This window comes from Staurois parvus, unplaced genomic scaffold (genome assembly GCF_062004578.1).
Source record: "Staurois parvus isolate SC_StPar_1 unplaced genomic scaffold, SC_StPar_1.0 ptg000056l, whole genome shotgun sequence".
Taxonomy (NCBI): domain Eukaryota; kingdom Metazoa; phylum Chordata; class Amphibia; order Anura; family Ranidae; genus Staurois; species Staurois parvus.
Genome location: NW_028317852.1, coordinates 3,990,950 through 4,127,472, shown reverse-complemented (window position 1 = coordinate 4,127,472; position 136,523 = coordinate 3,990,950). Strand labels below are relative to the sequence as shown.

The 136,523-nt window shown below is 42.5% G+C and overlaps 2 protein-coding genes across 2 annotated transcripts; one reads left to right on the top strand and one right to left on the bottom strand.

Annotated features, from left to right (window-relative positions):
• Positions 1-30,383: 30,383 nt before the first annotated feature.
• Positions 30,384-46,953, bottom strand: ATP5PB (ATP synthase peripheral stalk-membrane subunit b). Its single transcript, XM_089668308.1, has 7 exons — positions 46,812-46,953; positions 39,159-39,195; positions 38,303-38,448; positions 37,243-37,406; positions 34,945-35,070; positions 32,422-32,601; positions 30,384-30,552 (listed from the first exon to the last, which is right to left on the bottom strand). Exons 1-7 carry the CDS (start codon positions 46,837-46,839, stop codon positions 30,481-30,483), a joined length of 753 nt encoding a protein of 250 aa, XP_089524434.1. The 5' UTR covers positions 46,840-46,953; the 3' UTR covers positions 30,384-30,480.
• Positions 46,954-47,321: 368 nt separating this feature from the next.
• WDR77 (WD repeat domain 77) lies at positions 47,322-76,793 on the top strand. The gene is made up of 10 exons (XM_089668307.1): positions 47,322-47,477; positions 52,037-52,222; positions 54,639-54,780; positions 56,068-56,117; positions 57,686-57,756; positions 60,883-60,937; positions 65,255-65,326; positions 68,087-68,195; positions 69,841-69,909; positions 75,986-76,793. Exons 1-10 carry the CDS (start codon positions 47,354-47,356, stop codon positions 76,140-76,142), a joined length of 1,035 nt encoding a protein of 344 aa, XP_089524433.1. The 5' UTR covers positions 47,322-47,353; the 3' UTR covers positions 76,143-76,793.
• Positions 76,794-136,523: the final 59,730 nt, after the last annotated feature.

Here is a 136,523-nt window from a genome sequence, read left to right as displayed (position 1 = left end):
TTAGGCTTTTTCCCCTCTGTTTTCGCCTGGGGATCTGGCCAGTAACACACCTCCTGTATTAGAGTGCCCCCATTCTGTATGAAGGAGCAACAGAGACACCTATGGACAGCAGCATTGTACAGTCAGGTCCATAAATATTGGGACATCAACACAATTCTAACATTTTTGGCTCTATACACCACCACAATGGATTTAAAATGAAACGAAAAAGATGTGCTTAAGCTGCAGACTGTCAGCTTTAATTTGAGGGTATTTACATCCAAATCAGGTGAACGGTGTAGGAATTACAACAGTTTGCATATGTGCCTCCCACTTGTTAAGAGACCAAAAGTAATGGGACAATTGGTTTCTCAGCTGTTCCATGGCCAGGTGTGTGTTATTCCCTCATTATCCCAATTACAATGAGCAGATAAAAGGTCCAGAGGTCATTTCAAGTGTGCTATTTGCATTTGAAATCTGTTGCTGTCAACTCTCAAGATGAGATCCAAAGAGCTGTCACTGTCAGTGAAGCAAGCCATCATTAGGCTGAAAAAACAAAACAAACCCATCAGAGAGATAGCAAAAACATTAGGCGTGGCCAAAACAACTGTTTGGAACATTCTTAAAAAGAAGGAATGCATCGGTGAGCTCAGCAACACCAAAAGACCCGGAAGACCACGGAAAACAACTGTGGTGGATGACCGAAGAATTCTTTCCCTGGTGAAGAAAACACCCGTCACAACAGTTGGCCAGATCAAGAACACTCTCCAGGAGGTAGGTGTATGTGTGTCAAAGTCAACAATCAAGAGAAGACTTCACCAGAGTGAATACAGAGGGTTCGCCACAAGATGGAAACCATTGGTGAGCCTCAAAAACAGGAAGGCCAGATTAGAGTTTGCCAAACGACATCTAAAAAAGCCTTCACAGTTCTGGAACAACATCCTATGGACAGATGAGACCAACATCAACTTGTACCAGAGTGATGGGAAGAGAAGAGTATGGAGAAGGAAAGGAACTGCTCATGATCCTAAGCATACCACCTCATCAATGAAGCATGGTGGTGGTATTGTCATGGCGTGGGCATGTATGGCTGCCAATGGAACTGGTTCTCTTGTATTTATTGATGATGTGACTGCTGACAAAAGCAGCAGGATGAATTCTGAAGTGTTTCGGGCTATTATCTGCTCATATTCAGCCAAATGCTTCAGAACTCATTGGACGCCGCTTCACAGTGCAGATGGACAATGACCCAAAGCAGACTGCAAAAGCAACCAAAGAGTTTTTTAAGGGAAAGAAGTGGAATGTTTTGCAATGGCCAAGTCAATCACCTGACCTGAATCCAATTGAGCATGCATTTCACTTGCTGAAGACAAAACTGAAGGGAAAATGCCCCAAGAACAAGCAGGAACTGAAGACAGTTGCAGTAGAGGCCTGGCAGAGCATCACCAGGGATGAAACCCAACGTCTGGTGATGTCTATGCATTCCACACTTCAGGCTGTAATTGACTGCAAAGGATTTGCAACCAAGTATTAAAAAGGGAAAGTTTGATTTATGATTATTATTCTGTCCCATTACTTTTGGTCCCTTAAAAAGTGGGAGGCACATATGCAAACTGTTGTAATTCCTACACCGTTCACTTGATTTGGATGTAAATACCCTCAAATTAAAGCTGACAGTCTGCAGTTAAAGCACATCTTGTTCGTTTCATTTCAAATCCATTGTGGTGGTGTATAGAGCCAAAAATGTTAGAATTGTGTCGATGTCCCAATATTTATGGACCTGACTGTAAGTCTTGGGAATATGAATGGTGTGAGCGATTCACAATTTTAATTTTCTTATTAACATTTCTCATGGTTATTTTTAACACTATTTTGTATCACTGATTTGGCAGCTCACAAGATTTTGCACTTTATTCAAGGAGTTAAGTTTTGTCATAAACAAATGCCTCCTTCAATCTATATGGTTTTCAGAGTCTGTGTGAATGAGAGCTGATGTGAAAAAGAGCAGTAAAGCCCAACCATTGTGTAGCAAATCAGGAAACAAAGCCTGAGTATGTACTTAGCAAATGTAGCTGCCTCAATGTATTTATTCAAAATTACAAAGGATACGTACAAACATTTTTTTAAAACAGTATTTCATGTTGATATCACTGCTTATATTAAGTGATTGTGGATAGATATAGATATAGAGAGATAGAGATATAGTTGCCACTGCCTCTGCAAAGCATGTGAGAGCCGGGACAGAGGAGAAAGCCGCTACAGACAGGCACAGAGCTGGATCAAGTGAGGACTCGGGTAAGTATGGGGGAAGGGGGGGAGTAAGGGGGCTATAATGTACCTGGACATTTTTTTACTTTAATGCAGATAATGCATTAAGATAAAGTGTCATGCCCAGGAAACTCGCATGACCATTTGGAAACTCGGGCACTGCCCGAGGGCCCTGGGTCAGTAGGGGGCCCCATGAGATGCCCCTGGTACCTTTTTCATAGGCTTTTTTGGGTGTGGTTGAGGACACGGGGGCCCCATGATCCCCTATTGCCCGGGGGCCCCATGAGTTGTCAGTCCGCCCCTGGTCATGCCTTTAGAAGCACTTTACTACTTTTACTTTAGAACCTTCACACAATTCACTTTGTCAAGCAAAAAACATTTTTAGATTTAGTCAATATTATCTAACATCCATTTAATGGCATTCAAGAACTGTTCATGTTAGCTTTAGTTCAGTTATTTTAATCTAAATCCCCTTTAACAATGCAATTTGTAGTATATATATGTATAACAAAATGTTAGGAAAGTAATTTCATACCAATACGTCCTCTCAGCTTTTTAGACTGCTTCTGGAGATAACCCCAATCGTCTGAAAGGAGAAGATGGAAATGTCATGGAGATGTCACATCAAGCCACTGTCTATCTGTAAACTGTACACATCCTGGTCAGTTCTTTCGCTATCTTGTCACTTCTCTTTTTACTCATTTACATCTGCAACAAATATATTTCAGGATATTCAGGTGGTTTTACTGTAGACACGATTGCCAATGCAGCATAAATATGCAAACAAACTGCTTTCAGGACATTACACCTGTATGCAGGGGCGGACTGACAACTCATGGGGCCCCTGGGCAATAGGGGATCATGGGGCCCCTGTGTCCTCACCCACACCCAAAAAAGCCTATGAAAAAGGTACCAGGGGCATCTCATTGGGCCCCCTACTGACCCAGGGCCCTTGGGTAGTGCCCGAGTTTCCAAATGGTCAGTCCGCCCCTGCGCTATTTAACCGTAATTAGTGCTGCATAGCTACGTACTGCTGCCTTCACCATGCCTGTGGGCAGTTGCATGGAGCTCTAGGACATCGCGGGCACCAGAAATACGCAACATACTGTATTTACGCTGCACGGGCAAATGCGCCCATGTACATGAAGCCTTTTCCTTATGAGTTTTCTTTTCAGACATATCTAATGGTCTCAGAATTTGTCTTTTGAATGCTAGACTGTACAAGCAAGTAATTCCAACAACATTTCTTACATTCAACTATTTCAAGGCACCACCTTTCTGAAAAAAAAAAAAAACGATAAACAGAAACAGAATCGGTATTTGAATACCCTTTGACTTCAAATTTTTTCTAGGTACTGTAGTGCACACAGGGGTTGATTTACTGAAACTGGTGCACTCAAAATCTGGTGCAGCTGTACATGGTAGCCAATCAGCTTCTAACTTCAGCTTGTTCAATTAACCTCTTCCCTACCATGCTATATCCAAAAGACAGCTACATCTCAGTTGTCTAGTTCTGGGACGACGTCCATGGATGTAATTTCAGAACACACCCCCTGCGCACCCCCAGCGGCGCGCACCCAGAGCCACCGGTGATCACTTTGTTCTACAGACACAGCTGATCACTTGATATGGTAAACGACCAATCACAGCGGTCTTTTACCACGGGATCAGCTGTGTCCAACGACACAACAGATCACCGGGTAAATACAGTTGCCGGTTATCAGCTGCACTTTCCTCAAGCTGTCACAGCGTGAGGAAAGTACTGCCGATAACCGGCAATTGTCAGAGAAGTGATCGGCACTGATCATCAGTGCCCTGATGATCACTGCCCAGCAGTGCCGCCCACCTGTGCCCAGCAGTGCCGCCCACCTGTGCCCAGCAGTGCCACCCACCTGTGCCCAGCAGTGCCACCCACCTGTACCCCCCATCAGTGCAACATCATCAGTGCCTCCTATCAGTGCCCATCAGTGTTGCCTATCAGTACTGCCTTTCAGTGCAGCCTCATGAACGCACATCAGTGAAGGAGAAAAATAACCTGTTTGCAAAATGTTATAATAGAAACACAGAAAAACTTTTTTTCCAATTTTTTGCTCTTTTTCTGTTTATAGCACAAAAAAAAAACACCCAGTGGCGATTAAATACCACCAAAAGAAAGCTCTATTTGTGTGGAAAAAAATGATAAAAATGTCATATGGGTACAGTGTTGCATGACCGCGCAATTGTCATTCAAAGTGCAACAGCGCTGAAAGTTGAAAATTGACTCGGGCAGGAAGGGGGTACAAGTGCCTGGTAGGCAAGTGGTTAAGCTTTGGCAATAAGGCTCCGTTCATACCTATGCAGTTTGTTTTTTGTTTGTTTTGCAGTGCTTTTCGCAGTTTATTTTGCATTTTTCTGCACACATTTGTTATGTGCTTTTGACGTCTTTTTACTTTGCATTTTGTTCAGCTCTTTTTTTTTTAAATGAATTTTTTTTTTTTTTGCAAAACGCAGCAATAACGCACTACCATGCATTTCAGCATATTCTCCATTGAACTCTATTGTAGCAAAAACGCTGATTTTTGCTTTTAAAGTCCCTGAACCTTTCCAAAAATACAGCAGCGTAAAAAAGCACAGATGTGAACATGTTCCATAGGAAACCATGTTAAATGGACTATAGTGCGTTTCTGCAAAAAGCACTAAAAAAGCATTGGTGTGAATGGAGCCTAAAACCTGGAAGCTGATTGATTTCTATGCAGAGTTGCACCAGATTTTTCACTACCCAGAAAATAGAAATATTAAATTAACAAAACATGAAACTGCAAAATTTAATTTAATCATTCACATAATTTGCAAAAATAAGTGCCATAAGATGCCACCAGCATCAATATTAAAGACAAAATCAGTGTCACGGACGGACTGTATCTGTGGCTGGCAGTGACAGGGTAACAGTTGCAGTGAGTGAAGGATGATGGATCCACACTCTGACAGATCCCAGGCTGGAAATCCCCAGGCAACGGGGGAGATAAAACACTGTGACAGCAGTCAGCCCACACACACATAGAGAACACATGAACTGAGCGATCCCACACAGTGACAGATCCGACACAACACCCCACCACCAACACTGACACAGATCAGCAGGCCCAGCAGGCACTAGAAGCGCAGGCTGTGGGATCATGATGATGTCATCACTCACTGACACATTGCATAAGTGATCAGGGGCGTATTTGTTGCGAGGCAAACAAGGCGTTTGCCTAGGGCAGCACTTTTCAGGGGGGCGGCACGGCAGCGGTGCCCCTCCCTTTCCCACGGAAGGGACACTTCCGTGGGAAAGGGACAGAGGCTGCTGTGTCATACCTGTCTCCGTGACTCCATGATCCATTTCGATCCAGTCCACGAGGCCTTGTGTGGACAGTGCCAGGGCAAGGTCATCTAGCACTTAGCATGCTCACCCCTAAACATAAAGTGTGCAAGCCAAAATTTTCCCCAAACAATGTAAAAATTCCCCCTTCTCCCAGTTCACCCTCCTAGCACAAATCTCCCCCACCCAAATAAATCACCCCTCCTAGCACAAATCCTATCCCCCAAATTCCCCTCCTAGCATAACCCCCCCCCCAGCACAAATCCCCTCAAATTCCTTCTCTTAGTTCAACCCCCTCCAAATTACTCTTCCCAGCAGAAATCCCACCACCAGTCCTCTCCTCTTAACCCAAATTTCCCCACCCCATCCTAGTACAAATTCCCCCTGCCCCCAAAATTTCCCCACCCCCCCAGCAAAAATTCCCAATAACCCATCCTAGTGCATATCATCTCAGCAATCCCCACTCCTAGCACATATACCCTTCAATTCCCCCTCCTAGTACATATCCACCCATTCCTCCTTCTAGTATATATCCCCCCCATTCCTCCTAGTACATATCCCCCTCAATCCCCCCTCCTAGTACATATCCCCCCATTCCTCCTCCTTGTACATATCCCCTCCATTCCTCCTCCTAGTACATATCCCTCAAACCCCCCACCTAATACATATCCCCCCCCCCCGCCATTCCTCATAGTACATATCCCCCCAAATTCCCTCTCCTAGTACGCACAGCCCTATCCCCCCTTCTAGTACATATCCCTAAAAATACCCTCTTCTAGTACACGTAGCCCCATCCCCCCTCTTAGTACACATTCCCCCATTCCTCCTATTAGTACATATCCCCCCCATTCCTCCTCCTTGTACGTATCCCATCCATTCCTCCTCCTAGTACATATCCCTCAAGCCCCCCACCTAATACATATCCCCCTCATTCCTCATAGTACATATCCCCCCCAACCCCCCCCCCTCCTAGTACACACAGCCCCATCCCCCCTCCTAGTACATATCCCTCAATATCCCCTCTTTTAGTACACATAGCCCCATCCCCCCTCCTAGTACACATTCCCCCATTCCTCCTATTAGTACATATCCCCCCAACCTCCCTCCTAGTAACTATCTCCCCAATCTCCCCTCCTAGTAAATATACCCCCAAATCCTCCCTTTTAGTACATATCCCCCCCAATCCCCTGATCCTAGTACATATACCCCCCTATCCCCCCTCCTAGTACATATGCCCCCCATTCCTTCTAGTACATATCCCCTCTGTTCTTCCTCCCATAACATATCCCCCCAACTCCCCTCCTAGTAAATATACCCCAAATCTCCCCTTTTAATACATATCCCCCCAATCCCTTGCTCCTAGTACATATACCCCCCTATCCCCTCTCTTAGTACATATCCCCCCATTCCTCCTCTTAATACATATCCCCTACAAACCCCCCTCCTAGTAACTATCCCCCCCCCATCCCCACTGCTAGTACATATCCCCTCCATTCCTCCTCCTAGTACATATCCCCCCCAACCCCCTTCCTAGTACATATCCCCTCAACCCCCCTCCTAGTAACTATCCCACCATCCCCCTTCTAGTAACCATCCCCCCAATTTCCCCTCCTAGTAAATATACTCCAAAATCCCCCCTTTTAGTACATATCCCCTTCAATCCCCCCCTCCTAGTAACTATCCCCCCAATCCCCTCTCCTAGTACATATCCCCCTCCCATTCCTCCTCCTAATACATATGCCTCCCCCCCGTTCCTCCTCCTATCACATACCCCCCCCAATCTTTCCAGCACAAATAGCCTGTCATCCAGCCACCTCCACAAAGCTCTAGCCTAGGGTTCCCACCTCATCGCTTTAAAACAGAAAACATAATAGTTACACAGTGTCTGAGGCTGATTAACCCCTTCACGCCCAAGGGTAAAGCAAATCTTATTGCTAAGCACAATTTTGCATCCAGGTGCATTATATCTTTTTTTTTTCAGGACAAGTTGGTCTTTCATTTGGTGGTAAACGGTAATGGATATCTCCTGATTTTTTTTTTTTTTTTATTATCAAAGGAAAACTGTCCCAAAATAGTACAAAAAAATAAATTTTTTTAAATGTAGCTGTGTTTCTTGTTACTACCATAACCTACCACCAAAGAACAACCCAAAATAAATTTTCCAGCTCTTGCCCATCGCAGCGATACCATATATGTGTATGTTATTTGTTGTTTGTACCCACAGTACAGCCCAGAAACAATAGTGCACATTTTGTTTTTTGTTTTTTTGTTTTGCCTAAAACACACTGACAATAACACCAATTTAAAAAAAAAAAAACCTTGACCCAAACACTAACCCTGGCACTGAACTGTATCAAACCTTGATCTAGGTATTTTTCTTTATTGTTTTTAATATTTATTTTTTAACAAACAGTTGTTTTTCTCTCTATGTAAGGGGGAAGATGCAATGTATCTCTCTCCTCCATTCAGAGAGAAAAAAAACAAGGGGAGCGGGATGTACTGTGAGTGATCACTGTGATAGCCAATCAGAGGCTATCACAGCGATCATGTGACTTGGAATCGGGAGTCCTGGGTCCCGATTGTTAGAACAGGACCCGGGGCTCTCAGTGACACCCCGGTCTTTGTGCTGGGAGCGCGCTGTGTGGTGCACTCCCAGCACAAAGACAGGTGTGCAAATATGCAGCCCCACAGAAAAAAGCCCAGTTCTGTGAGGCTGCATATATGTTACGTCGGCGTGAAGGAGTTAGGGTATGAACTAAACTCACTTAGTGCTTTATCTCAATTAAATAAGCCCCAGAACCTGTGTAATTATAATTGTGTTCCGTTTTAAAGGGATAATGTGGCAACCCTATCTCAGCCCAAGCACCAATTGCTGTTACCCCCACCCCCTTCCCATTATTATGTTCCCCCACCAGTAAACCATCCCCCTCCTCCAAACGTACAGGCAGGAGATGATTACTACAGAGCCCTGAGAATGTGCGAGCTGTGCTGTGCTCTTCTCTCTCTTGTCAGAACATCTCATCGGTACAGCAGATGACAGGGGATTGCTATATTGGACTGTACAGCTTGATTACCAACCCCCTATCTCCTCCACAGAACGCTCATCACCCGGCAGCAGGAAATGTGGGTAGGGTGCGAATAATCATAACGCATACAGTCCGATCTAGCGATCCTGTGTGATCTAATTTATTCTATTCAATATTTTAATTTCAGAAGACAGTTATAGTCTTTCTATTTGTTATTTATTTTTATATATTTATTTCCATTCTCTTCTATTGTTTTTTTCTTTTCTATTCTATTATATTCTCTTTTATTCTTTTATTTTCTATTTTATTCTATTCTGTTCTAATATTTTCTATTCAATTTTATTCTATTATTTTCCATTATTTTATTCTGTTCTGTTTTACTCTTTTCTTTCCATTCTATTCTTTTCTATTCTATTTCTTTATTTTATATTCTATTTTATTCTAATCTTGTTATCAAATTCCAAATTGTTTGTTTTCTAATTCGATTTTGTTGTCAAATTTGATTATTTCGGATTCGTTTAAATTCATTTCTACTGTAATTTGTAAATTTGAATACATCCGAATAATAACAAAATTTGTCTGAATTTCGATTCAGAACGAAGCAAACCGCACATGTCTAACCAGTATCTCATGATATAGAATGGAATTAGCTTTTGGATTAATGTAAATATGATTTGTATTAGAGGCCTATGTCACCTAGTAGTTGGATTGTGATTAATCCATCTCCTGGACATAACAGTCCTAAAATGATGGTAATTAGTTGATACTTGTGAGTGGATGCTTCTTAGCACTATAGTAACATAATTTGACCATTCCAGGGTTATGTATTATGTTTTAGACATGCACATTTTATTTAATTTTGGATGCATTCGTTCATTGAAGAAGTTAATTTTCATCATATTTGTTATGCTGCACCAATTCGTTTTCGGAATTCGTTTCATATCTTCAGCAGTCGTGGCATATTCATTTGTCTGGGTGGATCTGAAAAATCTTGCAGTTTTTATGGAAGATTGTTATATATTTGATATATTATCGAATTAGATGGATTTATATTTAAAGGATGCAATATTATCAGATTCAACTCCAACCCACCAAGAAAAATGGCACGAGCTGATTGGACAATATCAACTGGCATCCAAATTAACAAATGGAACAAAATTTGGATTCATTAACTATCCGAATCTGAATTATTGAACTAACTTGAAAATTGAATTAATTTCCCCATGGACCCAAACAACTATCACATCATGTGACATCCTCCAAATGAAACAAATGCATTTGTTAATTTTGTTATAACTTTTTTTCGGATTAATTTACATTCATTGCTATTTCCATTCGGAGATTTATATACACTATACAGTAATTCGTTCTGCGGGACATTTCGTATAGCGAAAAATTCATAAACCATAACACTGATTCCCATAGGTATGCATTGAAAACCAATTAAACAGTAAATGCTACTAAAATACCGCATGAGTTATTTTATTAACTCATGCGGTATTTTAGTAGTGACAACCATGTGTTAATGTTTCAGCTGTCAGCGGGGTTCCCCACTGACAGCTGAATGTAAAAGAATTGCCGGCAATTATAAAAAATTATTTAAAAAGGCGTGGGGTTTTCCCTCCCATCCATACCAAGCCCTTCGGGTCTGGTATGGATTTTAAGAGGAATTCCCACGCCAAAATGTGAAAAAAAAAATGGCGTGGGGTTCCCCCCCCCAAAAATCCATACCAGACCCTTATCCGAACATGTAGCCCGGCAGGCCAGGAAAGGGGGGGGGACGAGCGAGCGCCCCTCTCCTGAACCATAACAGGCCACATGCCCTCAACATGAAGGGGTGCTGTGGGGCAGGGGGGCTCCTCCCCCAAACCACCTTGTCCCCATGTTGATGGGGACAAGGACCTCTTCCCCACAACCCTGGCCGGTGGTTGTGGGGGCTTATCGGAATCTGGAAGCCCCCTTTAACAATGGGGCCTTCAGATCCCGGCCGCCCATGTGAATGAGGATGGGGTACATGGTACCCCATCCTCATTCACAAAAAACTAAAAGTGTAGTGTAAAAAAAGACAGGACACGGTCTTTCACAAGTCCTTTAATAAAAGAAAAATCTAAAAGAATGTCCCCCCGCAGTAGCTCCAACGTCAATCATGATGTCCGCCGTCGCCAACCTGAAAGAAAGAAAAAAAAAAAAGGTTCCGTCCCGACGATGGCTGCCAGCCTTCTGCTCTGAGCTGGCTTGACAGTTCTTAAACATGTAAGGGGCGGGGCCACCCGGGACATCATGCATGTGACCCTGATGTCACATGGGGCGGAGTCACTTGGATGATGTACCCAGTGATGTCCCCGGGTGGCCATCCTCATTCCAGATTCCGATAAGCCCCCCGCCCGCAGACCCCCACAACCACCGGCCAGGGTTGTGGGGAAGAGGCCCTTGTCCCCATCAACATGGGGACAAGGTGCTTTGGGGGGGAGCCTCCCTGCCCCAAAGCACCCCCCCATGTTGAGGGCATGTGGCCTGGTATTCAGGAGGAGGGGAGCTCGCTCGTCCCCCCCCTTTCCTGACCTGTCGGGCTGCATGCTCAGATAAGGGTCTGGTATGAATTTTGGGGGGGCAACCCCACGCCATTTTTTTTTTTTACATTTTGGCGTGGGAGTTCCTCTTAAAATCCATACCAGACCCGAAGGGCTTGGTATGGATGGGAGGGGGGACCCCACACCATTTTTTTTTATAATTTTTTAAATTGCCGGCAGTTCTTTTACACTCTGCTGTCAGGTGCCAGTTTTTAAACGTAATTACTGCTTTTTTTTTCTTCACTATACAGTAGTTCAGAAGTTCAACTGTCACTTTCCCCCTTAAGCTAAAAGAGAGTTTCTTTTAGTTTATTTCCCCAAGTTAAAAGAAACAATGTTTCCTTTCAGTTTCTTAAAAGATACAAAGTTTCCTGTAACTCCTGGGAAAGTGACAGCTAATGTTGTGAGCTATTGTGAAGAAAAAAAAAAGATGGCAATTGCATTTAAAAATCAGCACTGACATACACTTCGTATTGAAAAAAATTTGTATACCGAGGCATTATTTTCAATGTTTTTTCTTTCGGAAATCGAAAATTACATTAACCGAGGCATTTGTAAACCGAGGTATTACTGTATTGCCAAAAGTATTGGAACGCCTGCCTGTACATGCACATGAACTTTATTGGCATCCTAGTCACAGCTTCAACTCTTCTGGGAAGGGTGTCCACAAGTTTTAGGAGTGTCTATGGGAACATTTGACCATTCTTCCAGAAGCACATTTGTGAAGTCAGGCACTGATGTCATACAAGAAGGCCTGGCTCACAGTCTCTGCTCTAATTCATTCCAAAGGTGTTTTATCGGGTTGAGGTCAGGACTCTGTGCAGGCCAGTCAAGTTCCTCCACCCCAGACTCGCTCATCCATGTCTTTATGGACGTTGCTTTGTGCAGTCATGTTGGAACAGGAAGGGGCCATCCCCAAACTGTTCCCACAAAGCTGGGAGCATGAAATTGTCCAAATTGTCTTGATATGCTGACAATTAAGAGTTTCCTTCACTGGAACTAAGGGGCCAAGCCAAACCCCTGAAAAACGATCCACACCATAATCCTCCTCCACCAAACTTTACACTTGGCACAATGCAGTCAGGCAAGTACCATTCTCCTGGCAACCGCAAAACCCAGACACGTCCATTGGATTGCCAGACAGAGAAGCATGATTCGTCACTTCAGAGAACACATCACCACTGCTCTAGAATCCAGTGGCGGCATGCTTTACACCACTGCATCCAACGCTTTGCATTGCACTTGGTGATGTAAAGGTTGGATGCAGATGCTCGGCCATGGAAACCCATTCCATGAAGCTCTCTATGCACAGTCATTGTGCTAATCTGAAGGCCGCATAAAGTTTGGAGGTCTTTAGATATTGACTCTTCAGACAGTTGGCGACTTCTGCACACTGTGTGCTTCAGCATGCACTGACTCCACTCTGTCATTTTACATGGTCTAACACTTCGTGGCTGAGTTGCTGTAGTTCCCAGTTGCTTCCACTTTGTTATAATACCACTAACAGTTGACCGTGGAATATTTATTAGCAAGGAAATTTCATGGATGGACTTATTGTACAGGTGGCAACCTATCACAGTACAATACTTGAATTCACTGAGCTCCTGAGACTGACACATTCTTTCACAAATGTTTGTAGAAGTAGTCTGCATGCCTAGGTGCTTGATTTTATACACCTGTGACCATGGAAGTGATTGAAACACCTGAATCCAATGATTTGGAGGAGTTTTCCAATACTATTGGCAATATAGGCTGGCCATACATTATACAATTATCTGCAGATTTTTGGTTTAGATTTACCAAAAACCATATAATAGGAGGACAAACCTAAACAACAATTTCAGTTGTATCCAATTAGGCAGGCCCTTGCACTACATAGTTGAAGGTAAATCTAAAGGAAATTGGGCAGAAAATCTGCAGATAATTGTATAATGTATGGCCAGCCTTAGTGTACATCCAAATCTCCAAAAATAAAATTTTTGTCTGAAAAACAAATCGCAACAAAACGAAACATACATGTCTACTATCTGTAGAGATAGCTATTCGGCCAGGAAATTGTATTCTGCTTTCTGCAGGCTAAACTATTTTATTGTAGCACTGCCCCTTAGGAGTTGCTGTTGATTTGGGTCCCCCTATAGTCCTGCATGGCCAGTCATTTCATCCGGAGGCAGAAACCAGTCCTTGAGTTTTAGTTTTTGTATTTATTGAGGGGATTTAGAACTGGGATAGGGTAACAGGTGTACTGGATTTCCCAGTTAACCAATATATGAGAACAACTTCCTAAACTATTTACAAATTTCTTTTCTCTTACACAGTCTCTGTTGGAGTGCTATCCAGCAACTCCTAGTTGTACCAACCCAGACCCTAGATGAACTCCTTTTTACCCAGCAATCTGAAGACATTCTGAGCAGGGGTTCTAGCTCCTGTTCGTTTAAATAAGGTGGACAGTCATTAGCAGATGGCTAATCTGGTTTCCCACCAGAGTGCTCCTTTCCCTATCTGCCCAGGGGGTGCAGGTGTACTCACTCAGATCCTCTTCTGTACCAATTGTGGGATGGCTGCTGCTACCAGGCCTATCAGCTTGGCTGCTCCTTCCCTGCCATACAGGTGGTCCTCTCCCAGGGGGCCATTGAGTCCTGAGCTTTCCTCCTCTCTGACTCCAGGCTCGCAGGCAAGCCCCATTCCACTAGGCCTCCTGGCAGCCTTCTTCCTCCAACCTCACATCTTCCTTCTCCACACTCCTCTCCCACCACCACACCCCTGCCACTGAGCCGACTCCAACACTTTTAAGAAAGTCCCAGCCCCTTGCCAAGCCTTCTGTTGGGGATTGGCTGAGGTCCCTCAAGAGTGCAGCCAGCCACTCCTCAGATCCACCCACTGCCTCCAAGGCCCTCCTCCGAAAGCCTCAAAGCAGGGGGAAATTCCAGAAGGGCTGGCCTGCAGGGTCTCTCAGTTCTGACCAGAATTTGACCCCTCTGGCTACCTCACCTGAGCTGCTTACCAGCTCCTAGCTAACCATTAGAGTCTAGCTCCTCTAACTAAACTAAGAGGGTGCTAAACTCACCCCCCACCCCCCACCCTCTAAAAACAGCCATGTCCTCATTGGATGCATTGACCAAGTCCTGCTCAACAGTAGCTGTAGACTCCAGTCCTTCGGCGAAAGCTAGCTAATGGCGCTACATTATGACATTAGGCTGTTAGCTTTGGATATGTTAGGCTAATCAATGTTATTTGACGTAACTACTTAGGTCTCGTAGCCACACCTACTTTACCAGGAATTAAAGGAGAAGTTTGGGGTTTAAAAAAAACAAACATACATACCTCCTGTTAGCATGTGCAGTTAGCTTGCCTACGAGTAGATGGCTCTGTTGCCATTATAGTATGATATGAGGAAAGTTATAAACAGATGTTAGCTTCCTTTTTAGAGAAGTCCCTTCTCTGGTGATGTAAGGTTGGAGTTAGCTCCCATATAAATACAGCTGTGGGTGAGGCCCAGTTAGTCTAGCATATGGGAACACCCCAGAGCTCTGAGATGTGATCCTAAACAGAGCTGATCTAAAGGGCCCTTTGCAGGGCTGAATTCCCAGGTGAGTGGGAATGTGCATTAACAGGTGTCCCATTAGGACAGCCCTTTGGAGCAACACACAGAAATTGCAGTATTTTGTGTATTCCCGCATTGCACAGTTGTGAACTGGGAGTTATAGCAGAAGGGGCAATGCAGCCAACATAAGGCATACTGACCTGGCCAGCTGCCACCATATGCCTTACATCAGAGGCAGTAAGAGAGTTAAAGTAAAACTATAGGCAACTTTAGGCACTTTTTTTTCATTTTGGATAGAGTAAGGAAGGGTTTTAACCCCTGTCAGTGTTTTTTTATTTTTTGCAATCTGTGTCCCATGGGGGAAATTTACCTTCACTTCCTGTCCCATAGCCAAATCATGAAGTGAGAGAAAATGTAAATTAAGGGAATCCATCAAGGTCTGCTAGGTCACCAGAACTAGTGTCCCATTGCAAGATTTCCCCTTTATTACTGTTCTTGGGACTACCTAAAATTTGGGTGTTCTAATCCTTCTCCCTCACTATCCAAAACTAAAAAAGAAGTTTTGCCCTTAGTCTCCATTCACACTTACAACTCTAAAGTCTCATGATTTCCAGTGAGACTTTGAAGTGCGACTTTGAGTGCGACTTTGATCCAACTTTACACTCTCTGGCAAAAAGTTGCATTAAAGTAGTGCAAGAACCTTTAAAAAGTTGCTGCTACTTTAGGTCGCATAAATCCAAACAGGTGCCATTAGAAACAATGGGCTGCGACTTGTCATGCGCCTTTGTGTCCAAAGTCACATAACAAGTTGCACAACTGTGAATGGAACCTTAGTTATACTTCAAAAGGTTTCAGTGTGGCCAGATGTTCTGTCAAAAACTTTATGCTATCTATTTAAAAATGTGGCCATTGTCAGGGTCTGCAAAGTAAAATGCATGGTCCTTTTGTAGAGTAGCCTCCCTGGCGGTATTCCCAAGTGTAGCTCGGGGTAAAGTTTCAGTCCCACAAGCGGTAACCCCGAGCTACACTCGGGCTTACCATGAGGCGCTGCTCCGGGATCCCTCGATCACTTACCTTGTCCTACGCTCCCACGATGTCCCTCCTGCAGTGTCCCCTGTAATGTCCTCCGGCGGATGCCAGCATTTGTCTTCTAGGTTCCGTCCCCTGCGACGTCGCGACGTACGGGGTACGGAACAGCGGGAAATTTGAAAATGACAAAAAGTGACATTCACTAAAATCACATAGTAAAACATTACTGTATCAATTTGTCCCTAGTGCTTTGTCCTGTGCCCTGCCTGCATTTTTACTGTTCTTTGTGCCTGGAAACTGAGAAAAGTCCATGGCGTCCAAAAAGCGTCCCTTTAGGTCAAAAGCGGTTTTAGACCAGCTAGAGAACAGCGATAGTAAATTAGAACTACTTGCAGAACTGAGTGATAATGATTCGTGGGGAAATTCGTCATCGGACACTGAAAACGATTTTGCGACTTTGCTCAGTGATGTGCGAACTTGGCGCTCTATTTCAAATTTAAGTGTTTTTGGTTTGATTATATTATTGAATTAAATTTTTTATTATTATATTATTTTTTATGATTATTTATTAAATTATAATTTATGATTTCGTGTTTCAAGTTTTATCATACCCGGGATGTTTACTAGACTCTTGTTCGGACAGATTTCAGTGAGTTATTCCTAAAAATTACAGGCCTACAATAAAAAAAATACATATTTCCATGCAAAAAAATTTACCGCTTTGAGCACAGAAATATGGACATAATCAGACCGATAGGGAGGTTAATGAAAAGTTTTTCTTATTGTCTGCTTTTTTTCTGTTCTGCAGTGGGTGTATCTAGGTGTATGGAATGTGCCAACTCTGTATAGATCAAAAACAAAAAATGTCAAACCACTGCTAAATGGACTACCATGGAGAACCCAACATAAACACTAAATTATTTTTATCAAAATATAGTTATCTCACAACCAAAAGGTCAAAAACACCTCTTTATTACATACACTAATAAGCATTCAAACATACTGTGGTACTAAACAACCAGTACCATGTATCATGGAATGTTTATATCCCTATTTGTGTAAAAAGAGGTGTTTTTTATTTTTTTTGGCTGTGAGTTAATTCTATTTTGATGAAAAAACATTTGACTTGTTTTTTTTTCGGGTTCTTTGTGGTAGCTTATTTAGTGGTGGTTTGACATTTTTTTTGTTTTTGGTTTATGCCGGGTTCTCCGTGGTGGCCCATTTAATGGTTTTTTTTTTTTTTGGTCTATATAGTTTTGAGCCAATGGGGACTTAACCAATTAACTAACTAAATAAGGGGACTTGTAAGCCTATCTGGCTGTTTTTGTTTGAATGTGTCAATTCTCTGCTGACCCAACAAAGGACTGAAACTTAATTTGTAAACTAGCAAATTTGAGCAAAATATGTGTCTTTCTATGTTTGAGACTCAGTTTTGGGGAGCCTATTACTGTCACACTAATATCATGACATTTTTATTATGCTCTGCTTGATTTGAAGTTCCAAAGACAGCGAAGTGCAAAGCAATGAAAATGAACATCCAAATACTTTTATCAGAATGACAGTTGCTACTCTCACACTTATAGGCCCGTTTCATAGGGGCATTCTGATTAGGTCAACCTATCAGATCAGGTCAATCCTATCAGATGTTTTAGCTCCTGCATAAGTGTGACTGTTTATTTACCTCTTAAAAAAACAAAAAAATATTTAAACAGGGCACAGGGAGCTGGGCACTGCCATGGGGATGTGTACTAATGCAAAAACAGTTCAGCAAAGCTAAAGTATGTTCATGCAGCTTAAAGGACAACATTTAAAATACACATTTAAAATGTAACACCTATAGTTATGCTTATAAGCTTACCTGTAGCTAAAAATATAAAAAATGACTTTACTACTGCTTTAAAAAGTCCTTTATAATTATACCTTTGACCTCACCAGTGCCTTTCTCTTGCCAAGGAAAAATCACAATAAGGAAGTGCCAAGGACTACTGCGTCTTTGGGGTGTATTAGTGGTGACCAAATGCTTTCCAGTTCCTCCCTGTAATTAGATTTCTTATTGCATAATTGTTTAATTGAAAAGGTTCCAAATGCTGTATGACTAATAAGGATGTGTGGGGGAAAAAAAGCAGAAGCTGTGGGGGGGGAAGTAAGCTTAATCAGCATGAAGTATGACAAAAAAACAGCTTTTATTCATCATGACAACAGCACAAATCTAACAAAGACTATCACAATCTTTAATGTGTTTAATGCACCTCCTTACCCTAGATTTTTCTTATTTTTTTTAAGATCATATTTTTTTAAGAATGTTACAATATAATGTACAGTCTTTTGACAAGAGCACATTGTATTCAAGTAGCTTTCTTCTGTACAATAAGTGCAAAATTACGATCTGTTAGGCCTTGTACTCGGCATATGAATTTATGCTGCCAGAAGCTGTCCGAAAAATATGGCTCTAATCCAACAGTTTTTCACTTGCCTTTAGACGCATTTATACTAGTTTACATGTGTATGGCATTTAGAAGTGTTTGCGTGTCAACTCATTCTATTGGCTAGAATATTTAAGTGGTTCTAAAGGCAGGTGTCTTACCTTATTGCATTCTCTGATATAATTTGCCCACACCCGTGCAAAGAAAACAGTGCTCAAAATATGTAAAAATTAAATAAAGTGACAAAAAAGAAAGCTGCTCATCATCAGATTTACAACTAAGTCCAGCAAAAAAAAAACACCTCAAGGTTTGACCGTGCTTTCAGAAACTTTTTCAGAAAAAATTGTGTTCTCAAATATGCTAAAATCAGTGAAAAATTATAAATACAGGAATAAGTTATCCATATAATGCAAACGTGGTGCTCAGTGCAAATCACACTCCACACAAAAAGTGGTGAATCTATGACACCATAAATGTGCTCTTCCTCTCCACCAACTAGAAACACACCACACTCATCAGAAACTATTGACCTCTTTAATTTAAAAGGAAATCAAAACACGCTTTGTTTTGTACCAACTGGTAATTTCCCACATATGGATGTTAGCCTCCAATCGGTCTATAATCCATTTCCTTATATGTCTTGTACATGCTGATAAATAAGTGACCAATACACCTTAGTACCGCCCCTTGGCTTTTAAGAGACTTAATGGCATATCCCATTCACATAGAAAGAGAGTTAAGGGAGCCTCTCAAAGGATAAATGCACTTACATACAGTTGCAAGAAAACGTATGTGAACCCCTTGGGATTATGTGGAGTTTTGCATGAATTGGGCATAAAATGTGCTCTGAACGTCATCTAAGTCACAACAATAGAAGAACACAGACTGCTGAACATAATACTACACAAACATTAGATGTTGCCATGGTTTAATTGTACATAACATGTAAACATTCACAGTGCAGGGAGGAAAAAGTATGTGAACCTTTGAACTTAATAAATGGTTGACCCTCCTTTGGCAGCAATAACCTCAACCAAACGTTTCCTGTAGTTGCAGATCAGACCTGCACAATGATCTGGAGTAATTTTGGACCACTCCTCTTCACAAAACTGTTTCAGTGTAGCAATATTCTTGGGATGTCTGGTGTGAATCGCTCTCTTAAGGTCATGCCAAAGCATTTCAATCGGGTTGAGGTCAGGACTCTGACTGGGCCACTCTAGAAGGCGTATTCTGTGCTGTTGCAGCCTGTTAAGGACTGACTGGCGGTAGCCTCTAGCGACCCACAGGCCGGAATCCCTTAGGGCGCAGACTCTAAGCCTCAGTCTGCTGTTTCACCAGAGCCCCTGATGGTGGGGATGGACTTGAAGCAGCCGGAGACCAGGTTGAGACCCCTGAGTTCAACCAGCTGTGGTAGAGCTGGATTTGCCAGTGGTAGGTAACAAGTGAAAGCCAAATGTTCACCTGAACATCCCACCAACTGGTTGTCTATTAGAGTGCAAAAATATCGTCCTCCGAGAGAAAGGTCCCTTTTTCCTTTTCTCTAGTGATTTTTGCTGCCCTTTCTCAAATTCTTTGGGGGCCAGACTAGGTTTAACAGTTCCAATGCCCTAGGAGAGCCCCCTTCAGTGTAGTCCTCAGTCACCCCCAAAACTCAGGCATTTAGTGAATTTATCACACAGGCATCAGATACAAGGATTTAAATGTCCTGTCGCCCACGGCCCACAGCAACTCACCATCTCCCTCCGAGCTGACTATTGCAGGCTGTTCAGACCCTGTTAGCTCTTCAGCTTAAGCTGTAACCGCTGAGCCAGACTTGCTTGGACACTTGAGGGGGAACTCTAATTATTCACGGGGAACTGGGGGGTCTCCAGGTCTTTGTTTCTTGGCACCTGGGGGATCCCTCCAGAGCCCTATCTCCTCTTCATCTGCGGAAGCCACACAGCACTCCCAGACCTTTAAGGCTTGACACCTATCACCTGCCACATGTTACATGGGGGGGAGTGTTCAGTCACCTGTACACTCCCAGCCACCACCTCCTGCTCCCAGCCAGCCAGGGACCCGGGAATCCTTTGCACTGTGTGACCGCTGCTGACCACCAACGGTCCAGTTGCTCCGGAAGCCTGAACTCCACAGGGGGCCTCCAACTCAGCCCGCTACAACGAGGAACACCCGACCACCGTGACGCCACGGCCACCCCAATTCCACATCCACAGGACTCTAGGGCAACGGGTGTTTCTTCATTGACCTGTTACATGGGTGGCGGTTACCAGGAGCGCAGACCGCTTACAACACCATGTTCAGGTTCCTCCCCCTTGACATACTTCATTTTTTAAAATATTTGTTCACACAGGTATGTTGTACCAAAAACTGACACAAGCCTACGAGCAAATTGCTTCAGATTTGGAAATTGTTCAGGCTGCAAAGATTTATAAAATTCGTTCAAATTTCCTTCTTTATATTTGTCTTTCAGCATGTCATCTGATTGTATGTCAATGATTTCCAATTGAAAATGACTTGGGAGTGTTTCAACAATGCAGTCAAATGGATTTTGAAACCGTTTTATTTCATAGGCTTTCGCCTTGAGATCAGAAAAGCACTCCTGGAATTTTTTTTGTAACTCCTGAATGATTTCAGTTGCAAATGAAGAAGTAAAATCTGTTTCACTTTTCTCATTAAATTTTTCACATGGGAAATGAATCAAATTACGAACTTTCACTTGCCCTTCAAATAGCATCCGTTTTGCCCTGAATGACTTGACATGCACAAATAGGTCACAAATCAAATTTGTTTCACCTTGCAATTTCAGATTCAGATGATTCATATGGTCTGTCAAATTTGTAAAAAATGCCAATTTCCAAAGCCAGTCAATTTTTGATAAAAGTGGTTCGGGTCGAACCCAGATGCTGGACCTAGCCCGAGGTAGTGAACTGGACTGTGGCGAGTTTGCAGGAGAGGGCCCGGGAACTAGGCTTCCCTGAAAGAGGCCTATCCAAGGAGGAGCTGGTCACCACAATCGAGGAAGCCAGCCCTCGAGGGGCTGACAGCTTGGATGCCAATCAACTAGAGAGAACACCCTGCATCAGACAACCTAAGCCCCAGGAGCCCCTGGAATGAGGAGGAGATGACAATCCTGGGCCCTGGGGCCACTTTGGACGACAGGCGGGAGGCTATCCAGAGGGCCCACGAGAGGGAAACCCTAAGAGGCATCATAGGACGAGATTCCCTCCCCAGCCCAAGACCCCTTGGGCCTGACCCTCCAAGGGTGACTCGTAAATATTTCAAGCCCTTTAGTAAAGCTGCAGGAGATGAGGAGAGGTTCTTCCAGGACTTCAAACATTTATACCAGCTACTGGAAGTGCCCCGTGTGGACCAGGTGCACCACCTGGTAGCCCTGCTGGAAGGGGGCCCTGCTGCTGCATACCGAACAAGGACTCACAATGGAATCGAGACTATAATAGGGTCAAACGACTGTGTTTTATTACTATGCTGTGACCCCGGAAACCTACAGTGTTCAGTTTTGAGACTTGTCCTGTCTGTGATACTTTTTTTATTTGCACTAACATACAATTTTAAGGACAAGCTTTTAGGGTATGTCCCCTTCTTCAAGGTCCAAGCAGGGGACGGAGGCACGTCAGGCTGGGCAGGGGACGGAGGCACGTCAGGCTGGGCAGCGGACGGAGGCACGTCAGGCTGGGCAGCGGACGGAGGCACATCAGGCTGGGCAGCGGACGGAGGCACGTCAGGCTGGGCAGCTGGCACCGGGCCGTCAGGCGGGGCAGCGGGCACCGGGCCGTCAGGCAGGGCAGCGGGCACCGGGCCGTCAGGCGAGGTAGCGGGCACCGGGCCGTCAGGCGAGGCAGCGGGCACCGAGTCATCTGGCAGAACAGCGGGTACCGAGTCATCTGGCAGAACAGCAGGCACCGGGTCAACTGGCACGACAGCGGGCACCGGGTCAACTGGCACGACAGCGGGCACCGGGTCAACTGGCACGACAGCGGGCACCAAGTCATCTGGCAGAACGGCGGGCACAAGTCATCTGGCAGAACAGCGGGCACCGAGTCACCAAGCTCGACAGCGGGCACCGGGTCAACTGGCAGAACAGCGGGCACCGAGTCATCTGGCAGAACAGTGTGCACCGAGTCACCAAGCTCGACAGCGGGCACCGGGTCAACTGGCATGACAGCGGGCACCGGGTCAACTGGCACGACAGCGGGCACCGAGTCATCTGGCAGAACCGCGGGTACGAGTCATCTGGCAGAACAGCGGGCACCGAGTCACCAAGCTCGACAGCGGGCACTGAGTCATCTGGCAGAACAGCGGGCACTGAGTCATCTGGCAGAACAGCGGGCACCGAGTCATCTGGCACGACAGCGGGCACTGAGTCATCTGGCTCGACAGCGGGCACCGAGTCAACTGGCACGACAGCAGGCACCGAGTCAACTGGCACGACAGCGGGCACCGAGTCATCTGGCACGACAGCGGGCACCGAGTCATCTGGCACGACAGCGGGCACCGAGTCACCAACCTCGACAGCGGGCACCGAGTCATCTGGCTGGATCGGGTCATCTGACTGGATCGGGTCATCTGGCTGGATCGGGTCATCAGGCTGGATCGGGTCATCAGGCTGGGTAACGGGCACCAGGTCATCAAGCTGGATCGGATCATCAGGCTGGATCGGGTCATCAGGCTGGATCGGGTCATCAGGCCAGACCGGGTCATCAGGCTGGGTAGCGTACACTGGGTCATCAGGCATCAGGCTGAACAACGGAAGGCGGGTTCACAGACGGCAGGCTCACCGATTTACCCTGTGCTCTGCCTTCTGACTTACTCATTGCCTACCAGTCTGCTCTTCTGCTGTGTGCCCGGACCCACCCATTGAATACTAGTCTGCCTTCTGCTGTGTGCCCGGACTTATCCATTACCTACCAGTCTACCTTCTGCTGTGCGCCCGGACTTACTCAATGCCTACCAGTCTGTCTTCTGCTGTGTGCCTGGAGTTACTCATTGCCTACCAGTCTGTCTTATGCTGTGTGCCCCAACTTAACCAGTGCCTGCTAGTCTGCCCTTCTGCTGTGTGCCCGGACTTACTCATTGCCTACCTGTCTGTCTTCTGCTGTGTGCCCGGACTTACCCATTACCTACCAGTCTGCCTTCTTGTCAGGGTCCTGTCCACGGCAGAAGTTCTGGAAGATCTGGCATTTTTGCCAGTACTCTGCATGGCGCACGAAGTACACATCAGCCTCAGTTTGATGCCAGACAGCCTTTATAAGGAGGCTCATCACTTCCTCAAGTTGCTGGATGATCTCTAGCTGCCCGTGCCCTGTTCCTGTTTCCTGTGATTCTGACCTGTGATTTTCTGCTACTGACTCGGCTTGCTCCTGGACCTGTCTACTCTGCTTTACCCCTGATCTGACCTTGGCTTGGCTTACGGATACTCTCTCTCTCGCTCCTCTGTGTATGACCTCTGCTATCCCATCTGACTATGTCTGCTCTGATTCCCACTTGGTATCTGACCTTGGCTTGAACTGACTACCCAGTAAACATCTAAATCCTGGAAGGGCTTGCATACCACGCACAGGCACCTCCTGTCTGCAGACCTATCTCCGTGCACCAGCTGTGCTTCTGAGTGGACCACCAACCAGCACTCCTACAGGTAACCTGTGCAATTTTGTGCCAGACTCCCGCTGTACCACTCTCAGGGGAGTCCTGAACTTAGCCACAAGGGAAGCCCTCTGTCCATTGGCCTCCATCGCCAGGTACGTGATACTCCTGCTGTGCACCCAGACTTACTCATTGCCTACCAGTCTGCCTTCTGCTTTGCGCCTGGATTTACTCATTGCCTACCAGCCTGTCTTCTGCTGTGTGCCCGGACTTAACCAGTGCCTGCCAGTCTTTCTCCCTGTTGTGTGCTCCTTTTCGGGTGTCCTACCCTGTGGTACAGACTTAACTTTTGTTTGCCAAAACCTTCTCAAAATCTTTAAATAAAAGCCCTGTGTGCTCCACTGCTCTCCACGTGTGTTCTGTCCCACATACACTTCCGTCACAACCGCAAATGTGAAAAAAACGCAGCAGACCACTGCTAAACGCTAATACAAAAACACTAAAAAATGCTGAAAAACTCACGTTTTTAACATGACTTTACACAACTAACGTTACCAACATTATTAAAATGCCCAGTGTGTATGGATCCTTACTGTGCTGTGCATGCTTTGCACTGATGCCAATTCTTGTGTGACATTAAATTCACTGTCAACACCACAAATGAACACTAAAAGTTTTGATGTATCACACACATCAGTTGATTCAATCAAGTGCAAGAGAATGCACCTGCATATTCTTTGCCTTTTCTGCAATTTGATGAAGTTTATTGCATCCTATATCCTCAATTCTACGAGCAACAGTATTTGGTGCAAGACTTATCGCTTTGAAAAGATTTGCTTTTTCTGGGCATAACCTTTCCACTGCTTCCATGATACACTCCTTTATGAGATGCCTGTCAGTGAATGGCTTTCCTCTTTCAGCCATTGCTTAAGCTACTTTGTAACTGGCCCTGGTTAAAGCTTCATTTTCACTTTTTCTTTTGTGTAAATAGAGCTTTTTAGGAAAACAAATTGTGTTGCATTGATTGTAATTTTTCTGAACGCTGTGTTCCTGTGAATTTGGAATAACTTTGTTCATGTTTTGTCTCATGGTACCGACGCAAATTGTACTCCTTCAAAACTGCAACAGTTTTGTTGCATATGAGACACAAGGCTTTATCGCCTGTTTGTACAAAAAAAGTACTTTATGCTCCATTGTTCATTAAAAAGGCGGCACTCCCTGTCTACTTTTCCTTTCTTTATTCCTTACATACTTTACTGAAGGAGATATCTGAGCAAGGAAAGGATTTGAGATTTTACCCTTACATCAGAATCCAAATCAGAGTCCAGCATTACAACAAAGTTCCCCCTTAAATCACTGTCCCCATCAAAGTCCCTCTTTATATCGGTGTCCTCTTCAAGATGCTCCTTTACATCTGTGTCCCCATCAGAGCATTTCCACACATCTGTGTCCCCATCAGAGACTCCTTGCACATCTGTGTCTTCATCAGAGCCAAAAGCACATCTGTGTCCACATCAGTCTCCTTGCATGCCTGTGTCCCCATCAGAGAACCCTTGCACATCTGTGTCTCCATCAGAGCTGAAAGCACATCTGTGTCTCCATCAGAGCTTTCCACATATTCGTGTCTCCATCAGAGAACCCTTGCACATCTGTGTCTCCATCAGAGAACCCTTGCACATCTGTGTCTCCATCAGAGCCGAAAGCACATCTGTGTCTCCATCAGAGCTTTCCACACATTCATGTCTCCATCAGAGACTCCTTGCACATCCCTGTCCCCATCAGAGCCGAAAGCACATCCGTGTCCCCATCAGAGCCAAAAGCACATCCGTTTCCCCATAAGAGCTTTCCACACATTTGTGTCCCCATCAGAGTCTCTTTGCATGCCTGTGTCCCTATCAAAGAACCTTTGCACCTTTATTCGGTGGTGGACACACTTAGTGGCGTAATTCAGCCACTTATGGATACGTGTCATTACCCACTTTAACATGGGTGTTTTTGGAAGATTAGGTGTTTTAAAATACCATTTTGGACTATCTTTATTTCCTTTTAGGGAACATGCGTTGTTCCTGAATTTTCATTATATTTACGTTGGGACATTTAAGCACCATCACGCATCCGTTTGTGTGTTTGTCATTTTGGCACATTGATTCGCTTTTTATTATCTGCGTTTCATTTGTATGTGTACACATGCGTTTATTGTGGGGTTTTTTTGGTTTGTGATATATTGGTTCCTATTGGACTTTTTTATTTATATCATCACTTGGACCATATCAGGGTCCTTTTTAGGCACTTATATAGTCTATTTGGACTATTTTTGCACTTTTATAATATTTTTTGAAACTTATTGAGATCATTTCAATTTTCGTTTCAATTTTCAATTAGTGTGGTCACTGGAGTTTCATTCAATTTTATTTTTTGATCACATTTTTCCACGTATTCCTTTCTGATCACAGTTTATGTGTAGGAATCACAGCCCATAGGCTGCACCGAGGCCATTTATCCGGCCCACTGGCAGCGATGACACCAATGATGGAGCACTATTCCTCCCCCCACTGACACCAACAATGGAGCACTATTCCTCCCCCCACTGACACCAACGATGGGGCACTATTCCCCCCCCCCACTGACACCAACGATGGGGCACTATTCCTCCCCCCCACTGACACCAACGATGGGGCACTATTCCTCTCTCCCACTGACACCAACGATGGGGCACTATTCCTCCCCCCCCACTGACACCAACGATGGGGCACTATTCCTCCCCCCCCACTGACACCGATGGGGCACTATTCCACCCCCCCCCACTGACACCAACGATGGGGCACTATTCCACCCCCCACTGACACCAGCGATGGAACACTATTCCTTCCCCCACTGACACCAATGATGGGGTACTATCCCTCCCACTGACACCAATATTGGGGCACTATTCCCCCCCCCCCACTGACACCAATGACGGGGCACTATTCCCCCCCCACTGACACCAATGACGTACTATTCCTCCCACTGACACCAAAGATGGGGCACTATTCCTCCCCCCACTGACACCAATGATGGGAGACTATCCCCTTCCCCCACTGACAGGGCACTATTCCCCCCCCTACACTGACACCAAGGATGGGGCACTATTCCTCCCCCCACTGACACCAACGATGGGGCACTATTCCTCCCCCCACTAACACCAATGATGGGGCACTATTCCTCCCCCCACTGACACCAATGATGGGGCACTATTCCTCCCCCCACTGACACCAATGATAGGGCACTATCCCCTTCCCCCACTGACGGGGCACTATTCCCCCCCCCCCCCTACACTGACACCAAGGATGGGGCACTATTCCTCCCCCCACCGAGACCAACAATGGGGCACTATTCCTCCCCCCACTGACACCAATGATGGGGCACTATTCCTCCCCCCACTGACACCAATGTTGGGACACTATCCCCCCCCCCCACTGATGGGGCACTATTCCCCCCTACTGATACCAATGACGTACTATTCCTCCCACTGACACCAATGATGGGGCACAATTCCTCCCACTGACACCAATGATGGGGCACTTCCCCCCCCCCCTCCCCACACTGACACCAACGATGGGACACTATCCCCTTCCCCCACTGACACCAACGACGGGGCACTATTCCCCCCCATACTGACACCAACGATGGGGCACTAGTCCTCCCCCCGACACCAACGATGGGGCACTAGTCCTCCCCCCCGACACCAACGATGGGGCACTAGTCCTCCCCCCGACACCAACGATGGGGCACTAGTCCTCCCCCCGACACCAACGATGGGGCACTAGTCCTCCCCCCGACACCAACAATGGGGCACTATTCCTCCCACTGACACCAACGATGGGGCACTATTCCTCCCACTGACACCAATGATGGGACACTATCCCCCCCCCATCCCCCCCACACTGACACCAACGATGGGGCACTATTCCTCCCCCCACTGACACTAATGTTGGGGCACTATTCCTCCCCCCACTGACACGAATGTTGGGGCACTATTCCTCCCCCCACTGACACAAATGTTGGGGCACTATTCCTCCCCCCACTGACACAAATGTTGGGGCACTATTCCTCCCCCCACTGACACCAATGATGGGACACTATTCCCCCCCCCCCATCCCCCCCACACTGACACCAACGATGGGGCACTATTCCTCCCCCCACTGACACTAATGTTGGGGCACTATTCCTCCCCCCACTGACACCAATGATGGGGTACTATTCCTCCCACTGACACCAATGATGGGGCACTATTCCTCCCACTGACACCAATGATGGGGCACTATTCCTCCCACTGACACCAATGATGGGGCACTATTTCGCTCCATAATGTCTGTGCGTCTTATGGAGTGGCTGGCCCAGTATTCCCGCCGCCGTTGTATGTCCTCAGTCTCTGGTCATCTACTGTACTGTGTCCGCATTTGTTCATAGTTTTTTTTTTTTTAACTATAGTCCGGCCCTCCAACGGTCTGAGGGACAGTGAACTGGCCCCGTTTAAAAAGTTTGAGGACCCCTGGTCTACAGTTACTTTGTTTTTGTGTTGTGTCACTTATATGCACAGTTTATATGTTTTATGTATATTTTATGAGTTTGGTTTGGCGTTAGTGCTACATAATTTTTTTCTTCAATTTGCTCTATGGGTATATGATTGGATGTTGGCAGCTGCACTCACTTTAGAGATTTAGTGTTTAGGTAGAAGCGCAGGAGGTTTTTACATTTAGTCAATGTAGCTGGACTATTTGCTTTACGTAAAGCAGCTTGAAGTTATTCTTAGTTCTCTTTTGGAGTTTCTATTACTAAATACATATTTCATAAGACATTTTGCCATGCACAAACAAAAATGTTGCTCTCAATTTCTCTCATGTGACCATTGAGGACTTTTTTGCATTTCTTATAAATTTAGATTGAGTGCCTTACAAAGTCTGAAAGCTATCCAAAATTCATCCATACCAAACTGGGTTTATGCCCGGTAAATCCACCTCCATGAATAGGGTCCCTAGCCATACGTTTTAGACAATTCCCTTTATTTCCAGGTATTACTATGGACAACACCACTGACAAACTTGGACTTTATAGAGATGGCATTATCCCTTACATGTCAGACTCTATGGTTTCCTTAGATGCGGCTATGCACATAACTGACCATTTTGGTACCTTCTCCGGTTACAGATAAACTAGCCTTAACCACTTGCCGACCGCAGATAGCCGAATGACAACTTCACCGTGGTTGGCCAGTTCTGCGAAGGCATCATGTGATGTCCCAGAATGCCCTACGGACACAGCTGATCACGTGATGTGGTAAGGCCAATCGCAGCTTATTTTTACCATGTGATCAGCTGTGTCCAATGACACAGCAGATCACCGGTAAATGCAGTTGCTGGTTATCGGCTGCACTTTCCTCACACTGTCACAGCGTGAGGAAAGTACTGCAGATAACCGGCAATTGTCAGGATGGATTGACACCGATCATCAGGGCACTGATGATCAGTGCTGAGCAGTGCCACCCACCTGTGTCCAGCAGTGCCACCTCATCAACACATCAGTGAAGGAGAAAAAAAAAATTACCCGTTTGCAAAATGTTATAATAGAAACAAAAGAAAAAAACTTTAAAAAAAATGGTTTGCTTTTTTTGTTTATAGCACAAAAAATAAAAACACCCAGCGGCAAGTAAATACCACCAAAAGAAAGACCTATTTGTGTGAAAAAAATGTATAAAAATTCATGTGGATCTAGTGTTGCATGACTGCACAATTATCAAAGTGCGACAGCACTGAAAGCTGAAAATTGGCCTGGGCACGAAGGAGGTATAAGTAGGCAAGTGGTTAATGCCCCCTATGTCCCCAGCTATTAGACTCCACTGTTTCAGTGTCATCACTACAAGTAGTCTCAAATTTTAAATATATAAGACCGGTGACACAGCTTTAGAAGCTAAATGTGTCTCCCCTTTTGAAACTTGTACAATAAAAATCAACTATATGGGCTAAACTTCCATTATTTGTAGCAGTCTGAATTAACTTACTTAAGATGGTTCTCCTGCCCAAGTGTTTATATATTCTTAAGCACTCACCCATCACTGTGCCCAAGATGTTTTTCAAAACATTGAATTCCTTGCTTTACCACATTTATCTGGGCTAATTTCAGACGTAAACTGAAAACTATCTACCTTACAGTCTGAAGACTGATGCCGGTATGGCTTCACCAGATATTTACCTGTACTATCTTCCCAGGCAAAACACCTCCAGCTCTGGGTGTGCAATGACACCATTCAGTCCTTTGACTATATATGCAGTCGTTTTGATATAGCCCACAGTGCCTTTTACCACTATCTACAACTAAGGCACACCCTCTAAACTCAATTTGGCTCCCATAACTCCTCAATCTCTACATACCCCTTAATTGGGTTACTCCAAAGTCTGAAATCATGCATCGTCAAAATTTGGATAAAACTAATAAAGTGCATCACCAACTATACACAGTACATACAGCATTTATCAATGGCTAATAAGGTATAATACTCAGCTTCTGCTAAACTAAACAAAAATAAACTACAAATCCCTCTAAATCAAAAGTATACACGAAGGACACAACTTGGTTACAAAGATTTATTTAAGAGTTACAAGTTATGGTACAGGGAAGGTCTGAACAGCTGAAAGCTCTGCTGTACAAGTCTTCAGCTTTAAAAAACTCAAACTGCGGCTTGTGCTTTCTTGGACAGAAGTTTCAAGTCACTGATGCATTTAGCAATACTTTCCTTTTGCTGAAAAAAACAACAGATTTCTTTAGTTAATACCAGATAGATGCCCAAACAAAATAGATCTAATAAAAGGTACTATAAGAGTTTCAGTTTATCTTTACTCAAGATTGGATTAAATACATAAGGCTCAAATCTCTAGGCTATAACAATCATTAATTTAGCAGTCACAGCAGATCATCACAAGATTTAAAACACTTGTCCCACTGCCCACTCCTCTGATCTTTTGTAGAGCAAAAGCCATTTCGCATTCGGGCAATTTTGGATTCCTGGTACCCTGCTAAGCCTTGTAGTTCTTTCCACTGGTCCCCTACATCACTACAGGACAAAGGTAGTGACATGGGAAAAACTGGAAGGAACCACAGTGGTGAATACAGTCATCTGACACTCTCACATATGAAGATTCTTCAGGTTGCCATAACTCTTGAACACAGCAAAAATCAAAGCAAGTGGATGGTGTCACAGGTGACCTATTTATATCTCGTTAGCCAAACAGCAGAGTTGCTTTACAGCATTGCCCTCACAAAACTGGCTTACATTCTATTCTCTGGTTTTTCAGAAATCTTAGTGGGTTGACCATCTTACAATGCTCACCTCTACCATCTTATGCTTTAAGGGAAATGTGTCTTTTTTTTTTTAGGTTATCATTAACAAAACTACATTTGTCATTTCTGCTATTGGCCGATTTATTCAGTAATGCCTTTTCTTCTAGCAATACGGTATTGCAAAAAATGAATTTATTCTTTATATAATCTATAGACAAACCAAAAAAACAAACAAAAAAAAAAACAAAAACTTTTTTTTCTTATTGTGGAAGATAAAAGTAAAGATTGCACTTTCTACCTGAAACATATTTTCAGGGTCATTTATAAAAACAGGATAAATTATAAAGTGTTGCAAAGTTGAAACAAAGCCATTTTCCAACAAAATGGAGGCATTTATACAATTCTGCAGATTATTTTTAAGATGACAAGAATAAAAAATATGGATAAAAATACCAGAGAAATAGCTAAGGGGAGAAGTTAATTAGGGCTGATTAGGATTAACAAGGGGTTAAATAGTAGTAAATCTTCTTTAGACACTTGTTGCTTTAGGCCCAAATCAGCAGGAGATCTGCTCACAGATCCCCTGGCCTGAACAGAATGGGCAAATTAATCATCCATGTACGCTCAGTTTCTGCAGAGCGGACACAGACAAAGCCTGCTCTGCTCTATGGGGGGCTGGCAGTAAACAGACTGCCATCCATTTACAAAGGACTACCCTCCCAATCTATATTAAAACATCCGCCATACTGCTCCACATTTCTGGCTCAAATTAAAATTCCAAGACTGGTGCTCACATAGATTTTAAATATAGAGAGGCAGCCCTCTATTTTGAGGAATACTACCTCTAATGGCCAGTTCACACCTGAATCACACAAGAAAATGGTCCTGTGTGACTCAATACAGGGAATTAATTTGAATGGGCTGAAATTGCACAATAAAAGAGTAGTGCATGCACGACTTTTCAAAAACACACAGCACCAAAATCGCATGGTACTGCAGTACCATGCGATCTGGTGCAAGCTAATGCACAGAGTTTATGATTTGCATTTGGGATGTCATTAGGAACATACTGATACCCACAGAAGATCGAATGCACCATGCTTTTTGAACACAGTACAGGAAACATACATGGAATGTAGCGTAGGTTCCTTGCACTGCATTCTGAGCCTGTTATTGCCACTCCAGCTGCAAACCAAAGAAGGGTAAGCACATGTAACATGCGACACACTGATTAAAAAGGCTTAATATAACTGTCAAAAATAGAAAAAAAAAATGCATATCAAATAAAACAGACTTGTGCAACTAGGTCTTTGGCAAGTCATTATTTTACCTGTTGTGCAGTAATGCTTTGCACCACATTCTTTTCCACCCAGTTAATCATGTGTTCCTGCTCCCTGTGGCGCAGAAGATGTTGTAGAGCCACCTGGTAGTCTAGACGTTTCTTCACCTCATTGTAGACATTCAATAGTCTCTCCCTGTAGTTTGCTTCCAAAATCACTGCCACATTGTTCTGTGTGTTTCAGAAAAAAAAAAAAAAAAAAAAAAAAAATTTAAAACTGAGAGACAGACACACACAGAAAAGAAATGCCTCAGTTTAAATTTTTTTTTTTCCATAATACGAAGTGTAATGTCGGTGCCGATTTTTAAATGCAATTGCCGGCTTTTTATTTTCTTCACTACAGCTCACAGAGCTGTCACTTTCCATGGAGTCAAAGGAAGCTTTGTTTCTTTTAAGAAAGTACAAGGAAACATTTTTTTTTTTTTTTAACTTGGGGAAATATACTAAAAAGAAAAAAACTCTTTTAGCTGGGGGGGTAGTGACAGCTGAAACTCTGAGCTATAGGAAAGAAAGAAAGATAAAAAAAAGTAATTACATTTAAAAACCAGACCATAATATATAAAAAAAAAAATAAAAAGAACAAAAACACACACACACAGTGGGGTCCCCCCTCCCATCCATACCAAGCCCTTCAGGTCTGGTATGGATTTTGAGGGGAACTCCCATGTCAAGATCTGAAAGGAAATACCCCAGGAAACCATCAGTCTTCTCATTAGGAGCATGCCCAGACGTGGTCAGGCATGCATGCAAGCACGTGGGGGCCATACAAACTACTGGAGTATCATTTCAAGTTGCTGCAATTTGAATTTCAGCAAAATGGACTAGCCTGCTGCACCCTTTTTTTTCACTTTGATTTTCAAGCGGTCTTTGAATTCAGTCCTCTGTAGGTTGACAATTTTCATTTCCAACAAACGATGGGGCATCCTTACATTCCTCACACATTACCCAGTCCGTATCAGTATATGCATGGAAGCGCCATTTCTTTTTCTGGATTGTCATTAAAATAGGATTTCTGTTCATACTGCAAAATCCTTCCCGTGGAGTCCACTGAGGGACAAAGGATTCTTGAACTGGGTATACTGTCTCCTACAGGGGGACTGGATTTTGCAAAAAACAAATGTACACCATCTAGCCATCCATGGGAACATGTGAATAAGCCTAAGTGCCAACCTTACAAACCTGGGAAACCAAAGCCTGGTGGTGAAATGACCAAGAAGTGATCAATGTGAGCTTTGACATTAAGTGGGGGCATGAGCTTGAAACAATAAGCTTGAACTATGGTCTGAGGAATCCATAGAAATGGTGGAGCTAAAAGCCAGAGTACCGGTCCTGGGCCTATACAGGGGGGAAAAAAAAAAAAAAAAAAAAAAAAAAAAAAAAAAAAAAAAAACTTAAAAACAAGGCATTTATTTTCCTGAAAGAGACCTTGACTGAAAGTTAAACTGCATGAACCACATCTAGACAGTGATGAAATATTGATTTCTGGTCAAATGGCACCAGACAGAGGGATGGTTGCATGATGTCAGACCAAGGGAGCCCAGGACATGGGCTTCAAAACAGCTATATTGTTAAAACCAGCAACCAATCAGCAGGGTATCAGGTCAGTTCCTGAGGAAAAAAAAAAAAAGTCTGGGCACTCTGGCAGAACCCAAGCATGCCATGCTGTCCTGGACTAATCCAGGGCTTTGAGGACTGCCAAAATGTCCTCCACCTTGATCTGGTGAAGCAGACAAGGAAGCAGCTTCAGGGGATGCAAGTCAGATCAGAATGTAATGAATCTACTTGCCTCCACTAGCAGATCCCAGGAACTGGAAAACGGCCCAGCTTGTTGTTGAACCATGGTGCTAGGTAATCAAGTCCAGCTTTGCCCAACTGAGAAAACTCCTGAAATACTTTCAGACCACCTTTCCCAGGTCCAGATGCTGCCAGCTGAAAAAACCCTCCTGCCAGTTTGCCATGCACAGAATGTACATGTATGGAGCTGGAATGTCTTACTCTGCCCATGTCAAAATGTGTTCAACTTCCTTTTTTGCAATAAGACTTTGTTTCTTCCTTATGACAGACATTGTGGCATTGTCTGACTGGGTCTAATTCAGGTACCCCACCAATAATCTGCTCAGGTTTTAATGGGAAGACTAGATTGTCAGACGTTCTGAGATATTGATTGCAAACCAAGACTAACAACCATGTCTCCAGCACCAACATTTATATCCAGCTGGCCAATCTTTTTCGTTTCTCAGTGTCCAATTGCTCCTATAGGCGGCAGTACAATTCAACTGTCTCTGAATCCCATGTTCCTCAATGAATGCCAAGAAACATTTTATGTGGGGTAAAAAAAAAAAACAAAAAAAAAAACCCAGTATTTCAACAAAAGAAATAGCAGATGTTTTCAGATTTTAAAATCGATTCCAATCAGCTAAGTCATGAACGGTCACCTGCACACTTCACAAAATTATACTTTATTATTGCCCTGCTTCTTAGTATGAGATAAGCAAATTACTTCTAAAATCATACCCTTTTAGCCTCAAAGAGGTGATGCCGGCCCTCGACTCTCCACTGTTCTTCCTTTTCTTCCTTAATTGAATTCTCCAGGAATTTAATTTCAGTATCTTTCACATTCTGAATCTCAGCAATTTTTTCCTGGAAGAGTCAAATTATGGACATATTTAAAAAAAAAAAAAAAAAAAAAAAAAAACCACCACACACACTATCTGGATAATGTGGAAATACAAAAATTACCTAACTAAACACTCAAAGATCTATTCATGTGGATTTACCATGAATAATTTCACTTCAAGTTAAACTCCTACAAAACTGCCACAGTGCAGCAATATCAGTGTGCATTTCACAAACATCCTCATAAACAGGACATATTTTTTGTCAATCACCCAGTAACAAATGCTCCTCCTTGCCATCAAGCTCTTAGCACAATTTTAGATAAAAATAAATAATATACTCCTCATCACAAACTAACCAACGGACTGTAGGCAAACAAAGAAAATAAGAACACCTCATTACGTAGAATCATTTTTTCGTTAGAGGAAGACCGCAGGAAATATGGACACGGTCAAAACTTCACCTTCTTAGAATGCTACTTAATGGGTTGTCATGCTGATCCAGGGTCTGTAATACTGATTCACTCACCAAGAATAAGTATGCAGATTATACGGACTTAATCAACTGATTGCTGCATTCTTTTTTCAGGTCATTGATTCAAAGTATTGCAACAGTAAAACAAAAACGCCACATTTTTTGCTCCTCTCTAATAGGATGCATTGCTGCCTTTGGTCCCTTGCACACTGCAGAGTAAACATCAGTACAGCAATGACAAATAAAGAAGAGTTTAACCACTTGCCGCCCTGCCACTGCATATATACGTGTGCAGGGCGGCACTGGGGCGCAAAAGCAAATTTTAAAACGGGCTCCGCGCTCCCAACGTTTTCGCCGGCAGGGGGCGCGCGCTCTTGCTGACCCGCGGGTGACACCATTTGATCCTGGAGGGATGATCGGTCCCTGTCCTATCCTGTCCGTGTTGACATTTACACAGGACAGGATATGATGTCATTCTTCTCTGCCTGGACACATTCCGTTCCAGACAGAGAAGAAGACATACAGTGAGTAAAACAGCAAATACCCACAGTTAGAACACTCTAGGACACATTTAACCCCCTGATCGCCCCCCCCCCCCCCGAGTTAACCCCTTCACTGCCCTGTCACCAGTGTCATTGATTACAGTGAACCGATTTTTACTGATCACTGTATTAGTGTCACTGGTGACTTCCGATAGTGTTAGCGCCCCTCCCAGATAGCGCCAGTTTGCCCGCTAATGCACAGGATTTTTTTTACCAAAAACATGTAGCAGAATACATTTTGGCTTAAATTTATGACTAACTTTGAGTTCACGATATATTTTTTATAGCTGAAAGTAGAAAATATTGTTTTTTTTCAAAATTTTTGTGTTTTTTTTTTTGTTTATAGCGCAAAAAATAAAAAGCGCACAGGTGATAAAATACCATCAAAAGAAAGCTCTATTTGTGTGAAAAAAAAGACGTAAATTTCGCTTGGGTATAGCATTGCATGACCGCGCAATTATCATTTGAATTAGTGCAGCGCCAAACAGCAAAAAAAGGCCTGGTCATTAAGGGGGGGTAAATCCTCAGGAGCTCAAGTGGTTTAAAAAAAAAAAAAAAAAAGGGAAGAAGAAACTTCATTTTACTACAATCATTTACATCCAGACGCCTATACACTCATGTACACGCACATGATACGGGTGTATAGACGTTAAAAAGCTAATTGTTGCGTTCCCTCCAACTTCCTCCTCCCTATTTTCACCACCTCTCTCTGCCTCCTCCAATAGGGTGCTGCTTTCATTATAACAGACAGTTGTTGGGGGCATGGACGCTGACCACCAAAAAAAGGTGAGGGGGCAGGAAGACTGAATGCAAACCAGAACACTTGGGGACCTACAGAGGATTTTACTCGCCTGTACTCATATGCGTCTTTACTCAAGGTCATAGCACAGAGTATTTTATTCAGGATCTTTCTGTAAAACAGATTGAGTACCCATCAGTAAATTAGGATGCCTGTGTGCAAGGGGCCTAAAATACAAAGACAGTCAGGCAAATAGCAATCTTACATGGTGGCAGAAATGGCAGTTCCTGCATTTTCTGTCAGTAAATCTTCACTCAAAGCATGAGAACTTTTCTAGGGGGTAGCCGTAAACATATTAAGACTGGTTTAATTATTTCGCTGGTTAATGTAAACTACAGACACTCAAATGTAACGAAAAAACACAAAAGACAGCTCACTTACTTCGTTAATCTGGTCTATATACTCCGCTAATGTAGGCCCATATTTCTTGACAGCATACACAGTAAGCAGACCAAACGAAATCATGTACACGGTTTCATGATTAATGACATACATTTCTTTAGACAAGAGGTAAACAAGAAGACCAGTTCCAAGCATGTAGGGACCTACAAAAGACATAACAAAAAGACATCAAAAATGTTAATCACACCCAAGATTTCTAAAATTCTCTGGAGATTTCAAAGGACATGTGCACATCATCTATATACAACCTAAGAGAAACATGTTTGAGGGGAAGTTATTGATCTTAGAGAGTTTTAATAAACTAGCAGATGATAAAACTCCAAAAAAGGTTTACCTAAAACACAAACCTTTTAAAAATACAAACAAATTCTCTTATTTTCTCCCTTCTTGTCAATTACATATCCAATTAAAAGTGTTTTATTGTATCTGTTCGAAAGGTGCAAATAAAACAGCAGTTCATCCAGCCAGAAATCTTGTAAGCCAGCTAACAGTCCAGAGGCAAAAAGTACAGGGAGTTATCAGTAAGCATTGTTCCCTGCCATCTCTGTGGATTACAAAACACCTTCCCTACTATGGAGAAGAAAGGGAGGCGCTCTATCGTCCTAAAACCTTCCCTGTCCTAGTGTGACAATAATGCGCAGTTGAGCTGTCAATCTAGGACAGGAAATGGTGTTAATGACCAGGTTACCTGGGTAAAATAAAAAGGTAAAAGATGAGAAATGATAACTAATGCAGCCACCACATATAAGTACAGGTAAGCTGCAATACTATCATTATTTGGTCTTGGGTTAACATACACTATAAAAGGAGAGAGAATTTAAAAGCATGAAGGGGGAAAAAAAAAAAAAACCCACACACTGGATACCGAAGAGAAGACATTATATAAAACAGGACTCCTATAGGGTCTGTGTCAAAGTAATACAGTATCTTCATTACAATTCGTGTAGGGTTACTGTGCCAACACAAGGTTATGTACAAAAATAAAAGAAATGAATGAAAAGCTTTGCAGAAAGAAAATAGAACTGCCAAAAATCCTGACCTGTGACTCCTGTCTTTGGATACAGGAACTGAAAGAATTCTTCAGGAATAAAGCCATGGCGGACCTTCCCAGGATACTCAGGTAGAGGAGGAACTGGTGCCAATGAAGGCTTCCCTGTGTGAAGAGACCGGCATGTGTTCAGGATCCTAAAAAAAAAAAAAATTGTAAAAAAATATATGTTAAAATTATGCATGACTAGGAGAATATTACCTACTGCAAACCTAAAAGTATTTTGACAAATATTAATTTCTAAAGATATTTCCAAGTCTTTCAAGACAGCACATTAGGCCGGCCATAGATGGATGGAATTGATTACTTCGATAAGGAAACACCTAAGATGCTCACAATAAAAAAAAAAAAAAAACGCTAGCAATGCCAAAAGATGAACAAAAACCCAGTTAAATATACAGGCTCCAGGAAACCACCTGAAGGAAATATGTTGTGTACACTAGATGTTCCTGATAATTAAGGCTGCAGTGCCTGTGCAGAGATTTTGCCAATCACAAAGTATTGCGTGGAACTGCAAGTCCAAAAACAAACACAAAATAAAAAAAAAAAACCCTGGCAACTGCAAGGCTCATGGGAAGGTACGCCAAACCAGCAGTACAGCGCTTATCAAGAGAGCCCAAGCACTGTGCACTATTCCTAAGCTCAAAAAGTGCACAGAGCCCATTGCAAAATCCTGCCTATCAAAAGGTAAAAAGTGGGGGACAGAAGTAAAATCTTTTACAGTAGTATAAAGGCAGGGGAGAAGAGACAAAAAGACAGTGTGCCTTCACCAGCACACCTAGAAAGAAGAAGCTTCTGTCCATTCAGAGGAAACGGTAACTTCAGAGGAGAATAAAAAGTTACTTACCCAACTACAGCAGGGGCAGATTTCTTCACACTAAAGGCTATAGAGACAGAAAAACAAAAAAACAAAACACAATTATGAGCACACACTTCACTGAAGAAGTCTATTTTCCATCTAGGCTTAATAAATGAGGCAAAGAACACAATACAGTATTCCATAGCAACAAGTTATTCATCTTTTAACAGTAAACAAACTTGGAAAATATAATTCCCTATGAAGAAAGAACACAACAGAATATATATATATATATATATATATATATATATATATATATATATATTATATCCCAAGGCAAGCTTAGAAAAGATGGATGAAGAGAGTGTCTACATAAGGATTGCTGAGGTCAACGGATCTGTCATATCACCAAAAGTTTTTGGCTACATGAACTGTAAAATGCTGCAACAAATGTTAAAGTGTTACTAAACCCACACCAGTAAAATCAGTCTGTATATGCAGTAAAGCATGCGTGTTATACTCACTGTGGAACCTAAGGGGTTAATCATCTGCATTGTGTAAAAAGGCTGTTTGATCCTTTCTTCTCTGATCCTCCTCTTGTTAAAATGACCACCTGATACAGACTAAACCCCTGATCAGTGTATTACTAGAGAGGTTTTTTTTTCTCCTCGGGAGGATGCATATGATCAGCACAGGGCCAATCAGCACTGTCCAGACAGAGAGGCAGAGGTTTCACATCTTCCTAGAGCAGAAAGAAAACTCCTCCTACAAAGCTTAACCAGTGCTCTGCTGAAGTCACAAGACTGCTATATACTGCTGATTAGAAAAAGGTATTTAGCAGTTTATAGTTACTAAAATAATTGCATTTCCATGTTCTGTGTACTGTGGGAGACCAGATATAGTGAATGCAGGGTCCTGGGTTTAGTAACACTTTAGCAGGCTTATCTGTCATAATTGTATGTACAACCAAAACTTTTTCTGTATGGAGCAAGGAATGGTTAATTCCCCCTTTGGGTAGTTTTTCCTGTGTCCTGCAGGGGAGATTTCCTATTACTTTTTGTCCCAAAGACACCACAAACAATTAGAGGAAGTTCCTTAAAATGAGAGGAATTCCTCTCAGACAGCTGAAACTAGAACAGGTGTCTCCATTGAAAGGTTTACCCTCACCTCTTGTTCTGGTGACAACTCTAAGGCTGGATTCACACTCGAACAATTTGTAGCTTGAAGCTCCAAAAACTAGTGGTGCACTGAAATTAAAATTCTGGTGCCGAAACCGAAAATTCAGGATGCACTTGGTCAAAAACCGAAATGGACAGTTTTTAAAAATGTATATATTTTTCAAAACGCAACTTTTAAAAAAAAAAAAAAAAAAAAAAAAAAAAAAAACACACTTTAATGAATAATGGGAAAAAAAACAAACACAAAAAAAACCCACCACAATATTTACCCCAATTGTTTGAAAAATACAAAAGATGATGTTATGCCGAGTAAATAGATACCCAACATGTCATGCTTTAAAATTGCGCACGCTCATGGAATGGCACCAAACTATGTTACTTAAAAATCTCCATGGGTGATGCTTTAGAGATTTTTACAGGTTACCAGTTTAAAATTACAGAGGCGGTCTAGTACTAGAATTATTACCTTTTTTTTTTTTTCCACTGTCCCTTTAAAATATATATATTTTCTTTTAATCTTTTATTCCAGTCACAAGGAATGCAAACATCACTTGTGATAGAAATAGGCAGCGACAGGTCCTCTTAATGGAGAGATTTGGAGTCAATAAGACCCCATATCTCTCCTCTGCAATGTAAAGCATTAGATAAAAAAAAAAACAGTCTAATGCTTCACATAAATAAGTAAATGAATAAATAAAAAGGGCCTGGTTTACATGGTGCCGGAACCGGACGTGACCAAAATGACGTTTCTCTGGTCCTCCAAGGGCATAGAGAGGAGTGGAGGCCATCCTCCTAGATTGTAAGCTTGAAAGAGCAGGGCCCTCAATCCCCTCATGTTTTGCATTGTATTGGTATTGTTCTGTCACATGTTCTGTCCCCCTTTGTAATGTACAGCGCTGAGCGAACTATCGGCGCTTTATAAATACTGTATAATAATAATAATCTTTCCTTCACTGATCTCTATGCCCAGTCACCAGGAATCATTGGAATGGGTTCTCAGCTAAGCCTGAAAACCACTGGAAGCAGTGCATTCCCATTAAAAACGCTCAAAAATCAACTGTTCTCTATGGTGCCTGTTTGTGCAATCAGGTGTGAACAAGCACAGTTGATTTGTTTAGTCTGAGTGTTTTTGGAGCTTTGAGCTTCAAGCTACAAATTGCTCAAGTGTAAATCCAGCCTCAGATTTTAGATTTTCCATCACTTTTTTTCTCAGTGAGAATGATCACAGGGACAAACAGAGGGGTGAACTTTTCCCTGCATCATCAAAACCTTGACAGAGTGCTTGCTGGCCATGCACGAAGTAGATTTTTGATCAAACATTTGAAGACATGACAAAAGTCATTCAAAAGTAATTCAAAATCAAAGGTTAAAAAGCTAACTTTTTTAGGAGTGAATGGGCTCTCTCAGACAAAACACACATTCACTGTTAGAAATCTGTTTAAAAATATTTTCCATCCTGCTCTGTCAAGTTTTCCAGTCACTGCAGTCCAAAATAAATGTCGATTTGACCCTAAAATGAGAACATTGAACGAACATTCTTAAAATTACATTTTTCTCAATGCATGGCTTACTAGTGTATAGCCAGCTTAGCCATTTCCCCACTCTTAAACATGCTTATTCAAATGTTTATTGAAAGCCCAGCTCTGGCCAAAACAAACCCCCTCTTATCTCCTGTATTTTTTTTTTTTATTTCTGAATTTGTGAGGTTTCGTAACTTGCATGGTATACTCACCTATATCTGCCTCACTTTCTGGGGTTGTTTCCTTTCCAGGTGTGGGGACCATTAGTCTAGAGCAGTGGTGGGCAACCTTTTTTTTCAACTGAGCCAAATCTCGCCAAAACCACGATTGAAATTTATTTTGAGAGCCACATTTTTAAAACTGAAAATACATCCCCCATATAGTAATTTATCCCCCATAGTAATTCATCCCCCATATAGTAATTCATCCCCCATATAGTAATTCATCCCCCATATAGTAATTCATCCCCCATATAGTAATTCATCCCCCATATAGTAATTCATCCCCCATATAGTAATTTATCCCCCATATAGTAATTCATCCCCCATATAGTAATTCATCCCCCATATAGTAATTCATCCCCCATATAGTGTCAATTCACTTACCTTTGCTCCGCGCGTTCCTCTCGCCGTGTTCCCGCGCCGTTCCGGTCTTCAGGGCGGACTGTGAGAGGAGAGGAGTTTGTCACGCTGCCCCGCCTACATCCTGACAGCCAATGTTTGCCACGCTCCGCGGGCCGTAGTTTGCCCATTGCTGGGCTAGTTGCAGAGTCCTGACTTTTGGGACGGCCACCCGAGAGGAGGGAGGGGAGCGGGCGCCCAGCACACAGAAGAGCCGCATTAAAATGTGTAAAGAGCCGCATGTGGCTCGCGAGCCGCGGCTTGCCGACCACTGGTCTAGAGCAATGGTCTCCAAATCGCGACCCAGAGGCCGAATACGGCCCTTTGCTTGCCTTTATCCGGCCCTTGCAGCACTATTCCTCCCATTGACACCAAAATGGTGCATAATTCCTGCCACTTACAACAACAGTGGGGCACTATTCTTCCAACGGGGCACTGTTACCAACACCAGGACATTTTCTTCTACTACTGGCCACAGTCTGGCCCTTCTAAAGTCTGACGAACAGTAAACTGGCCCTTTGTTTAGAAAGTTTGGAGAACCCTGGTCTAGAGCTACAGATGTGCTCATACTATCTGGTCCCATCAGTCCCCTTTCAATGACATCACTCCTTTTGCTGACCCTGCCACTGGAGAACCAATAGGAAGCGCCCACCTAGTGCAAGTAGTGACCCCACAAAATATAAAAAAGGGAACATAAAACTTAGGACTGTAGTGTCACATGATCATGGCTTTCGGCAAGTAAAAAGGTCTTTTTCCCCCATTCCTGTGATCATTTAGCGAGTGGTAGGTTGTTCTTGTTTTGCCCATAGTTGGGCTTTAAAATCTAAATTTAATAATTCAATGTTTTTTAAAAACAGTAAAAACAAAATGTAAAAAAGCAAAAATTACTTTTGGAGTCCATTACGATTACCTACTTCCTGTTCAAATATTCAATTTAACCCGGGTTCACACTATGCGGTGCAGAAAACCGCATGTAATTTGCACAGGAATCGCACCGCATTCCTGTGCAAATTACATTCAAATGTCTGTACAGTGCGATTTGAGCCATACCCTTTCTATAGCTCAAATCGCATCTGCACTAAAGGTGCAGGACCCTTTTTTAACCACTTGCCCTCCAGAGGATTTACCCCCCTTCCTGACCAGGCCATTTTTTGTGATACGGCGCTGCATTTCTTTAACAATTGCGCGGTCAAGCAACGCTGTACATAAATTAAATTTATGTCCTTTTTTCCCCCACAAATAGCGCTTTCTTTCTGTGGCATTTGATCACCTGTGCGGTTTATATTTTTTGTGCTGTAAACAAAAAAAGACCAACAATTAAAAAAAAAATTTTTTAGATTTTTTGCTATAAAATATATCCAGTAAATAAATTAAAAGAAAATCTAATTTTGTCATAAATTTAGGCCAAAATGTATTCTGCTACATGTCTTTGTTAAAAACAAATCCCAATAATTGTATATTAATTGGTTTACGTGAAAGTTATAGCGTTTACAAATGGCGGTATAAATACTGGAATTTTTATACTAATAATGGCGGCGATCAGCGTCTTCCTCCCACTGACACCCAGGACGGGGCGCCATTCCTCCCACTGACACCCAGGACGGGGCGCCATTCCTCCCACTGACACCCAGGACGGGGCGCCATTCCTCCCACTGACACCCAGGACGGGGCGCCATTCCTCCCACTGACACCCAGGACGGGGCGCCATTCCTCCCACTGACACCCAGGACGGGGCGCCATTCCTCCCACTGACACCCAGGACGGGGCGCGATTCCTCCCACTGACACCCAGGACGGGACGCGATTCCTCCCACTGACACCCAGGACGGGGCGCGATTCCTCCCACTGACACCCAGGACGGGGCGCGATTCCTCCCACTGACACCCAGGACGGGGCGCGATTCCTCCCACTGACACCCAGGATGGGGCGCGATTCCTCCCACTGACACCCAGGACGGGGCGCGATTCCTCCCACTGACACCCAGGACGGGGCGCGATTCCTCCCACTGACACCCAGGACGGGGCGCGATTCCTCCCACTGACACCCAGGACGGGGCGCGATTCCTCCCACTGACATCAAGGATGTAATTTTTTTTTTTTTACTCCCACTGACCAAGTCTATGGCATTGTTTCCTCCCACTGATGCCAGGATATTTTCTATTTTGCCTGGCCGCAGTCCGGCCTCTCAAGTTTGAAGGGCATTAAATTGGCCCTTTGTGTTGAAAGTTTGGAGACCACTGCTCTAGTGATTAAAGTGCTTGTCCCCAAGCCGCTATTCTATGCATGCATAAGACACAGAGAGCCGTGACTTGACCACCCTCCCCCTGCCCCCCCACTCTCTCATTGGCTCACTGGCTGTGATTGACAGTAGTGGGAGCCAACGGGCTCCCGCTGCTGTCTCTGCCAATGAGGAGGGAGTACCCAGAAAGCTCTTGTGCACATTGCTGGATCAGAACGGGGCTCTGGTAAGTATTGGGGGGGGGGGTGTTCGCTGCACACAGGTTTTTTCCCTTCATGCATAGAATACATGAAGCCTTTACTACACTTTAAGCTTACAATCACTGTCCAAATCTTGTAGACTTCACCTCCGCAACACCTCCAAGATACGCCCGTTCCTAACCTCGGAAACTACTAAGCAACTTATTCACTCCCTTGTTATCTCTCGCCTTGACAATTGTAACTCCCTCCTCATTGGCCTACCTCATCGCAGGCTATCCCCTCTTCATTCTATCATGAATGCTGCTGCCAAACTCATCCACCTCACTAACCATTCTGTATCTGCCACCCCTCTCTGCTAATCCCTCCACTGGCTTCCCATTGCCCAACGAATAAAATTCAAAACTCTGACAATAACATATAAAGCCATTTATAACTCTGCCCCAAATTACATCACCAATCTTGTCTCCAAATATCACCCAATCCGTACTCTCCACTCCTCACAAGACCTCCTACTCTCTAGCTCCCTTATCTCCTCCTCCCATGCTTGTCTCCAAGAGTTCTCCAGGGCGTCACCCATCCTCTGGAACTCCCTACCCCAATTTATCAGACTATCACCTACTCTACTTGCTTTTCGGCGATCACTGAAAACCTCTCTCTTCAGGGAAGCCTATCCCACCCTCTGCTAATTCTGGAATCCTCTACTCCTCCTACCACTCTATCCCCCACAGCTAATTGCCTCTTGTACCACTATCCCCTCCCTCCTAGATTGTAAGCTCCAAGGAGCAGGGCCCTCCTATCCCTCTTGTATTGAACTGTATTGTCTCCCACTATAATGTAAAGCGCTGAGCAAACCGTTGGCGCTATATAAATCCTGTATAATAATAACAACAATGTAGATGGGACCCAAGTATACACGGACACATAGGTTACCATGCAGGGGTGTTTAGAGATGGAAAAGATAAAGCCAAGCACCCCTATGAGCAGTGTTATAAACATCCCGTGCGCATGACACCCAAGTATGAACCTCGCTAAAACAAGTAGTGAGGAGTCAATCCCACCACAGACCGCTTTTCAGAGGGACACCAGTGAGAAGGCGCATGGAGAAGGGAATTCCATCCCCTTTGTAGAGAACTTCTCATTGCAGTGCCAAAGCAGGAAGTGAAGGGAAATTTCCCCAGGAGGACACAAGAATGTTTTATTCACATGTTTATAGCTTGCTATGCTCTAAGTCAGGGGTGACAAACTGGTGGCCCTCCAGCTGTCCCATCATGCCTCTGCCTTTTGCTTGTAACTGTCAATCTGGCAATGCCTCATGGGACTTGTAGTTTGACAGCAGCTGCAGGGCCACCAGTTTGATACCCGTGCTCGAAGGTCATCACACTGTTCTGTGCAGGAACACTAAGGGCCGGTTCACACTATAGAAACGCAGTCCAGATGGGTTTCTGCATGCGTGTTTTTGCCGCATTCCAGTGTTTATGTGTTCCATTGCATTTTTATACGTTTCAGTTAATTTTGCCCCCTCTATTTTTCTTCAATTTAAATAAACATGTGCGTTCTTGATGCGTTTTACCGCGTTCCAGTACAGTTCTCTGCAGAAAAAATGCAGCCTGTTCTACTTTTTTCCTGCATCTGGAACTGCAAGCACTGATGTGAACTATGACATTGACAGCCATATAACCTACTTTCTGTGCGTTTTGGATGCAGGAAAAAAAAACTGAATCGCATGCAGTGTGAACTGGCCCTCAAAGAGAATTTGTTTTTTTCAATCATTTTAAGGAGAATTTAAAACAACTATAGAGAAATAAAGAGCATGCTTGCCAGTCCAGCTCCCATGACCTGTGCAGGTAAGTGACCCGGAGATCCATGGTGGAAGGTCAGGGCCTTGGAGGAGTCATGTCCTTCCCTACAACTCCCCCCTCCCCCCCCCCATAGAAGACATCACCCACCCGATAGCAGAGCCGCCCTGGACAGCATGATGAAGCTCTTCGCTCAGGAACACCAGCCAGATACAAAGCCGCCACCAGCCACACCGCTGCCCTCCGTGTCCCTGACAAGTCCCCAAGAACCAAGATGGCGAGGGCCACGCCTACGTTTACGTCAGTGGGGCGGAAAGGTTACCAGGTAGCCATGCCATTTAATGGCAACAACCGGCAGACGTCCTTTTAGTAATACTTGACGTCATCACTATAAACCTATCAAAACTCCATTCCACTGCAATGAATATTAAGAAAAAGTCTTCAGGTTGCAATCCGTGTCAGCGGCTGTCCCTTGTGAGAAATATTAGGGGGCTGAGGCCTGGATTACACAAAGCATTCAGCCGTGTAATGTATGTTGTTATAACGCTAGTGTATGTATTCATTTACACCGAGTCAGCTGCTTCATGTAGTTTAAAGATCACGGTTTGGCTTTTCCAATACTAAACATGGTGGCGGGGACACTTCCCCTCAGGGCGGAGTTAGTGGCGAGCCGAGAAAGGGGCGGGCTGTGGATGACGGGAGGAAGCCGGGCTGTGACACGTGCGGGAGACATGAGTTCGGATAGCCCTTGGGGGAGTCCAGTGAGGGCCCCGGCCTGTATGGAGGTCCACCTGGGAGCAGTGAGGTACCGGACAGGTGAGGGAGTCTGGAATATACACAGGATTCATACACTCAAATAAAAGCATTAAGATGACCACACACAGTATATTTCCATTGTACAATCTTCTTTATGGGGGATGTATACAGTGCGATTAAATTGCTGATTTAATGAAATCAATGGCCAATTCTACAAAGCAATCAAATTGAACATCAATCAAGTGTGAGAAAACGTTCGACCTAAGTTCTGGTGGGAAAAATTGATTGTACAGGTTCTCACATGTAGATTAATTGTTAGGGATTCACAAGGGTGCTAAAACATCATTGACTGACCCGTATAACTGTTCTTTTCTTTTTTTTTCTTTTTTTTTTTTTGTCCCAACCAATCGACTTGGGTCTATCAAAACCATCACTGTCTGTCTGATGTGCATTGACTGGCGTTGCTGATTTTGGTTTATGATGTCTGATTTGATTTTATCAAATTGGACATTGATCAGTTTTTTTTTTTTGCACCATGTATGGTCACCATCAGGGACAGACTGATAACTCATGGGACCCCTGTGTCCTTCCCCACACTCAAATCGCACCCAAAAAAAGCCTATAAAAGGTACCAGGAGCATTTCATGGGGCCCCCTACTGACCCCGAGCCCTCGGGCAGTGCCTGAGTGCTCAAATGGTCAGTCCACCCCTGGTCACCATTCACGTTACAGTCTGCCTATAGGATCTTTGTACAATCAACTTTAGACCTGTCCAAACTACGTAATAAGAGGCTCTATCAAAATTATTCGATCAGGCTGCCTGTACACTGCACAGTTGGTAGAGCTAAAGGAGATTATACAGTTAGATTGTAACGTGTGTGGTGAGCTTTACTGCTTCCCTGTAGTTCTGCTACAGGGTGGCAGGGCTGCACGAAATCACGTGTGTGTATATATGTGATTTTGTATTTACGGGTAGGGGATATGCGCACGCCTTACACGCGCTGCCGTTGGTGGCTACAGCTGTTGATCGCCAGGTCCCGGCTGTAGATTCCTTGCTGACACCTGTCGATCGCCCAGGAAATACTGACAGAGGAGAGGTCTGTATGTAAACAATACAGATCTTTCCCCTGTCAGCACCAGCATGCTGCTTTGTATTGCTCTGCATAGAGCAGCAATCCAAAGCAGCATGTTTACACAATAAAGCACACACAGACAACACAGTAAAACAGCACACATTTAACCCTTCTATCACCCAAGATGTAAACCCCTTCCTGCCCAGTGTCATTAGTGTCCCACTATAAGTTGCTGATTGCCGCCATTTACTAGTATAAAAAAAAAAAATTCCAGTATATATACCGCCATTTGTAAACACTATAACTTTCACATAAACCAATTAATAGACAATTATTGGGAATTTTTTTTAGCAGAGACATGTAACAGAATACATTTTGGCCCAAATTAATGAAAATTTTTTATTTTTTTTTGTTTTTATTAAATATGTTTGATAGCAAAAAGTCAAATATATAAATATTATTTATTTATTTTTTTTAAATAGTTTTTTGTTTATAGCGCAAAAAATAAAAACCACACAGGCAATCAAATACCACCAAAAGAAATCTCTATTTGTAGGCAAAAAAAGACATAAATTTAATTTGGGTGCAGCGCTGCATGACTGCGCAATTGTCAAAGTAACGCAGCGCCATATCGCAAAAAATGACCTGGTCAGGAAGGGGGGTAAATCCTCTGGAGGGCAAGTGGTTAATGGTCGCTGTACACTCAACAATCTGATTGTATGATTCTTCACAGAATCAGATAATACGATCAGATCTATGAATCTTTGAAAAGTCCCATACTGTGCCATTGATTTGGTTCACAAGCAGATGGTTTCATCAAATTATGCTGACCTGTCTGAATGGAAGATCAGATTGTAGGAAAATACAGATCGGTAAGTATATGGTGCATCAAACTATTGTTCCCATCTTGTGATTGTATGTTTGATCAGATAGTAAATCTATCCATGATACAATCAAATCTAAAATTGTTCTGTGTATGGCCAACATTTGGTCAGTTGTCAACTATGTAGTGCACAGACCTGCTGAAATTGATACAAATGAAAAGGGTTGTGCAACACTAGTCAACTTCCAGGTTTCCATTATATTCAGTGGTGTCTGTTCACAGCTGAGAGTGGTGTTGCTTGAAACTGGAAAAAGTACATGAGCTTCACTGGGGCAGTCACGTGTTTCTGGCCTCTGTAGACTTCAATAGGAGTGCCTGAAAATGTATCTAATGCACATCTTTAGCTTATTCGCCACCTAGTAACTAGATTTCCATTGGCTAAAAGCAAAACACTCATGCTTGGAAATGCCTAAAAAACGTGTGTACAAAAGAAATGAGAAAACGCTGATGTTCAGGTGTGAATGGGGCGTAACCTCTTGAAGCTGAGTGTATGCAAATTAGTGGCCTCACATAACTGGGCTTTTTTCTGTGGGGCCGGTAATTTGCATACCTGTCTTTGTGCTGGGAGTGCGCCGCACGGAGCGCTTCCAGCACAAAGACCGGGGTGTCAGAGAGAGCCCCGCTTCCTGTTCTAATGATCGGGAACTGGAACTCTATTCCAGATCCTGTGATTGCTGTGATAACCTCTGATTAGCTATTACAGTGATCAGTCACTGTGAAGCCTGCTCCTCCCCCCTTGTTTTCTCTCTGCTTGGAGGAGAGAGACACATTGTATCTCTCTGTCCTTTTCAGAGAGAAAAAAAAGTGTGTGATAAATACAAATAATAAAAAAATAAATATACCTAGATCAAGATTTGATCTAGGTCTGTGCCAGGGTTAGTGTTTGGGTCAAGGTCAAAGGTCATGGTCAATATTTATTTATTTTTTTTAATGTTTGAAGCGGAGTTCCACCCAAAAGTGGAAGCCCCACTTACATATATAAGGTGCGGTGCTTAAACAATATTCAATACATCTATGTGCCAAAAATATAAAATCATGAATCATATAAAATACATAAAGTGACTCGTGACCAGGTGCCAACATATAAAGTGACTTCAGTGGTATCATGTATTCCGCCACTGTAGGAGTGACTCTTGGTGAACAATGATGATAAAATATATTGTCCAAATGTGAACATGGAAGATCAAAGTGTCTCCAACAATAGGTGCTCCGTCCAAAACAAATGGTGAGGTGACCGGTGTGTATGATAAGGCTGTGCACTCACCAGATGCACAGTCAATCTACGCATTTAGAGACAATACTCTTATAGGGCACACTGTAGGCTCCTGTATAGGTCTGGTCTGGTCAGGTGTTCCCCTCACTGTTCTCCTCTGCTGGCAATATGGCCTCGCTTCCTCATGCATACAGCTCTGTGGGTTGTTGATGACTCACAAAGAGCCCCGAAAAAGAGGAGGCCAATAGTGTAATACCGTTTAAGCAGATACACTTTTATTCCATTCAAAGGCAGTAGTTACAGGGAAAGAAACAGTTGCACTGACCGTGTGGTGATGACACAGATGGCCGCCGGGACCCATGTGGTGCCGGTGGCGTGATGTCACGACGCTGTAGCTCCTCTCTGATGCGTTTCGTGCTAACCGCACATAATCCTAGGGGGTGTGCTTCCTGGTGAGTGCATAGCCTTATCATACACACCGGTCACCTCACCATTTTGTTTTGGACGGAGCACCTATTGTTGGAGACGCTTTGATCTTCCATATTCACATTTGGACAATATATTCTATCATCATTGTTCACCACGAGTCACTCCTACAGTGACGGAATACATGATACCACTGAAGTCACTTTATATGTTGGCACCTGGTCACGAGTCACTTTATGCATTTTATATGATTCATGATTTTATATTTTTGGCACATAGATGTATTGATTATTGTTTAAGCGCCACACCTTATATATGTTTGTGTTTTGAAAGGTTGTTTGGTATCCTTGGGTGCGTTGGCTGCTTTTCTGACTTACAGCGCTCGCTTTTACTTTCCTTTTGGAAGCTCCACTTGTTTGGCTCCTCCACTGCCATATTTGGCACCTTTTGGGGGGAGAGGGGAGCGGGTACCTGATTTTTGCCACGGCGAAGTGAGCCAGAAGTTCGGCCCCTCCTTCCTCCCACAGTCTCCTGGGAGCTTTCACAGGCCCCAGAAGACTGCTGGACCAAACTGTTGGCGCTATATAAATCCTGTATAATAATGATAATGTCACTTGCACACATGTGTACAGGAGTCACAATAGTGGTGCAGTACTGCACTATTTGCATTCACAGCAAACCCTGTATGCCCTGAATAATGAGCGCACTTTGCATGCGCAGTGACAACATCGGCTAGAGCCACTGTGAATATCTCTTAAATGGCTTAAATTCACAAAACATTCACTGTACCTACAGGTAAGGCTTATTAATAGCTGACCTTTATGTACAAGTTAAAATCTATTTGAAAGGTTCAGTTATTCCACAATCTAGCCTGTGCAATTAAGGCTTGTTTTACACTGCTGTGCTGCAGTGTGAGACTGGCCCAATATGCCCAAGCTGATAATAACCGTGCAGCTTTGTGAAATGTTCTTTTGTTTTCAATTGTTTTTATATTATTTTAATACCTGCATATTCCTATTTTTCAGATGGGGCACTGCTGATGGCAGCTTCTAGTTTGAATAGTCGCACTTGGGGAGGTTCTATTTGGGTTTTTAAGGATCCTCTGGGAGCCCCTAATGAAAGCCTTTGCACAGCTGGAGTTCAGACAGAAGCTGGTGTAGTAGATGTGGCCTGGGTCCTGGAGAAAGGAATCCTCGTAGCTTCAGATTCCGGTATAGAAATGTTGTCTGCCAGTCATTTTAATGTTTATTTGTGCTAAAATAAAATACAAAGCGACCTCCATGGGAAGCCTTCAAAGTTACTTTTATGTGTTTTGTGGGGTTGATGAGAAAAAATGCTGAATTCCTTAGAGATCTTACCACTGATTATATGCAGCAGTCTGTACAGGCTAATGTCTCCTCCACCTCTATAAACACCCATAGACAATAGAAGGTGAAGAGGAAGGGGTGCATGAATTGCTTCTTCATAAACATGCCCAGAAAACTATACTTTATACATCTTTAAAGGGGTTTGAATTTGGGAATAAGAGGGGCAGTCTTCTTTCTTTTTTGCAAGACCTGAATATTCCCCATCCTCTATTCCCATGTTTCTTGACCTAGCAGAATGTTCTTGGACCACTTCAAGTGAGATCCTGGATGCCTTCACCTCCTCTTCCTTCCTATATAAATCCACAGTACATTACTCCTCTGACCAATTGTCAACCTACCTTGTGACCATCACGTTAACCCCAGCCATGAGAGCATATCTAAAAGCCCTCATCACTTTAGAAATTGAATGTGCCATATTAAACTTGGCAATACATAAAACCCCCCACCTGGACAGTTTCCTTGTAGGTTGGTATAACCAGTTTCACTATGTCTTTAGTCCACATCTGCTAAAAACATTTGAGGCAGCCAAATAGGCTTGAATGCTCCACCATAAGAGGGGAACGTATAATTCTACTTTTCAAAGTTGATCTAAAGACAAAACTTTTTTACATTTTGGATAGAGTAAGGTAGGGTTATAACCCCTGTATATATATATTTTTTTTTTTTTGCCATCTGTGTCACATTGGGGTGATTTTAGATCATATCCTGTCCCATACCTAAAACAGGAATTGGGAGGAAATCCCTCCAAAGGGGGGAATTTCTGATTGTCACCAGAACTAGTGTCCCCATTGGAAGATTTGCCTTCTATTTACTGTTCTAGGGACAGCCCAACTTTTAGGATTTTCTTTTACTTTCAATGAAAATTGTAAACATTACAAAAGGGAGAAACTCCCTAATGGGAACAAAGAAAGCAATATAAACTGACAGATGCTCTGATCCCTCTCCACTCTGTCCAAACTAGGAAAGACGTTATGCATGCGTTCCTGACACAATCATATGTGAACCTAGCCTTACTGGCTGGATCACCAGGTGAAAATAAGAGTCTAAAAAAAAAAAAACCAATGCAGCCATCATAGCTAAGAATTGGTAAGCTGCAAAATAACCAATGTTTGCTTTTGGGATTAATACTGCTTTAACGCTGTCTCCCCTCTTTGTTACATCACTTATGAGTTGAGAAACAAGCCAAAAAAATTGTAGCAAATTTGGTACCCCTGGATTAACCGAGACCATACACTTTCATCTTAGCACTCTTGCTCTTGTTGTTTTTCTGTACTCTTCTTCTCTCTGAATTCTGTGTATAATTAATTGTGGCATGTTGTCATTCTAGTGTGCTTTGTATGGTAAAAATGACACGGCAAATGGTCTGTGCTCTTACTTTGTATATGTTTTATATTAGATTAACCTGTTTATTTTGTCAGTAATGTCCATGTAAATAAGAAGTATTGGGTTTTGAAAAAAAAAACAAAAAAACATACATAATCACCTAGGTCATAATCACATAATCACCTGCATCTGTCCCCCGATGCCTCTAAGACTGAGAATTGAGCAATCAAAGACAGCTGATTACTCAATGTTTGGTCTTCAGTGATCAAAGAGCCGGTGACTCTGCTCTAACCCTCCAACACTCACTGGAGCAACAGGCTGTGGATGGGACAGAAGTGGCTGGCTCTGGCTCTCAGCACTGCATTGAGAGGCTGAGCCAGTTGCCCCTTAGGCATCCTCCAGAGTCTGCACCAGCTTTCTTGGTAAAGCTGAGCTCCACCTTAAAAGGGAAGTTCCACTTTAAGGCCTCCTCGCCCCTCCTCTTCACCAAATGGCACCTTTTTCGGGGAAAGCGGGTACATGGTTTTGACAGGCGATCCGAGCGGAAGTTCTCTCCCTCTACTTCCCCACAGTCTTCTGGGACATGGCACAAGTCCCCGAAGATTGCGGGACCATTCACAATGCAGGCACCTGGATGTGAAACCGCAAGCTGTCACAGTCGGGTGCCCACAGTTGAGATGCCGGCGCCGAGAAATCTGTAGCTAATTATATAGATGACAGATCTGGTATTGCATCCATTAAAGAACTATTCCATATTTACCCAGCTAAACTATTCTTGGGAAGGTGGGAGGGGATGCTTTGAGCATGAATATGTTGTACTGAGTACGATATTTTATCGTATAGTCCATAAATATCAAGTTCAAATGCTCTGAAATGTTATATTGTTTGAATTGCTTCTCTTCTTGTAATAAATATTGGGTTATTTTTGTTTTGGCAGGTGCAGTGGAGCTATGGGAGTTGCTGGATAATGAATCTCTGCTTGTTAATAAATTCTCCAAATATGAACATGATGATATGGTCACATCTCTGAGTGTGTTCACTGGTGGATCCCAGGCTGTTAGTGGGAGCAAGGATTTCAGGTTTGCGCTAAACAATTGAATTCAAAGAGATAGTCCATCCAAAAGTGATGGAGAGTTAAGCCAGCCATAAATGGATCGAATCTCGAGCAGTTCAGCAAGGATCGGCCGAAATTCGATCTAGTTATGGGCAAGCTAATTGTACTGAAGTCAATCCATTGATTGAGCTCCAGTACAAACAGCATGTTGGATTTTTTGCATGCGATCACAGCCAGCAGATACAGCCGCTAGTGATCACTGGGATTTTCCGGCAGGGAAAGGCAGAACACAATAGCTCAGCAGGAAGGTTTTACCATAGCAATGCTGAATGTGTTTATGCGGGAATCAAGCAGTTGTCTGTGGCTTGCTCACACAAGATTACTATCAGGGAGTCCCATTCTCCCTGTTGGGTTGTTATTTCTGTGCTATATTATAGAAACAGTAAGAAATGGGATATTTTAAACTCCAAGTGGCTAAGAACCCAGCTGATCATTATAACAGGATGATGGCTCCTATAGTTTCTCTTAAACTGATTATACACTATACAGTATGTACAATTTCCTTTAGATCTGCAAGCAACTATGCCATGTAAGGGCCTCTGTGATTGGATAGAAATTGATTGGATTGTATAGGTTTGTCCTTATACTGCATAGTTTTGATAAGTATAAATGAGATTGTACAGTCAGATTGTAGTGTGTGTGACCATCCCAAGATTTATAAGAAGCCACAGGGCGATTTTGGCCTACCAGATTTAAGAATATGTACACCCAACATTTCATATTCCTGATATGTGCTTGTTGTAGCATGTACTTGTATGAAACCGTATCCTGTCCTCTTTGTATTACTTTTTTTGTGTGAAATCCCTGGTGCGCCTGCCAGTCCCTCTGCTTTGCTATTTAAAACTAACCACGCTAAGCATGAGAGCACAGTGTGGTCAGTTTCTTAGTTATGCTGGGAGCTAATCCAATGTGGCGGCCCCCCTCAAACATCCCCCACCCCCCTGCACAACCTTTTATTGAGAAGATCAGTGGGCTTCTGTTTCTCCTCCCCCCTCCCTTAACTCCTTATAGCAGATCTTCACCCAAAAGGGGATGCATTGCCTAGGCGGTCCACCTCCCCTTCGCTCACAGCTTTCTGTGACACATCACAGGTCCCAGAAGACTGCGGGACTGTTCAAAAGTACAGCTCTTGGAAGTTTTACTTCTACTTTAACTGATGACTAATTTTTTTTCTTTTTTTGTGAACTGCCCCTCTATTTTAAATGTTTTACTGTCTGTATACTGTTTGCAATAACCCTTGTTTGTACTTTAGTGTAAAGGTTTGGGATCTTTCTCAGAAAACTCCCTTGAAATCCTATAAAGGTGAGTGTACAATTATTTGTGCATTTCCCTCTGTTGGTCTGTTTTGGTTTTAAAGCTAAAGTTTAGGCATGGTCATTTTTACATAGTTACCTTGGACCAGTGTAAGTATGGCTTCCCAATGGAAGCTGGAAATCGCTGTTGTAGGCTCCACCTCTACAGTGATTGCCAGTAGCTTCTGGATCTCTTGCTGATCACCTGCCCTGATGCTTGCTGAGCACAGGAGGTTACTTCCTTGACACAAGCACTATTCCAAGAACACTTTAATTTTCTCAGTGGACAGGGCGGGGATTGTGACATCACTTCCCCACCTCTCCATGTCGTACAATCAGAAAACACTTTGCATTAATTGAGAAACCGCAAAGTGTTCCCTGAATGCCAACTGTGCCAAGCAAGCGATCTTCTTCAGAAAACTGCAGGGCAGTCGCTTGGCACAGGACCCAGAAGCTAGCGGCAATCATTGTAGTAGTGAATATGGCACGTATATAATTATATTGGTCCCAGTTGTGAAAATTGCCATACCTAAACTTTAAGGAAAGCTACATTTTTTTTTCTCTACTGACTCACTGCAGTTTGTGGTGGACTAAGCTCTTTTCCTCTTGGACTGCATGCTTACTGTCCAACACCGGCAGCAGGTTATGCAGTATTTGAAATCTTCATTGCGATATTGATTTTGGAGAAATCTAGCTTATACTACAGAAGGAAATGTGTTATCTTCAGGCTCTCAAATAGAAACTGTGTGTATTTTGTTCAAAATTCATGGCGTGTGTGTGTGTGTGTGTGTGTGTAAACAGCAGACTGTGTTTGAATTGTTTACTGGATGTGACCTGGATATCAGCAGTATGAATTGGACACTTTTATTATCAAGACACACCATTTGCTGCAGCACCACACAGCATCCCCTTCACTTTTTACACATATTTGTAGTATAGGGTACCCCCTGCCACCATCTGACAGTACCAAAGTAACCTAGGTAGACAAAAGACAACTTTTGAGAAAATGGCAATTTGCAGAACTAGTTTGTAAGCTCTGGATGGCCTAGACTTTTTTTTTTTCTGAATCAAGCAGCCAATTCTATCATCTTTCTCTTGCAGATGTTAATTTTATTGTTTATCCACAGTGTCACTTTAAAGTGTACTTTTCAAAACCGATTCTAGTAACCTCTATTGGATAAGGGAGGTTATTTTGGATAGGCATTCCTTTTACTCATATACATCATTGCAATATATTTTTGTGTAAATTTTAAAGTAGTCCTAAGGTCACTTTTTTTTATTACCTTAATGCATTCCCTGATTCCGTCACTTTGGAGGGTTTTCCTCCCACTTTCTTGTGGCTATGAGACAGGAAGTAAAGGAAATCGGCCTAGTGGGACACAGATGGGAAATAAAAATCTGACAGGTTAATATCCTCCCTTCGTCTATCCAAAATGAAAAGTTGCCATACTGCCGGGGATTAAACTGAGCTGAAATTGACATGTGATTACAATTACTAGCTGTGTTAAAAAAAAAAAAAGTCATATGCATGCATGTATATAGAATTTTAGCCATTTATTTTTTTTTTTTCTTTTTTAGCACATTCCAGCTTCGTGAACTGTGTGTCCACCTGCCCTGGAAAAGAAACAATGTTTCTTTCCTGCAGTGAAGTAAGAATTGTTTTTCATTAAGCTGCAGATTACACGTTAATATGAAACTTGTCAAGAAAATTTGCTCACGTATGGTATTGCTTCACTTTGCACTTCTGGTAGTCCAACCCTGTTGATTTCTTTAACTGCTTCCCGACTGCCCTATAGCAGAAATACTGCTACAGGGCGGCATGGGTGCACGCATGCGCCCTACCCGCACCGCCATTCGCGGCTGGGGCTGTCAATCACCGGGTTCTGGCCGGTGATTACTCGCCGGTGCCCGGTAATTGCCGAGCATCTCCAATGGGGAGGAGAACTGTTTGTAAACAAAACAGTTCTCCCTGTTAGCACAGCCATGTGAAGCACATGGACACAGCAGCACACAGTTAATCCTTTGATCGCCCCTCATGTTATCCCCTTCCTGCCCAGTGCCGGCACTGGGGGGCTACAGTTCATTGAGGGAACCATGAATGCCAACATGTACTGTGACATACTGAAGCAGAGCATGATCCCCTCCCTCCAGAGACTGGGCTGCAGGGCAGTATTCCAACATAACGACCCCAAACACACCTCCAAGATGACCAATGCCTTGCTAAAGAATCTGAGGGTAAAGGTGATGGACTGGCCAAGCATGTCTCCAGACCTAAACCCTAATGAGCATCTGTGGGGCATCCTCAAATGGAAGGTGGAAGAGCGCAAGGTCTCTAACATCCACCAACTCCATGATGTTGTCATGGAGGAGTGGAAGAGGACTCCAGTGGCAGCCTGTGAAGATCTGGTGAACTCCATGCCCAAGAGGGTTAAGGCAGTGCTGGAAAATGATGGCCACATAAAATATTGACACTTTGGGCCCAATTTAGACATTTTCACTTAGGGGTGTACTCACTTTTGTTGCCAGCGATTTTAGACATTAATGGCTGTGTTGAGTTATTTTGAGGGGACAGCAAATTTACACTGTTATACAAGCTGTACACTCACTACTTTACATTGTATCAAAGTGTTATTTCTTCAGTGTTGTCACATGAAAAGATGTAATAAAATATTTACAAAAATGTGAGGGGTGTACTCACTTCTGTGAGATACTGTGTATGTGTGCAATATTTTGGACTTTTTGCTATGAAATATGTCCAGTGAAAAAAAAAAAATCAAATTTCATCATAAATTTATGCCAAAATGTATTCTGCGACATGTTTTTGCTAAAAAAAAGTTCCCAATGCATGTAAATTAATTGATTTACATGAACGTTATAGCGTTTACAAATGGCGGTGTAGATACTGGGATTTTTTTTTCTCTTTTGGTAATAGCTGCGATCAGCGACTTTTAGTGGGACTGCGGCAGACATTCTGACACTGGGGGGGGAACTGACTTGGTGTCACCCCCAGTGACACCAATACAGTGATCAGTGTTGAAAAAAAAAGCCAGAGCAGTGTGCCTGTGCTAACAGGTAGGAAGACTGTTCGTAAACAAAAGTCTTCCTCCCCGTCAGAGATGCTCGGTAATCACCGGGCGCTGGCGTGTAATTACCAGCTGGGACCCAGTGATTGACAGCCCCAAATGGTGCGCATATATATACGTGATTTCACGCACCCGTGCCGCCCTGTAGCAGTATTTCTGCTATAGGACGGTTGGGAAGCAGTTAAATTTCACTTTTGTAGGAAACAAATTAACAAAAAAAAAAATAGCCTTTACAATTGATACACTAGCCATATTGTATATGAATGTTATTGAAAACTACCCTTTGTTTTCAATCTGTAGCACAAATTTTCTGTATAATTCAATGCAATATGGCATTATGGCATACAATATATTGTACACAGATGGTGTATGGGAACACCCCTCAGAAATGTAATTTCCTGCTTGTGTAATTGGCTCATTGATTTTCCCAGTTCTCTGCAATAAGTTACAAGTCATATTTTAGGCAATCTCTTCAACAAAAATGTTTGGTGAGATATTCCTCAAGAGTTAATCAGTTCCAAAGGGATTCAGAACCTGCAAATTTCCTCATTCGAACACTGTGTAAGTGCATCAACTGATTGCTACACCCATTCAGATTCACTTTGCACATGGACACAGACAAAGGTTGAAATTTGCAACAAAGTTCGTTAACATCTTTGCAATGTACATTGATCACATCCAGAAGGATTTGCTTTTTTTTTTTCTCAACAAAATTGGAGGCATTCTTTAAATGTGGCAGTTGCAGTAGTTTTTCTTTTTTTAGGCTTTTTTTCTTTTAGTTTCTGCTGGTGAATCCTGCCAGTAACACACTTTTTATCTTAGGGTGTCTCCGCTCTGGCTAGAGGAGTAACAGACATCTATGTACAGCATTGTTGACAATCTGGGCAGAAGGTAGTGTTAGATGCACCTGCAGATTTATATGGACTTGACTGATAAATTAAAGTGGCACTCCAGCTAACACTTCTTTAACCAGATGACTTTTTTTTTTTTTTTTTTTTTTGTGATGGATAAAGATTTAACATAAATTTAATAATAGCTGACTTTTCTAAGCACCCCTGCCAGTTGTAAATTGTTTCTCTTCAACCCTCTAACATCCACTTTTGCTAGACAGCTTGGTCTTTTAAAGTTAAAAAATGACAGACATGCTGGCCAAGTCACCAGGTGAAAATAAAAGAAAAGGCTCAAACTAATGCAGGCATCACATCTAAGAACAGGAAAATTGCAATACAATTTTGGGGTTTCTGGGTTTAATACCGCTTTAAAGTAAAGTTGCTGATTTGCTTATACAGTATCTCCAAAAGTTTATAGAGACCTATGGCTGTGTGCAATCAAACCTGAAATGTAATTTTTGCATGGAACTGTGATTAATGTCTACTTACAATGGGTTCCCCTAATTCTGAGACCAATGACTATATTCTGGAGACCATGTTCACTAGGGTTTACATTGAAGGGGAATGCTCCACAATGGAGACACAGCAAAAAAAAAAAAGACTGAAAATGGTCCTAATCCTTCCCCACTTCTGCTTCCAAAGGCTAAAAAAAAAAAAAAAAAAAAAAATTTCACATATGACAATATGCACTCTTGGCTCTTTTCATATTTTCATAAATTTTTGAGTGACCTTTTTATCAAAGGATGACTGTGATGCTTTTCTTTGTGCTTTTTTTAAGTTTTTTGTTTCTGTGTCTTTAAAGGATGGCAGGGTATTGCTGTGGGACACCAGAAATGCTAAACCTGCAAAACGTATTGGTAAGTAATGTGGGTAGAAAACCAGTTTATTTTTAACCAGTGCAAACACTGTACATTTGTTTTCAGCTTGTGAAATTGCCATATTTTTGGCACAGAAGTATTGGTGGCAAAAAATTTTGCCAAACAAAATTTGAGTACGAATAGCATCTATGTATGTAAGGCATTGTATTTTAACACACAAACTATTTAAAATGTGCATATATATAATATATATATATCTAAAACAGTATATACTTCAATGTCAGTTGTGTTTTGGTCTTGATACCTGCTTGGAGTTATATGGGTATCACAACACCAGACTTGTATGACACCACTAATGTAGAGGGACCTGAAATGTTGCGGACATAATCTAGACATCTTATGCATGGGCTAGACAGACATGATGTGGGTTCTAAACTGTATTTCATTAGGCTCTGTAAAAATTAGTTTTGATACCATTTCTAGCTCTGACCTTACTATAGCTGTGTAAATAAGGATATCAATGTCTTATGTGAGGAATGTACGGCCAGTGTGTGGGCTGTTTCAAGTGGTTTGGTTTTTGGATTTTAAACTGTTGAAAACATTAATAAAAAAGTATTTTGGGGGAAAACAAAATGTGCCAAGTAACACTGCTAATTAGCTGTGCCGTAAATTAAATGTTCCAATTTTACGAAGTCAGTCATACTATCTTTACCATGGAGCTCTTTTTCTGAGCATTTAGAACAGGGGTTTCCAAACTGCGGCCCGGTGGCCAGATGTGGCCTTTTGCTTGCCTTTATCTGACCCTTGGGCCACCATTCCACCAACTGACACCAACGATGGGGCACCAGGCCACCTTCTGACACCATAAATGGGGCACTAATCTTCCCATTGATACCAACAATGTGGCTTAATTCTTTCCAATCAACGATGAGACTGATACATTTTCTACTTCCACTGACCACAGTCCAGCCCTCATAAAGCATGAAGGACAGTAAACTGTCCCTTTGCTTAAAAAGTATGGAGACCCCTGATTTAGAAGAATGGATAAAAAACGCTACTAAAATACTGCATGAGTTATTTTATCAAGTCATTCGGTATGTTAGTAGTGAAAACCATTTGTTAATGTTTCAGCTGTCAGCGGGGTTCCCCACTGACAGCTGAATGTAAAAGAATTGCTGGCAATTAAAAAAAAAAATAATTTAAAAAACGGCATGGGGTCCCCCTTCCATCCATATCAAGCCCGTATGGGTCTGGTATTGATTTTGAGGGGAATACCAATGCCAAAATTCTTTTAAAAAAATGGCGTGGGGGTCCCCCACAAAATCCATACTGGACATTCATCCGAGCATGCATCCCAGCAAGTCAGGAAAGGGGGGGGGGTCCTATCCAGCACTCGATGCCTCCATTGTCTGCATACCTCTCTGGGCCTCTCAGCTTACTCAGAGAGGCACACTGACAGATGTCCATGTGGAGAACTGCAAGTACTGGAAGGAGAGAGCCAGAGGAACTGACCGGTACAGCAGGGAGGCTCAGTTTTCGTGGGAGAGCATTGCCTAACAGACATCCCAAAGCTCTCCTACCACTCTGCTACCTGGACAGGTTCTTCCTGCGTTAGCGTGTGCACACTGCGTACCCCAGGAGCTGTGCACCTGTTCTTCACTCCAGGTCAGGATCTGCAGAAATCCCTGCCTTGCCAATCTCCGGCTTTCTCTTTCCAGTCGCATTGCTTTTCAATGGGCATTTGACAGGCAGTTACGAGGTGTTTATTGTCTCCTCGCTGCCTGATTTACCCATATAATGCCTCACTACCGTGCTGCAGTCAGTTGTGGCATGGTACCAACGGAACTCATCGGGTGAATTTGGCAAGTGTTGCTGCTTGTCAAACTCTGCATCCCAAGTTAAAAATGCTACAGGCACAGCATGAGAACAGCCCCGAATGGCTGTTAGTTTAAAGTTTGTGTGGGTGGTAAAACTAAAGCTCTGCCTTATCCGCCCCCCCGACTGTCCATCTGAAAGAGACCTATTCCATGAGCAGTTGTTTTATAAATAATTTTGCATAAACATAGAAAACAAATTAAATTCAGCCCTCCGCAACACTGCTTAGTTTCTCATGTAGCCCTTTGGGAAAACAAATTCCCACCCTGGCTTAGACAAACAATTGCAGTAACTTCCTCAAAAGTAGTAATAAATACTGAATAATAAAGTCCTTGTCCTGCATTCACTTCATAAGTGTTTTGTTATGTTTTGGGTGTTGTATTCAATATGTGCAAAGAGAGATCACACACATATTTAAAAGTATAACATTTATTACACGTAATGACAGATACTGATAAGGATAGAGAAAATATAACAAGAATACTTAAGTAAAGATGCTGTTTCCGCCACAGGTTCCTCCATTATATGGCATGGCACACAGGTGACCACAGACTCATGCATATTTAAGCTCTGACACGAGACAAATATTTCCAGTCTAGCTGTTATATACTGGACTTGTGTGTAAGCAATCGACAACCCACCCCCCCATGCAAACAACAATGAATTTCTAGGAAAGCTAGCATATTCCTGAAAGGAAAGTAGTGGTCTGACTTGGCTTGTCCAAATAGTCACATTCCTTTGTTATTTAAGGTAATCAGACCTTGTCCTTGTGTAACCATTTAATCAAGGCTTGAAGGCATTCCTAAACATTTGTGAGGCCAGCAATAATAAGAAAATATGTAATTTGCAAAATTCCCAATTAATAAGTGAATCACACGATCTGGAAAGGAGGTTTCTGGGGGTATTCTTGTACACAGTGTTGCCTTAGTTTTATATATATTTGGCAAAAATTGCACCTGGGAAGACCTGCAGAGTTCCTCAATTTCTTAATGGTATAATTTACTAAAATGTGTCCTTCCATCAAAAAATGTATCACTTTAATTTCTAACTGTGTCTTGTTCTGCCAAGTGTGTTTGTCACAATTTTTAAACCTTCTCTGTTGACATATGTTTGATATGGACAGTTAGCCATCTTCTTCAGTTAACTGCTTGGGAGTCCAGGCTGTTTTCTCCTTAAATCCCCAAGTTTTCTCCCATTTCTGTGAAGTCTCATTTCCACACATATCTTTTACGTTTTTTTAGTCTAAGCTAACATATTATAAATAGTTTTTTGGGGACAGATAGGGCTTTGATTTGGTAGCAAATTTGGATATATACATTTTTATTTTCTTGGTTTTAGGAATGATAGTGCAAAAACATTAGACAAAATTGCATTTTCCTGTTATTTTTCTCAAAAGCAACATTTATGTAATTTGCATGGGGCATTCTGTAGAAGCATCAGAAGCCCTGGGCTTTATGCCGAACCCAAACTGTCACTGACAGCTGGTGGTTGTAGTGCTAGTGCTGATGGGGACCTTCGGGAGCTACTGAGACCAGAGCTGTTTTAAATCGCACTTGAACGAATAGCTGCTAATCCCAGCACCATTTTAAAGTGGCAGCTGGGACTCAAGTGGTTAAACAAAGGACTTTTCTATTTACATAAAAGCTTCTGGTGGTATGTATTAACTTGATTTGATGGAAAGTAAAATCCATCTTTTGATGCAAGTCCTTTTGATGTGAACTCTACTTTTTAATAGTGTTTTATGGAGGAAAGCTTGTCAAGCTGAAATCTATGTACTGCTTTGGGTTGTATAGAGTTTTTTTTTTTTTTTTTTTTATTCACCATTTTTGTAGCAATTGCAAACAGATGGGAAGGAATTATGCTTCACCAGTCCATATGCTTATTTGCTTTTATATACAGTACATACTTTATATTAGGGTAAGCAAAATGTTGCCATTAAAGCTGAATTGTGGGCCAAAAAAGTTTTCCTTTGCAGTGGGGCTATGCCCACATTGCAAGGGTTAATTGCTCGTTTTTGTCTAGGGGAGGAATGAAGGGACATATACAGTACTTACCTGATCCTCCCTGCACAAAACCAGACCCTGCAGCTCTTGCTCCCCCATGCTCTAGTGGACTGTTCCTGACATCTTCAAGACCAACGCAGGCTCCATAGACCTACTGTGGACATGAAAACAATCCACCACTGGATCACCTGGCAGCGGTGTCCATCGGTGGAGTAGAGGATCAGGTGAGTAGAAGTGCTTTTCCTCCCACTTGGACAAAAAAAAGCACATAACCCTTGCAGTGCCAGTGCAGCCCCACTGCAAGGGATAATTGTTTTTTTTTTTTTTTCTGCCCAGAGTTGGGCTTAACAGTTTATTTTCCTGGAGCTATGTTAAGAACCTGCCAAATATTTATTGCTATGAATTTATGGCCTATTTAATATATAATTATGGTGTTATGATCAAGATAGTGATTGTAATGTGCCTTTCTTGCCTGTAGATGTTTGTGCCTCACACAGCATCCCCACATATGTTACGTGGCACCCTGTTGAAGATGATACATTTGCTTGTGGTAAGATGAGTTGTTTTTTTTTGTGTGTTTAACATGTGAAGAACAGTTCTTGTATGGAGTGATACCTTCACTAAAATAAAATGTATCTCTGCTATGGTGTAGAAACAATCTGTGCCCATCATTTCTTTTAGTATGTCAGTAGTTGGACTGTCCTCTGTAGCATTACTTATACTGAACATTATGCATGACTATGGTGATTACATGAGCCAAAGTTTATGCCTTCTATACTTCCTTAAGCTAGGTTCACATCTCCTGCGGGCCGTTTTTTGCGAGGGCACGAGAGACCATTCATTTGAATGGACTCCCGTACCCTGGGACATGCAGGGAAGAATTCCCTGCACTTCGGAAAACGCAGCCCGCACGGGATCCTCTGTTCCCAGTACGGTTGCGATTCTCAGTGCGGGCAGCGTGCCATTTGAATTAATGGCACCCGCCCGTGGGTCTGCATTCCTCTGTGCAGGTGGTGCGGCTGCACAGATTTGTGTGCGGGTCTGCAACGCAACCACCCACACAGATGTGAACCAGGGGTACGTTAACCACTACTGCTCTAAATTTGCCATTGGTAAAGGAATTAATTTCAGCAAGTTAAAATAAAACATTGGTCAGATAGAAATATACCCTGTAATACAGCTCCAACATTTTGTAAACAAAACAGTACTTGTTTGTATAAATGTTGCAAGCAGTGTCTGTTTTGTACCTTAGATTCCAGTGTCTGATGGCTTGCAGATCTACTTCCTTTTATACGGTAACAATGCAGCATCACCTCCATGCAAACAGATGCATTGTCACCATTTACGTTGTGCCTTTCTATAGTGGTACGTAAATGCACAGTGGTGGTGTCCGATTGGAGACTAGTGTTGAGGAGTAGTAAGCCCTAGCTTGTCAATCATTGTAAAGGCCATGCCTATGCCCTACCCACCCACTGTATGTATGCTGAGATGCAGTTTACTCCCGGAGACATAGCAGTAAGCACAGAATTTCATAAATGGTGCTAGCTCTGTATAATGTCTTTCAATGCCAATAACCGATTCTTTGAAAGAATGCACAAGGCTAAAGGTGGACTATAAATGCTTACTGAGGTAGGAATACTTTTTAAGCAAAAATTAAGCTTCATCTAGAACTTTCATGGGGTTTACGGGTGTAAAACTAAACAGAGTTGCTGTCTTTAGTTACACTTTCATGTACATTCCAATAGGTAGCTCTTATAAATGAGCTTGGGCTTCCTCAGCACTCCTCTAACCCCAACTCCCACTTTTTTGCACTCCAGCGGAGCTATGGGCCAGGCCATTCCTCATCCCTCAACTTCTCTCTAGTAGTTAGTTAGACATGTCACTAGATGGAAGGAATGAGGACCGCCTTAGAGCAGATTTGCAAGGTAGCAGTTTGTGTTGCTACAGAGCAATGTGCTTACATGCAAAGACCTTGCCTTTATCTTTCCTAGGTAGTACTAAGGCAGAAATAGGACTTTCTCAAATAAACCATCTATTCTTGTGTTTCCTGCCTGGTTAGTGTAATGGTCCAAATGTGAAATGTGCCAGCTGGTGTAGTGGAAGGTTAGCATCTAGCTCCCTTTGTCAACAATAAAGTGAAATGTTCTCTCTTGTTTTTTTTAAACAGCTAACATGTCATGTTTACCTTCTCTGTGCAATGGTTTTGTACAGAGCAGTCCTGATCTTCCCCTTCTCAGGTCCCCCACTGGTGCTCCTAGCCCCCCCCCCCCCCCCCCCCCCCCCCCCCCCCCCCCCACACACACACACACACACACACACACACACACACACACACACACACACACACACACACACACACACACACACACACACTGAGTGCCCATCATAACAAGCTGCTTGTTATGTGGGTAACCAAGCATGCCTACTCCCAAACTGGCTTTGTGTATCCAGACACATAGTACGGCTCTGCCCCTCTCCCTCTTCATTGGCTGTGATTGATAGCAGCTCCTGCTGCTGTACCTGAGCCAGTGAGGCGGAAAGAGAGCTTCTGTTCTAATGCATATCGCTGGATCAAGATCAGGCTCAGGTAAGTATAAGGGGGGCAAGGGTGGGGGGCTGAAGCTGCATGCTGAAGGTTTTTGACCTTCGTTCAGAGAATGCATTAAGGTAAAACACCTCCATACTTTAGAACCACTTTAACTATTTTTAATCCTTATGCTGCTAGCCTTAGTAAATAGGTGGGATGATTACAGTTGCTTCCTGGTTTCTGGCCTAGGCCAAAATGATGTCATGTCTCAGGAGTCTTCATGGGCATTTTTTTTCTTTCATGGGGAGGAGGGGCTTTCTCAGCTATTCGCACCCTTCTGCATGCATGCCTGAGGTAAGGGCAGGTGGATTCCAGGAAGTAAATACATGAATCATCTGCCGTTACTCAGGATTGCCAGGGCTAGAAATACTAGGGAGGTGTTTTTCAAAATGATTTCTCAACAAAATATAGTATGGATACATGAATTAGTGGGTTTGCTTTGCATTTTAAAAATTAATTTAGCGTTTTGGGGTTTGTGGTGCTCAGCTACAGTTTAGTTCCTCTTTAATATAGGAATGTTTCCAAAGTAATAGAAATCGCAGAGATGTGACATGACTGCTTCCCAGGTATAAAGATATAGTTTGTAGCACATTTGTGTATTTGTCATAGTACATGTGTATTTGTCATGGGTGTATGTAGGTAACCGTTATATTATATGGGAAAGTGCCAACTTATGGATTCTGATAGCAGGAAAGTCATGGCTTTTTACATTTCTTTTCACAGGTGATGAGAATGGAAATATTTATGTTGTAAATTTAAAGAATTCAGATTCAGCCCAGACAGCGTCCATACATTCCAGACCAATTACAGGACTGGCCTATTCAAATCACAGGTAAAACCACCACCTCGCTGGCCTAGATTTTTCTTCTTGATTTTTGCTTTCCATTGAAGTTGCAAAGTTTAGGGTCTTATGTTCTAATTTCCATTAACCCATTTGCTGCCAGGTCCTTACGTCGTACCTGACTGTGGGGGGTTTTACACAAAATCCATGGGCTGCAGCCACCGGGATTGTAAGTATAACGGACAGGCAGAAGCATTCGGGCAGCTGTGTTGCCGCCCGATTGCTTCCACACATCCCTGGTAACTGCGCCCCCAGCCATGTATTCTTAGCTCTGCTTTCCCATCTGCGGGCCCTGGACCAACATGGCAGTGCCATGGGCAGAGGGAAGGGATGCTTTCCTCCCCTTTTTAGTGCTGTTACCCGGAAAGCGACGTGTATAACATCACTTTTGGGTCACCTGTCACTTCCCCAGCAAGCATAGCCGGAGAGGATTGTATTGCAATGCGATCTGCATTGCAATACATTCAGTGGAGCCTAGAGGAGACATGCAGGGTCTTTGAGATTCTGCATGTCACATTAAAGAGAACCTGTCACCAAAAAACGTAAATGCAGGTATTAGGGGAGCCTACACGTGAAAACATCAGTTGCGGTACACGTTACATATCGCCACACGCTGGAGTATGAGCAATAATTCTATTACAAGACCTCCTCCATAACACTAAACTGATGACCTGTAGGGGCTTTTGAAGCATCACCAATAGAAAATATAGGGTACTGAAATTTGTTGCCATTTCATGGGCATACACAAATTTAAGGTTTGACATGTTGGATATTTATTCACGCAGTGCAGCCTTGTCTTTTTATATTTTACCAAATAATTGGGTAGTTTATTGCGTTTGTGTACCCTAAAATTAACTAGTGTGTTTTACTCAAATTTTGCATTGTCTAGACCTTTGGGGTAATATCGTGTAATCTTAAATTGGAAATATCACCATTTTATTCTATTGTGTAGGGGAGTCAAACTGGCGGCCCTCCTGCTGTTGCCAAACCAGAAATCCCATGAGGCATTGCAAGGCTGACCGATACAAGCATGCTTGGGGTTTTGTGTAATCTTCAGACCTAAAATGATTTTTTAAATGTGTGCAATATGACTCTGGCAGCAAAAAAGTTAAACCCCATGCACACATTAGCTTTCTCATATGCTGTGCAGACATTGTCAGTGTATCCCTAGAACTAGCCTGCTTGAATATCATGCTAGTTATGTAAGAGTGAAACATTCTGAACCACTAGTAGCTGTTCAATTCATTATTAATACACATTATGCAATACAGTGTCTTTATGTTTTTTTTTCATCAAGCTTTTAGACTTTGTATTTGTAAGAAGAAATATCCTACCAACCAGAACTCATGATGACAATTTCTAGAACATAAAGCCATAAAAGGGTTAAAGCCCAACTTCACAAACCATTAATGGTTCAGTATTGTGTAGAATCCAATTTAAGAAAGCTAGCTGGTAATTCCTGAGCTCTGGTAGTGACGTCCATTGTCAGTGATTTGCAAATTACTTTGACATCTCTCTTTATCTCCAACCTGCTTAACCATGAATAATACGCAAAGCCTATAACCTAGAACAATTCTAAGTGTAATCTGTATAAAAATGGTTGACAAACAGCACATTTTTTTAAATCTGATTTTAGCTCTCCATTGCTGGCTTCAGTCAGTGAAGATTGCTCAGTTGTGGTCCTTAATTCTGAATCTTCAGTAATGTAAGTATGTTGTACTAAAATTGCTTTGCAAAGCGAAGACACTCTTCTACTTTAACCACTTGCCTAACGGGAACTTTTACCCTCTTCCTGCCCAGGCCAATTTTCAGCTTTCATCGCTGTCGTGATTTTAATCACAATTGCGCGGTTATGCAACACTGTTCCTAAACAAACGTTTTATCATTTTTTTTGAGACAGAGCTTTCCTTTGGAGGTATTTAATCACCACTGGGTTTTTATTTTTTGCTAAACAAACTAAAGACTGAAAATTTTGAAACAAAAAAGTTTTTTTTCTTAGTTTCTGTTATAAAATTTTGTAAATAAGAAATTTTTCTCCTTCACTGATGTGCGCTAATGAGGCTGGAGTGATTGGCACTGATAGGTGGCACTGATGAGAAGACACTGATAGGTGGCATTGAGAGGCATCACCTGTGGGCATTGACAGACATCACTGATGGGCACTGAAAGTCAGCACTTATATATGGCACTGATAGGCAGCACTGACAGACCCTGTTAGGCGGCACTGAAAGGCAGTTCTGATGGGCAACGATGTGTGTGCACTGGTAGGCACTGATATGTGGCATTGATGGGCATTGGTATGTGGCACCAATTGGGCTACACTGATCATCAGGGCACTAATCATCAGTGAATAAAGGGGAGAGAACAATGTTCTTGGGCAACTTGCCAGCCAGCTTGCTAACAACCGAATTAACCTGTCTAACAGTATGCGTTTATAACAGGGGTTTAGTTAGCACACATTTGCAAATACATACGTAAGCCACAGAGCCACGACACGGCACCCTGGTAATCTGTGGTCCTAACTCTAAAATTTGTGAGTCCCCATAGTAGAGGCACATGCATTTAATGGATAGATCCTTTATTCACTATGTGATGCCTGTTTATGTGTCCTTGCTTCATAAGCCAGTTATAGACTTGGGCGGGTGGCCACTTTTATGCACTAATCATCAGTGCCCTGATCAGTGTAGATGTCCCCTATGAGGAATGCCGATTACCGGCTCTCCTCACAAGCTGTCAACGGGAGGAGAGGACTGCCGATAACTGGCATTTCCTATTTACGTGTGATCAGCTGTGATTGGACACAGCTGATCACATGACAGAGCCGATGTTATCGGCTCTTTACAGTAATCGGTGATCCGCTGTGTCCCAGGGATACAGCGCACTACCGATTTGCCGCGCGCCCTTGAGGCGTGCATGTGCAGCTAAAGTGGGAGGGCACCATATGACGTTCTCCCAGAAGGAGAGAACCCACCGCTAGCCTTCATTTCCTTATATGGCAGGCTGAAGGGGGTTGAGGAAGGGGCTCTGGATTGTACAGTCAGGTCCATAAATATTGGGACATCGACACAATTCTAACATTTTTGGCTCTATACACCACCACAGTGGATTTAATATTAAACGAACTAGATGTGCTTTAAGTGCAGACTGTCAGCTTTAATTTGAGGGTATATACATCCAAATCAGGTGAACGGTGTAGGAATTACAACAGTTTGCATATGTGCCTCCCACTTGTTAAGGGACCAAAAGTAATGGGACAGAATAATAATCATAAATCAAACTTTCACTTTTTAATACTTGGTTGCAAATCCTTTGCAGTCAATTACAGCCTGAAGTCTGGAACGTATAGACATCGCCAGACGCTGGGTTTCATCCCTGGTGATGCTCTGCCAGGCCTCTACTGCAACGGTCTTCAGTTCCTGCTTGTTCTTGGGGCATTTTCCCTTCAGTTTTGTCTTCAGCAAGTGAAATGCATGCTCAATCGGATTCAGGTCAGGTGATTGACTTGGCCATTGCATAACATTCCACTTCTTTCCCTTAAACTCTTTTGGTTGCTTCTGCAGTATGCTTTGGGTCATTGTCCATCTGCACTGTGAAGCGGCGTCCAATGAGTTCTGAAGCATTTGGCTGAATATGAGCAGATAATATTGCCTGAAACACTTCAGACTTCATCCTGCTGCTTTTGTCAGCAGTCACATCAGCAATAAATACAAGAGAACCAGTTCCATTGGCAGCCATACATGCCCACGCCATGACACTACCACCACCATGCTTCACTGATGAGGTGGTATGCTTAGGATCATGAGCAGTTCCTTTCCTTCTCCATACTCTTCTCTTCCCATCACTCTGGTACAAGTTGATCTTGGTCTCATCTGTCCATAGGATGTTGTTCCAGAACTGTGAAGGCTTTTTTAGATGTCGTTTGGCAAACTCTAATCTGGCCTTCCTGTTTTTGAGGCTCACCAATGGTTTACATCTTGTGGTGAACCCTCTGTATTCACTCTGGTGAAGTCTTCTCTTGATTGTTGACTTTGACACACATACACCTACCTCCTAGAGAGTGTTCTTGATCTAGCCAACTGTTGTGAAGGGTGTTTTCTTCACCAGGGAAAGAATTCTTCGGTCATCCACCACAGTTGTTTCCGTGGTCTTCCTGGTCCTTGGTGTTGCTGAGCTCACTGGTGCGTTCCTTCTTTTTAAGAATGTTCCAAACAGTTGTTTTGGCCACGCCTAATGTTTTTGCTATCTCTCTGCTGGGTTTGTTTTGTTTTTTCAGCCTAATGATGGCTTGCTTCACTGAAAGTGACAGCTCTTTGGATCTCATCTTGAGAGTTGACAGCAACAGATTCCAAATGCAAATAGCACACTTGAAATGAACTCTGGACCTTTTATCTGCTCATTGTAATTGGGATAATGAGGGAATAACACACACCTGGCCATGGAACAGCTGAGAAGCCAATTGTCCCATTACTTTTGGTTCCTTAACAAGTGGGAGGCACATATGCAAACTGTTGTAATTCCTACACCGTTCACCTGATTTGGATGTAAATACCCTCAAATTAAAGCTGACAGTCTGCAGTTAAAGCACATCTTGTTCGTTTCATTTCAAATCCATTGTGGTGGTGTATAGAGCCAAAAATGTTAGAATTGTGTCGATGTCCCAATATTTATGGACCTGACTATATTATAATTTTATGAGGAGCTTTTATTAGCCATTGCACTGGACTGTACCACAGGAGTGCTTCCAAAAGCATTTTAGTTCTTTGAGCACAATTTGTATTTACCTGGCCTAAGAGGTAAATGATAAAATATCTAACAGGAGGAAGATGTTAGATTTGAGAGGAGCATTTAATTTGCAAGTGCATAAAACCAAATTGCCATGCTTGACAACAGAAGGAATGTATTAAAATACTTTGAATTAATAAAAAGGTACATGCAGTTACATACAAAAACAACCCTAGGGTGCTTGTGCCTCTAGCAGTCTTACACATGAAAAAAATGTAAATGCTTAAGGTGTGTGCATATGTATGTACTTTCCTCTCTGTTCAACTATTCTACGCAGTTATTTAAATATGGTAGGGGAACAGCCATAAATATAATTATCTTTTATGTTTGAAATATTGATACACATGATTAAACTTGCATGCCTATTACCTTAGGAAAGTGTCGCCCTGTGTTTGTTAGTATTTAATTTTCTAATGTAATTTCAAGGGTGTGGAATTTTTTTTTTTTTTTAAAAACGACTAGTCTGAGGAACTAAATCGGGGGTCCCAATCTACTTGTCCCTCATGACAATGTGATAAAAAAAATATAATTTTAATCAAAACCATATTTAAACAAGGTTTTAACATTGTGCTGTTTATCTCCTGCTCACCTCCCTGCCTGTCTCCAGCACCACACCCAGGGACTAGCAGAGAGGGGAGAGACCTTGCAGTGTAACAAGCACCGATTGGGTGCTCATCAGGAAAGGGGCGTGTCAGGCTCTCTTAACACTCAGCAGAAGCGCTATCTGCTGAGCGAGTAAAATGAAGTGGCGGCTTCAACGAGGAAAACAAAAAAGATTTCATCCTTCAAGTTACCCTCGCACATGGAATCACTTGGGTGATCAGTACAAACGCATGCTGAGCAGTCAAATCAAGCTCTGGTGTCCGCTCCGTGAGACTCCATTCACGGGTGGACGTCTTGGGATCACAGCAGAATCGATCTCAAATGTATTTATTAAATTCACAAAATGCAGGTTCAGGTGCCATTATTTATGGCACCTAAAACAGTGTGGTTTTGCCACTATTGTGTGGCAATCACACCACGTGAAGGTTGTCACCCAAAAGAAGTTCCTGGTCCTTTCTGGTCGAAAAGCTTCACACAATGCAATTTTCTGCGTTTTCCACGAAACAATTGAGGTAAATCTGCACCACGTTTTAGATGCCATTAAAAATAGATTTGCGATTTGTAATGCGTTTTGAGATTGCAAGCAGAATCACAGCGATTCTGCCTCGATCCCAAAATGCCCAGGTGTTAATGCAGCCTTTGTCCCAGTTCAGACTGATGCGGATCAGATACGATCCGAAAGGCATAGATCCGCATGGCATCTGAAAAGTCATTATTTCTATGAAGGGCATATAAAGGACATCCAGTGGTGCGATTTTTTTATTCCCCCCCCCCCCCCCCCCCGGTTAACAAAGGTTCTGTGTGAGTTTGGAGCTGGCTTTCCATAGCTGTGGAAGGAATGCGTTTTTGTACAGAAGAGGATAGACTGCATTTCTAGCATATGAAGGCAGATTGAAAATCACAGCAGTACTAAATTCGCATTGAACAAACTGCTAAACTACCTTTGACAATTTCACTGAAAACTGACATGAAAAGCACACTGAATAAAGTAAACCTTTGTGCTTGGCTAAGGCTTGATTCACACTTGTGTGACTTTGGCATCCAAGTCGCATGACAACTCCCAGCCGATTTTATTTTCAATGGTGCCCATTCAAATCTGTGCAATTTAAAGTTGCAGAAACTGTGAAAAGGTGCCTGCACTACTTTGGTACTATTTTTGATGCAACTTTTGGTAAAGTGGATCAAAGTTGCACCAAAATTGTGCTCCAAATTCGCACTGGAAATCGTGAATGGAGCCTAAATGTAAAAAAAAAAAAAACACTGGCCTGGCGCCCAGAACTACATGTCCCGTGCATCAGGCAATATGATTTGCGCATCCCTGAAATTACCTGAGTGTGTATAAAAAAAAAAAACCTAGTATTCACTGCAACCATTGTTAATTTTGAGTGTATTGTCTAGCAGGCACCATATACCGTATTTTTCACTCCATAAGACGCACCTGACCATAAGACGCACCTAGATTTTAGAGGAGGAAAACAAGAAAAAAAATATTCGGAACCAATGGACTGCAGACACAGTACAGGCGATGGCCAGAGTTTGCAGACACAGTACAGGAGATGACCAGAGACTGCGGACACAGTACAGGCGATGGCCAGAGACTGCGGACACAGTACAGGCGATGGCCAGAGACTGCGGACACAGTACAGGCGATGGCCAGAGACTGCGGACACAGTACAGGCGATGGCCAGAGACTGCGGACACAGTACAGGCGATGGCCAGAGACTGCGGACACAGTACAGGCGATGGCCAGAGACTGCGGACACAGTACAGGCGATGGCCAGAGACTGCGGACACAGTACAGGCGATGGCCAGAGACTGCGGACACAGTACAGGCGATGGCCAGAGACTGCAGACCTTTGGGGAGTGGGGGCGGGTACCTGAATTGGACAGGTACCCGCTCCCACTTCCGCGGAGTTGTCATCCCCGTAGTCTTGTGGGACACGTGCCAGGTCCCACAAGACTACATGGCCATTTACAAAGCACAGCGCTTCTCGTGCATGCGCAGTGGGCACCCAGCTGTGAAGCCGCAAGCTGTCACAGCCGGGTGCCCACACTGAAGATGCCGGGGAAAGAAGGTGGCAGGTGAAAGTAGGACACCGCTGGACCATGGAACAGGTAGAATCGAGGAGCAGGTTCTTCTGCACAGTAGAGCCAACAGCCGGCCCGGTATTCTAACATGGCTACGGCGGAAATACCGGGCCCGCTGCTACATAAGATGCACAGACATTTTCCCCCATTTTTGGTGGGGAAAAAAGTGCGTTTTATGGAGCGAAAAATACGGTATTTAGTGTATATAAGCTTTCTGCAATGGTGAAATGTGAAAATGAAGAAACTTAATTTTGTATATGTATTTACACTGTTTTTTTTTTTTTTTTCTTTCCTTTTTTCCTATACAGCTTCAAAGATGAATCTCACCGTGATTTCGTAACAGGTGTGGCATGGTCACCAGTCAGTGTTGATAGTTTCACAACAGTGGGATGGGATCACAAAGTTCTTCATCACAGCATCCCAAAGGAGAACAATCCAGAGCCCAAAGCTGAGGAAAAAGCTTAATGTTTATACCTGCAAAGTGTACAGCTGTTATTGATGAATGTAAAACTTAGTATGCTTTCCTTAGATACAGACCTAGGTCTAGTCTACATTGCTCGTTTGTGTCATTTTCTGCCATATTGGCAGAGAATGGATCAAAAAAATGAATAGCACCCCACCCATGTTTTTGTGTATTGCAGATAACCTGCTAATTAAAGGAGTTTACCAGTGTTTTAAAAATATGTTTTCTGCTCCTTACTTTTTTGTTTAGTAATGCTCCATATTCACCCATACTTGTAATTAACAGCAGAACACTCTTCATGTTGGAGGTCTAAAACCTCTCTCTGTCACATTTTTTTAACAAAGAACTGTTGAACACAGGTTTCACCAACAGGTGTCACTGCAGGCAGAGTTATGGAAAACATTGGTAGAGTGGAGTCACTACTGTGCTGAGGTCTTCTGAGCAGTTAACATATGTTTCAAAATCCTGTAGCTACCTTAACAATTGTTTTTCTGTTTTATTGCATTTACATGTATTTTTTTTTAAATGTAAACAGTGGTTATTTATCGTTGTATTCTCTTTTCTTCGTTATATTGTCATTTTGTAAACATTTCATTTTGCGTTGCTGTAATAACATTTTGGAAAGTAAAAGAATAAAGGCCCTGTTCTCATAATCTTCCACTGTAATGAACCTTCAAATACTATCCTCTTCACAACTTGCATATTTAAAGTGTTCCTAACCCACAACAGTAAAATCAGTCTGTATATGCAGTAAAGCATACTTGTTATGCTCACTGTGGAACCTAAGGGGTTAATCCTCTGCATTGTGTAAAAATGCTGTTTGATTCTGACTTCTCTGATCCTCCCCTTCTACTGTCCCCAATCCATCTGCTGAAAGAACAGAGCCTTGAGGGCAAGCTGCACATTCTCAGTTTGGTGTATATTGCTAAAGAAGTTTTTTTTTAGGGAGAGTGCATGTGATCAGCACAGGGACAAATAAGCACTGTCCAGACAGAGGCAAGGGGTCCTGCATCTTCCTAGAGCAAAATGAAAACTTCTCTTACAAGCTTTAGTATGTGCTCAGTATGTGTACTGTGGAAGCCTAGATATAGTGAATGCAGGGGCATGGGTTTAGTGACACTTTAAAGCAGGGGTCTCCAAAAATTTAGAACAAAGGGCCAGTTTACTGTCCCTCAGCCTTTTAGGAGGGCCAGATTGTGGGCTGTAGGAGTAGCAAATGTCCCGGGCCCAGCAACAGTGAAAATAAACATGGCCTCCGGATTGGTGGTCAGTAGGAGGAAGAGTAGTGCCTCATCATTGGTATTACTGGGAGAAATTGTACCCCATTGTTGGCATCAGTGGAAAGAATAGTACCCCATGGGCCCGATAAAGGCTAGCAAAGGGCCACAGTTTGGAGACCCCTGCTTTAAAGCATGAGTTCATCTATTAATAATAAAAAAAAAAAAAAAAACCACACTGCTGTTCCATATGGGTATAGCAGCATAGCGTGCTAAACCAACCTTCCAGCCAGGGCTCTCTTTTTCAGTTTAAAGAATGTAGTCAAAAACTGCATCATGGTAAAGCAGCTCTGTGAGTCACATTTGCGCAGGCATGGCAACCCATTTATTTCAGTGGGATGTTGTGCCTGCATTTCATGCAGGAAAAAAGTTCTTCCACCTTTTTTTAAAATGCAACCACAGGGAAATTGCATAATACTTTTTCACCATGCGATTTCTGAAAATGTGCTGCGTGTTCAGATACGAGGGGATGCCATTAATGCTAGGTTCACATTTGTGTGAGTGGTTCACGCTGAAGGGTCCGCAACTTTTCCCGCAGCCGCAACTACCCGCATAGAAAAGCACAGGAGCTGTGTGTGGATGCCACATTAATGCTAATGGAATGCCACATGCTCTGGAAATCGCTCCTGCACTGGGAACTACACAGCGCTTGCGGTCCCTGTGCCGGATGCGATTTTTAAAGTGCTGCATGAACCTTTTCCCTTTGTTCCAGGAGGCACAACAGCTCATTCAAATGAATGGAGGGCCGTGCCCATGCAAACTGCAGCTTGCACAACCAAGTAGATGTGGACCTAACCTAAGAAATAATGGCAACCTCATGCATCTGCAAAAGATCAGCATGATTTGACTGTGTGCCCGTGTTGTGCATTCTTTTTGCGGGTGCAGGAAATGCATCAGTTCCTGCAGCCGAATCAGGCCGTTCTTGTGAGACGTGCAGGGCTGCCATCCATTCTTAATAGCACCCCATGCATCTCAGCCTGCAGCACGATCATGGATATGGGGAAACCACATGGTCAAAAAGGTCATGCGGTTCCCCTGTGGCTGCGTTTTTAAAAAGGTGCATGCACCTTTTTTGTGTGGAATCTGCGGGTCGCACTGCCCACAGTAGTGTGAAGCAGGTGTAAAGGAAGCTTCAAAATTCCAAGATAAAAACATAAATAAGATACTCTAGCTGTCCAGTGCAATTTGCATACAGGACCGGAAACTCTAGACAAGAGGAAACTTACAAAATCTACATGAAAATTATTACAGCCCCCCAGTCTCCTCCCAGCCCTGTTGTATCTGTGTCCCAAGCCTTGGCCTGCTCACTATGCTGTGATTCTCAAGCTTCTTCTCTATTGGATAATATGATGGAGGCTATATTTCTCAGCCAAAGCAATGGTATGGAACCTGATCTTGATAGCCCTGAGAATTCGCCGACACTCCCTCCAGCTCCACCACAGTGTTTGGGAGATGCAACCCTTATTGCTCGTTTTGCTGACCTGTTGCAACGAGAATTGGATAGAGCTACTACTAAAGTAGCGGATCTGAAACAAGATTTTCAAGAATTGGGCTAACGTCTTGATAGTATTGCATCTAAAGTTGATCGACAGTCCATAATGTGTCCCAAAACTCGATATGATTACCGATTTGCAGGATAGATTGGATGAAGCTTACTCTAAAATTGATGATCTAGAGAACCGGGCCAAACGTTACAATTTCTGTATTCGGGGGCTCCCAAAATCAATCAAAGGGCTTACTAGCCTTGCTCAATCCCTCATGCGATCCACGATGCCTGAAATTGATGATCTTCATACAGAGATTGATTGTATTCGTAGGGCACTGATCCCCCCCTAGACCAAGCGGGGCTCCTAGGGATGTTATTGTCAAACCGTATTTTTTCGGGTCAAGGAAGCTGTTATGAAATATGGTAGAGTAACTCCGGAGCTAGAACTCGTGGGACATAAAATACAAATCTTTGCGGATGTTTCTCCGACCACCATCCAGAAATGGAGATCCCTCAAGCCATTACTTTCCCACTTGGTACGGCGGGATATCCGCTATCGGTGGGCCTGCCCTTTCCGGCTTCAGTTTACCTACAATGGAAAACCTTATGTGTTCTCTACATTTCAAGAAGGTGAAGAACTCCTGCTTCAATTGGGTATCATTTCCCACAGTCCTTTATCTTATTCTCCATCGGGAGCTACTTCTCGTCCTCCGCCGCTTTTGCCATTGTGGCTTGCTTCAACTTCCAGGAAGACGAAATCGCATAGAAAGACTACTTGAGGTTTTTCTTTTAGGCTTTTGGGCTTTATAATTTTTCCAATTTTTATGTGTGGTGGCTTCTCAGTGGTTCCCTTGGGAACATTAGCTGCCACTGTTAGGCTGTTAAAAGGACATTTTTTTTATATATATATATATATATATATATATATATATATGGCTGTTTGTACTATTGTGATCTTTATTTCTGCTGATATTGGTTCTTGTGGGGTTCCAGTTATATTAATGTTGACATTATGCTGATTTTATTTTTTTGTGTCAGGGGGTGTCTATGGGCCCTCCCAGATTTGGGAAGACTCTCCCCTGAGAGTTCTCTGGGTAGACTCCTTCCTTTTACAGTGCTTTAGTCCTGACATTCCTGGTTTATTTTTCTGTTTCGCTTGTGTTATAATGTGTAATACCAGATGTTGCTTGACACGAGGATTTGAATACTCCTTGTGTCTTCTTTCTCTTCTTTTTTTATGTTTTCTTTCCTTTTTTTTTTTATCTGAGGGTCAGCCGTCCTTGCTATTGGTTAATCCTGATTTCTCTCATGCTCTGGGAGTGGATAGCTCTCGCCGACTATAGGTATTGATCATGTCTCCCAAACGGTCTGACACAGTGGTTATCCGATTGCTCTCTCATAATGTCCAGGGGTTCAACTCTCCTTCCAAACGTATTAAGGCCTTTAATTCATACTGCTCTTTAGGTGCGGATATCGTAGCCCTTCAAGAGACAGGTTTTCCCCCTTCTTTTACCCCATGGTATGTCCACAAAGATTATCCTCTTTGTTATTTTGCTAATGCCACAGAGAAGAAATAAGGGGTAGCCCTTCGTTTGTCCCGCCGTTTGTCGTTTACTGAATCTAAAATTATTAGGGATTGGGAGGGACTCTGTCTTCTGGTGAAAGGTCACTTGGGCGGAAACCTGCTCACTTTTTTGATATACTATGCTCCAAATATTAATCAGGTGGAGTTCTTTCATTTTTTTATTGAGCTCTTTGGCCTCAGAGCTTGAGGGCGATGTTATTTTGGCTAGCATTAGATCAGCTACTGGATCAATCCCATACCGTCATGCTTAAATCCCCTTCTAGGCAGAGCCATAAGTTTGCCCAGCTCTTATATTGCTATGATCTCGCCGATGCCTGGAGAGAAGCAAACCCGACTTCTCGAGACTACTCTCATTTCTCTAGGGCTCATAACTGGTTTTCCCATATTGATCATATATTCCTCCATACGCGTTCACTTTCTAGATTGATTACAGTTAAAATTCTTTCTACACCTTGGTCCGACCATGACCCGGTTCTTTTAACTCTTTCGTCTTAGACACATGGGAGGACTGCTCCTCATTGGTGCCTTAATGAATCTCTCTTGGGTAACGCTTCTTATTGTGTTGATATCTCCACACATGTGAAATTGTACTTTGAAATGAATAAGGCGGATGACACGACGGCTATTAATTGGGCGGCCCATAAAGCCTCGGTCAGGGGATTTCCTATTCAACTGTCTTCACGACTTAAAAAGGCTTGAAACAAATTGATTATGACTAAATCTCAAGTGTATACTGATCTTGTTGCCCAACATAAACAGACTCCTGATCCTTCTCTATTGGTTAAACTTGACCAGGCCCGATTGGAACTTAATTTGTGCCTTACTACTACGGCGGATAGGCAGTTACGTTGGGCCAATCACAAATTTTTCTTTCTCTGTCTCTATTTATCGTCCTATCTCCTGGATTAATTGTGATCTCAAGATTCTCACTAAAGTTTTGGCTTTACGCCTTCATAAATTTTTAGCCCTTTATATTAATGATGATCAATCAGGATTTATTAGCGGTCATCAAACACTTGATCAAATTCGTCAAACTTTGGCACTACTGTCAGCTGTACAAACTAACTGGGACAATTGCTTGTCGAGGGAAGTACTGCTGTTGTCTTTAGATCTCCATAAAGCTTTCGACAGCCTGTCTTGGGACTATTTATTTCAGATGTTAGGTGCATTTGGGTTTGGCTTCTTCTTTTTTACTTTATTGCAGGCTGTATATTGCAATCCTTCAGCCCCGGGTCTCTGTTCGTGGATACAAATGAGCTCCTCTGTCTATTGGGAGAGGTACTAAACAGGGTTGCCCCCTTTCCCCTTTATTTTTTGCATTATAATGGAACCATTTGCTATTGCTATTCATTCTGACCCTGCTATCTCTGGTATCTACTGTGTTCAACAAGATCATATATGTGCCTTATTTGCTGATGATGTCCTTATGTATGTGTTTGCTCCTCGAGTGTCTTTACCTAGTCTCCTCCATATACTTCACCGATTTTCTATGGCCTCGGGGCTTACTCTGAATTACTCTAAAACAATTGCTTTAAATATTTCTTTGCCCACTTCAGAGGTTCAGTATCTTCGGGACAATTTCGATTTTCAATGGGCCCCCCGCTTTCTACCTTATTTGGGGATCCATCTCACAAGCTCTATTTCATCGCTATATCGTGCTAACTACCCCCCTCTTTTTAAACTACTCAGGACTGATTTACATAATTGGGCAGATCTCCCTGTATCCTGGTCTGGTAAAATCAATTCCGTTAAAATGACTTTTCTGCCAAGACTACTATATTATTTTCGGACTTTGCCGATTGCGGTTCCCAGACAGGAAATCTTACTCTTACAATCTGCTCTCTCTAGATTTATATGGGGAGGTAAATGTCCTCGGGTCAATAATTCGACTTGATTTTCTCAGAAAAAGAATGGCAGTTTGGGACTTCCTAATCTTATGACTTATTTTCATGCGGCTCAGATAACGCAGCTCTCCTGCACTACTGCTAGGGGCTATGTACCTCAATGGGTTGGCACTGAGGCCCTATTTTGCCGTCCTCCATTTCTTTTCAGGGTTTTATTCTTTATTTTCTTAATTTCTTTCCTCATTTTTCATTCTCTATATTTGTCTACTATTTTAATGATATTATTCATACCACCTTGTTTATGGAGCAATTTGCTCATAATCGATCAAACTTTGTTTGTGTTACCATAGTATTCCTCATTACGCTTTATTGGTTGATTTTGTTGTTATGTTGCTACACAATGTACTTTTATTTACTGTTTTATTGCTTGATGTTCTGCAATTCGTCATGTTGGTGGGTTGCATTTCCTGTCTTTCTGTATAATCTTTCTAAAAATCCTTAATAAATATATTGAAATAGAAAATTATTTGTGTAAAATGATGAAAAGGGGGCTTTCCCAGAAATGGAAAAAAGAAAAGCCATTTCTAAAACTTTAATATTTTACTACTATATCGACATTACAATATCTAGCAATTTATAAAATAACAGCATTATTCTCTTTCAACATCCCTCATATTTCTATCATTGACTGTTGTACTTTAGAAATATGAATGAAGCAGTTAGCAACCATCAGCAAGTGTGCCTAACCTGATTCCTCTCAAACTTAATTTCACTCTATTACAAGAGACCTAACGTCAGACTTTTAGCTGAGCTAAACCCTGACGTCAGGGAAGATAAGCCCCTAGTGACAAAATGAGGGGTGTACAGTATATGGAGGAGGGTTTTTTAGGATACTAAAGAAATAAGCATCCAATTGTGTCTTTTTTTAGTATTATATGTAAAGGTTGTAAAGACTCACGGTTTTTTACCTTCATTCATTCTACACATGAAGGTAAAAACGTGCAGCCCCTTACCTGAGCCCCTTCAGGAGGGAGCAGGGGGCGAGCTGTGGCTCTGTGTCTTATGGACACATAGAACAGCGGCTCAAGGGTGCCCCCAGGGACAGCTGCTCTCCCTGGGGGCACTGCTTGAGGGGGAGGAGCTATGAGCGCCAGTGGGGACTCATATAGAAGATGATCGGGGCTGAGAATCGCTAGGTTTTTTTTTTTTCCCAGCAACAATTTTTCCATTTTGGTAAAGAAGGTTGAGTATTGCCTAACCGATCCAGGCTAATGTTAATAGGCTTTTATTGCTATTTTGTTCCTTTGAATTCCTGGATGAAGCTAGCAGCTGTAGTTCTAGGAAACGTTGAGCATTTTTGTACTGAGAAATTTTACTTCCAATATTAAGGTAGCATCCCACCGATTTATAAAGCTGAATGCACAATTTAAATGACGTATACAATTGAAATAACATGTTGCAGTCTGTATAATATCCTTAAGATCAGGGGTCCTTAATTTTTAATATGAGGAGCATAATAAAAAAATATTGCTACTGAACTGGTACCCAAGAAAAGAATTATTAAAATGTCAGCATGGCTCGGGGAGAATTCTGCTGTCAGTATTTTTACTGGCAGCCAGTAAGAAATTGGCACTTTTCTCCTGCCAGTAAATGCCAAGTGACAGGAAATGGTTGCCAGTTAAGAATACGGTTGTGATGCTCGGCTCAGAAATGCGCAAGTGCAGTTCTGGTCTAGAGCTGGCTGAGACCATCTGAGTGCCTGCTACAGTGTGTTTGGGTGGTGCTGATGGGGGGGGGGGGGGGGGTTGGTGGAGGCGGTGCTTAAGTATGTCGTGTGACGTCATGTGCAAGGGAGCCAACTGGAGTAGCCGGAGCCCTGTGCGGGTCTGCGAGCCAGGAGTGGCACTGTCAGTGCTGTTTGGAGTGGACTGAAGGAACCACCTGGTGTGGAGACTGTCACTGTGACTCAGACGTGGACATGTCGGGGTTTATTTACTAAAGCTGGAGAGTCCAAAATCAGACTCCCTTCTGCATAGAAACCAATCCGCTTCCAGGTTTCATTGCCAAAGCTTCATTGAACAAGCTGAGGTTAGAAGCTGATTGGTTTCTATGTAGAAGGGAGTCTGATTTTGGACTCTCCAGCTTTAGTAAATAAACCCTGTCATGTCAGTGAGGTATCATCATCCTCTGTACTGCTGTGAGAGTCAATTTCATGTGTGTGTGCACCTTCCCATTCTAATTTCTTGCCCTCCTGAGTCCTTTCCCTGAGTTCCTTTATCGAAAATAAAATAAGAAATATGTTTTTTTTTCCTTAAAGCAGAGTTTCAGTGGGAATTAAAAAAAATAAAAGTCAGCAGCTACAAAACAGACACTCACCTGTCCCTTGATCCTGTGGTGTCCTCACACTGGCTGGGTTGACTGACCATCCTGTCTCCTTGGCACCAGCATCTTCAGTGTGGGCATTTGGTTGTGACAGCTTGCGGCTTCACAGCTGGGAGCCCACTGTACATGCACGAGTAGCGCTGCGTTTTGTGTATTGATCCTGTAGTCTTCTGGGACCTGTCACCTGTTCCAGAAGACTACAGGGAGGGAGGGGGGAGGACAACTTCTGCTTACAATCTCCTAGGCAATCGCAGCAGGAGTGGGTACCTGTCAAATTTGGGTACCCCCTCACTCCCCAAAGGAGCCAATCCATAACGGGGAGCAGGGGACAAAGCCTTAAAGTGGGACTTCCCCTTTTGGGTGGAGCTCCACTTTAATATCTACTTACAATCACATTGCAAATCGCATATTTTACTTAGTAGCCTAAATACTGAAATGTGCACTTAAAACTGTAATTTTTGTAACTTTTAGAAATGCTGTAAAAAATGGGCTGTGCCAATAATATTTGGATGTCATGTCAGTGAATTTCAATCTGGTAGGTTGGCAACACTGGAACTGAATGATCAGTGGTGTTTGAACGCTCAGTTCTCAGTGCAGAGCAGGTGAGGGGAGAGATGCAGCATCGATCTCACCTAGGTGAGTATACATATTTTTTTTCCAGCAAGCCATATGTCTCTTTTAAAGGCGCACACCTGATCTGGTTAATGTGAGTGCATTTGATTTATTTATCTTTACAGTGTAATAAAGTATTTTACTGCGCTAGTTGTGCACTTCCCTTTGTTCCCATATGTTCACCCTCACCCTTTATCCTATTCGCCACAACATAGAGACTAATACGTTCTGAATTTCTGACAGGATCAATGGGCATTTTTTGCACTTATATAACAAAACACATGTATCTTTAACAGAGCAAAAGGGAGCAATTAAGGAAAGTTCATTGTTAGAGTTTACATACACTTTATTTCCTAAGAACTCCCCCCACATATTGCCTCTTTGTTGTAAGTATTAGTACAGCCAAAAGAAATAAAGCTTAGTTGTATTGAATTTTAACAGTAGACATTCCCAACTAGCTCCAGGTCCTATAATAATATCTATGTAATTATCTCTGTCCTTCCCCACCTTCATTGCACTCTGGCTCCTCATACATGTCTGTTCTGACAGTCATCGTTCAAGTGCTATCACTTGCCAATGAATGATTGAATTAATGAATGGTTGAATTTGCACGTGAAAGCCAAGTGGTGACCCATCCCAAACACGTCCCTGACCCATAATTTAGCAAACACTGCTTTAGAGTTATGTACAAATTTGTAATGCAAAGACCTACCTGGAAATTTAAATAGCAACTGTCTTCCATAGTTACTGACTCTTACCTAATCCCTCTTGTACCATTAATAAGATGGGCAGCCTCAGTAACAGTGAGGTGAGGAAAGAGGATTCCTGAGGAGCCCTACTAGAAGCTGGCACATGTAGTATATCTGATATTTTCAAACGAGTAAGTAAATATCTTGTTATTGCTTAAGCAGAACTTTCTCTAATGCTCGCACTTATGGTGCCATGGCATTAAATTCTGGTAATACATGAGCAAGGCAATGAAAATCAGCATGCTGGTACTCCTGGGAATGCAATATGTTAGTAACACATGATCATACTGTTAATAAGTATAGTTGATCCATCTGCACCACGTCCATGATTGAGTATTCCAAAAATAAACAGGAAAAAATACGTGGGACTTTAGAAGTGCTGTAGTTCCCTCAGGATAATACACTCAAAACACACAGATATAAAAATATCAAATGTTATTACAAAAACAAACATCATTTATCCTCCCATAAAAACAATATTATAACCCTTCAGTGCAGTAGACCCCAATCCACCTTCCTCATTTAAAGCGATGATATAGAATGACTGTAATATTTGTAGGCATGTAGAGATTTAGGAAGGTTTGAAAAGCAAAGATCCACATTCTCTTTTGCCAGGATGGAAGCAAACCAATCAAGCCACCACCACCACCAGGAAAAATAACCAAACTCCTTACCCTGTAATATGATCACTATATTGCAAGGAGGACAAAAAAATGCTTATTATGCCACAATTCCACACTCCTTTCTGCTCCAGACCCACTCAGATATCTTCCCCAGGATCTCATAGGCAACTCACAGAACACACATGGATGGTTTCCAGGGCGGCGTACATCCAACACCACAATGAGATGCTATAGTGATACTGATATATGAATATTTATTTTTCCTCTAGCCAACCAGTAGGACATTTATTACCACTGGTGCTAGCTGGAGGAGACTATAAATATTCAACTTAGACCATGTGAGCTCTCTCTACCCCCTGGCCACGGCCTGGGGAGATGCTGCCGTGTGTTCTGTCCTTTTAGGCCCATAGCGGGTGTGGAGCCTGATGTGCTTGGAGTTAGACTGGAAATAGTCTTCAGAAGCTGTTGTGACTAGTCAAGAGGGAAGCTGAACCAAGATTGAGACCCAGGAGGAGGACCTTGCTGGAGGAAGATTGCTAACAAGAAGGCTGGTTTTCTCACAGGGGCCAGGTGGCTGTCTTGGTAAGGCATGTAAATAAATAAAGTCTGCAAACCAGCCAGAGGTGCTACTACAGTTCCCTGATGAAGTCGCACAGTTCATGGCAATACGTGTGGGGAGGAGCAAGGTGACGAGAGAGCCAGAAAACCACAGGACGCTGATTAGCAGGAGTCATAGCATTTGTTTTAAGGGTGATTTTATCATTATACGTGTAAGTATAATTTTAAATGTTCCAGTTGGCTTTTTCAATGTATTGCACTATGGTGGCTTCCTTTTGCTTTGAGCTTCACCCTACAGAACTACAAAAGTGGGAAAGCCACCATTAGGACTTATACACCACATGTGGGCAGTGGAAGAGAGGGGGAGACCTGTGACCATTACTGGGATGCCTATACAGATCCTCAGTAAATGGGAAAAGTGTGTTTTTGACCTGTTTATTTAAGAGGTCAATATCGGAACTCAAGGGTCCAATTTTTACACATGAGTGTGCTGATGCACATTGGTGCTCACTCACCACTAGGAGGACCATAACCTTGAACTTGTCACCCCGTTTGGAGTAGTAGTAATTTTTGGGACTATAATTTGCACTTTTCACAGACTGCATTTATATATGTGGATTCACGTGTGATTATAATTTTGCAATGGATTTTTTATGTTGATGTTGTTAATTTTGTCACACATGGTAATTTACTGATTTATATAGTAGCACGGATTTATTAGCAGCAGCGCAACATAATTTTTCTTGGCTACTACAGCGTTGTCTGGGTCAACGTTAAGGCTCCTTACATTGTAAGCTGGGTGCAGATCTGGAAGTCTGGATCAGGGTACCTGCAGCCCTCACCATCCCTCCTTATGTGTTCAGCAATAAAATCTTTAAAAGACATTTAAAGTGACTGGAGCCAATGTATTCCTAGTTCCCCATTTTAGTCATGGACCTGGCCCTCAGCTACTGCATTTAGTGCTACATAAATATTAGCAGCAGAAATTAATATCCGCTAGGTAAAGAATATGTAAACCCAACATGTCATATTCCTGATATGTGTCTGTTGTACCATGTACTTGTATGATAAAGTATCCTGTCCTCTTTGCATTGCTTCCTGTGTGTGAAATAACCTGGTGTTTCTGCTAGTGCTTCTGCTTTCTTTTTTAAAAAAAAACTAGACACACTAGGCATGAGAACACAGCGTGGTCAGTGTTCTGGCTGTGCTTGGAAATGAGCCTGCTCTCATCCAACGTACAGAATTGTGCTGACACCCACACATCCATTCATTGGAAGGTCCATTGTGTTGCTGTTTTATTTCTCCCAGCTGCTGCAGCTGAGAACAGAGGGTGTGTGATCACTTATAAAAAAGGAAACAAAAAGTATTTATGTTTTTTATATGAATACATAGGTTTTACCTTTAATTTCTTTTTTAAACTGTGTGGCTTGTTTTACAAGCTGGGTGTTTACATATACTTTAAGAAGCATGAAAATAAAAACAACACTAAACTAAACTCACCCATAGGATGGAAGCATTGATTTGATGCTGCAGCTGTCCCCCTCTGTCTCTAAGACCAAGAACTGAGCAAACATGTGATCGCTGATCACCCAGTTCTCAGTCCACTCTGAGCAGAGAACGGTGACTGTCAGTCATCGCTCTCTGCTCTGCCCCTGCAGTACCTTTTGGAGCTTCGGGCTAAGGAGGGGGTAGGAGTGGCTGGCTCAGGCTTTCAGCAGCTCGTTGAGAGGCTGAGCCAGCTGCAAATCAGGCTTCTGGGTGGATGCCAACATTTTTGTCAGGATCCCTCCAGAGTCTGGAGTGGCTCAATGTTGTCAGCCAACAGCGGCTTCAGCCAGCTTTCAGCTGATCCTATCTCACAGGAATGCAAAATTAAGTACACTCCTGTGACTCACGTGAAAAGTATGACCAAACAAGCTTTGGCCATACTTCTCTTTTAAAGAAAATCTATGGTCATAGAATACATTTTCATTTTATAACATCAACATTGTAAAAACAATACAAACAATAGTTATTTTTGACAATACAGTATAACCTTACTTGAAAAATTTCCTTTCACGTTGTGATTTTTGTCTGTCTACTGCAGCATTTCTTAACCGGGGTGCCGTAGCACCCTGGAGTGCTGCAGAGTCCTCAGGGGTGCCATGGCAAAGTATAAAAAATTGCCCCAACTAAAGCAGACAGTTGCAGATTAAATATTTTCCCCTGCTGACTCAGCCTCAGAGCTGACGATCTGTTGCTTTTTTAAACTGACATTAGGCTGCACAAGTATTGTGTGCAGGTGCGGGCTGCCCGCCCGTGTCCTGCCAACCAATTATGTCATCAGTTGCTAAGAGCATGTCATCTTACTGGAACCATTGCACAGAGGAGCTTTCTGGGAACTCAGTGTGTCACTCCTCTGCCTGGTTGTGTACTCTGGTGTGTTTGTGTAAGGAGGCCACGCACTGTGAGGCTTCATGTACACGAGCCTACTCTGATCATCGGCCGCTGGGAAACGCAAAATGCGGCAAAAACGCGGTGCCACGGTTGCAGCATTTTACTGAGTTTTGCATTTTATAGTGGTTGGCGGTCAAAACGTTCCTATCTTTAACGCGATTCTTTTGCGTTCAGGAGAGGGAGGTTTAACCTCATCTAAACTTAGCAGCTTTTAAACTCTGCTAAAAGCCTATGCATATATGGACGTTAGAGAAAGCACAGGAGAAGGCTGGCAGGCTGCATATGAGCTCTTGGAGGTACAAAGCTAATTGCGGGAATGGATAGTAGAGCACAATTGCTTTTCATCTTGTACAGTTTTTGGCTTGGCAGTGTGTGTGTGTGTGTGTTTTGTAAACTATAGCAGAGGAACACATTTTTCTTTTTAATCTGAACATTATTTTGAAATTTTTTTTATGTTAAGCTTTAACACAATTTGCTTGGACTTTGGATTGTGTATGTGTCTTTTTTTTTTCTATAACTTTATTTATGTAGTGGTTTCTATCTGTGAGCTCTGTGTTTATAACACAGACTTCAGAATGCAGTATTTTGTAACACAGGGTTCGGTAGTTTGTAAGGCAGACTTCTCTTCCTTACAAACTGCTGAACTTTGCATTACAAACTACTAAACTCTGAACTCTGAGTTTGCAATGTAGAATTCAGAAATTGGTAACACAAATTTCAGAGTTCCACGTACAAAATACTGAACTGTGTACGTTGAGTTCAATAGTTTGTAAGGCAGAGTTGTCTGAACGCTGTGTTACAAACTACTGAATGCTGCGTTACAAACGGTTTACATTTTTGACTGATGTGCCCCGAGATTCTGCCAAATTTTAAAGGGTGAAATTTTAAAAGGTAAATTGGCTGAAAAAAGGTTGAAAAACCCTGGTCTGCTGCACATTTCAAACACACATCCTGCGAGCCAAATCTGGCCTGCCAGGCCATTTACTGTGGCCCTCGCACCCAGGGCTTTTTTCAAACCGCAACGTGGTGGAACTCCATTCCGCCAACTCTGGCTCTTGCCCCCCACTCATCACAGTCACTTATAAAAACAAAAACCTTCTGTGTTTACAAGGACAGCTTTCCTCTTGGTGGCTCGCTGCTCTCACAGATCCCTGCCTTCTGTGCATGCACTCACTGTGGGGACAGATGCTGACCAATGATCTCCCTAAAATTGAGAGAGAGAGGTAGAGCCGCCTACACTGCTGGGAGATGCTAGAGCTGGGCTGGAAAGGTGAGATACAAGGAAGCTTTTGGGGGGGAGAGATATGAGCGCTGCGGAGGGAGATGTGTGCAGAGGTGGGGCGTGAGGGAGAGTGGTGCCAGGTCAGATCTGAGGAGGAGAAATGAAAGTGAGATGTGGACAGTCTGTGAAAGATAGCTGAACCTTGCACTCTGTGCATAGCATACCCCTAAACCTTGAACTATGTGTGTACCGCATTCTTCAAATCTGCACTCTGTATATAGCACACTCCTGAACTGTGCACTTTGTATGTAGCGCCCCCCTGAACTGTGCACTCTGTATGTAGCCTACTCCTGAACCTGCACTCTATACGTAGTGTACTACTGAACCCTGGATCTCAGGCTGCATCAGCATTATGGTTGCTTTCAAAGGGCCAGTTGTATCTGTAAGACTATGTATGCAAATGTCAGGAATGGACTTGCCAATAACGGTGGGACTCACCTGCCTTGTGGGCTGCAGTACTAGGGCTGGCCAGCGGGTGCTCTCACCAATCAGAGACTCACCCCTGCAGTCAGCCAAAACACCTGAAGCTGATTGCAGGGGTTGTATTTAAGGAATGGCCAGACTCACAGTCAGGGCCTTGGTGTGTGTTTTTTTATGGGCCCCTGTATCTTGTAACCTGCATTCCTGTTCCTGTTTCTGCCTGACTTGTTGCCGACCCTGCCTGATCCTGACCTCTGCTGACTTCTCCTGTTTCATCCCTGGCTTGTGACCCTGACCATTCTCTCCGCCTGCTCCTCCTGTACCTACCTGCCCGATAGTTATCGACCCGGCCTGCCTGACTACGTTGTGCTCTATATGTGTATGTACCTGTGTATCTATATCAGTTTAGGTTTGGGTTTGTTTCACCTTGTTGTATGTATTTGTGTTAGCTTGGGGTTTGGTGCACTGCATTTATATTTGTATTGTTAGTCTCAATAAATTATATTATTTACTATATCTGAAGCCTACGTTTCCCTGTGTCAGTCCAAACACTTCTAGTCACACCTGCATCCCTGACAGCAAAGTTCAGGAGTGCGCCAGCTGCAGAATCCAGAGGCCAGGGGTGTGCTATGTACAGAGTGCAGAGTTCAGGGGTGTGCTATATACAGAGTACAGGGTTGAGGAGTGCTCTATATACAGAGTGCAGGGTTTAGTAGTGTGCTACATACAGAGTGCAGGGTTTAGGGGTGCGCAAGGTTCAGCTATCTTTCACAGGCTGTCCACATCTCACTTCCACTCCTCCTCAGCTATGACCTCTGCACCACTCCCGCCATCCCCCACCCCTGCACACATCTCCCTCTGCAGATCTCATCTCTTCTACCCCCCCTCCAAAAAAAAGTATATGTAAGTATACAGGGGGGTAAGGGGGTGATACCAATACAGGGACATTTTTTACCTTAATGCAGGGAAAGCATTGAAGTAGAAAAAAAAGTCTAGCTTTTAGAACCACATGGCCCTATAATCTATTTTCCATGAAATTGTCTTTTACTGTGTTTTCTGACTTCCTATAACATGCTCTGTGAGCTACAGAACCCCTTCTTTTCACTTTAGTTTTGGTCATGTGAACTGCTATATGCACACTACAAATCCCATAATCCATAGTACATAGTCCATCTCAGAAGTGAACAAGAGAGAGTTTCTACATTCCTACAAACAGAGGGACCATGAAGAATGAATCTAACCACCCTCTAACAGGAAGTCCGATCACTGCACAAAAGAAGGAATTTGGAGGATGCTGAGTTAAAGCAGAACTAAACTTTCTCAATCAATATTAACAATTTTTAATCCTTATGCTGCTAGTATCAGTACATAGATAGAAAGGTACACTATATTGCCAAAAGTATTAGGACACCCTTCCAAATCATTGGATTCAGTTGTTCCAACCACCTCCATGGCCACTTGTGTATAAAATCAAGCACTAAGGCATGCAGGCTCAGTGAATTCAAACAGGGTTCCGTGATAGGTTGCCACCTGTGCAATAAGTCCATCCGTCAAATTTCTTTGCTACTAAATATTCCACGGTTAACTGTTAGTGGTATTATAACAAAGTGGAAGCAACTGGGAACAACAGCAACTCAGCCGCAAAGTGGTAGGCCATGTAAAATGACAGAGCAGGGTCGGCGCATGCTGAAGCACACAGTGTGCAGAAATCACTATCTGCAGAGTCAATAGCTAAAGACCTCCAAACTTCGTGTGGCCTTCAGATTAGCAGAATACTGCGTGGAGAGCTTCATGGAATGGGTTTCTATGTCCGAGCAGCTTCATCCAAGCCTTACATCAACGAGTGCAATGCAAAGAGTTGGATGCAGTGGTGTAAAGCACACCGCCACTGGACTCTAGAGCAGTGGAGACGTGTTCTCTGGAGTGACAAATCATGCTTTTCTGTTTGGCAATCCAATAGATGTGTCTGAGTTTGGCAGTTGTCAGGAGAACAGTACTTTCCTGACTGCATTGTGCCAAGTGTAAAGTTTGGTGTGAGATTGTTTTTCAGGGGTTGGGCTTGGCCCCTTAGTTCCAGTGAAGGGAACTCTTAAGGCATCAGCATACCAACATGTTTGGACAATTTCATGCTCCCAACTTTGTGGGAACAGTTTGGGGATGGCCCCTTCCTGTTCCAACATGACTGCACACCAGTGCACAAAGCAAGGTCCATAAAGAAATGGATGAGCGAGTTTGGGGTGGAGGAACTTGTCTGGCCTACACAGAGTCCGGACCTCAACCAGATATAACACCCAAAGGTGTTTTATCTGATTAAGGTCTGGACTCTGTGTAGGACAGTCAAGTTCCCAAAGGATGAATTAGAGCAGAGACTGTGAGCCAGGCCTTCTCATCTGCCATCAGTGCTTGACCTCACAAATGCGCTTCTGGAAGAATGGTCAAACATTCCCATAGACACACTCCTAAACCTTGTGGACAACCTTCCCAGATGAGTTGAAGTTGTTATAACTGCAAAGGGTGGGCCAACTCTATATTGAACCCTACGGACCAAGACTGGGATGCCATTAAAGTTCATGTGTGTGTAAAGGTAGGGGTCCCAATACTTTTGGCAATATAGTGTATATTTAAAGTAAAGTGCAGCGCTAAATGTTAAATAGCGTAATTAGTGCAAAAACAACAAAGTGTGTATACAATAACACTGAAGTGATTAAGTGGTATGATACATAAATAAATGTCCATCCAATAATATAACAAAGTGATAAGAAACTGGAAAAAAAAATTATTGGATGGACATTTATTTATGTATCATACCACTTAATCACTTCAGTGTTATTATATATTTATTTATTTCAGGTACTTATATAGCGCCGTCAATTTACGCAGCGCTTTACACATTTATATTGTACATTCACATCAGTCCCTAACCCTCAAGGGGTGTACAAGCTAAGGTCCCTAACTCACATTCATACAAACACATATTAGGGCAATTTAGACAGGAGCCAATTAACCTACCAGCATGTCTTTGGAGTGTGGAAGGAAACCAGAGTACCCGGAGGAAGCCCACGCAGGCACTGGGAGAACATGCAAACTCCAGGCAGGTGGTGCCGTGGCTGGGATTGGAACTAATGACCCTAGTACTGCCAGGCAGAAATGCTAACCATTTAGCCACTGTGCTGCCCATATATATACTTTATTGTTGCTTTTACACTAATGATGCTATTTAAAATTTAGCGCTGTACTTTACTTTATATGTTCTGTGGGATTTGTTGCCATTATCCTTTGTGCTAGCGGCTTTCTATATCAGCGCTCACCACATATATGCATTTAATATAGTGTATATTGTATTTACTTTATTTAAACAATTTTTTGCATTTCCTCAGTTGCTTCCTGGTTTCCAGCCTAGTCTAAAATTATGTTGCATGTCCCATGAGTCTTCAGAAAGGGAGGAGGGGCTTTTTCAGCTAAGCACACCCTCCTTCATGCCTCAGCTAAGGACAGATGGATTCCAGGAAGTAAATGTTATACAAATCCTCTGCCCTTCAAGATGGCCATGGCTAGAACTGCTAGGGTTTCATTTTTCAAAGTGATTTATCAACAAAATAAAGCAGGGAGACAAGGATGGACGAGTTTGCTTTGAATATTACAAATTCATTAAATAGCTAATTCACTTTGTGATTCTCAGATGCAGTTTAGTTCAGCTTTAATAATACATAATTGAACAGATAATATATTTTTAAACTACAATTTAGTGTCACTTTAAGGGATTCAAGAAAGCAGATTTGTCTTGCAAATTTAGCTAAAGCTGATACTATTTGTGCTTGTATTTGCATGTAAGGATTGAACAAATACCCTGTGTTTAGTGCTTAAAGCTCTATGGCTCATTCATTACAGAGCAAAAAGCATGTTTTCCTCACGTGTACATGCTTGTAAATTATATAATCTATGGACTAGATCTATGGATAGACTAGCTATGTTTGATTTGAACTACCACTGGTAATAGCTTTTGAGAATGTGTCTCATCATGTGAAACTGGAGTTTTATCGTACATTGTTGTGTCTCCCAATACCATACTATAAATAAGTAAACAACACAAAAATGCTGGCCAATTGCTTCAGTATGAGTTTAATTACATAGGTGTTTAGTCATGCTATAGTGCAACATAAAATAGTCTGTGCTTTGAAGTATACAGGGAGCCTTGACCTGTAAGGCATTAACCATAATTGGAGCACTGAGCCATAATAAGGGCTCATGTACACAGGGCGTTGGAAAAACTTTTTTGACCGCTGGAAACTGACTGCTAGAAAATGTAGATGAAAAAACGTCGGTTTAGCCACGTTTACTTACCGCGTTTAGCCACGTTTCTGCGTCTTTGCATTTAGAAGCATTTTTAAAAGAAAAAGTTTAAAATTGACTAAGGAGACCCTCCCAAATGCTCAGAATTGCACTGAAAAATAGTAAATAATTAATTATTCAGACATTTTGTGAGAAATAGAGAGAGCAGAAGCAGAGAGAGCACTACTTTCTGATAGGTGTTGCAACTGTAGCAAAAGTGGCTTGTGAAACATGATTGGCACTGAGAGGAGCTACATAGTGCTGTCATGCCTGTAATGCCTCTGGATGCATTCTGGAGTGCACACAGCACTTCTTGTGCTTTTTTGCTGTGTTTTGATGTGTTCCAGTACAGTTCTGTGCAGAAATAATGCAGCACGTTTTATCGTTTTTTTTACTTGCACACGAAACCTGGAACTGACTGCACTGGTGTTTAAGGCCCTTTTGAATACATGGAAAACTCTGTGCATGCATTTTTGATGACGAAAAAAGGCACTGGACAACATCTGGATATGGACCAGCCCAAAAACGCGTCTAAACGCAAATGAGTATAAACGCATTTACATGCGTTTACACGTGGCTACAAGCGTTTGGCATTTGAAATGCTTTTAAATTGTACTCCTGAATGCGATTTTTGTGCTTTCAAAAAAATGCCTGTAACCTCAACTGCCTGTAAACTACTGTAAACGACAATGTGTACATGGAAAACATAAAGGAGAGTTCAGGTGCTGCTGAAAAAAACGCTCAACAGCTCCTGAATGTCAGTTTAGCAGCTGCAGTGTACGTGAGCCCGAATGCTCTATCCTCAGCTTCATGCCCTTGTGTGCTTTAGCACAAATGTTTCAGTCATTTTCTGTTAATTTGTCATGGACAATTTTGCAATTAAATATGAGTGGTTGAGAATTGCTTAGGGCTCTCAGTTGCATCAATAATAATTCTGCATTTACAACTGCATTTTCAGTCATTTTAGAAATTATATTTTTTACAATTAAATTGCACCTCTTGGCAAAATAAAAAATAACACACACATAAAACCAGTACATCTATGCAATACACACACAATTCCTGCTGTTTTATCCCATTAGTATCCTAAAAGTGCTGAAAGTTATAGAAAAAGAACTATTGAGGACCCAGAAAAATCAGTGTGCTCCTACAGTCAAGGCCAAAAATATTGGCACCCCTACATTTCTGTCAGATAATGCACCACTTCGCCCAGAAAATTGTTGCAATCACAAATGTTTAGGCATTCTCGTGTTTATTTCTTTTGTTTGTATTGGTATGATACAAAACAGTGGAGAAACAAAAAGCCAAATCTGACTATGCCTGCTGGACTGCAGAACTCCATCTATACTCCATTAGTGGATAGCTAAACTGCCCTGAAATCAATAGGAGTTGAATCTGTCAAATTAAAAATGCCAATTTTCTGGGCTATTAAGTAGGGTTGGAGATGATGGTGGTATTGGGGGGGTCAAAACAATAGCATGGGAGTGGTGGGCACTGCCCTGTGGAACATATACCAATGCAAAGAAATGTTTTTAAAAAATCCATTAGGCCATGAGCAGTGATTTTTAAATGCATAGAGTGAAACATTATAAATGCCAATTCTTTTAACGGAGAAGTATAGGCAATGGGCAATGAACTGCACTCTTGCGACTAAAGTCAGCTGTTGGCTGATGTCACTCAGCTGGTCCAGGCTCTGCAAAGATCCCAACCAAATGGTCTGGATCCACCCAGAAGCATAGACTGGAACCTGGCTCAGCCTCTCAGTGATCCACTGAGTGCCTGAGCCAGCCGCTCCCTCCCCCTCCCCCTCCCCCTCCACAGCCCAGCACTCCAGTGAGCATTAGACTGGCACAGCGGAGAGCTAGAGACAGCCATGGCTCTCTGAGAGAGCGGAGGGGAGAATTGAGCCATCAGCTGTGTTTGATCAATCAGTTCTCACTACGGAGCAGGGAGAGCTGAAGCATCGGATCGATGCTGCATCCACCAAGGTGAGTATAATTTTTTTTCATACTACTCTTTTAAATAACATGCTTGGAGGTGGGGATGGAAGCCTAATCCCGCCTGTAAAGAGACACATTTAAAAAGGAAAAAGTTTAAAATTGCCAACAAATGCAATGTCTTTGATAGCTTCTTTATTAAATAAAAAACAATAAAAACAAACAAACAGTACATACAAGGGTCTGCTATGTATTTGGAGTGCCTTTAGATGGATTTGTGTGAATTTTCTTTTAAAGATGCTGGTTATGAACATTATTTGTGTAATGTTTTTATTTGCAAATGTAATTTTTGCTGTAGCACATCCTACAGCAAGAATGAAAAAAATTGCATGCAATACCCCCCAAAATACATAGCAGACCCTTTGAGTCTTCTATGGATTTTAAAGGGGTACCTCATGCAAAAAAAAAAAAAATTAAAGGTCCCTCAGGAAAGCCATACCAGATCCTTGTAGTTTGCTAGGGGTTTTAAATGGAACCCCCCCCCCCCCAAAAAAAAGAACATGAGATCCCCTAAAAATCCAAACCAAACCCTTAATCTAAACCTGGTCCTGGCTGGCCAGAAAAGGGGGGCATGATGAGCATGTGGCTTCCCCCTCCTCCTGAACCATACCAGGCCACATGCCCTCATTGGCAAAGCATCTTGTCACTATTTTGATGAAGAAAAGGGCCTCATCCCCATAACCCTGCTGAGGGGCTTATTGGAGTCTGAAGCCCCCTTTAATAATGAGAAAAGTTGTAGCTTAGAAATAAAACACCCAAACACTTGACAAATGAATAGGAGGGACTCCCTAGATTGAATGGGACTTTTAAGGCATAAATACAGCGGGGCAAAAAAGTATTTAGTCAGCCACCAATTGTGCAAGTTCTCCCACTTAAAAAGATGAGAGAGGCCTGTAATTGGCATCATAGGTAGACCACAACTATGAGAGACAAAATGAGAAAAAAAAATACAGACAATCACATTGGCTGATATGGAAAGAATTTATTTGCAAATTATGGTGGAAAATAAGTATTTGGTCACCTACAAACAAGCAAGATTTCTGGCTCTCACAGACCTGTACCTTCTTCTTTAAGAGGCTCCTCTGTCCTGCACTCATTACCTGTATCAATGGCACCTGTTTGAACTTGTTATCAGTGTAAAAGACACCTGTTCACAACCTCAAACAGTCACACTCCAAACTCCACTATGGGGAAGACCAAAGAGCTGTCGAAGGACACCAGAAACAAAACTGTAGACCTGCACCAGGCTGGGAAGACTGAATCTGCAATAGGCAAGCAGCTTGGTGTGAACAAATCAACTGTGGGAGCAATAATTAGAAAATGGAAGACATACAAGACCACTGATAATCTCCCTTGATCTGGGGCTCCACGCAAGATCTCACCCCGTGGGGTCAAAATGATCACAAGAACGGTGACCAAAAATCCCAGGACCACACGGGGGGACCTAGTGAATGATCTGCAGAGAGCTGGGACCAACGTAACAAAGGCTACCATCAGTAACACACTACGCCGCCAGGGACTCAGATCCTGCAGTGCCAGATGTGCCCCCCTGCTTAAGCCAGTACATGTCCGGGCCCATCTGAAGTTTGCTAGAGAGCATTTGGATGATCCAGAAGAGGATATGGTCAGATGAAACCAAAATAGAACTGTTTGGTAGAAACACAACTTGTCGTGCTTGGAGGAGAGAGAATGCTGAGTTGCATCCAAAGAACACCATACCTACTGTGAAGCATGGGGGGTGGCAACATCATGCTTTGGGGCTGTTTCTCCACAAAGGGACCAGGACGACTGATCCATGTACAGGACAGAATGAATGGGGCCATGTATCGTGAGATTTTGAGTGCAAACCTCCTTCCATCAGCAAGGGCATTGAAGATGAAACGTGGCTGGGTCTTCCAACATGACAATGATCCCAAACATACCGCTCGGGCAACGAAGGAGTGGCTTCGTTACAAGCATTTCAAGGTCCTGGAGTGGCCTAGCCAGTCTCCAGATCTCAACCCAATAGAAAACCTTTGGAGGGAGTTGAAAGTCCGTGTTACCCAGCGACAGCCCCAAAACATCACTGCTCTAGAGGAGATCTGCATAGAGCAGTGGTCGGCAAGTCGCGGCTCGCGAGCCACATGCGGCTCTTTACACATTTTAATGCGGCTCTTCTGTGTGCCGGGCACTCGCTCCCCTCCCCTCCCTCCTCTCCCTCCTCTCGGGCGGCCGCTCCCCTCCCCTCCCTCCTCTCGGGTGGCCGAGGACTCTGCAGCTAGCCCAGCAATGATTGGCCAGTCTCGCTGCCACTCACATCCTGATAGCTAGTGATTGGCTGTCAGGATGTGTGTAGGCGGGGCAGCGTGACGAACGTGAGGGGAGCTAGGCTCCTCTCACAGTCCGCCCTGAAGACCGGAACGGCGCGGGGAGCACGGCGAGAGGAACGCGCGGAGAAAGGTAAGTGAATTGACACAGGAGGGACTTGACTTACTACTTGCTACTTACTTACTACTACTATATGGGGGATGAATTACTATGGGGGATGAATTACTATATGGGGGATGAATTACTATGGGGGATGCATTACTATATGGGGGATGAATTACTATATGGGGGATGAATTACTATGGGGGATGAATTACTATGGGGGATGAATTACTATATGGGGGATGAATTACTATATGGGGGATGTATTACTATGGGGGATGAATTACTATATGGGGGAGGAATTACTATGGGGGATGAATTACTATGGGGGATGAATTACTATATGGGGGATGAATTACTATATGGGGGATGAATTACTATGGGGGATGAATTACTATATGGGGGGTGAATTAATATGGGGGATGAATTACTATAGGGGGGATGAATTCCTATATGGGGGATGAATTACTATAAAAACTTATTGAAACTAAAAACAGTGTACCATCCTATGTATTTTCAGTTTTAAAAATGTGGCTCTCAAAATAAATTTCAATCGTGGTTTTGGCGAGATTTGGCTCAGTTGAAAAAAAAGGTTGCCCACCACTGGCATAGAGGAATGGGCAAACATACCAGCAACAGTGTGTGCCAACCTTGTGAAGACTTACAGGAAACGTTTGACCTCTGTCATTGCCAACAAAGGATATATAACAAAGTATTGAGATGAACTTTTGATATTGACCAAATACTTATTTTCCACCATAATTTGCAAATAAATTCTTTCCAAATCAGCCAATGTGATTGTCTGGATTTCTTTTCTCATTTTGTCTCTTATAGTTGAGATCTACCTAGGATGCCAATTACAGGCCTCTCTCATCTTTTTAAGTGGGAGAACTTTCATAATTGGTGGCTGACTAAATACTTTTTTGCCCCACTGTACATAGATTCAAAATATGAAATCTTTATTTTCCATCAAATTTTCACATTTATAAAAAAAATATATTATGGCTTGACAGACCATTTCCAAAAGATCATACTGTAACATAACAACTCCATCAAAAGATATTGTTTGGTTACAGAGACCATTTTGTAAAGATCCGATGCGTTTCGGAGTAATTTTACTCCTTCCTCAGGGAAAAGAAAACTCTGCACAAAGGTGATATAATCTGTGAGATTGAAAATACATTTGTTTAGAACACACAATATATGTCCATAATAAATATTTGCATAGTGCCAAGTATATGAATATACTCACAACGTAGAAAAGTAAATAGACATATGGATAAATCTTCAACCGAACTTAAAAGGGATACCCGGGACCCCCCCAAATGGAACACAAGGGCCACACAAATCACTGCAATAAAGGGCTTAAATAGTAAAAAACATCTCCAAAGAGAAATTCACACAATGGAGAAATGCCATTACATCATTTCTGGAATAAACCCACCATTGTACTTGTGAGCATCTAGATATTTCCAAAAAACTGTTCACATCTGTATAGATGAGCTAGAGGGCGTGTAGGTATAAATCTTCAAAAATGTGTATCCGGTCAAGCCACATGGACCTTTAAAGGCAATATTAATGGGCAAACCAATAAGTACATGTATCATTGAACTAACCAGAATGGAAAAAGGAGCAAAGTCCTAATTCCCAAAAGGGGGAGAAAAAAAACAACCTTTCTATTGGGTATAAAAATCTGCATGATGCTCACCATGAGAATACCGTACTGCAATCTTGGAGAGTCTGCACTGGCACACAAAGAACAAGAAGTATCAAATGTGAAAAGGCAGACCCCAAATATATAGGAACCTCATTAGGAGGTCCATCCAATCATTCAGCAGCGACACACAGCCTCCAGGTGGGCAGACAGGGAAGGGAAATTGCTCCCAAACGCCAGTCCCACGCTGCCTCAACGAGGAATGCTGCCAGGCTCTGCCCCCCAGTGCGCCGGTGTGCGGCATAAACACAACAGCACGTGCAGAGTGACATCACGCATCTGCAAACTGCCGACACGCTGGGGAAGAAAACACAGCGACTGGACCAAAGAGGAGCGGCATAAGCCAGGATCCCAGGCCGTAACAGCCATACATTGCTGCACTCACCGGGCTAAGAAAAGCCAAGTGGTGCAGCCCCAGCATGCCGGACGCCGAAAGGGAAGGCCCAGGCACCCAGGTTCGAACCTCATCCTTTATTAAACACTTGCCGACTGCCCATAGTACATTTACATGTACACGCACAATCATGTACACGTTCATCATTGTGCCTACATATGCTTATGAGGGTGCTGTGTGCTTGCTGGGGCATGCAGCATGCCCCCTCGGATGCAAGATGTCAACAAAGCTGATAGGAATTAATCTCATTCATAACAGCTCTGCTTCCTATACTAGTAAGCTGTGATTGGTCCACAGCTATCACATGGTATCTGGGTCATTCACAGCACCCTGTACTATGTGATTAGCTGTAGCCAATCACAGATCATAGTAATCACAGCTATAGTAATCACAGCTATCAGGAACTAAACTCATTCATGACAGTTCAAAGCATTGTGAGTACAATGATCTTTACTGTAAGCAATAAAAAAAAATTCCGTATCACCCACCCAGGTGGAGTCTCTCAGTGTACTGCCTTACAGGCTGGTTTTTCACATAATTTATTTGAAAAACTCTGAAGCCATTGTGGCTGTTATAATGACACAAACAAATTACTATGAGGTAATGATTGTGTTGTGTAATGTGGTCTGCCTCATGCTGTGCTGCGTAATCAGCACATGTACTAGTTCATTCATACAAACTCGGACAAGAAATGTTCCCCTTAGCACACTGGATTTGTCCTGTGATTGATAGGGATGTCTAGTGACTCTGAAAGATCTTGTGTCTTACCCCTTAGCATGAGCTCACCCTCTCAGAGATTAATGACCTGAGCAATGCTGCATTCTCTAGCTGTACTCCACATGGGACTTCCACAAACTACCATCCTGATTCCACCCCACCATAACCGTCTGATCAATCATGATAATAAAGGAAACCAAGGACCTGAAGTGTGGAAAATTATGGCCATGGCCCCTTTATTTGGGGTTTAAAACAAATATGATTTTTGTTGTACCATACCTTTTAACATTAAACACACAGACCAATAAAACTTTAACTAAATCACCTGCTCAGTCTTGCAGGACACAAGCACCGAGTAACTGCACCAACCACCAGGTACCACCATAAACAATGTTCACCCACACCTGTGGGTTAACATTACCCTGCTCAGTCTTTTAGGACTTGAGCACCAAGTAACTGTACCAACCACCAAGTACCACCATAAACAGTGTCCGCCCACACTTGTGGGACGACATTACCCCAATAAGGTTAGAGCCACAACAAAGGGAGGGACGGTAAATGACAGTTCGATTGAAGATGCAGACTGTTGCACCAGACTGCAGATGTTGGTACCTATAAGGGAAAACACTTCATCCCCATTGGTTGCTTGATTTACATTCAAATTTTGTTTCTAAGCTTTTTTTTTTCTTAAACTGCCCAGGATCAAAGATGTTGTTATATTTGGTATTATTGTTCTCACTCTCTCATAATAGTCACTGGAAGTTCAACATGGCACCTCATGGCAAAGAACTCTCTGAGGATCTGAAAAAAAGAATTGTTGCTCTACATAAAGGCTATAAAAAGATTGTCAAGACCCTGAAACTGAGCTGCAGTACGGTGGCAAAGACCATACAGCGGTTTAACTCAGAACAGGCCTTGCCATGGTCGACCAAATAAGTTGAGTGCACGTGCTCAGCGTCATATCCAGAGGTTGTCTTTGGGAAAAATGGATGGACGCATGAGTGCTGCCAGCATTGCTGCAGAGGTTGAAGGGGTGGGGTTCAGCCTTCAGTGCTCAGACCATATGCCACACATTGCATCAAATTGGTATGCATGGCTGTTGTCCCAGAAGGAAGCCTCTTCTAAAGATGATGCACCAGAAAGCCCGCAAACAGCTAAAAACAAGTAGACTAAGGACATGGATTACTGGAACCATATCCTGTGGTCTGATGAGACAAGTGTGTCTTGCCTACAGTCAAGCATGGTGGTGGGAGCGTCATGGTCTGGGGCTGCATGAGTGCTGCCAGCACTGGGGAGCTACAGTTCATTGAGGGAACCATGAATGCCAACATGTACTGTGACATACTGAAGCAGAGAATGATCCCCTCCCTTCAGAGACTTGGCCACAGGGCAGTATTCCAATATGATAATTACCCCAAACACACCTTCAAGACGACCACTGCTTTGCTAAAGAAGCTGAGGGTAAAGGTGATTGACTGGCCAAGCATGACCTAAACCCTATTGAGCATCTGTGGGGCATTCTCAAATGGAAGGTGGAGGAGTGCAAGGTCTCTAACATCCACCAGCTCCGTGAAGTCATCATGAAGGAGTGGAAGAGGACTCCAGTGGCAACCTGTGAAGCTCTGGTGAACTCCATGCCCAAGAGGGTTAAGGCAGTGCTGGAAAATAATGGTGGCTACACACAATATTGACACTTTGGGCCCAATTTGGACATTTTCACTTAGGGGTGTACTCACTTTTGTTGCCAGCGGTCTAGACATTAACCATTAGCCGCCCAGCCAATAGCCGTTTGGCGGCTGGAAAAATGCATTAGATTTCCGGGTGGACGCCATATGGAGTACTCCCGGGCATGCGCAGTTTGCGCGCTTGCAGAGCCTTCCAGCGGCGTGATCTGTCACCGACTGTGTACCTCGGACACGGCTGATGACAGATCTGAGTATCGGCCCCCGTTGCCGGTACCATGTGACCTGCTGTGACCAATCACAGCAGGTCACATGACAGTTGTATACAATGGATGGCTTCATTCATGCCATCCATTGTATATTAGTGTCTAGCTGTGAATGGTCACAGCGATCACATGCACATGTCATGTGGTTAGCTGTGGCCAAATCACAGCAAAGCACAAAAAAAAAAAACCCTGAATGAATCGATGTCATTCAGGTAAATGCTTACTTATAGCAAAGTAATTATTTGATATAAGCAAATTGTGTAAAAAAAAAAAAAATACTGATCACTTCCCCAAAGTAGTGCAATGTTACAATGTACTTTGGTCATAGTGAAATATGAAAAAAAAAAAAAAAGAAAAAAAATGTAATAAAAAATAAAAAAAATATATTTTTTTTTTCATACTGTCAACAGTCAGTGTCCCTGATCACCGCCATGCCAATTATATGATGATGCTGTACTGCACTAGTGACAGTATGTAAAAAAAAATAGTGAAAATAATATTTTTAATTTTTTCATTTTCTGAAAAATTATGACAAAAAAAATACAACTTCAAAAAACTCGCCATGCCTCTTATGAAATACGTCGGACTGTCTACTTTGCAAAAAGGGGTCATTTGGGGGATATCTGTACTGTTCTGACATTTTTGGACCTCAAGAAATTAGATTGGCTGTCAGTACTTCAGGATTGATCAATATTCAGATCTATACCATAGTTTGTGAACTCTATAACTTTCCTACAAACTAAAAAATACATCCTAATTTGGGTTATTTTCACCAAAGACATGTAGCAGAATACATCTTGGCCTAAATTTATGAAGAACAATTATTTATTTGCAAATGTTTATAACAGAAACAAAGAAAAACATGTGTTTTTTTCAAAAATTTCAGTGTTTTTTGTTAAATTTAGCTAAAAATAAAAAACCCTGGTGGTGATTAAATACCACCAAAAGAAAGCTCTAGTTGTGTGAAGAAAATGATAAAATTTAGTTTGGGTACAATGTTGTATGACCGCGCAATTGTCATTCAAAGTGTGAGAGCGCTGAAACCTGAAAATTGGCCTGGGCAGGAAGGGGTAAAAGTGCCCGGTATGGAAGAGGTTAATATGTGTTGAGTTATTTTGAAGGGACAGCAAATTTACACTGTTATACAAGCTGTACACTCACTACTTTATATTGTAGCAAAGTGTCATTTCTTCAGTGTTGTCACATGAAAAGATATAATAAAATATTTACATAAATGTGAGGGGTGTACTCACTTCTCTGAGATACTCTACATTTTCTTAAAAAGCTTAAAGCTGTATTTTTTTTACCTGTAGGTACAAATAAATGAGAGTCTCATTTATTTGTACCTACAGGTAAAAGTCTAATATAACTTACCTGTAGGTACAATGAATATCTCCAAAGACGCTCCATTTAGGAGATATTCAGATCAGCAACAGCCGATGATGTCACTGCAAATGTGCAGGGATGCTCTGCATTCAAGGATCACAAAGTGTACCATGAATTTAGAGGGCTGTGCCCCAATAGTGATATCATTGTGACACAGCAATTCAAAGGATCAAAAATGACAAACTCACACAAGAAGATTGCAAGGACAGGAGTGCCAGAAGCGTGCTGCTGGAGGGATCCATTTTGAAGGTAAGTCTGCCATAACGTGCTATTGTGCAGCGCATACTAGCACATTATAGCAGACCAATGCAGGGGACCCATATTTAAAAAAAAAACAAAAAAGGCAGTAGACTTTACAACTGCTTTAAAGCGTTAAGTTCACCTCTTCTTCTTTTTTTTGGAAAAGGTGAACACCCATCACCCTCTGGTCCCCACTGTGGGTGATAGTTTTACCATCCTTTCAGCCCAGTGCAGCAATCCTGGGGTTTGCAAACCACACTGTTCTTCCTCTTCTTTACCTTGGCACAGTGGGACAGATCAGTTCTTACTGGTCAGCAGCGGCACATGAATTTATTGAATTAAAAATTTCACAGAATACAAGTGGTAAAATATTTTTGTATTTTGTTATGTTTCAGTATATTCCTTGTAATTTACTTGTGTTGTATTTGTTGAAATGCCGTAAATCATTTTATAATTTATTAGTACTGAAAACGTTTTGTATCTTTGCAAGCAGTTTTAATAAAGCACTTTGACGCAAATGTATGTTTGTTTGTTTTGTTTTTCTTGGCTTTTCAAGGAAGTTGTTGTTAATGGGACAATCCTACAACTCCCAGGGGTCCTTCAGACGAGCTCTTTGGAGTGGAGGCAGTACTGTGTGCAGGTGTGTGAGTGGTGACAGAAGAGTGGAGACCTCCCCTGTCATTGCTGATTTCTACCAGGCCGCAGTGTCACTGTATGCAATTGTCGGTTATTGTGCCAGCGTATTAATAACACATCTCTTTACTACTGTACAATGCTGTGGCCTAGTAAGCATTGGCAATGAGTCAGGAGTTCTTACCTGGGGTTGACACGTGCCTGGCCAGTTTTAGAAACATTCGTATGGTTCATAGGCTATGTTCCCCATTGTGTTTTAGGACATGTAAAGGACAGGCACAGCCCCATTCACTTTAGAGGGTAGAGATTTTTTTTATTCCAGCTGCCAAGCAATCTGTACAACCTTATCCAACCACTGTTATTTAAAGGGCCAGTTCAACCACATGCAGTCCAGTGCATTGTTTTTTTTTGCATCAAAAACACACTGATGGTTATATGGTTTCCAATGGCATAGTTTACACCAGTGCCATCATTTCCAGTGCGATCCAGTTCCAGAAAAAAAGTAGAACATGCTGCGTTTTTTCTGCACTGAACTGTACTGGAGCCCAGTAAGGCTCATCAAAAATTCACCGGAATGCACATGTCCTTATTTAAGTTGAAGAAAGATAGAGGGGGAAAAAATGAACCAGGATGCATCAAAAACACAACGGAACATGTCAAAAACGCTCATACAGAAACGTATCCGGACTACGTTTCTATGGTGTGAACCAGCCCTTAACCACTTGCCTACCGGGCACATTCACCCCCTTCCTGCCCAGGCCAATTTTTAGCTTTCAGCGTTGTCACACTTTAAATGACAATTGTGCGGTCATGCAACACTGTACCCATATGACATTTTTATCCTTTAGACAGATAGAGCTTTCTTTTGGTGGTATTTAATCACCTCTGGGTTTTTTATTTTTTGCTAAACAAACCAAAAACAACTGAAAATTTTGAAAAATAAAGTTTTTTCTTAGTTTTTCTCCTTCACTGATGTGCGCTAATAAGGCTGCAGTGATGAGCACTGATAGGCTGCACTGATGGGCACTGATAGGCGGCACTAATGGGCAGCACTGACTGGCACTGTTAGGCGGCACTGATAGGCATTGACAGGCATTGCTGATGAGCACTGAAAGGCAGTACTCACATATGGCACTGATAGGCAGCACTGATAGGCAGCACTGACTGGCACTGTTAGGCGGCACTGACTGGAACTCCTCCTACTGAGACCAGCAATGGGGCAGTACGTCTTCCATTGAAACCAATGATGGGGCACTATTCTTCCCATTAATACCAATGATGGGGCACTACTTCTACTGACCATCAACCCTGCAGCCATGTTTATTCTCACTGATGCTGGGGACAGGACATTTTCTATTCTCGCTTGCCCTAATCCGGCCCTCCTAAAGTCTAAAGAACAGTACACTGGCCCTTTAAAAAGTTTGGAGACCTCTGCTCTAGAAGCTAGAAATCCCTGTAGTAGACATATTACTCCAGTGATCTCCACTTGCTTTTGGGTCCCATGCTATCCTGCTGTGTTCTGAACATGGGGGGAGGGGGGTCAGTCGCAGGGGTCAAGAGCCATTCAGAGAAAGCTTCTCCTTTTCTAAATTTGTTCAGATTGCAGCAGGCCAGCTGCTTGGCATGGGACCTGGAAACAAGTGGCGATCACTGAAGTACCAATGTCTTCTACAGTAATTTACAGCTTTTAGAGGGATCTCACAAGCATGGTATATGCAAAGTTATGTTTATCAAAGCTGGACCAATGTAATAAGGTAAAAATATTCATACCTGGAATTCTGCATTAAATAAGTCTGTCTCTAGGAATTCCTTTTTTTGGATGATTGGGGAAGGGTTGGTCTCTCGGTCAAGGTCAATTCACCATCTGTATCCCCATTTAGAAGATTCACACTACTGCATTTAATGCTTACTATTGTAATAGTGGTGCACCAAAACAAAAATTCTGTTGCCGAAACTGAAAATTAAAAAAACCTCAAAATATTATAAACTCCAATTTTTTTGTAAAATATGGAATAGAATGTTACAGCGAGAAAATAGATACCCAACATGTCATGCTTTAAAATTGTGCACGCTCATAGAATGGTGTCAAACTATGGTACTTAAAAATCTCCATGGGTGATGCTTTAAAAATTTCAACAGGGTACCAGTTTAAAGTTACAGAGGATGTCTAGTGCTAGAATTATTGCTCTTGCTCTGACGTTCGTAGTGAAACCTCACATGTGTGGTTTGAACACCGTTTACATATGTGAGTGTGGCCTATGTATACATTCAGCACAACGCGCGAGCACGGGGGAAAAAGGGCACTTTAAAACAAATTTTTTACACTGTCCCTTTAAAAAAAATTTTTTAATAACTTTATTCCTATCACAAGGAATGCATGCATCTCTTGTGATAGAAATAAGCAGTGACAGGTCCTCTTTATGGAGAGATATGTGATCAATAAGACCCCACATCTCTCCTCTACAATGTAAAGCATTAGCTCAAAAAAGCATTGATATAGTGCTGTAATACAAAAAAAAGGCCTTGTTTACAAGGTGCTGGAACCGGAAGTGGCACCTCTCTGGTCCTCCAAGGGCATAGAAATGAGTGAAGGCCATCTTTCCTTCACTTATCTCTATGCCCAGTGCTGGGATCATTGCATGGTTTCTCAGGTAAGGCTGAGAACCACCAAGCGGCAGCAAGCGGCGGCGGAGGACGGGGTTATTTTTAGCACCTGTATTGGTGCTTATTTTTTATATCGGCCAAAGGCGGATAGGGGTGTTTTTGTCAGAAACGATTCGTTTACATTTTGGTGCATCCCTAATTGTTACTAAAAATTAAGGGAAATCCAAATTCTTCAAGTTGACCACAATAAAAGAGGCAAGAGTAGATCTTACAATGGGGTCCCTGTTCCAGGGATGTGTAAGAGGAATTTCCCCCACTTTCAATAATTTGCTCTATCCTGTTGAGTCTGTGGGACAAGGAAAATTCCTCAATGGTACACAGACCTGCTCTGTGTATTGGTTTTGCACAGAGCAGCCCCGATTCTCTTCTTATTGGGTCTCCTGCCGATGCTCCTAGCTTTTGCTCTGGGGACACTTATGCATGCATTTTCCCAAACCGCCTCTGTGTGTGTCATAGCTCAGCCCCGCCTCCTCCTCAATGTCTGTGATTGACAGTAGCGGGAACCAATGCCTCATACTGCTGTCTCCACCAATGAGGAGGGAGAGACCCGGGACAGCCAAGGCTCTTCTGCATATTTCTGGATCGAGATGGGGCTCAGGTAGGTATTGGGGGCTGCTCTACACAGAGGTTGTTTTACCTTCATGCATAGAATACATGAAAGTAAAAACCTTGAGCTTTTACAACCACTTTAAGCAATTGTTTGTGATCATTTGTACCTATATCTATCACAAATTGCTGTGACAGTGACAGTTCACCGGCTGTTGTAGTCAGGTAGGATTCATTACTGAATATTTGACATACATCAAAAAACACTTCTTCATCTAAAAAAAAAAAAAACTGATGTGATTTTTCTGGCAATAACTTGCATACCTTTACTAGTAACATTGTATTTTAACAAGTATTTGATTGGTGCATTTATTTCCCAAATCCACAGCCTGGCATACGAGGCGGCATACAGAGTACATAATGCAGGTTACAGCACAGCTGTCCAGCCCACCACTGACAGGAAGGAGGAACCCTTAACGAGCCATAGAGAGATATTACTAGAGCTGTCCTTCTATAAGGGGAATGGACAGTGGAGTTGCGGCTCAGACTACTGGTTAAAGCCTAGCTCTAGGAAAACAGCTAAATACACCATTGAAATACAGATCTTGGAGCCGTTTACCTGTTTGTCTCCCTGTCCATACATTCCTGAAATTTCCACAGCTATTTCACTGAGCTGACTTTTCTTTTTTCTCTGCATGGAGGAAACGCAACTTGGTCATTATCCCACTGCCAGAGTGTCATTGGTCAGTTAGGCCTGGTTCACACCTATGCGTTTTTTAGTGCATTTTTCAGAAACGCACTGCAGTCTAGAAAAAATGTCCCTTAGAAAAAAAGGCATTTAAAAAAACACAAAATGCATCAAAAACATGTGAAAAACAATTGTACAAAAATGCAAAATCATATGAAAAGCAAACTGCACAGGTGTGACTCAGGTCTAAGGAGCAGCAGCAGACTGATGAGGTCATCTCTCTTCTCTTCAATACTGAGAACACATGCTGATGCAGAACACTTGATCAGCCTATACTGCTGTCCCTCCCTCTTCCAGTCTAAATTCTGCTGGATAGGAAATTCAAAAATCACTTCCAAGCTAAAAGCAACGATTTACATTAGCTGCAGTACAAATACAGAAAAGTGTATCCTGGGAGCGTGCTCCAATGTGCGCCCCCCAGCTGGAAGACTGAGCGCTCTCCACCGACTCCTGACACCAGAGTAACGATCGGGAGCTGGGAAGACCATATCACAGGATCACTGACAGCCAATCACACTGATCGCTAGGGATAAGCTTGGCACAAACAAATGGAAATTAAGGGACCAGACGAATTTCAATCTGTGTGGCCATCCCTGTTCCACAGACGTCAGTCATTAGGTAGGCTGGTAGACTCTTGTCCATCAATGGCTGCAGCAGATGAGCCAGTACTGGAATACATAGTCCTGGTGGGGGATTCCTCCATCTGTCTCCCTTGTGTGGATGGAGAAATCTGTTCATTTTTTTTTTACCTCGGCTCACTGGCTGAAGAAAAAAAATCTAAAAATCTATGGCCAGCTTTAGACTACGTTCACACTGCTCTGTAGTAAAATATATATAGATATATTTTTTTTTTTTTACTGTGTGTTGCATGTTGGAAGCATTTGCGTTGTGTTTTCCTCATATTTCTGCACTGGACAAAGCACTTCTGACACGTACATTGCATTTTTGCTGCGCTTTCCATTTAAATGGAGAGGTGTGTTTTTGGTGCGTTTTTTTTAACACGCACCAATACAGCAAGCAGGATTTTTAAAAATACAACAAACCAGTCTGAAGAGTGCTGTAGGATTTATAGGGACACACTTGTCGTGCAATTTTCTTCAGCTTTTTTCACTGGAAAAAAACCCCCCAAAAAACTGATCAGCCTTAGACTGCTTTCACACTAATCTTTTTCTTCTGTTTATTCATAAAAAGAAAAAATAGCAGAAGAAAATGCATGACCATTAAATCCTATCAAATTCTTCACATTGGTCAGTTGTGGGTCGGTTGTGCTTTCCAAAGTCCTGCTTGCTGCATTTTTGGTGCATGTAGCACGGTTGAAAAATAAAAATAAAAAAAAGTACCAAGAACGCACCTCCCCATTAAATGAAAAACGCATTAAAAATGCTGCAAAACGCATAAAAATCATCCGAATCTAAACACACCTCCTCAATGAAATTAACAGAATAAACACCAAAAATGTGGCAAAAACGCATCAAAAACACATCTGTGGCTGTGTTTTTGGTGCGTTTTTTAAGTCACATTAGGTGAAAAACGCAGCTGAGACACGGCAAAAAAGCTCATGCGTTTTTATTGCATTTTTGCAACTGAAAGCATCGTTAGAGGTGACCCCTGTACTGTTTCATACATTGTATTTTTCCCCCATGCTGTGATGTGAGGAGCACATTTGCTCTAATGACATCACAGATCTCCCACAGAGGCGTTCACGCTCACAAGCCTTTCTAGGTTTACTTCCTTCACACCCCATATGACCAGCAACATCCCCGGGGTTGGGCGATCACTAAAGCAATATTAACCCCTTCGTGCCCAAGGGTAAAACAAATCTTAACGCCTAAGCACAATCTTACAACTTTGACATGTGTTAGTAAAACCGTACATATCATCAGAATTACTTTGTACATCCAGGTGAATTATACCTTGTTTTTTTCAGGACATGGGCTTTCATTTGGTGGTAAATGTAAACGGATATCTCCTGGTTTTTTTTTTTTTTATTATCAAAGGAAAACTGACCCCAAAATAGTAAAAAAAATAATTTTTTTTAATTTAGCTGTGTGTTTCTTGTTACTACCATAACCTACCACCAAAGAACAACCCAAAATAAATTTTCTAGCTCTTGACTATCGCAGAAATACCATATATGTGCATGTTATTTGTTTGTACCCACAGTACAGCCCAGGAACAATAGTGCGCATTTTGTTTTTTTTTACCTAAAACATACTGTCACTAACTGACACCAGTTTAAAACAAAACAAAACTGACCGTTGACCCTGACCTTGACCCAAACACTTACCCTGGCACTGAACTAGATCAAACCATGATCTAGGTATTTTTTTCTTTATTTTTTAATATTTCTTTATCTTTTTTTTAACAGTTGTTGTTTTCCCGTTTATGCAAGGACAGAGAGAGAGATACATCGTATCTCTCTCCTCCATTCATAGAGAAAAAAAAAACAACAAGGGGCCGGGCTGTACAGTGACTGATCACTGTGATAGCCAATCAGAGGATATCACAGCGATCATGTGACCCGGAATTGGGAGTTCCCTGTCCTAATTGTTAGAATTGGACCCGGGGCTTTCAGTGACACCGCACTGTGTGGCGTGCTCCCAGCACAAAGACAGGTATGCAAATATGCGGCCCCACAGAAAAAAGCCCAGTTGTGTGAGGCCGTATATTTGTGTTATGTCAGCGTGAAGGGGTTGAACTCTGTTACAGAAATGTTTCTAGCCAGCCCTCTGCAGGTTTCTGCCATAATGTTCTGCTATGCCCCCCACACTAGCACATTATGACAGACTTGCCTGTCACAGGAAGCCCTACAGCACCACGCTCAAACCGCTCCCATCTTCTTTCTGTTCAGCCACTTGATTGGTCAGTGTGTGATGATGTCACTCCTGCACATACATCTGGGAGTCACATCACCACATGTGCAAAGAAAGAAATGGTGCTCCAACCTACAACAGTCAGACGCCAACTACTTCCATGGGGAAGACCAAAGAGCTGTCAAAAGACACCAGAGACAAAATTGTGGACCTCCACAAGGCTGGAAAGGGCTACGGGGCAATTGCCAAGCAGCTTAGTGATAATAGATCAACTGTTGGAGCAATTGTTAGAAAATGGAAGAGGCTAAAGACTGCCAGTCTCCCTCGGACTGGGGCTCCATGCAAGATCTCACCTCGTGGGGTATCACTGATGATAAGAAAGGTGAGGAATCAGCCCAGAACTACAAGGGAGGAGCTGGTCAATGACATGAAGAGAGCTGGCACCACAGTTTCAAAGGTCACTGTCGGTAGAATACTACGCCGTCATGGTTTCAAATCATGCATTGCACGGAAGGTTCCCCTGCTCAAGTCATCACATGTTCAGGCCCGTCTGAAGTTTGCCAATGACCATCTGGATGATCCAGAGGAGGCATAGGAGAAAGTCATGTGGTCAGATGAGACCAAAGTAGAACTTTTTGGTCTAAACTTCACTCGTCGTGTTTGGAGGAAAAAGAAGGATGAGTTGCATCCCAAGAACACCATCCCTACTGTGAAGCATGGGGGTGGTAACATCATGCTTTGGGGGTGCTTTTCTGCGAAGGGGACAGGACGACTGCACTGTATTAAGGAGAGGATGAATGGGGCCAATTTATTGTGAGATGGGTCGTGGCTGGGAACATCTTTGGAGGGAGCTGAAATTCCGTGTTGCTCAGCGACAGCCCCGAAACCTGACAGATCTGGAGGAGATCTGTGTGGAGGAGTGAGCCAAAATCTCTGTTGCAGTGTGTGCAAACCTGGTCAAGAACTACAGGAAACGTTTGATCTCTGTAATTGCAAACAAAGGCTTCTGTACCAAATATTAACACTGATTTTCTCAGGTGTTCAAATACGTATGTTCAGCAGTGCAAGACAAATAAATTCTTTAAAAATCATACAATGTGATTTCCTGAATTTTTTTTTTTAATTTTGTCTCTCAGAGTGGGAATGCAAATACAATGTGCATTTCAGACCCCTCCATGATTTCTAAGTGGGAGAATTGCAAAATCGCAGGGTGTTCAAATACTTCTGTTCCTCACTGTAGACTAAAATGGAAGATGCATCTTTGGTGCGCTTTTGGAAAACACATCAAAAATGTAGCTTGCAGGACTTTCAATCGGCAGCTTAGTGATGGGGATCGTCTCATAGAGGTTAAAGGGAAATCATTTTTATGCGCGTTTCAATACGACAAAAGCCATCAGTGGGAAGAGGACGAGGGGCCTGAAAGCAGGGCTGGTGCCAGCATAACGCAGGTTAGGCAGCCGCCTGAGGACTCCAGGATGGGTGGCAGGGGGAACACTGGGGGGATGGGGCAGATGAGGGAACACTGGGGAGGATGGGGCAGATGAGGGAACACTGGGGGGAAGGGGCAGATGAGGGAAAACTGGGGGGATGGGCCTGATGAGGGAACATTGGGGGGATGGGGCTGATGAGGGAACACTGGGGGGGATGGGGGCTGATGAGGGAACACTGGAGGGGGGATGGGGGCTGCTGAGGGAACACTGGTGGGGTGGGGCTGATGAGGGAACACTGGGGAAATGGGCCTGATGAGGGAACGCTGGGGAGGATGGGGCAGATGAGGGAACGCTGGGGGGAAGGGGCTGATTAGGGAACACTGGGGAGATGGGCCTGATGAGGGAACACTGGGGAGATGGGCCTGATGAGGGAACACTGGGGGGGATGGGGGCTGCTGAGGGAACACTGGTGGGATGGGGCTGATGAGGGAACACTGGGGAGTATGGGGCTGATAAGGGAACACTGGGGGGATGGGGCAGATGAGGGAACACTGGGTGGATGGGGCAGATGAGGGAACACTGGTGGGATGGGGCTGATGAGGGAACACTGGGGAGGATGGGGCTGGTGAGGGAACACTGGGGGGATGGGGGCTGGTGAGGGAACACTGAGCAGGGTGGGGCTGATGAAGGAACACTGGGGGGATGGGGCAGATGAGGGAACACTGGGGGGATGGGGGATGGTGAGGGAACACTGGGGGGGATCGGGGAGGCCCAGCTATGTCTGTCCATCACCCCCTGGCCTTCTCCATACATCATCCCCTCTATACAGAACACCCCCCGGCTTTCCTGCCCTCTGCCCCCCTCACCTCTGCTCTCCCCGGTTCCCATCGTCCCCGCACCAGACCGTTCCTTCATCAGCTCCTCCTCCGCCATCGGCCTCCTATATGTAAAATTCAATAAAATGGTCTCTGGAGGAAAGAAAGTCGTTTTCTATGGTTTGTATGGAGCTGATTCTGGCAATAGCTGTTTTCTGTGCCTTCTTATCAGTGACCAGGATATTGGGGAGGGAAGAGAATCCCAGGACCTGAAAAATAGAGAAAGCCAGCAGAAAGATTCTGTACCTTTTTTATTGTGCTAATTCAATTAAAGATGTGAACCATGGAAGACCATACCATGTGAACCATACAGGAAGGAAAGGAGGGGTTGCTTGTAGGGAGTTACAAGTCCCAATGGAACACTTGGTTAGCCCTGTGTCCCTAACATTCCTTCTACAGGTTGTATAGACATGAGTCCCCACAGCAACCCACACTCACACAAGTCCGTTACAGGAGACCTTCTCAGTAGTGGTTAGGAGGTGAACAAAGCTTTAGAAAAATAAAATATTAATATATTGTGTTAAACAAAACAATATTCATAAATCAATTTTTATAATCTGAAGTTGTTCAATCAGTGCTAAAAACTAGAGACTGCCCTTGAAAATTTGGGACAATTGATGATATAAATGTGGGAATGGCTGTTTGACATTACATGTTCAGGGATAATAGTTGCTGGTGTTTGATTTTTGTATGCAGAAAAACAAGAAATACTTATGCAGTCAACCTTTAAAGGGCATAGGGTTGTTTCTAGAGCGGAATGTGTGAGCATGGAATTCAAATATTTGTCTAACGTTTGGCCTATTATAAAATCAAAAGAAAATCAGATAAAGACAACTATTTCTTATGTGTTTTGTTCCAACATTGACTTGACTATATTCATTTTAAAGCTGATTTTATTCAAACATTGCCCAGGCTAATTCATGTAAAGTGTTCATGTTACACCTTCCAACTCCCTTAGGAAGATTTCTCTCTTCTATCAATGAGTGGGCAAGGCTGGCCTGAAAGAAGTGAGCATATCTCAGTGGACATAAGGTGTGGCTTAATTATATTGAGGATGGTAAAAAAGGGACAAATTCCAGAAATTACACTTTTTTTGACAAAGCCATTTGTACTTAACTCTTCAGTTTAACAGGATATTTTATCATTTTCATGATTTGTTTGTGCAAGTATTATTCTCTATGAAATGATCAGAGATCCATGTGCCATTGTGTTCTGAATAATTACCAGAGACTGCTGATGAGCTAAAAACACTATCGAAACTGTTGCTATATTAAAAGAGACTGTACCTGCCGCACCGACCCATACAAACCTACTGTATATATGGAGTTTTATATGAAGATGTGTTGGGTTAGGTATGGGATGTTAGGTAAGACTGGTGTCCTTTATCTATAGATTTTACAAAATAATTATTGTAGCTGCTTACCTTACCAATCTACTGCTGAGTCCCTCCTGGTGCTGCCACATTTCTAACTTTTCCACTATCAAATAAAATTTTTTTTTCGCTGGAGATGGACTTTAAAGAGTAAAAATCCTATCTCACCCTATCAAATGTTATCCAACAGGCATGTTCCCTTTCGCCCCTCAAATGTTTACTCACTCATCCAAAGCCGCTGTTATGACACATAAGACTTTATCCAGATATTACAGGTATATGGGATGGAAAGACATCTAACAAAGCATTCCGCCCTGTGAGGACCTCGGATGACGAAACTAGTACTTCTTTTTGGATGTGACGTCTGGACACTCCTCGTAGACTGTCGGCTGTGATATCGCGGTGAGCGAGGCTCGTCCCTGTTTTCTTGAGGCTGTCATTGCTGGTGTCGGCTAGACATCCTGTTTGTGAGTGCATTTCTGACGTTTTAATAAAACATTTTGGTTTTAAACGTACTGCACCATGATTTCCTTTTTTGATTCCCCGAACATGATCTATGGTATGGAGACGTGATGACTACTTGCTGTTAAAGGCTATTCCATATTTTGCTGACAGGCTGCTTGCAGTATATTGCTCCCAGTTTGGATTACTTCTGCTGATCATCGCTCCCAGAACAAACGCTATCTTTGCTGAGTTATAATCTGGTCAGCATGGAGCTCTGGTGAGTGTACCCATTCCAATTTTTGCACGGTGTTTGATTTATACAAGATTTCAGAACTGTTTAATTACTTTGTTATGGTGGATGGACTTTTACAGTCATGGCCGAAATTGTTGGCACCCTTGATATTTTTCCTGAAAATCAAGTATTTCACACAAAAAAGGTATTGCATTAACACATGTTTTGCTATACACATGTTTATTCCCTTTGTATGTATTGGAACAAATATAAAACAGAGGCAGAAAAGCAAATATGACATAATGTCACACAAAACCCCAAAAATGGGCTGGACAAAAGTATTGGCACCCTTAACTTAATATTTGGTTGCACACCCTTTGGAAAACATAACTGAAATCAGTCGCTTCCTATAACCATCAATAAGCTTCTGACACCTCTCACCCGGAATTTTGGACCACTCTTCCTTTGCAAACAGCTCCAGGTCTCTCTTATTGGAAGGACACCTTTTCCCAACAGCAATTTTAAGATCTCTCCACAGGTGTTCAATGGGATTTAGATCTGGGCTCATTGCTGGCCACTTCAGAACTCTCCAGCGCTTCTTTGCCATCCATTTCTGAGTGCTTTTTGACGTATGTTTGGGGTCATTGTCCTGCTGGAAGACCCAGGATCTTGGACGCAAACCCAGCTTTCTGACACTGGGCCCTACAGTGCGACCCAAAATCCTTTGGTAATCCTCAGATTTCATGATGCCTTGCACACAGTCAAGGCACCCAGTGCCAGAGGCAGCAAAACAACCCCAAAACATCATTGAACCTCCACCATATTTTACCGTAGGTACTGTGTTTTGTTCTTTGTAGGCCTCATTCCGTTTTCGGTAAACAGTAGAATGATGTGCTTTACCGAAAAGCTCTATCTTGGTCTCATCTGTCCACAAGACGTTTTCCCAGAAGGCTTTTGGCTTACTCAAGTACATTTTGGCAAACTGTAGTCTTGCTTTTTTATGTCTCTGTGTCAGCAGTGGGGTCCTCCTGGGTCTCCTGCCATAGCGTTTCATTTCATTTAAATGTCGACGGATAGTTCGCGCTGACACTGATGCTCCCTGAGCCTGCAGGACAGCTTGAATGTCTTTGGAACATGTTTGGGGCTGCTTATCCACCATCCGGACTATTCTGCGTTGCAATCTTTCATCAATTTTCCTCATCCGTCCACGACCAGGGAGATTAGCTACAGTGCCATGGGTTGCAAACTTCTTGATAATGTTGCGCACTGTGGACAAAGGCAAATCTAGTTCTCTGGAGATGGACTTGTAACCTTGAGATTGTTGATATTTTGCCACAATTTTGGTTCTCAGGTCCTCAGACAGTTCTCGTCTCCTCTTTCTGTTGTCCATGCTTAGTGTGGCACAGACAGACACACAATGCAAAGGTTAAGTGAACGTCTCTCCTTTTTATCTGCTTTCAGGTGTGATTTCTATATTGCCCACACCTGTTACTTGCCCCAGGTGAGTTTACAGGAGCATCACATGCTTGTAACATTCTTATTTATCCGCAGTTGTGAAAGGGTGCCAATACTTTTGTCCAGCCCATTTTTGGAGGTTTGTGTGACATTATGTCGAATTTGCTTTCTTTCCTCCCTTTTTTTGTTTTGTCCCAATACACACAAAGGGAATAAACATGTGTATAGCAAAACATGTGTTAATGCAATACGTTTCGTGAGAAATACATGATTTTCAGGAAAAATATCAAGGGTGCCAACAATTTCGGCCATGACTGTATATAAAATTTTTTCTATCACGGACATCATTATTTTAAACTAATAATTTTTGTATTTACTTATATTTAGCGCACTCTTTGATTTATTCACATCTAACAAAGTATCTTGCATATGCAGATGACTTTCTTTTTTTGTGACTAGCCCAGAAACATTGATACCCAATTTAATCAAAGAACTGGATTTTTATTCACAATTGTCAAATTATAAAATAAACATTGCAAAGTCTTACGTGCTGCATTTTTCAGTCCCTGTACCCATTTTGAAATCGAGCTTCTCATTCAGGTAGGCGATGAGGAAGCTTAAGAACTTTTTTTCTTACAAATTCCTTAGAGGACATACAGTTTACCACAGTAACTTCCCACAATTGCTTTCTAGTATTAGACGAGTTCTTGGGCATTGGTGACATCTTGCGCATACCTGGTTGGGTAGAAATAGCATCTTAAAAATGAATGTACTTCCCCGATTACTATACACATTTCAAACTCTACCAGTGGCAATACCAGTGAATTTTTTGTGACAAATTAAACGTGAGTTTGTACAGTTTTTATGGGCAGACTGTCCATCCAGGATTAAGGTAGATACTTTCTTGCTGCCTAAATATCGTGCGGGCATAGTATTCCCAGATCCAGTATGATACTACAGGCCACACATTTAGCGTGGATCTTGGATGGTGTAATCATGATCAGGTAAAGAGCTGGATCTCTTTGGAACAGCATATGTCTCCTATACCTATTAGGGCTCTTCCATGGCTTTGCAAAGAATGTCTCTCCCAGGTAAAAGATCATCCTATCCTGGGCACTACTCATAAAATTGCTCATCAGGAATAGTCCCAGGATGATAAATTATTTTTCAACATCACCTGATTGGAAATCCAGATTTTTCACCAGGGCTATATGATCCTATCTTTTGTCAATTTATAAAAGCAGGGAAATTTAGAGTGCAAGATTTTAAGGAAGAGGATGGTTGGAAAACTATAGTTGATATTCAATACATGATCTCACTACCCCTTCCGCTATGGCAAACTATTCAATTAAGGCATTACCTTTCTTCAATATCTTCACGATCAGAGCTTTTTGATATAACAACCATCTTTGAGCACCTCTGTATTGCTGGTAGCCCTTTATGATGGAACGCTCTCTAGAGCATACCCAGCATTGGTTGCTGCTCCAGACTCTTTTATTCCCTCTTTCATTATAGCATGGGAAAGAGATCTAAATATGACATTATCTGAGGACCATAGAGACTTTATTTTATACATTACTGTATACATAAATCTTCTATTTCTTCGAAACTGTAGGGCTCAGGATATAAGCTCCTGACTAGATGGTATAGAGTTCTGGAGAGACTACATAGAGTGTTTCCTGATGTCGACCCCATCTGCTGGTGATGTGGGGAAGACAGGGGAACACTCTATCATATTTTTTGGACTTGCCATCGAATTCAAACTTACTGGCAGTAGGTATGTGCTTTAACCGCTTCCCGACCGCCCTATAGCAGAAATACTGCTACAGGGCGGCACGGGTACACAAAATCACATATATATATACCTGATTTCAAATTTCTGGGTAGGGGGTACACGCAAGATGTGCGCGCCCTGCCTGTGCCGCCATTCACAGCCGCAGATGTCAATTACCGGGTCCCGACCGGTGATTACTCACCAGCGCCCAGTGATTACCGAGCATCTCCGATGGAGAGGAGGACTGTTTTGTTTACTAACAGTTCTCCTCCCTGTCAGCTCAGGCACAGCACAGCCATCCAGAGCAGTGTGCTTACAGTGAAACACCAACACACCGGCATTTGTAAACGCTATAACTCTTACGTAAACCAATTAATTTACATGTATTGGGATTTTTTTTCAGCAAAGACGTGTAGCAGAATACATTTTGTCTTAAATTTGACGAAATTTGATTTTTTACATTTTTATACTGGACATGTTTAATATCAAAAAGTCAAAAATATTGTTTTTTTCTCAAAATTATCGGTCTTTTTTTATAGCGCAAAAAATAAAAAACGCACAGGCAATCAAATACCACCAAAAGAATCAAAGGACGTAAATTTCATTTGGGTGCAGCGTTGCGGGACCGCACAATTGCCAGTTAAAGTATCACAGCGCCGTAAAGCAAAAAATGGCCTGGTTAGGAAGGGGGGTAAATCCTCTGGAGGGCAAGTGGTTAATTGAAGATCTTACAGACCTTTCTCTTGGCTGTGATCCGGCAGCCTGTTTGCTACACCATAGCCCTCTTTCCAAATGAAAATATCAACATTCTCTAGTGAAACATCTTTTAAACGAGGTGAGGGCCTGTATACCAGTACATTGGAAATCATCTTCTCCCTCCACTGTGAACCATTGGATAAGAACAGTAAATTATATAATGAACTTACAACTTTGTTGAGGAGACAAGAAGCTTTAACAAAACCTGGATACAGTGGGCTCACTTTACGTTGACAGAGAGATTTCAGAACTTTTTTACAAATTTGTAGATGTAGTGGAATCAGGGGTGGACTAACCATTTGGAAACTCGGGCACTGCCCGAGGGCCCGGGATCAGTAGGGGGCCCCATGAGATGCCTCTGGTACCTTTTTTATAGGCTTTTTTGAGTTTGGGCAAGGACACAGGGGCCCCATGATCCCCTATTGCCCGGGGGCCCCATGAGTTGTCAGTCTGCCCCTGAGTGGAAGCAAGTACAGTGGTGCACAACAGTGAATTAAAGTTTTTTTTTTCTTTCTCTTCCTTTCAGTTTCTGTAAAATTTTCTTCTTTCTTTCTCTCTGTCCCGTTCCTTATTTCTCTTAGGTCCCTACTAAGTGGGCATTTTGTGTATTAAGGAATGTGATTGTATTTTAATATATTTGGTCGCTTGAAATAAAGATTTAAATAAATAAATAATAAAAAGATGTATACACAGTTTCCTTACCTTTTTTTCCACTGTCTTAGGCTAGGTTCACACCTATGCAGGTTGCGTTGGAGCCATTTCTGCATTGTGTTTTGTGTTGTGTTTTTGCTGTATTTTTTATGCATTTTTTTTTTTCTTGTTGCTAGGCAGATTAAAAATGCAAAACGCATACAAAACGCAATACATGCTTTTCTGCAGCTTGTCCATTGAAGTCTATAGAACCAGAAACACAACCTTTTGTATTCAAAAAAGTCCCTGACCCTTTCCAAAAAACGCACCGGGTGAAAATGCACAGATATGAACATGTCCCATAGGAAATCATGTTAAATGGACTGTACTGCATTTCTGCAAAATGCAAAACACTGCAGAAAACTCTTAGGTGTGAACCTGGGGTTAAGCAAATGTAGCCCACCTTCCTCTTCAATGCTCTATACCTAGATCTCTAGTGTAGTGATACCCCCGAAGGGCTGCTTATGTTTGTTCACTCCGCCACTCTGCCTTTCAACCCCAAGAACTGTCTCAGCCCCAACCGACACACCTGGCAATAGTGTAAGTGCAAGGACCAATGAAAAGCACACACTTTATAATAAACATTAACAACAGGTATAGAACTATTCAAGAGAACAGCAAATACTGTGACCAAAAGCAATCTAGCTCACTTTTACACTCAGGCTGCTTTCAGGGGATTCAACTGTGAATAACCCCAAGAGCAGAGGCATACACTTAAATGGCAACCTCAAAGTGGATCTAAACCTCTTTACATAAATTCGACTCTATGATGTCCCAGCCGGAGGAGAACAGAAGAATGACTCTCTATTGTGTCAGACTTCTCCCTTCTAACCCCCGACACCACAAGCCCAATAGGCAAACACTGTACCCAACTGATGCTTAATAGCTACTTTCCAAGGTAAAGCTATTCCCTCACACACCATGCAATATAGAGGCCTGAATACGCATGCGCGTGCCCGTATGACATCTGTAACTTCAGTCTCTTGGTAACAGGATGAATCTTGGGATCTTCAGCTAGCCACGTTCGTTGGTGCACTTAAACTCCTATGGTAAAGTATAATTGTAATCCCATGGCAGTATTTGTATAGCAAAGCAAATACTGTGTCTGTTTAGCAGGGCCATCTACACAGCCCAGTGCCTGGTGAGTATGGGTGAAGTGTAATGTCTCTGTCTGTGTGCAGTGTTCCTGTCATCTGCCAATGGGAAAAATCCCTCTCACCAGATCCTGTGACTAAGGCCCAAACGATCGTCCTGGAAATGACAGGCTCCTCTGGTCACCTCACAATGAGTGCTTCACACTGTCGGTGTAGGCACTGTACTGTAGGCCACTTCTCTCAGTTTGGATGTTCCCCTGACTGATGCAGATAACTAAACATGCACTTCTTTGCTAGGTCCAGACTGTCTCCTGCCACATGCAGACTGCCTCATCAGGAAAAAAACAAGATGGAGACTTTCCTTCTGCTCTCACTAAGCATATGGTCTCTGTAGTTCCATTCCTCATATAAGCCTATCAGGCCGTTTCTGTTCAAGACTGCATATTCCACAATGCTTTGCAGCTGCACCTCCTGCTTGAGAAAGTCCCTGTCATTGGCTCCTTTAATGGCTCTTCTGATTGGCTCTCTCTCTATTACAGTCTGAGAGGAGAAAGGAGGGACTGAAATCCCTCACTGCTTTGTCTGCGTCAGGTTACACAGGAGATGCAAGTCAGCAGGTTACAGCAGGCACAGATAGGATTAATTTCCTATGCAACACTAGGTTTAGGTCTCTTTACCCGATGAGGAAGGGAGACAGTTGCTGCTATCTTCATGGGCAGACATCAATTGAAGAAGCCGGGGGAGATTGTAGAGGGTCTTGGTGGTGAGATCTAGGTAAGTATAGAAATTTGAGGGGAGGGTGGGCTACATATTGGCAGAGAGCTTCCCTCAATCAGCTTACTGTAAAACCAGGGCCACTCTCTCTGACTTCAGGCCCTCAGGCCTGTCATCTGAGGCCTGCATGACAGCAAGTGCTAGGCGAGGCAAGCCTGTCTCCTGCCTGGCTTGGTTCAATCCTCTCCTGGGAAAGATGCTGAACCCATGTGCTCACAAAACATAACTACCACTCCCAGCATGCAATGGGGACAACCTCCCCTGCAACTGGCTAGGGCTGTATCCATATTCATGCTGTGAATTAGCCTAGCCCCTACCCATGTTCTGGAAAGCTCTTACGGCTTCCTGAAGGCAGGCAAAACTCAGGCAAACTCCAACAACACTAGAGCATCATGAATAGACCTAACTTATCAATCACAGCACTCTGTTAAGCAGAGATCCCAAATAGATTTCCCTAAGAGTATCTGTGTTAAGCAGAGAAACAGAGGTATGCTTAACCTAACTATAGAAATCCTAGCACCTATCTACGAGGGTGCTACAAATATATTCAATAAAACATAGCAATTTTGTTTTCTGAAGTATATTCATTTACATTGTGCTTATGTGCAGAATATGCCACAGTCAAAGCATGCCTTCAGTGGTAACTGTTTCAGTTGCCAGTGTGCTTATGTCAGCTTTAAACTGAACTTTAAAACCCTCACATGGCTAGCCTCATAATTGATCACAAGTGCATCACCATGTCAGTGGCAGATCTAAACAGAGGCTAAGATGAAGATGTCTTTGAATGCAAAAGGATAGAAGGATTTAGTTTCAGTTTAGCATTTGAATGGGCTTAATTTGCCCTATGGGAAAGTCAAACCCACATGAACAGCCTGAACATTGAATACAAGGGGGCTTCATTGTGACATGTGGATTGCTATGAAGACAAAGCTTCAATACTGTTGTAACCTCAGGCTGCATGTGCACGTACCTACTAAAATATGCTCATCTATACTGGAACTTTCTGATAGAAACTGGCAGAAAAATCCAGCATGTTTATGCAGGTTTATGGGCATATGGCATTTAGAAGCATATGCATGTAAATGCATTCTATTGGGGAGAATTTTATTTTATTCTAGCTACTATGCATAAACTAGGCTCTCTCGGCTCTCTCGCACCTCATTGGCTTAGATACAGGAGCAGGAGCCAATGGCTCCTGCTCCTAACAATCAGAGCCAGTGATGAGGAGCGGGATACAGGGGCTTAGCTCTGTTCTGTGTGTCTTATGGACACACAGAGCAGGACTTGGAAGTAAGCACGCATAACTGCCCCCAAAGTAAGTGGATTGTTATGGGAGCACCAGGGGCGGACTGACAACTCATGGGGCCCCCGAGCAATAGGGGATCATGGGCCCCCGTGTCCTTGCCAAAACTCAAAAAAGCCTATGAAAAAGGTACCAGGGGCATCTCATGGGGCCCCCTACTGACCCCAGGCCCTCGGGCAGTGCCCGAGTTTCCAAATGGTCAGTCCGCCCCTGGGGAGCACTCAGCAGGGGGGTGGAGCCCAAAGCATCGGTGAGGGACCCCAGAAGAGAAGGATTAGGGCTGCTGCACAGAAAAACTATTTCACAGAGCAGGTAGGTATGATATGTTTGTTATTTTAACAACAAAAAAACCCTTTAAAATCACTTTAAGCTAGAAAGATATTCTAGTGTCTGTGTCATAACTTATTGCATCAAAATTGTTGGCTCCCATAACTCACTTCCACAAATTTCCTTTCAAAAGACAATCAAAAATTAAACAAAGCAATGCTAGAAAACTGTTGCATGCTGAATTTTTCCTACTGTATCTACACACAAGGTAATCTCTATGATAAATGAGCACAAACAAGCTTGCTTTCAGAATTAAGATAGTTTATTAAGGATTATCATTATTCTGCATTTTGACTTGTTTAATGTTTTTGCTGATGAATGACTGTGAATTAAAAAAGCTAAAGCTGAGCAGAACTTATCAGCTTTGAAACGGATGTCATATTTTGAACAAAATGACAAATGCGACCTTTGCTCTGTGTTCATAGGGTTTATCTATAAATGTGTAACAGAGCATGACCCCCTGTTCAGCAAAGAAACACGTTAATGTGATCTTCTTACTTATCGTCAAGATAAGAAGATTGACATGAAATCCATTGGCCATGTCCTTGCATGTGCTGTAAGGAACAGTGTGTGTTATGTAAAAGTATTAACTACAGACCGTGAAGAACATATCCTTGTTAACTCAAGGTTTACCTCTTAGATCAGGTCGTAAGATCAATTACATATAGAAAAAGGAAAATGAATGCTCAACCTATTAATGCCACTTCATATTAGGTACAGTACCAAACACCTCGCCCATTTATGCTATTCCTTTGGTGGAGTAGATTTTTCAAATTTTGTTCTTTTTTTTGGCACCACACTTCACAACTTTCTGAAGTGGGAAAGAGGGACACCGTTTAGCACAAAGTAAGCACCCTTAAAGCTGGCCAAAGATGTTTTGAATCTTGGCTGGTTCAGCAGTGACCCTCCAAGATTTGAACCATCTATGGGCAGACTGATTGTACTTAATTCGATTGTTGTATGCCTTGGGTACAACCAGCCTGTCAGGTTTTTCACACAATTTTTGCCAGTGGCTATAGCCACTAGCAATAATTACTTTGTTCTCCCGGCATGGACGGCCCCCCTCACCGCATCCCTGTGGTAGGAGAACATAATAGCTCCACGGGAGTCATTATAGCATTATTATGCTGAATAAACCACCAGTTTTTCAGCTCTGCTTATCTCTTATACTTTTTGAAAACAGCAAATACAATAATTAAAAGGACAGGTAGGTTGGTACAAGCTGTCCTTAAAGACATAACCTCACACCCCTATTCATCCTGCTCAAGCACGTGGCTGCTTCATTCTTTCCTATAGGAAGGGCTGTGCTCCACTGGACAACCATGAGTCCCACTAAGGGCTGTGGCTTGAATGCACAAGAGAAACCACATAGGGACCCTTCTGGAAGATAAGCTGTATGGCTGTGGGCAGGATTGCCCAGTGAAGGTTGCTGGAAAAGGGATAGAGGTAAGTAGTGGACCAGGTGGACTGCATTGTGTATGCCTTAACTCTCCTACTGCACTGTGAGGTATGTGTTTGGGGCTCAACTGTGCCCTCTGTGATTCTAAGGCATCCATCACCACTTTTGGGATGGAAAAGAGGAAGAGAGACAAGAACCATAAATAAACCTCAAAGCGCTCAGCTCTGAGCACTTCTGAGTTGAAAGGTGTCAGATTCCAGTCAATGTGACAGAACAAAAAACTGACCAAGTACAATCTGTTCTCAGTCTGGTTGGGGGGATTGCAGAGGAGGCATTATGTGTTCAAGAAACCCCTATTGCCTCATTAAAGAGTACCTGTCACTCAGAATATACTATCACATAAGGGACTTGTCAGTCCTTATGATAGCAATACAGATAAGGTGATATAACTAATTTGTGTGCTCTATATATCAAGAATCAGGAGTATGGTCAAGAGTATGTAGCACACAGCATAGCTTTTAACATGCAGGGGTCAGGATTGTATAATTTACAACCTAGCTTACAGTGTGCAGAGGTCAGAAGTTGCAAAGTGCACCATGTTTGTAACGTACAACACATTGTACAGAGTGAAGCGGTCAGGAGAGTGTAACATACTACTCATTTCATGATGATTTAATAGGAAGAACAATGCCCCAGTATCAGTAATCAGTGTAAGAAGAAATTGATTTATGTCTGTGGGAGGCAAAAAGCCCCAGCAATGGTGGCGACACATCTTAACATGTGACACAGTACACTAAAGGTAACGTGTACAATAACGTACTACAATGCAGTGCAAAAGAGGGAGGCCAGCAAAATGTTTTCCTAAAACTTTAACTTTTGCAGTAATGTACATAGAGCAAAAGGTGTCATGATGGTGCACATATGTACGTGTATGTGTGCAAGTATAATGTTTGTATGAGGAAGGGTGATTTGTTTATTATTTGTACCTTTTTTAACTTCAAGTGTTTTTTTAGCCAAAACTTTTTTTTTGTTTTGTTTTGAATAGAGTGGCGTGTTAGATTAGGATGGAGTTCTGGACAGCAGTAAAATGGGAAAGGGGTTCTAATCTATCCCCATTCCCCACAAAGCCAAAAAGAAACAAAAGTACTGTTACCTATTTAGTGACATGTATAATATATAGTAGTGATGACAGACCCTCTTTGGGGAAACATCAGAAATTGATCTGGAGAAAGAGACTGAGGACACAGAGTCCCTGATCTCTTTCTCAGCTGTCCTGTACAGTACTGACCCTGGAAATGCTCAACACTGACTACTTCTACATTCAGTTCGACGCTGAAGGAGATTGTTAAATACAGGAAACATGCTCACCAATATCCATAATTGATATCCTGAAAAAGATAGGGACTAATCTTGAACTGAGGAAGTCGATCTCACCACATTTTTAACGAATGCCTATCAATAATTTCAGCCTCGCATCACAGCTATTCATTAATAGGCAGGGTTTTGGCCACCTGTTGCTGTAAGTTCAAAGGTCCCTGAAGCTACCATGAACTTATACCAAAACCTAATACAGCCACCATAAAGGTTACTGCCACAGTGTGCTGCAACTGGTTTTACTGCATTTAGTGTACCTTTAAGGTATTTACCCATATTTTATAGCTAAGTACTCTCTTTACATTAAATATTGTAGAATTAACTCCTTATAACCCGTATGGTGCCAACAGTAAAAGTATTAATATTAATTTTTGCCTTTAGTGTACCTTTAGGGTATTTACCCATATTTTATTGCTAGTAAGTACCCTCTCTTCATGAAATATCACAATACTGAACTTATTGTAACCCGCATGGTGCCTGCCAGCAGTAAAAGTGTTAATATTAATTTTTGCCTTAAGTGTACCTTTAGGGTATTTACCCATATTTTACAGCTAAGTACTCTCTTTACATTAAATATTGTAGAACTTAACTCCTCATAACCCGTATGGTGCCAGCAGTAAAAGTGTTAATATTAATTTTTGCCTTTAGTGTACCTTTAGGGTATTTACCCATATTTTATAGTTGTAAGTACCCTCTTTACATGAAATATCATAGAACTGAACTCATTGTAACCTATTGGTGCCAGCAGTAAAAAGGTCAATATTCACTTTTGACGTTAGTGTACCTTTAGGGTATTTATCCACATTTTATAGGTAAAGTACTCTCTTTACATTAAATATCATAGCACTAAGCTTAAAAACAAAAAGTCAAGTTTTTAGTGTAATCTCTTCTGCTGATAAAACTCCTCTACTTGTCTGCTAGGAATATTTTTAATTTTACACATACATAGGGGAGCTAAAATGCACAGGTGTCAGGATAATTAACTCCAGGGCACATTTTCAGGAGCTGCTTCAGTGGCCACCCAATGTTAACAATGATGAAGATGCTGGATGCATAAGATGACCAGGAGAAGATGGCAACAGTGGCAGATGGACTGATAAGTGGTAATGGAAGAACTCACACTGCTAGAAGAGGGCACTTTAGGGGGTAGGTCTGCCAGAATGTGCAGGTATGCTGTGCATGCAGGCACATTTTGGCAAATGCCCTAGGGGCACAATGCTCATTTAGTGCTGGGTTCACTGAAACTGTAAATAATTGAGATGTGTAAAACCGGATACAGATATTGACAGTTTTCATGCTTGAGCATGTTGCCTTTGAATATGTAGTAAAGAATATTCACACCTCTAACACACACCCAAAACACTAATCAGCTGTAAGACATTGTTTAATTCTGTGCAGATACACACTTAAATGATTATTGAATAGGACATATACAGTATTTAGGAGGATTTCCTCAATTTTTGTTGGACCAGAGTACACATCCTTTATTCATAACATGTATTTAAAACTAGAGCTGAACGCCCAAGTTTTACCTGCCAAAGAATTTGAAGTTCCGTGCATCCAGCTTCTTGATCCAGACACACCTGCTATACAGGTCAACTTAGACAGCAAGCCAATAATTCACCCCAAGGCCTACAGACTGGTTAACAAAAGAGCAGTAGCACACTTATGGGTCATTTGCTTCTAATTAACTGTTACAGCTGTTCAAATTAGTTCTTTTTTTACTTTGTGGACATTTGTTTCAAAGTTTTATTAATATAAATTATATATATATATATATAAATAAATCTATGGAGAAACCCTTTCCCCTTCACCAGAGATGGTGCTTCTATCCATCCTCTCTAAGGCCCCTTCACACTAACCGCAGTGGCCTCAGTTTTTGTGTGGGTTACTTCCATTAGAGAGGGCGGTTATGGTGCATTTTCTGAAAAAAGTTGAAAAAAATGTGTGAATTCTGTGATTTTGACCATGTCACGATTGTTGGTGTCAGATGGGTTGCTTTTCATAACTTTGGTACCTGCTGATTTTTAACCACAACAGTCTCAGATGGTACAAAAATTTAAGAGAATAGCCTAACTGGTTCAAGATGACAGAAAGGCTAAATTGGCTTAAATAACCACTCTTACCACCATGATAAGCAGAAAAGCAACTCAGAATGCACAACACATTGAAACTTAAGGCAAATAGGCTACAACAGCAAAGGACCACATAAAGTTTCACTCCTATGAGCCACGGGCCAAAAGCCGAGGCTGACCAAAACTGGACAGTTGCAAAGAAAATTGCCACATTCAAAGTTTCATGAATATGCGAATTAGGAATGAGCTTAGGCATCTTCTGATCCCAGTCCGAACCCACCTAAATGAGTCCATCAGGAACTTGTCACCTGTACTGGGCCAATCACAAGCAGTCAAGTCATTCACCACCTTGCAGCCACATGTACACACACCCCATCTGAATATGATTGGCCAAGTGCAGGTGACAGCTTACTGGTGGGCTCACTTAGGTGAGTTCAAATTTGAGTCTAAACATGCCTGAGCTCATGACTAATGCCAGTGTGTGTTCAGAGTTCTTCGGTGGCCTCTCCAGTCACTGGATTTCAATCCAACGGAACATCTTTGGGATGCAGTAGAGCAGGAAATTTAGAACATGAATGTGCAGCTGACAAATCTGAAGAAAATGCATGACATAATCATGTCAGCATGGATCAGAATCTCACAGTTATGTTTGTGGAATGTAAAATCTGTACAGCTGGTTTTAACCCTTTGGCTGCCAGAGACAGTTTTGCCTTTTTTTGTGCATATTTTACTGCACAATTTAGGCCTAAAGATTAGTTGAAACCTTCAAATATTATGAATTTTCTGAAAGTAGCGACTGGAAAAAAAATGGTGGCAGTTGTAATTTTTTTGTTACACGATATGAACAAAATTGATTATCAAACCCAATTTTAGTGCAAACAAACATACATTTTACCCTTTTTTGTTAATGATATAAAAGATGAGGTTGCGTCAAGTAAATAAATATCAAACATATCGAGCCTTAAAATTGCACACAAAAGAAACTTTGCTACTAAAATTAGCTATCAGCAAGGCTTTGAGCCCCCATTAAACTGGTGCAACTTGTCATGCGATTTTCAGTTTCAAATCGCATGACAGGATGCACCTTATTGTCTGCAATGTAACAGTTCATATTGGTGCGAATCCAGCTTTGTGGTGCCGCACCAAATTGAAAAAAAAAATTCCTGCATTTTTTTTTGTGATTTCAGGTGCAACTTGCATAGACATCTGTGCATGAAGTCGCACAGATGTCTTACAAGCCGCATCTGAAATCGCACTGACATGTGACTTTGAAATTGTGCAACTTCAAGTGAAGTTGCACAGTTTCAAAATTGTATGCAGTGTGAACCAGAGCTAAAAGTCCTTACAGGTCATTAGTTTAGCATTCAGCAAGAATGATGGTCCTAGAATTATTGCTCTCATTCCAGCATGCAAATCAATAACCGATATGTGTAGCACAATTGTCGTTTTCATACTTAGTGCTTGATGTATGCATTTGTGTTCTTATGCGCTTTTTTTTGTTTTGTTTTTCTTTTATTGATTTAGAGTAATTTTCATGTTTAGATTTTTCTTTTCCACTTATCTGTATTGCTATCACATAGGGAGCCAGTCCTCTATGATATAACAATTTCAATGACAGACCCTCTTTTAGGCTAGGTACACAGCTATGCAGTTTGCGTTTGATCCGTTTCTGCAGGGCATTTTGTGTTTTTTTTTTTTCTTGTTGGTAGGCAAATTTAAAATGCAAAACGCATCAAAAACACAGCAAAACCTTAGCAAAAACATACTTCATGCTTTTCTGTGGCATTTCCATTGAAGTATATAAAACCAAACCCTTTCCAAAAATACGCACTAGGTGAAAATGCGGAGATGTGAACCTGTCCCATAGGAAATCTTGTTAAATGGAGTGCGTTTCTGCAAAATGCTGAAGAAAATGCTTATGTGTGAACCTGGGGTAGGGAGACATCAGGGGTCTATTAGGCAGATTAGTGTCACCTCTGAACAAACACGAAGCTGATCAAGCATAGATCATGCTTGAGCATCTCCATCCCTGGCCACAGAAGGTGGAGAATGACAACTCTGAAACTGAGAGTAATAAATAGCTTGTCACTTCTGGCTTCATTCATTGCAGAGATAATCAGTGAATGGATGTTCACAGATCGTCCTCCGCTTTCCCTGCCATCACCCACCATGGTAGTCCCAGGCGCCAAGGAGAGGTAGCAAAGACAGTTTAAAGCGCTGTGCTGCCATGCACATAGCACTTAAATCCATGGTAGCAGGAAAGAGGACCCTCCCTAATATTAGTATAGTCTTCCTTAAAAAAACCAAAATAGCTTGATGAGTGTACAGTATATATGCCTAATCAGTTCTGCTGCTTCACAAAGACATCCTATGGAACCTACAAATGGAAGTCTTATGTTACGCAGATATTGTCCACTGTTCTCACCATTAGAATGTCACTGTAAAGAGGCCACAGGAGTTATCCAGCATGGACATGCAACAAATATTGAATCAATATTTGTGATTGATCATCCTCTAGCCAGAAATTAGGTGAGCTCTATCTGACTTATTTCAGTTTCCTATGCACATTGGCAGAAGCTCACAGTTTGCGGTGAAATCAGAGTAGTTTCAGTAAGGAGAAAAGCCTGTACAACTGTGCAAGGGTGAAGTTACCTAGAGCGTGTGTTTAGGAACCCAGGAGTGACTAATGTGCCATGATGCCCAGCAGCCTGTTAAAAACCAATGGCAAGCTGACAAATGCAGTAACTGTATGGATCTTCGAATGCATCCTTGAGTTTACATCCAGAGAAGGACAGATACATGGCCCTGGATGCAGATTGTACAATTTGTAACAAGCTGCTGGCTGCAGCTGCACAGAACATTTGTCATTCCTGGGAGCATAAAAAAAACTGTATGGACCTCTGCACTTGAAAAAATAAGCCCTTATGCACTGCATTCGGTTATATGATTTGTATCTTACAAAATAGGATTTTTCACTTATCTTTAAATACATAACAGGGCACATGGATCATAGTCTTAGGCCAAAAGGTATGCAGCTGCCTTCAGGAGACTGGACAATGGCAAACATAGCTGTAACGACAGACCCCATATAACCCCATCCACTTCCAGCTATCCTTAGTTTTGCAGCAAACAATAAGGAGTGAATTATAAGAACAGGGCAATAACTGGAGTCCTGTAATGTACTCCAAGAAAAGGATTTTACAGGCAAGGCAAAATTCCTGTTTTTAGAATGGACTTTTAGGAATGAAAAACGGTGAATTTGAAGGTCTAAAATAGCTGTAGCTGAGAGGTAGGCTCACACATCACATACTACATCCTGACAGTGTATAGACATCTACCAAAAATATTTTGGAGCAGGTTAGAGAAAGAAATGAGAACAATGTCCAGGTTAACCCATATGGAAGAAAAATATATTTGAGATATATATATATTTGAGATATATATATATATATATATATATATATATATATATACACACACACACACACATACACACACACTGCATGTTGAAATGCGTTTTTTATATATTACAAAATATATGAAAAATTTTTAAAAATATATTTTTTGTAAATATATTCTTCAGATTTTTTTTAACATATAAAAAACATAATTTTAACATTTATTTTTACATATATTTGTAAATGCATTCCAAAAATGGAGATTATGTATTGTTAAAGACATACAATATATTTGAAAATGTATTTTTAAAAATATTTTGTAATAAAAAAGCATTTCAACATACAGTGTATATATATATATATATATATATATATATATATTGAAATATATTTAATATGGCCAAAGTTGTAGTATTTCAAATATAGGTCAATATATTTGGGAAGAATTTTTAAAAAATATTTAAAATACTGTATATTTTTCTTCCATGTGTGAAGGTGGAAGGAGTAAGCCATCTTTGAAAGTTAGGGAGTAACGCAAAAGTACAATTTAAAGGTACAATGGTAGACTTTATGAGAAGAGAATTTCCTTACTTTAGGGAGTGTAGGGATGATCTAACTGCATAGCATCCGTCCTTCAGCACCTTGGCTTTAAAGGATAAGTTCATCTTTTGACAAAAAAGAATGCACATTTTTTTTTGCAGATAAAACATGTTTTTTTATTATCCCATACGGGATATACAGGCAAGCAGATATACTGACAGGAACATTCAAAGAACTACAAGGGTGCTCCACAGCACCATGGTAGTTCATTGAGAACTACAAGCCGACAGCCGCTAAGGCTATTGCCGCTCTCTGCTCAGAACGGCTGTGAGAACTCAGCGATCAGTGGTCATGTGATCACTGAGTTCTCAAACTTAGAGCCAGCGGGGGACTGATGCAGCATCAGACTAATGCTGCAGCCACCTAGGTAAGTATAATTGGGCAAAAAAATTCTAGAAGACCTACAATGGCTCCAAGTAGACCTGAAGGTAAATAACCAGCCATGATAGAAAAATTTGAATGTATTCATCTTCATAAATAAATATGTGATATTAAGAGTAAGATTTCATTCAAAGAGGGCTAAACATTTTGTGAAACTTGTGTAACTGGGGTACCTATTACTGTGTATTAAATTACCACAATTTTGTGAATAGCTGGAATTTCAGACTGAGCTCATAAAGGAAACCAGCAGCAGTTAATTCAAAATAAGAAGATTTTTTTTCTGATTATAAAACTCACAGGGTTTAGGGATTTTAAAGTAAGACTTTAACCAATTTTTTTCTAGTTTTGGTTAGAATTAGGAGTTTTGATCCTCCATCATGTTTTAATTGTTGTAACCTTGCTGTGGAAAATTGAAAAAAAAAAACCAGCATGTTACAGTTGTTATCAGAATAGGAAGGTTAAATATTTCAAATGGAGAAAAGTTTTTCCATTGACAAGTGCCAGAGAAGGGACTTTAACTTGCTTTGAGTTGTTTTCTACTTACTTCTGTTAGGTTCCAGGCTAAGAAGTAAAAGGATATGCAACTAACTTTTTCAGGAGATCAGCCACTATATTTTTCTTGGTAAAAGGTTTCCTTTTAAAGTCCATAAATGCAAACATTTTTTATTTTGATAGAGCTGAGGAGGGAGAAAGCCCCTGCCACATTTTCTGTGTCCCCATAGATGCACTTCTCTATACTGTATGTCCTGGAGACCCTTACAACAGACAGAATGTGGGGGGAAACTTCTACTTTTAGAGTGCTTACCAGAGCAAGAGGTTTGGGTAAATCATCCCATTG

Excerpts from the sequence above, each read along its gene's own strand:
- ATP5PB (XM_089668308.1), bottom strand. The coding sequence starts at position 46,839 with ATGCTGTCCAGGGCGGCTCTGCTATCGG. Across the intron at positions 39,196-46,811 it reads CAGGGCGGCTCTGCTATCGG|CCTTTAGTGTGAAGAAATCT; the intron begins GTGGGTGATGTC and ends CTGTCTCTATAG. Across the intron at positions 37,407-38,302 it reads TCCAAAGACAGGAGTCACAG|GTCCCTACATGCTTGGAACT; the intron begins GTCAGGATTTTT and ends TGTCTTTTGTAG.
- WDR77 (XM_089668307.1), top strand. The coding sequence starts at position 47,354 with ATGACGGGAGGAAGCCGGGCTGTGACACGTGCGGGAGACATGAGTTCG. Across the intron at positions 47,478-52,036 it reads AGCAGTGAGGTACCGGACAG|ATGGGGCACTGCTGATGGCA; the intron begins GTGAGGGAGTCT and ends CCTATTTTTCAG. Across the intron at positions 57,757-60,882 it reads TGTTTCTTTCCTGCAGTGAA|GATGGCAGGGTATTGCTGTG; the intron begins GTAAGAATTGTT and ends GTGTCTTTAAAG.